This window comes from Capra hircus, chromosome 16 (genome assembly GCF_001704415.2).
Source record: "Capra hircus breed San Clemente chromosome 16, ASM170441v1, whole genome shotgun sequence".
Taxonomy (NCBI): Eukaryota; Metazoa; Chordata; class Mammalia; order Artiodactyla; family Bovidae; genus Capra; species Capra hircus.
This window is the reverse complement of record NC_030823.1, coordinates 33,691,883-33,836,061: the sequence shown is the minus strand read 5'-3', so window position 1 is coordinate 33,836,061 and position 144,179 is coordinate 33,691,883. Positions and strand designations below refer to the sequence as shown.

Below are 144,179 nucleotides of genomic sequence, written 5' to 3'. Positions count from 1 at the left end.
TGTCATCCCCTTCACCTCCTGCCTTCAATCTTTCCCAGCATCAGGGTCTTTTCAGATGAGTCAGCTCTTTGCATCAGATGGCCAGACTATTGGAATTTCAGCTTGAACATCAGTCCTTCCAATGAACATTCAAGACTGATTTCCTTTAGGATGGACTGGTTGGATCTCCTTACAGTCCAAGGGTCTCTCAAGAGTCTTCTCCAACACCACTGTAAAAAAGCATCAATTCTTTGGCACTAAGCTTTCTTTATAGTCTGTCACATCCATACATGACTACAGGAAAAACCATAGCCTTGACTAGATGGACCTTGTCGGCAAAGTAATGTCTCTGCTTTTTAACAGGCTGTCTAGGTTGGTTATAACTTTTCTCCCAAAGAGTAGACATCTTAATTTCATGGCTGCAGTCACTATCTACAGTGATTTTGGAGTCCAAAAAAATTGTCTGCCAGTTTCCACTGTTTCCCCATCTATTTCCCATGAAGTGATGGGACTGGATGCCATGATGTCTGTTTTCTGAATGTTGAGCTTTAAGCCAACTTTTTCACTCACCTCTTTCACTATCATCAAGAGGATCTTTAGTTCTTCTTCACTTTCTGCCATAAGGGCGGTGTCATCTGCATATCTGAGGTTATTGATATTTCTCCCAACAATCTTGATTCCAGCTTGTGCTTCATCCAGCCCAGCATTTCTCATGATGTAATCTGCATAGAAATTAAATAAGCATGGTGACAATATACAGCCTTGACGTACTCCTTCAATAAAGCAAAAATAGATGTTTTTCTGGAACTCTCTCTTGCTTTTTTTATATTCCAATGGATGTTGGCAATTTGAACTCTGGTTTCTCTGTCTGTTCTAAAACCAGCCTGAACATATAGAAGTTCATCATTCACTTATTGCTGAAGCCTGGCTTGGAGAATTTTGAGCATTACTTTACTAGCATGTGAGATGAGTACAATTGTGCAGTAGTTTGAGTATTCTTTGGCATTGCCTTTCTTTGGGATTGGAATGAAAACTGACCTTTTCCAGTCCTGTGGCCACTGCTGAGTTTTCCAAATTTGCTGGCATATTGAGTGCAGCACTTTCACAGCATCATCTTTCAGGATTTGAAATAGCTCAACTGGAATTCCATCACCTCCACTAGCTTTGTTCACCATAATGCTTCTTAGGCCCACTTGACTTCACATTCCAGGATGTCTGGCTCTTGGTGAGTGATCATACGAATGATCATAATTATCTGGGTCGTGAAGATCTTTTTTGTACAGTTCTTCTGTGTATTCTTGCAACCTCTTCTTAATATCTTCTGCTTCTGTTAGATCCTTACCATTTCTGTCCTTTATTGAGCCCATCTTTGCATGAAATGTTCCTTTGGTATCTCTAATTTTCTTGAAGAGCTCTCTAGTCTTTCCCATTCTATTGTTTCCCTCAATTTCTTTGCACTGAACACTGAGGAAGGCTTTCTTATCTCTCCTTGCTATTCTTTGGAACTCTGCATTCAAATGGGTATATCTTTCCTTTTCTCCTTCACTTTCGTTTCTCTTCTTTTCACAGCTATTTGTAATGCTTCCTCAGACAGCCATTTCGCTTTTTTATATTTCTTTTTCTTGGGGATGATCTTGATCCCTTTCTCTTGTACAATGTCAAGAACCTCCATCCACAGTTCATCAAGCACTGTATCAGATCTAATCCCTTGAATCTATTTCTCACTTCCACTGTATAATTGTAAGGGATTTGATTTAGGTCATACCTGAATGGTCTAGTGGTTTTCCCTACTTTCTTCAATTTCAGTCTGAATTTGGCAATAAGAAGTTCATGATCTAAGCCACAGTCAGCTCCTGGTTTTGTTTTTGCTGACTGTATAGAGCTTCTCCATCTTTAGCTGCAAAGAATATAATCAATCTGATTTCAGTATTGACCATGTGTAGAGTCTTCTCTTGTGCTGTTAGAAGAGGATGTTTGCTGTGACCAGTGCATTCTCTTGGCAGAACTCTATTAACGTTTGCCCTGCTTCATTCCATACTCCAAGGCCAAATTAGCCTGTTACTCCAGATGTTTATTGACTTCCTACTTTTGCATTTCAGTCCCCTATGTTTGAAAGGATATCTTTTTTGGGTGTTAGTTCTAGAGGGTCTTGTAGATCTTCATAGAATCGTTCAACTTCAGCTTCTTCAGCATTATTGGTCAGGGCATAGACTTGGATTACCGTGATATTGAATGGTTTGCCTTGGAAAGAAACAGAGATCATTCTGTCTGTTTTTGAGATTGCATCCAAGTACTGCATTTCAGACTCTTTTGTTGACTATGAAGGTTAATCCATTTCTTCTAGGGATTCCTGCCCACAGTAGTAGATATAATGGTCATCTGAGTTAAATTCACCCATTCCAGTCCATTTTAGTTCGCTGATTCCTAGAATGTCAACATTCACTCTTGCCATCTCCTGTTTGACCACTTCCAATTTGCCTTGATTCATGGACCTAAGATTCCAGGTTCCTATGCAATATTGCTCTTTATAGCATCGAAACTTGCTTCTATCACCAGTCACACCCACAACTGGGTATTGTTTTTGCTTTGGCTCCATCCCTTCACTCTTTCTGGAGTTATTTCTCCACTGATCTCCAGTAGCATGTTGGGCACCTGTCAACTGGGGAGTTCATCTTTCAGTGTCCTAATGTTCAGCCTTTTCACGCTGTTCATGGGGTTCTCAAGGCAAGAATACTGAAGTGGTTTGCCATTCCCTTCTCCAGAGGACCACATTTTGTCAGAACTGTCCACAATGACTTGCCTGTCTTGAGTGGCCCTACATGGCATGGCTCATGTTTCATTGAGTTAGGCCAGGCTATGGTCCATGTGATCAGATTGGTTAGTTTTCTGTGATTGTGGTTTTCAGTCTGTCTGCCCTCTGATGGAGAAGGATAAGAGGCTTATGGAAGCTTCCTAATGGGAGAGACTGAGGGGGAAACTGGGTCTTGTTCTGGTGGGTGGGGTCATTCTCAGCAAATCTTCAAAAACTGTTGAAAATTCTTAAAGAGATGGGAATACCAGACCACCTGACCTGCCTCTTGAGAAATCTGTATGCAGGTCAGGAAGCAACAGTTAGAACTGGACACGGAACAAAAGACTGGTTCCAAATAGGGAAAGGAGTACATCAAGGTTGTATATTGTCACCATGCTTATTAAACTTATATGCAGAGTACATCATGAGAAACACTGGGCTGGATGAAGCACAAGATGGAATTGAGATTGCCAGGAGAAATATCAATAACCTCAGATATGCAGATGGCACCATCCTTATGGCAGAAAGCAAAGAGCTAAAGAGCCTATTGATGAAAGTGAAAGAGGAGAGTGAAAAAGTTGGCTTAAAGCTCAACATTCAGAAAACTAAGGTCATGGCATCTGTTCCCATCATTTCATGGCAAATAGATGGAAAAACAGTGAAAATAGTGACAGACTTTATTTTGGGAGGCTCCAAAATCACTGTAGATGGTGACTGCAGCCATGAAATTAAAAGACGCTTACTCCTTGGAAGAGAAGTTATGACCAACCTAGACAGCATATTAAAAAGCAGAGACATTACTTTGTCAACAAACGTCTGTCTAGTCAAGGCTATGGTTTTCCTGTAGTCATGTATGGATGTGAGAGTTGAACTGTGAAGAAAGCTGAGCGCTGAAGAATTGATGCTTTTGAACTGTGGTGTTGGAGAAGACTCTTGAGAGTCCATTGGACAGCAAGGAGATCCAGACCATCCATCCTAAAGGAAGTCGTTCCTGAATATTCATTGGAAGAACTGATGTTGAAGCTGAAACTCCAATACTTTGGCCACCTGATGGGAAGAACTGACTCATTTGAAAAGACCCTGATGCTGGGAAAGATTGAAGGCAGGAGCAGAAGGGGACGACAGAGGATGAGATGGCTGGATGGCATCAGTGACTCAAGACATGAGTTTGAGTAAACTCTGGGAGCTGGTGCTGGAAATGGAGGCCTGGTGTGCTGCAGTCCATGGGGTCACAAAGTGTCGAGGTGACTGAGCAACTGAAATGAACTGAGGGTGAAAGTGATAGTGAAAGTGAAAGTTGTGTCTGACTCTTTGCGACCCCATGGACTGCATGGAATTCTCCAGGCCAGAATACTTGAGTGGGTTGCCGTCCCCTTCTCCAGGGGATCTTCCCAACCCAGGGATTGAACCCAGGTCTCCTGCATTGCAGGTGGATTCTTTACTATCTGAGCCACCAGGGAAGACTTGATATAGGGTAAATGAGCAATTATAGGCTAGGAAGTCTACTTTAAAATACATTTGCTTTTAATATGTGGGTAATAATTCCGACTTTAAAGCTAAAACAGATTCTTCTCATTGTGTAGATTTCTTCCCATATCCTGCCACCCCGCCTCCACAATGGTAATGGATTTGTGACTAAGACTGGTGTCACCACAATGTTCTTGGGACAGAATGATAGTCCAGTGACTCATCAGGCACTAGAAAGGGAAAATATTCAAGAAATTTAACATCACTGGCATTTGAAATATTTCAGTACTGTGAACCTCTTCCTAAAAATAAGGACAACAAAATAACTTTATGCACTGATAAAAGCCACAAGTCAAAACAACAGTGACAAAGCACAGAACAAATTAGAAATTGCTTAAAAAAATCATCATGGTTACTCATAAAAATCTCAACATTTGCCAACCAATTTTTCTTGTCAAAATACATTGTTTCTTCTCGGGTTTATAACCTCAATTTGTCCAATTTCTCTCCATAAATGCTCTTTTTAATGGCTGGGACACACAATAGTATTCAGATTCTAAAGACTTCTTTCTGTAGGAACAACATTTGAGAAGCAGATGAGTATCGTTCAAAGGCAATTGTAGTTGAGATTGTGGATGAGAATGATAGGAAAAATGGAAAAAAGTTATCTGAGGACTCTGGCCTATGCCAAGAAATAATTGAGTAGAGCAGGAGGTTTGAAACACAGCTCAGGTAACTAAATGGCAGGCAACTCTCAGATTGTTGGCATCTCATTTTTTCCTTTCTAGCCCTATTTATCCCTGGTCTTCGTTCCTTTACTCAACCCATGCTCCTGTTACTTCTCTTCCCCTACTCCCTCTCCTCCACTCTTCTTTTCCTGTGGTTCTCTCTGTGCATATTGGCCTTCTGAGATCTATACTTCAGAGAAAACTGGGCTGTGAGATCTGCAAAAATGGATATCTATCCCTTTGTGGTTGCTTCTAGGAAATACTAACTATACTCAAGATACGATTAATTTCCTAATATCTTACCACCAGTAAGATATTCAAACTCATTAAAAGTTAAAAATTTTATTATTATTAAAAACATTTAAGATTTTATGGTTGTGGTTCGGTTGCTAAGTCATGTACTACTCTATGTGACTCTGTGGACTGCAGCACGCCAGGCTCCCCTGTCCTTCACGGTCTCCTAGAATTTGCTCAGATCCATGTCCATTGAGTTGGTGATGCTATTAAACAATCTCATCCTCTGCCTCCCCCTTCTGTTGCCTTCAATGTTTCACAGCATCAGGGTCTTTTTCAATGAGTTGCCTCTTCTCATCAGTTGGCCAAAGCATTAGAGCTTCAGCTTCAGCCTTAGTCTTTTCAATAAATATTCAGGCTTGATTTCCTTTGGGATTGATTAGTTTGCTCTCCTGGCAGTTCAAAGGATTCTCAAGAGTCTTTTCTGGCATCACAATTTAAAAGCATCAGTTCTTCAGTGTTCAACCTTCTTTAGGGTCCAACTCGCACATCTGTACATGACTACTGGCAAAACCATAGCTTTGACTATATGAACCTTTGTTGGCAAAGTAATGTCTGTGCTTTTTAATATGCTGTATAGGTTTGTCAGACATTTCTTTCCAAGGAACAAGTGTCTCTTAATTCCATGGCTGCAGTCACCCTCCACAATGATTTTGGAGCCCAAGAAAAGAAAACTTGTCACTACTTGCACTTTTTTCCCTATTTGTCACAAAGTGATGGGACCAGATGCCATGATCTTAGCATTTTGAATGCTGAGTTTTAAGCCAGCTTTTTCACTCTCCTCGTTCACCCTCATCAAGAAGCTCTTGAACAGAGAATGGATAATAGTGGGAAAATTGCTGAAATTTGAGAAAAAGGGTTATAGTTTAGTTGATAATACTGTATCAAGGGCAATTTCCTGTTCTTGATTGTTGTATCATGGTTATGTAAGATGATAACATTAGGGGAAGCAGGGTGAGAGATGTAAACGAACATTTTCTCATATTATTTTTTCAACTTTTCTGTAAGTCTGCTGCTAAGTCACTTCAGTCATGTCCAACTCTGTGTGACCCCATAGACAGCGGCCCACCAGGCTCCCCCATCCCTGGGATTCTCCAGGCAAGAACACTGGAGCAGGTTGCCAGTTCCTTCTCCAATCTGCTGCTGCTGCTGCTGCTGCTGCTGCTGCTGCTGCTGCTGCGTCGTTTCAGTCATGTCTGACTCTGTGCGACCCCATAGACAGCAGCCCACCAGGCTCCCTCGTCCCTGGGATTCTCCAGGCAAGAACACTGGGGTGGGCTGCCATTTCTTTCTCCAATGCATGAAAGTGAAAAGTGAAGTGAAGTCGCTCAGTCGTTTCCGACTCTTCGCGACCCCATGGACTGCAGCCTACCAGGCTCCTCCATCCCTGGGATTTTCCAGGCAAGAGTACTGGAGTGGGGTGCCATCGCCTTCTCCATTCTGTAAGTCTATAAGTCTATAATAGTTCAAAATAATATTTCAGTGAAATAAGGTAAAATAAGAATAGTGGGTAGTCAGTGAGGCAAACACTAGGATGCTGGTCAAATATCTAGAAAACTTAGATGATGGGAAGATTTTTACCCTATTTTTCAGTTAAAATGATTGAGAAATAGAGAAGTTCTTTGATTTAACAACAGTAAACTATATGCAAATACCTTCGTCTTCAGCTCAGTTTGACTATTATGATTCTATGACAAGGAGTTATATAGAATGAAAAATATTATGTGATAGTTATTTTCTTCATAAATTTAGGATGATTTTTTAGAATGCATGTTCATTTATGATTGGGGAGTATTGAAAGCAATAGTGAGGAATCTCAATAAAATGACATCTAACAATTATGAAAGTATAAAGTTACATATTATGTTAAAATCAGAATAGCAGTAGATGATATGTGCTACACGTGCATGTGGGAGCGGGGGAAATTTTTATTTTGGGAAAGTGTCACAACATTCCAAGAAACTATGATTTTACTATTCTCACCAAAAGGCTGTTAGTAATACAGAAAAACTGCTTTTGAAAAATATTTTATTATTAAGATAAAATTGCAACAAAAATATCCTGTCGTGAAGTCTGTACCTTGGTGTAAATGATGCGCTAAGTGAAGTGAAGTGAAGTGAAGTCGCTCAGTTGTGTCCGAGTCTTTGCGACCCCATGGACTGTAGCCTGCCAGGCTCCTCCATCCATGGGATTTCCCAGGCAAGAGTACTGGAATGGGTTGCCATTTCCTTCTCCAGCGGATCTTCCTGACCCAGGGATCAAACCCAGGTCTCCCGTATTGTAGGCAGATGCTTTTACCATCTGAGCCACCAGGGAAGTCCTCAAACGATGTGCTAAAGTCCCCCACTATTATTGTGTAACTGTCGATTTCCCCTTTCATCAATGTTAGCATTTGCCTTATAAATTGGAGTACCGTATGTTGAGTGAGTGAAGTCGCTCAGTCGTGTCCGACTCTTTGCGACCCCATGCACTATAGCCTACCAGGTTTCTCTATCCATGGGATTCTCCAGGCAAGAATACTGCAGTGGGTTACCATTTCCTTCTCCAGGGGATCTTCCCGACTCAGGGATCGAACCCGGGTCTCCCGCATTGGAGGCAGACACTTTAACCTCTGAGCCACCAGGGAAGACGGGTGCATGTATATTTACAATTGTTATATCTTCTTGGATTGATCCCTTGATCATCATATAGTGTTCTGCCTTATCTCTTGTCACAGTCTTTATTTTAAAGTCTTATTTTGTCTGATATGAGTATTGGTACTCCAGTCATCTTTTATTTCTATTTGCATGGAATATCTTTTTCTATCCCCTCACTTTCAGTCTGGATGTGTCCCTAGGTCTGAAGGGGATCTCTTGTAGACAGTATATATATTGGTCTTGTTTTGGTATCCATTCAACCAGTTTATCCTTTTGATTGGAGTGTTTAATCCATTTATATTTAAGGTAATTACCGATATGTATGTTCCTATTGGGCACCCCAGGTGGCTCAGAGGGTAGAGAATCTGCCTGCAATGCGAGACCTGAGTTCAATCCCTGGGTCAGGAAGATTCCCTGGAGAAGGGAATGGCTACCCTCTCCAGTATTCTTGCCTGGGAAATCCCATGGACAGAGGAGCCTGGTGGCCTACAGCTGGCGGGGTTGCAAAGAATAGGACACAACTGAGCGACTGAGCACACACACACTCAAGGATTCAACAGGTTAAAAATTAGAGGCCTTTCTTGAGTTTTCCAGAAGGTGGTGCTATAGCACAAGTGTTCGGTTTCTTTTGCCTGTGCTACTTGTATTTGAAAAGCAGCATTTTTCCACCCACTGTCTCTGCTTAGAGTTGATGCCCAGTATCCCCATGGTCGCTGCTTCTGCTCCAGGGTCACTTGTGCCCTGCTGCTGCTGTTTTCTCTGTCATCACTGCCAGGGGTACCAGGACATTGGGCACTAAAGTCACATTAGCCATTTATTGAGCCACAGGCTCAGCCACCACAGGGAGTGGAGGGTTGGGGGTGCCTGGGTTGCGGCCTTCTGCCATGTCAGGTTCATGGGCTGCACTGGTGTGGGAAAGCAGCAGGGGACCAGATTCTTGGAGGCACGTTTCACTTCCACTGCTGCCCCGCTATCTATCTGACTGTGGGCGCTACTGTAGCTGAGAGGCCAGAGTGGTGTGTGGTTTCCCTTGCTGCTCCCGGGTTCTCTGGGATGGCAGGCCGAGCTGCTGCAATCAGAGGGCCACAATTACAGGCACTGCCTCTGCTGTCTCCAGGTTCCCTCTCCTCTATGAGTTCCAGTTTACCCACCTTCAGATGTACAGGTATGCGGAATTCTCCAGGGTCCCATGCGTTGAGCAGAGGAACCTTCATTGTCAGTGTTTTGCTGGTTGTAGATTGAAGGGGAGAGATGAGTATCTCACCCAGTCATGATGCTGATGTTAACTTTGCTTCTCTCACTTTTTTTTGCTTCTCTCACTTTTAATGTTCAGGTAATAGTTTAAAATTTTTTGCCTTTTAATGTACACATATATACCTGTGTTTTGGGTATTTTGGGGGAAAATCTTCAAAATTAAAGTGAGTAGCCTGATTAATAGATCCATCAATATGATAAAAAAATTGCAGTCAATGAAAGTTTTAATTATACAATTTTAATTATTTTAGCACCTTCTTTTGTACTGGAACACAGAATTCTCCAGCTTGGATATTATAACTTATGTGCTTAAGCAGTCTTCCTGAAGGAAAAAATGGCTAATCCAATTTTACCTCTAAAATCTGTTAGGTATTTAGTAATTTTGTCCATTCTCTTCAGGGAGTGGGGTGGGGGGGCGGACTGAAAAAGATAATTGAGGCAGGGATTGCACTTGGTACTTTATAAGTATGCAATGTTATCAGTAACTCCATTTTAAGGATAAGGAAATGGGTTTATAGACATAAAGTGGTGGCCAGGAACATGACTAGTGGGCAGCAGAGGTGAAGCTGAACTGCACTGGATTTACCAGCTTGCCCCTTCTCCTGCCTTAGTATCTAGGAGCCACTCCAATTTAACCTCCATGACCACATGTATCTACTTCAGTGGTTACTTCTCATTTTCCTTCTGCCTCTTGCTTGGCCACTCTCTTTTACAGCTTCAGATTTCCTTTGTTTAAATGTCTTGATATGAATAGCCCCAAATTATTGATGAAAACGAGTAGTTTCCATTGAAAATTCTTCATTCTAAATCCCTTTCTCATATGACTGAGGCAAAAAATAAGCACACTTGATCACAAATTCTTAAAGAGAAGGCTCACCTATTAGAGTAGTGCTTTATATAGGAAACATATTTCATTATCTTCTACCCCTTAATACTAGAGACAGAGGTCTTCTCAATCCTGGATCCCATAGGTTTATCAATGAGTATGTCTGATGCTGGGGCTTCCCAGGTAGTTCAGTGGTAAAGCATCTGCCTGCCAATGCAGCAGACACTGGTTTGATCCCTGGGCCGGGAAGATCCCCTGGAGCATGAAATGGCAACACATTCCAGTATTCTTGCCTGGGAAATCCCATGGACAGAAGTGCTCAGTGGTCTACAGTCCATGGGGTCGCAAAAGAATCAGACACAACTTATCGACTAAACAACACATTTGATGCTAATACAGCAAATAGATCTTAATGAGCTCTTTTGGTACTCAGCACCCTGCCCTGTGGCTGGACAGCCATAACTGTCTTTTGTGGAAGCTCTGAAGAACAGCGTTAAGTGTCAGCCAATACCTCAGGTTAATCAGAAGATACCAAGACAATGTCCTCAACTGCCTGGCTTCACACAGTTGTATTGTGGTCTTGACTCTTTGCTTCTTGGCATCATAAATGGCAGACAGTGATCAGCAGCTTCTTTTATCTCACTCAGATTCCAGATGGAAGCAGCTCTAGGTTAGTTGCTGAAAGACAGTTGCTAAATGGCCAATTTAATGAATTTGCTTTAAAAAAACAAAACAATTCATTTTACCTTATCAAGAAGTTTTAATCTTTTAAAAAAACATTAAACTTGTCTCTCAAATACTTCTTGCTGGTGCAAGGCAAAAGAACAGTGCAAGACAAATAACATAGCCATACTGAAGCATGATCTTTAAAATATACTTGGGTATGAAATATCCTCATAAGTTCTTGTGAAAGCATATTTTTTTCTGGCCCGTGGCTTTCTATGAACTTCCCTTTTGTGTCTGCGTGGCAAGTTTGGTGTCGTTTCAGTCTGATCAGTTCTTAAGTCCCATGACTTTTTTCCTTTGAAATTTGTTTGCCTGTCATTCTATATACCTGCTAACCAGGATCAATGGACTGATTTTGTCTCCACCTTAAGACATATTTATTTGGCACTTTTGTAAATTCTTGACTACCACTCCTCCATCATCATGGTTATCCAGCACAAACTCTTGGACACCCTGCTGGGAGTAGGTCATTCCAAGGAGTGAGCACTGTGATCAGTTAGTGGTTCATTAACACTTTTCTGTTCATGCTCACATCTGAGATACCTCATGGTTTAATAAAGTCTCTGCGATGCCAACATATACACATACACAAGCAGTGAAGCCTAAATGAATGACGAGCATCTCTAGAAATAATAGCTCTGGGGTTTAAGTTTCTCAGTTTCACCACTACTGACATCTGGGGAGCGGAAAGTCCCTTGGGGATTTTGGGGTTTGTCCTGTGTATTACAGGATGTTCAGCAGTATCTCTGACTTTCACCTACTAGATACCAGTAGCACCTTTCTCAGTTGTAACCAAAAATTTCTCTGGACACTGCCAAATGTCTTGTGAGACAACACTGTCCTAAGTGTACAAATCCTGAAGTTGATTCTCAGCACAACCCTCTCACAGAGAATTCTAAGACCCTTATTTAAGATTTCATCAGAAAGTCTAGTGTTTTAAACTTCACTAACATCACGCAAAGGTTTCAGCTCAAAGGTTTCAATGATGGCTCATAATATGCTAGCATACAGTAGACAGCCATATAGAGATTGTTGGAGGCTACAAACTTGATCTGCTGTTATCTTTATTACATAAGTGGTTATGTTTCTCATTGAGCCCTCAAATACCAGCCTGTTTAGATTAAGGATGTCTGCTAAGGCAAAATAGCATTCAGTTGCTAGTCTGGTTATTGAGTTACGGTACAATCTGATTTTGTTTGATTTTTTTCCAATAAAAATCTTTCATTTTTAACAATATAGGCTGTAGGAAATCAAACTGTACAAGCATCACATCATCATCACCATGTGAAAAACACTGCTGAGAACAATGTAGCATGGGCTAAAAGAATCTATGGGCTCAACATTTCCATTAAATGGTTTGAAATCCCTTTCACAGTAATGAAAAGAATACCCACTCAGGCCTAAGAAATTAGTTGTAAGAATGTAATTTCATTTTTTCATCACAATGCTTCTACAACTTTTAAAAATTGAGATACAATTGGCATATTAACATTAGAATTTTAATTATGCTTTTAAATGCCATCTATGCTATCCTCTAAATACCACTGGGGAGTTGGTATTAATAAGATTGTTTTTCTAAGAAATACTTATCAAGGTTAAGTATCCATTGTTTTTTAAAGATACTTGATACAATACTACTTATAGACAAGATGCTTTAAGTAGTGGGTCTTCGTAATTCTGTATACATGTGTGTGTACTTAGTTGCTCAGTCGTGTCTGACTCTTTCTGACCCCACGGACTGTAGCCCACCAGGCTCCTCTGTCCATGGAATTCTACAGGCAAGAATACTCAAGTGGGCTGCTATGCCCTCCTCCACGGAATCTTCCCAACCCAGGGATAGAACTCAGGACTCTATACATGCTGAAGGGGAAAAAAAAAACAAACCAAATTGCTCCAACTCCCTACATAATTGAGGTTGGGTCTATTTTAAATGAAGCCTTCAGTTTCAAGCTTAAATCAACTTAACCTGGATCTCCCTAGAATTGCTAATTCAAAATTCCCTGAGGCTGAAGCTACCTGTGGAAAAATCCCCACATTCTTGCAGAGAGATGATGGGCAAGACTCTTTCATGACAGCCTCCCTTTATTTCCAAGCTTCCTGCTTGCACCCCGTGTCCTTTCTAATCTAATCCATGTCCTATAGTTTTTGACTCATAGTCTTTTCAGTCTTTCTATGATAATTCAAATAAGAACAGGAGGTGTGTGTGTATCTGTGCAATTAGCACACAGGTGTATTTCTTAATTTTGTTAATCCAGCCTGTTACCTTATATATATGTATGTATGTAAATATTCTATATATGTGCATGCACACACACGCACACACAGCACATTCTCACTTAGGAGGGCAAAAGCTCGGTCAGCTTATGCTCCCAAATTACAGGAAAATAAAAGATGTCTGAAGACATACCTTGGGAATGAGCTCACAGGTACTTTTTTTTACTACAGGAAAATTTGTTTAAAACACCACCAACTGAAAAAATGAAAACTAAAAATTCATGTGCCTCTTACAAAACACCTGAAGTGGTGAACACCCATACACAAAAAGCACAGACTCAACTATGTCTAAGTTGAGACTATGACTAAGATAGAAGAAAAATAAGTCTGTTTTCCTTTTGATTTTATACAATTTAGTGATTTTATTTGACACTTTTAAAATTCATTTTAGATCTAGCATGTCCTGGGGTTTTATACACTGGCCAAACTGCTCTGCTAGACAGTTAAGCTCAATAGCAATTTTCCTTCACATTTATCCATTTTTGTTTAAGAAATATAAGGAGTCTGTATCACTTTTTATTTTATATGACATAATCATTTTTATTATAAATCTATTTAAATCACTTTGGACCAAGCATGTCTTTTGGTTTTACCCACTCATCAAACTGCTCTGCAGTGAGATAGCCAAGTTCAATAGCAGTTGCCTTTAAGGTTGATCCATTTTTGTGTGCAGTCTTAGCAATCTTGGCGGCTTTGTCATACCCTGAAGAAAACATTAAAAGGTAACATAGGAGTTAGTAGTGAAACTTGGTTTTCTAAAGCAAGAGTAATATTATTATTTATTTGATGCTACCAACTAAACTGAACTGAACCAACCTCTTAGGTAAACACTTTTTAATCTTAAAAATATTTAGCAGTGGGTTATCTTGATAGCTGTCATTTCTTATACAAAATAAAACCCTTCTTTACTTTTCTTAAATAACACGTACCTCACATTCTATAAGATGTGTCCCTAAACAGAAATGTTCACTAATCCAGATATTTTCATAAGGGGGAAAATATACACACATAGACATCTCTCTCTACACACACAAACACACACATACACATGCAGCACCAAGACGTAGAAATATACACCTGGGTAGTATAAATGTGCTGTTTCAATAGTATGTTTAACCAAAAATAATTATCTAACAAAGCATTAATAAGCTCAATGCTGCAGAAGTACAAAAAATATAGGACTGCATGTCCAGGAACTGTGGTAAAGGTAAAGGCTCTAAGAGGGAAAAGAGAGGAGAGTACTCTCACAATGAGGGAGGGGCAGGCAGGGCTCTGAGGAGACACACACCTTCAGAGTTTCCAGCATTTCTTTCTGTTCTGCACTCTTTTCAGACATTACACAGTACAAGTAGGGAAGTTTCAGGACAAACATATACTTGCACAAGAGGTCACAGGTCTACTGTTTACATCAATGTTATTTGCTTTTAAAATTAATAGAGGCAGGGAAATTCTGGTTATCTTGATTTAATGTAATTTTTTAAAAATGGCAAAAACCAAAAAGAAAAGAAATTAACAAAAATGAAATCAATGAAGGAGGAAAAAAAACAAGATTAGAGGGGTATGAACAAAGCGAAGTCTGCAATGGTTATCCACTAAGCAAGATGTGCAGCCAAATAAATTATTTTAAAAAAATGTTATGTGTCATGTGCAATTATTAACCACCTACAAAATGTTATGTGTCATGTGTGATTATCAACAACATATAAGATGTTACGCACAGTTTCAATTAATCTACCTATAAAACATTATGGACATAGTTAATATAAAATTAACACTGAATGCTAGAACATGTTGAAATGGGCATTTACTGATCAAACCAACTTTGAAAGAATTCTTATGTTAAACCTTTGGGGTTAATATTAGATATTCCATACTTTAAAGTTAATAATGACATTAAAGTCTATGCATTATGCTAACCCTTTCAGTTTTCATTCAAGTCCCCAAAACATGACTACCTGTTACACATAACGAGCACAATCAGAACCCATGATGTAGAGCTGTAAGGCTCATGCTTTGTCACCAGTCAGGTGTGCTTTTGCCCACTTATCCTTGAACGGCCTTTACCTCACATTAAACTGACTCTAAGAAAGATACCAATCATTCTGCTTTAGGAGTATCTCTAATTTAAACATTTTAGTAACAAATTCTGGAATATAAACATGGTGAAACATTTCTCCCATGAACCTCTGGGTTCCTCGGTATATCTCTCCAGCTGAATGCTAAGGTACAATAATTTCAAAAGAATCCAGTATTATTGCCATTTTTCATACTATTCCAAAAACAGACAGCATATTGGGCTCATAGCTACCTGAAGCAGTCATAAGCTCTAACTTTATAAGGCTGAAATTATAGCTCGACATGAAGCCAAGAATATAAAATCAGCCTTGAAAGTATAGGATTATTGAAGACTATTTTAAAACAGTACTGATATCACACCAAAAGACTGCATCATAACTTGTTCTAATGTACAAAACCAAAGAGTACATTAATAACTTCAGCTCAGCAGTAAGGAAATGGTGGGGAAAGGCTTTTAATACATTATAACATAAAGAAATGAGTGCCTCAAAATCTATGAGTTAAAAGAGTGTATTTAATAGGGATCATTATGGTCGATCTATAATCCAAGTTAACAAGTATGAATCTATATAATGAAATATTTATAAATCTGGAAAAGGCTTGCAACACAAAAGCCACAGTTTTAGACAAAATATTTCCCCCCTTTCCCTATAAGAAATGCAAACATAACCCTTTTTTTAAAAAATTTAATCCATTTCTGAGTTATAAAACAACAACAAAAAAAGTATAGTAACATCTAGAGAAGGTAGAAAAATGAGTTCATTCAGTGTTGTTAGTAAGCAAGTCCCAACAATACAAACTGAGAGGATATTCAGTATCTGAATTTAATGTCCCAAAGTATCTAAATTCTATGAGCTTTAAGTTCTACTTCTGAACTTGCCACATTTCAAATAAATGAAGTATAATCAATCAAGTTTTTGAAAGAAATATTATACCATAAAGGTTATAAATAATATATATATAGCATCTTTCAAAACAATTCCAAATGTCTTAAGACAATGTTCAAAAGAAATCTGTTGTTCACTAACATTGATCCAGTAGTCTTAGTCCTTAAAACTTTCTCAGCTTTTAAACTGTATATTCAAAATGACATTATTATTCTTTAAACGCATACCTATGTGAGGATTAAGAGCTGTCACCAACATTAGGGACTCATTCATCAGCTTGCTAATCCTTTCTGTGTTGGCCTGGATTCCCACCACGCAGTTTTCTGTGAAGGAAACTGATGCATCCCCCAGCAGTCGAGCTGAGTGTAGCACGTTTTTAATCTGAGAGAGATACAGATTTATTAAGCCTAGCTTTTTTCTTTGTTCAATAACACATTTGCTGGTTCATAAATGAATATAATTCAATTAACATATAGCACTCTTACAACCTGTAAGGAATCATACCCCCCAAAAATATGAAAGAAACTATAAACATTTGAGGATGGAGAAGTGCTCTTTTAAGAGGTAAAAAGGCATAAACACAAATAACTAAAGCACAAGATAGTCTGTGGTATTATAAAATACAGGTATGAAATGTTAAAGAATGCAGACAAAGAAAAATAAATTCCAGTTGTAGGAGCTGATGAAGTTCTACTGATGAAGAGAACTGAAATCGCCAGAGATGGAAAAAGAATCTTCCAAGCAAAGAAACAGAAAAAAAGACGCAGAGATTGGAAAGTTCAGCATGTGTGTGAGGCAATCAGTGAAGCCAGGGCTTCTCAGTTCTTAATGATCAGCATGTTTTTTACGCTTCACAAAACAAATATTCCATGGTCACTTGAAAATAACCTTGCACACATTTTAAAACAGTATTACGTCAATTAGTTTTAGCATTTTTTTGTGACATTTCCAACCTATATTAAAATAAATATATATATAGCCACATCCTCATCTCTCTGGTCTAAAATCCCAGGGTCTGAAAACAGCACTTCCAACAGCAGACTCACACAGAACTTCCAAGGTTTAATTTAATACTAATGACTTTATTATATGGCAAATGTTGATTATCTCGACTTACTCTATTAAAAACAAAACAGATCTTTTAAAAAAAAAAACTGCAAGACATTTAATGTTATGCACATGTATCTGCCCGGCAGCTGGTGTTAACTATTTGGAATCTGACCTGAAAGGAAAAGCTTTTTGATATGAGATGTGCTTTGGTCTGTCTTCTATTTTCCACTAACATGCACATTACGTAAGGGCAAAAAAACCTGTTTTGTTCATTGCTCTATCACTAGCAACCAGGACAGTGCCTGACATAGACTAGTACTCAATCAATATTTAATGAATACAGTGAATGAATAAACATAATATTTGTCATTTGCATGTTCTTATCAAATTAAAATAAGACTTTACACCAGATACAAACTGGAAATAAGACTTTAACATATATTTAGATATAACACTTCGCACAAATAAAGGACTCTAAATGATAACAGTTCCATTATCTGAAGCTGGGTAAACTGGATAAAAGATGATGCCATTTGTTCCATCTTCACGAAGATGAAGGAAAAAGAACAGACTTGAACACTGAGTGGACACAATGTTTTCAAGGTATGTGGAAGAGCAAAACCAATGAAAGCCTTGAGAGAGAAAGGGAAGAGAACTAGGTAGAAATTAGTGAATAAACCAAGGACAAAAGTGTTTCAAGGGACAAGTCTAGGTCAGATGGCAGTTAAGAGCCGTGGCATGTCTGCTGGACTCAACAGTGCTACAAGAACAATTCAAATACAAGTGCAAGGGTGGAAGCCCAACTGCAGTGCACATGCAAGTGAGAGCGGGCATTCCTTTAAAATGGCTGAATTTGGAGAGGAAGAAAGCAGCAGTATGAAAAGGAGACAGAATGGAGGGAGAGTTTCTTTCCTCTTGTTTATTAACTGAGGAACTAGAATGTAATTCTAGCAGTTGGTGTCCCCAGTGGCTAGGAACAAGAAAGAAACCTATAACCCACTTCCAGAATTTTTCTTCCTGTTATAAAAAGCAAACCATTGATTACTTAACCTAAAAGTCACCTAATTAAATACCCAGGATTAATCCTCTAACATTAATATATGCTTGACTTCCAATTGCTACTCATATTATCTTAGTACCTAACAAACTTTAAGAAATCTTTATGAAAGACAAAAACCAAGATAACTAGCTTTGGGTCAAAGACAATAAAAATAAAAAACTTACCATCATTGGCTTGAAAACATTCAACTCAAAATGTCCATTGCTGCCTCCAACGGTCACAGCAACATGATTCCCCATGACTTGGGCTGCAACCATGGTCATTGCTTCACACTGGGTGGGGTTCACCTTTCCTTCAAGAAAACCACCAAAGATACCACATCAAACACACCGATGGCTTCAAGTATGAGTTAAAATTAGGTTTTATATCCAATAAACAAGAAAAGAAGCAAAGACAAAGCAAGACATATAATAAAGCAAGGCCCCAACCATATGGGTGTAGCCTCCCATACCTCACTGGCCAAAGCCCAGAGGAAAAAATGAAATAAGAGACATGTGATGTAATTCTTTTTACTCAACCCATTAAGATCACTTTAATAGCCTGTTCTAGAATTCTATTTGCTTTGGATTGTGAAAGACAGAACTATTTACACATTTTCTAATGTGGAAATCAGAATACATGATACTTACTAAAACTGTTTTCTCCTATATTGTTAGTGATGCTCCCAGAAGTTCTGATCAAAGGTAGCTCTAAACACATTCTGAAACAAGTGTGCCACCCATGTCCCCATCTACTTACAGATCATGTTAAACTAAAAAAGACGTACTTTGTAGATGAGAATGCCTGGGTTCTAATCAAGTTTTAGTTCTAACATTTACCAGCTATGTGATGATTGTCGTTGTTTAGTTACTAAGTCATGTCAAACTAGTTGCGACCCCACAGACTATAGTCCACCAGGCTCATCTATCCATGGAATTTTCCAGGCAAGAATACTGAAGTGGGTTTCCATTTTCTTCTCCAGGGGATCTTCCTGACCCAGGGATTGAACTTGCATCTCCTGCTTGGCAGGTGGATTCTTTACCACTGAGCCACCTGGGAGCCAGCTACATGATTACCTGGCATGATACTGCTTCCTGGTTCATTTTCAGGCAAAATTAGTTCTCCCAGTCCCGAGCGAGGACCAGAACCCAGAAAACGAATATCATTTGCGATCTTCATCAGACTGCAAGCAGTAGTATTCATGGCTCCACTGAGTTCAACCAAAGCATCATGAGCAGCCAGAGCTTCAAACTTATTTGGAGCTGTGACAAAAGGTAAGCCTGAAGAAAAAAATCAATAACCTGTATGAGTTAATAGGTAAAATTAAACATTTTTCTAATATCAGCAAGTTAAACAGAAACTGTCAGTATATGAACATAAGCAAAAACAGAATAAAAATTCAACTTCAGAAAGAAATGCTTAAGATTCAAGCTTTCTCCACATTTCATCAAGATGTCCTGAGGAGAAGGAATCTAATGATAGTAGCACATTTAAAAGATAAAACAAGTACAATAAATGTTGAAAGAAATATAAAATACTAAACGAAAAAGCATTCTGATATTGCAAACACATGTGTATGATGCCGTGAGTAAAGATGAAAAGTAGGTAAAACTCACTCCACTCGATTCCAAACTCCTTTTCTAGTACAATTTCCCCCCCATTTTAGGCATCCTATTCTCATCTCTGGGCTTCTCAGGTGGCGTTAGTGGTAAAAACACGCCTGCCAATGCAGAAGATGTAAGAACTGCAAGTTTGATCCCTGGGTTGAGAAGAGCCTCTGGAGGAAGGCATGGCAAACCTCTCCAGTATTCTTGCCTGGGAAATCTCATGGACAGGGAAGCCTGGTGGGCTAGAGTCCATGGACTCACAAAAGACACGACTGAAGCGGCTGAGTACACATGCATTCTCTTCTCTAGCCAGTACCTACAAGCTCCTCTGAGAGATTAGGAAGTCAAAATGAACTAGACATTCTCAGTCGCTTCCATGTTCAAATTTTTAAAGATCTACATATTCTAGACCCCATATTACAATTCTCACTGATTAAAGTTTAATTAAAAGTCAAATCTCTGCTAGTAAGCAATAATAAGAAATGTAGAATTATCTGTGCTCTCTGTTAAGATTTGCATGTTAATAAGAGTTTTCTGGAGACAATAGCTCTATTAACAGTTACCATTATTGAGACCTTCAAAAAGGTCATTAATTCAAAGAAATGTCACAGTATACCATAGGGAAAAAAGAAATTAAGCCAGCCAATCTCTAACATATTTGTCATTCAAATCAATTTCTCACCAATCATTTGATTCTTCCTGCTTTGAAAAACAGTATTCAAAACAGCTTTGGTGGTGATTTAGTTGCTAAGTCATGTGACTCTTGTGACCCTATAGACTGTAGCCCACCAGGATCCTCTGTCCATGGGATTTCCCAGGCAAGATTACTGGAGTAGGTTGCCATTTCCTTCTGTAGGAGATCTTCCCAACCCAGGTTTCCTACATCACAGTCAGGTTCTTTACCAACTGAGCCACCAAGGAAGCCTAAAACAGCTTTGAATGGACAATAATTGAATACTACCAGATAGTAAATGAAATTAGCACTAGTAGATTTTAATAATTACATGCTGTATGAACTTACAGAGGGAAAACTTTTTAAAAATACCAGGATTAATATCACAACTTCTAAAACAGACACAAAGTAGATGACTGATGGGGAAGTATTATTTCTAACTTTAATCTGTAAGAATTCAAAGCAAAAACACCGAGAAAAACACAGACTGGTCTAATGGTAATGAGTAGTAAGCCATGTTATCACCTACCTGTGAGCGCAGCCACTTTTGCAGCAACCTTTTCTGCAAAGCCAATTCTAGTATTTAAACCAGTGCCAACAGCAGTGCCCCCAGCAGCGAGCTCATAAATTCTTGGCATGGCAGCTTTTATTCTTGTTGTTGCATATTTCACTTGTTGAACATAACCACTAAATTCCTGAAAAAATAAAGAAATTAAGATGAGAGAGTATACAATTTCCTAATGGCATGTTAAGTCCCTCTAACTGCATTAAATATAAGTTTTTAAAAAACACATCTCAGGTACAAAATTAGAAGCTACTCAAGCGGCAATTATATTAATTTATATGATAAACAATGTACAAGGGTGAAAGGGCATTTATAAACCTATCAGGTAGCCAATGCCACTGATAACAACATGCAACCTACTTATAAACTACTCTTTTAACAGAAAACAAAGAAAACCAACAAAGGAAATAAACATTAAAAAAAAAACCAACTTTACTAGATTAAATTATTGGTTTATATGCAAATGATTTATTTTGTTGGTGTATTTCAAATAACTTGAAGAAAGAAAAAAACTGAATCTCCTCAAGAAAAATGCAAATATAGAAATAGCCTCCATACAATTTCAGTTAAAAAACCTGACATGGAATTTGAGGGTGTTTTAAAGGGTCTCAAGAAGCTAAGTGACCTACTGAACAGCCTAAGAAGGTAACAGGGTAGAATACGACCCTCGGTAGCTTCATGATGCATTTTAATTCTGCTATGAATGCCACACTGGTTCCCAAAGTACAACATACTTTTAAGTAAAGTAACCACAGAAATCATCATGTTTGGAACACAGCAAGGGCCCTATTAAGAACTATGCAAGGACAGAGGGCATAAACTAGAACTCAACTGAGCAAGCCAGGATATATGGTTACATTCAATCTATCTTTTCTTTCCCCTGTCTGACAACACTGAAAAACCATGAATACTTTTGATTAGTACTCGGATTTCACACTACTCTAAAGAAAACATTTTTTAGAAGATACAACTTCTTTCCATCTGATCTAATATCACTTACATATATACCAGGTTAATTCACTTAAGGAATACATTAGAGAAAAAATTATACTCAAGAAACTCAAAAGACCATTTCAATAAAAGCAAGTATAAATGCCTCTGGTAAGATAAACAGAAAAATGTAACTTTCTGTCACAAAGAATGATTTTACATAGGAAGCTGAGTCATAGCCCAAATGGACTTTAGCATATAACGGTTTTCCTACATGTAACACACACACAAAATAGGAAAAAAACTAGAAACCAGAGGGATACTCTAAAGTTTCAAAAACAGATACTGTATCTCCTTAGAACTTATGTGTGGCAGAGCCAAAATCACTGCAGATGGTGACTGCAGCCATGAAATTAAAAAATGCTTATTGCTTGGAAGGAAAGTTATGACCAACCTAGATAGCATATTCAAAAGCAGAGACATTACTTTGCCAACAAAGGTCCATCTAGTCAAGACTATGGTTTTTCCAGTGGTCATGTATGGATGTGAGAGCTGGACTGTGAAGAAAGCTGAGCACCAAAGAATTGATGCTTTTGAACTGTGGTGTTGGAGAACTCTTGAGAGTCCCTTGGACTGTAAGGAGATCCAACCTGTCCATTCTAAAGGAAATCAGTTCTGGGTGTTCACTGGAAGGACTGATGCTAAAGCTGAAACTCTAATACTTTGGCCACCTCATGCGAAGAGTTGACTCATTGGAAAAGACTCTGATGCTGGGAGGGATTGGGGGCAGGAGGAGAAGGGGACGACAGAGGATGAGATAGCTGGATAGCATCACCAACTCAATGGACATGAGTCTGAGTGAACTCCGGGAGTTGGTGATGGACAGGGAAGCCTGGCGTGCTGCGATTCATGAGGTTGCAGAGTCGGACAGGACTGAGGGACAGAACTGAACTGAAGAGCCAATGATGTAAAGAGAAATAAAATACAGCTTAAGAAGCAACTTAATTTAGTAACCTTAATTTAGTCACATCATGTGTACTTCAATTAATCATTTCCAGTTTTCCTTATTCCTGCTGTCATAAACTTAAGGAAAACGATCATGTTTTTTTCCATTGTTTGCTATCAGATGAACAAAACTACAAATGAAATCTTTCCAAATAACCAGCAGCCAAACTCTCACACTAACTTGAATTTCTACAAAAATACTGTTACTGATACTTGATATAGAATTTGTGTATGTCCTACCTCAAAGTGGTGAGCTTACTGAGACAAAATCTGTTCCTTGTATTTCCTCTGCAATGTGTACTATTAGACATTCTTTAAAGGTATCACTGAAAGTGAAAGTGAAGTCGCTCAGTAGTCTCCAACTCTGCGATTCCATGGACTGCAGCCTACCAGGCTTCTCCATCCATGGGATTTTCCAGGCAAGAGTACCAAAGTGGGTTGCCATTTCCTTCTCCAAGGGATCCTTCTGACCCAGGGATCAAACCTGGGTCTCCCGGATTGCAGGCAGACGCTTTACCCTCTGAGCCATCATAAAGAAACATAAAAATGCTTTCTGTATTTTGGAAAAGAGTAATACCTCTTTTACATGTGGCCAAAATATTGAACCACTTTAAAATTAATTTTTAAAGAACTTACTAATTTAGAATAAGAGAGACAAAGGAAGAAATTATGATAATGATACTGATGAATATGGTGACAGCTAACACCAATATGTGCTTACAATGTGTCAGAAATAGTTCTAAGCATTCTACACGAATTAGCTTATTTGAACCTCATAACTATTCTATGAAAGAGATATTATTTTCTTGGTTTTACAGCTAGAAAAACTGACACAAAGAAAAGCTAAGTTTCCTAAGGTCCAACAGTTTGCATATAGCAAAGCTAAGATTTAAACTCAAGAGGACTGATGTGGAATCTGGCTCATAACCAGTATGCCCTGCTCTTCTCCTGAGTGGATGCCAATAAAAATCACTGACAGGTTAATGAGGAATCATCTCTGTTGCTGAACTGAACTGTTATAAACTTGTCCATTTAAACCAGTGTGATTTAAAGGGTAATATATTGGCCATTTGTACCAAGCTCACAATGGAACCAAATCTAACCACACTCAATATACCTGCCCAAGAGTAAGTGGAACAGCGTCCTGTGTATGAGTACGCCCAATTTTGATGATCTGGTCAAACTCTTTGGATTTTGCTTCGAGAGCATCATGCAGCTTCTGTAGTCCTGGGAGCAGCACTTCATGAACTTCTATTGCGGCAGCAATGTGCATTGCTGTGGGAAAAGTATCATTTGAGCTCTGTCGGGAAGTTTTCAAAAGAAACATAAAATGTTAACTCATAGGCAAAAAATACAAACTTGAATGTCTCAGTTAAAAATCTCACTAAGTGACTACTCAAAACGTAGCATATTTAGTACTCAATTATATTTATGTATGCCAAGTCACTTAGGATCAAATAAGAAGCAAAAGAAGCAACCTGATTTCCTTTGCAGAAGGTATTTAGGTTTGTATTACACAGACTACCTACAATGAATGTTATTACATATTACTATATCTACCTGCTAATAAATAACAGCAAGACACAAAGAAGTACACCTAGCAGATGTAAGGATAGCAGTAATAAAACATCTTACAGTTAAATAACACATACAGTCTTTCACAAACATTCCTTCCTTCACTAAACTTGAGGAAAATTCTGTGAGATAGGTCACCAGTTTAAAAACAGAACAGAATCTGTCAAAGAAATTATATGCCATGCCGAAGTATTTAGGGTTGGCAGAACTGGAACCTGACCAGGTAGTCTAAACACCATGCTCTTTTGTCAAATGTAAACCTGTACTTTTAAATTATGATGTTATCTTTGACTCCACCTCAGTCCTCTACCTGACCATACACACTAGGTTATTCTGAAGTAGATTTCAGACTTCAGTATACATAAAAGATAAACTCATACTGAAATGCAAGTCCTAGGTTTGCAAAATCCTTCACACCATGCATTTATGGGAAAAAATAAATAAATAAACTTCACTATATTTTAAATTACACTAGGTACCCACATCCTGATTTTTAAATATCACTTCCCAATAAGATCCTCCAAAAGGTCTTTGGAAAAGTGATTGCTTAGGGGGGTTAGCACAGGAAAAATACAAGATGATAAGCCTGGAGCAGCTTGTAGTGGAAAAAATAAGTGCCTTAAAAATAAAAAAAGGGATGGTGGCATGTTCAAAGGACACAGGAGCCAACATGCTGTGGCTTTATGGAACGATATGAGTAGCAACATAAAGAACAAAAATACTGGATTATAACCTTAAAAAATACTAATGAATTCATGTTTACATACATAAATGATTAAATAAAGAAATAAATCTGAGGGGAGAGAGAAGACAATATTCCTTACAGAAAAATTTCAATTAATAAATGCAAAAAGAAAGGGGGGAAAAGAAAATTACTATTAAAACATCACAGCAGTAATTGCTATTGGCAAGATCCTCTGATGAATGTTAAAAATTAATAGGCAAAAGTTTAGGGAAAAAGAGGCTGTTTTCATAGCCTCAAAGTTCTCTATTAATTTCGTGGTTATTTTAACACATGTCCAAAAGTTTTTTGATATTCCTCCCTGTAGGAAATAGAGCTTAAGTGCAGTAGCTGGAGTATAGGCAATTGGAAAATGAAGACACCATCTTAACCAAGTGATTCGAGTTAACATCACCAGTACCAACTTGTGCTATTATCATGTACCCCTGATATGATGCAAGAAGAGCCCTTCATTTCTTAACAATCTTCCCCAAAATCCACAGTCTCAGTCTAATCATGAGAAAACAACAGACAAACCTATATTGAGGGACATTTTATGAAATATCTGACCACTGCTTTCAAAAGTCACAAAGACAAAAGGCAAACTCTCAGATTAGAGGAGACTAAGGGGATGTGATGACAATACAATGTGGAGCATGGACTGGATCCTGGTTAAAAGAAGAAGGACATCAATAGAAAACTAATGAAGCCTGCTTAGGAGTATTGTACCAATCTCAATTTCTTTGTGTGACAAATGTACTAGGGTTATGTAAAATATTTAAGATTAAGGTTAGCTGGGTAAAGGGTACATAGACACTCTGAAATATCTTTGCAATTCTTATAAATAATTTTATTTTTCAAAAGAAAGAGTTTTAAAAATATAAATCAATGAAAATATACACATATACTAAATTCAAGTATCCTAAAAGTTATTTTTACCCCCTAAAGGTGCTTTTCATGAAATTTAAGACATAGACTCAAGATTCCTAAAATAAATAAGAACATAAAAGAAGTCCTTTCCATTAAAGAATATAAGCAGAATTAACCTTCCCTGTCAAAAGTTAATGCCTGTTTTACAAGGAAAATCTCAGGATTCTTTTCAGTTTATACAAGGAAAAGAAGTCATATACTGACCTGGCTTTTATTAACATGATCGTTGGGATGTACAGGTTTCTTGCTGCCAAGTTCACCTCCCAGAATTTCAATTGCTCGATTGCTAATGACTTCATTTACATTCATATTTGTCTGGGTTCCTGATCCAGTCTGCCATACCACGAGTGGAAAATGATCATTTAATTTACCTTCAGCTACCTGCAAAACAAAATGTTAAAAAATGTATTTTAAAAAATAAGAAAAATTCTATATTCATTAAGCTGTTTGAATCAAATGATTGCCGGCATCATTTATAGTACTATTTTAAAGCATATTTTTCATGTGCTACTACAGTTCCTGGTTGTCGAGCAAACTGAAGCTTCTGCAGTATAACCACTGCTACTTTAAAAGGTGAAAGATAATCTATTATGAATGGCATAAAAATTTCACTGATTCCAAAAGAAAACTGAATCAAAGATATCTTTCTTCTATTTCTCCAACTGCCCTCTGTAATATCCAGACAGGGCCACTTGTTAATGCTGGCAAATGTGTTAAGTCTCTAGATAAATTAACTGTTGGTACTCAGCAGGAACACTCAACAGATGTTACAGCCAGAGTCAGCATTATAACCAACAAGCGACTTATCAGTGTGAGTTCACTAGTAGCTACTGCATCCTACAAATGTCCCATGAGTAGCAACCTCCAAGCTCAGACATAAACATGTCTAGATTTGTCTCTATTTTTGTCATATTTTTGTATTCTGAGTTATTTAGTTTTTTAATTTTAAGTTCTCTGGGAAAGTAAGTGCTTAACTTCATCTTCTGGAATGATTTTAGTTTTAAGCTAAGAAAATCAGCGTGCATGTTAGAAATCTATTACCTTAAAAAAACTGGTTCATTTAAAATTAAAACTTTTTTCCTAACTAAATAAAAATAATAGGTGATTAGTGTAAAAAATTCTGAGAACTAAGAAAAGTATAACAGTCATCATAGTTCTACCCTCAGAAATAAAGATGATTAGAACTTTGGCATCTCCTTCTAGTCTCTACTTCAAGTGATGGGAGTATATATACAGACAAACATGTTTTCTATTCACTTTTTCTAAACAAAATTGGGATCATAAAATACATGCATTTTGCAATCTTTCCTCCCCACTTCCTATATGCTAGGCTTTGTTCTATGACATTCTTTAAAAAACTAAATTTCTATGGCTTCACAATCTAACTTGTTTAAACAGCTGCTATAAAAAACAGTACTGCAATGAACATTTTATCTAGAACTTTTAAACTGTTATCTCTGCTTATCTTTGCACAACAATCATGTTATTGGTGGAAGAGTGAAATTACACTCTGCACACATATTATCAAACAACCAACTAGTTTTAAAGGGAATCATTTATACATAAAACAAGAAATCAAATATAGAAGTTCAAAGAGTGCCTCTTTAAAAACTTATCTTTAAACTATATAAATTACAAGGAAAAGTAAAGAGAATCAGAAATGAAAGGTATAAAATCAACCAGAAAATTTGCCACAGTATATATTTGAAGCATCATATTAATATCCTCACCAAACAATAACATTGTCATCCTATGCTAAAACACATTAACTCAAGAATTCAGTGCCCCTTTCTTCAGTGTCTTTGGTGGCTCAGACGGTAAAACGCTTGTCTACAATGTGGGAGACCCGGGTTTGATCCCTGGGTAGGGAAGATCCCCTGGAGAAGGAAATGGCAATCTACTCCAGTACTACTGCCTGGAAAATCCCATGGACAGAGGAGCCTGGTAGGCTACAGTCCATGGGGTCGCAAAGAGTCGGATACAACTGGGCGAATTCACCTTCCTCAGGCCAGAGCTTATCATTATCCGGAAGATAACAGGGATCTAATGCCAACAAGTAAACACTCTTATCACCTCTTACCTCATCTGCTGCCTTCATTATTGCATTAGCGATCTTTGGATCAAGACCATAATCCTGGTTTACTTCAGCAGCTGCTCGCTTCAAGATGCCAAATGCTTTAATAACTGGGATCTAAAATTTTTAATCAGAAAAATATCTCAATTTGCAATTTAAGCAGAAAAATTTAAAATTACTATCTTATGCAGGTACAAACATTGTACAGAAAACAATAACTTAAATAATATTATGATATTAAAATGTTTAGGATATAGAGAAAGATTAAAGATAGGCATATAAAAACCAAGAACCATCATTTATCTATTTGTATAGGCAACCAAACAAAAGCAAATACAATGACTTTTCATAGACACGTATGTATGCCTTACACACACATACACACATATTCACACAGATGTACAATATACCATTTGTCCTATTTTTTAAAAGATATTACCACACACATGATTTTACATCACATATTTAAAAACAAACGATACTCAACCATTTCAACAGCCTACACCATTATTTCCTAGAGAAAGGAATGGCAACCCATTCCAGTATTCTTGCCTGGAGAATTCCACAGACAGAGGAGCCTGGCTGGCTACAGTCCATAGGGTCACAAACAGTCAGACACAACTGAGTAACTTTTACTCATACCATTATTTGGGCTTCCCTGGTGGCTCAGTAGTAAAGAACCCACCTGCCAATACAGGGGCTTTCAATCCTTGTTTTGGGAAGATCCCCTGGAGAAGGAAATGGGTGCCCACTCCAGTATTCTTATCTGAAAAATCCCATGGACAGAGGAGCCTGGTGGGCTACAATTCATGGGGTCTCAAAAGAGTTGGACACCACTTAGCCACTGAACAACAACATTATTTCCCCTCACTGGATTCCACGCTATGTAATAATTTTTCCTTCTCTTTAGAAAAGAATAAAATAACAAGCAAAATAAAGGTAGCAAAATGGTGCTATGAAAACTGGATAGCCACATGCAAAAGAATGAGAATGGACCACTATCTTATACCATACACAAAAATGAACTCAAAAAGGATTTAAGACTTGAATATAAGACAGGAAATCATAAAACTCTTGAAGACATAGGCAGTAAGCTTCTTGATATCAGTCTCAGCAATGATTTTCTGGAGGAGTCCAAAAGAAAAAGCAACAAAAGCAAAAGTAAACAAATTGGACTACATCAAACTAAAAAGCCTCTTCACAGTAAACCATCAAGAGAATGAAAATGTGGTGGCTGGAGGGTGTGAGGGGTGGGGGGGCCACATGTAGGGCCTGGGGGTTGGTGAGGGACCAGGAACCAGTATGCCATGGTGCACCACCCCCCTCTTCCCCCATGGTTAGTAGCACTAATCTGTTTCAGAGGATATCCTGCTAAATCCAGGAAATTAAAACATTACAAGTGTTCTACCCAAATGAAATGGAGATATATGACACATAGGATTACACATGAAAACAAATCAGAGTTTCATTTTCTACAGGAACACTGCAGTGGGTCAAACCAATGCTGAAGTCACAACCAAATGCCAATCAACTCTGGCTACCAAAATGGAGTGACTGACCCCATGGTGTTTGTGGATGCATAAAAACAAAAAAAAGTCACAGTACAGAGTTTCACTGGGCACTACTAAAACAAAATGGTAAATATATCATTGGAGATAAAACGGTCTCATTATTCTTTACTCAGATTAGAAGTCCATAATTTTTTTTTGGTTTTGTTTTCCTAAGGACCTCAGGTACAAAGAGTCTGCTTTATATCTTATGTAGTTCAGAAAATTAATCCAGATGAAGCCAAATATGCAAAAATTGGTAGCCCTTGTATCCATCTTTCACAGACACCTGTCCAGATCCAAACAATTGCTCTGTCTCTGGTACAGCAGCAGCAATGACACCACCCCAGAACCACACACCTTGCTGGTTGAAGCAGGAAAGTCAAAACATGAGCCATCTCCAATTAATATTGCTTAAGACTGATCTTTTTAACCCAAGGAGTTGAACTATATGAGAATATTCAGGATCAGCTGCTACCCTCTCTCTCCCAACCATGTAGTCTGGCCCTCACCATTAGACTGGCTGTGGGTTAACAATGTCAGAGATATTTTTCTAAGGAGATGCACTGCACTTTGGAAAGGTGTATGAACCTGTCAAGATTTAGTCTTGAAATCCTAGTAACGAGCTAAAATATGGAAGTTAAAATTATTGTTTAGATAAAAAGTATATTTAAAAGATAAAGGTAGCAGTATCTCACCAGATGAGGCCTGGGGACTTCTAGGCTTACTAGCCTATCCTGCATTCTTGTGCTATTTTTCATACTCTAGTTGGGCTCCAGTAGGATATGTAATATATTTCGTCAATTCTTTTCACACTTTAACATCTCTGAAATCAAGATGTATCTTCAAATCAATGACATGACACAACTTTAACTGGCAGACTTTTTCTTTCTTAGCAGTACATATCAGGTCTAACTGAAGATTAGTTCTAAGGTAAGGGTTTAATGAAATATGGTTTTCATATATATTTGTATGAAATATTTGTTTCCATACAAATAAGAAAGTTTTCTCATCATTAAATCATTCATGTAGCACTAAACAAATACTTATATATTATGCTATATGCCAGACATCATGACAAATAGTATTTTTATGAATTAGTGTACACTTTTCTACAAACTGAAGCCAAGATAGAAAGTATAATATTAAAGAAAAATTGGATGGGAGGGGAGTTTGGGGGACAGTGGATACACGTATGTGTATGGCTAAGATCCTTTGCTCTTCACCTGAAACTATCACAGCATTCTTTATTAATCATATTAATGTATTAATATTTATTAATCTTTGATTAATCATATAAGTATATTGCAGCTATACCACAATACAAAATAAAATGTTTAAAAAAAAGTTTTCTTTTAAATCAGTTTCTTAAAAGCTTTACATCAATAAAGAAGAATCAAAATTAAAAATGTTTACAAACTATAACATTCTAGTAAAAATATGAAAAATCCAAGCAAGAATGAAAAACAAATCACTTAGTTCTATCAAATAAAAATCCAAAAGACTCAAAGTCATAGGTTAAAGCACTAGCATACTAAACTTGAAAAAGTTTAACGAGAGAGAAACACTTTATTACTAGCTTTGTAGCTAGTTCTCGAAATGACTTTACATTTTAATTCTTTAAAATATTTATAAAGTAATTTATAACTCATAATATTGAGTAATGTCTAATTCATCTAAAATAAGCCAACATTTCCACAAAAGCCACTTACTGGCATGCGTTCTGTCATGCCTCCAATCTTAAAGTTCATTGTAGATCTCACAGTCTGGGCGCCATAATACTTATCATTTGGGACCTTGAGTTCACCAAAGGTATCATATTCTATCCGAAAAGAATTTTGGCTTGCCTAAAAATAAAGACAAGACACTGTTACAGCTTGAAAAGAAAACAAGTATCAGGAGAAATAACATCATATACAGGAAATACACAGGAAATTATTGGAAATAATTGGAAATTTTTAATATTGGAAATATAATTGGAAATATAAATTTATAATACCAAAATAATTGGAAATATGTTTCCATTATACAGGAAACATCATATCTGGGAAGAGAAATCCTTAAGTACCACAAAGACAAAAAAAAATTCCACTTTGATTCTCACTGTTCTCCCCCACTTCCAGTTTTTTTCTTGAAAATTTCAGTCACACAAATTAATACAGATGTTAATTATGTATTCTAGGATTCATACACTATGCACATGATAAATACAAAGAAAGCCTTTGAAGTCAAAAGAGTAATCTTTTCCAATTCAGGAATATGCCTATTATTGGTCAATCTTTGATCTACAATTTTACTAAGAACTTTGGAAAACAACCTAAGAATAATACTTTTAGAGTTTGAAAATATTATATATTTAACCGAAGCTCAACCATTGTCTACAGATATTATGCATGAGAGAGAGCTTAGTGCAACACAAAATATTCCAGGCTTTGCAGTGAGATGGCCCACCACCTGATAGCTCTGTCATCTTCAGCAAGTCAGCTTTTCTCATCTATAATTACAGTAAATGGTGTAATTACAGAGACATGGGCCAGATCAGTTCCTAACCTTTTTCAGGGTATTGGAATCTTTTGAGAATATGAGGAAAGCTATGGATCATCTCTCTAGAAAAATTAACATAAATATAAGTATATGTAAAATCTTATATATGACTTTAAGCGGTTTATAGCTTGAAGTCAACTCATTCCCCAGGATAAGAACCCATGACCCAAAATCCCTTCTATGGAGAACGTAAGATTCTACCAAGTACATCAACTTATACTAATTTTAAAAAAAAATAGACATTTGGAATCTACATATATTTATTTTAAAGAGAGTTCAAAGAGATACTCAGAATTTTAATTAATGTTCAGCTTGCATTAATTATAAAATAAAGATGATCAGATGATTCGAAAGATTTAAAAACACCTAGCAAAGTAATCTTATTTTAGTAAATAGTCCTCTGAATAGGAAAAAATAATTTTGTAGTTATCCCTTGGGACTAGAAAGACGGAACAACAACAAAAAAAACTTTATACAAAACTTTTTAAATTGTATGAAAAGAAAAATATCCTTGTATCTAGTGAGAAATACAGGAGTATAATCAATGAGGTACATTTTTTTCTTCTGCCTAAAAGTCTGCAGAGGAGAGGAGTGGCTAAGATGGCAGAGAAGGAAGACTCAGCTCATTTCCTCTCATGGGCACACCAAAATTATGGTTATTTACAGAGCAATGATTGATGAGTAAAGCTGAAAAATTAGCAGAAAATAGCTTCTACAACCGAAGATATATAGGTACCATGGCAAAATAGGTAGGAGGGGTGAAGACACAGTAAAGTCAAGACCTATACTCCCCTAGGGGGAGGTGACCCACAAACTGGAGGATAATTACAATCGCAGAGATTCTCCCCCAGGAGAAAGAGGTCCAGGTCCAGTGTCAGGGTCCCTAGCCTGGGGGTCTTGCACTGAGAAGAGTTCCTTGGCTTTGGAGGCCACAGGCCTCACTTTTGGCCAGAGGTCTGTGGGAAATAGAAACTCCCCTCTCAAAGAGTGCAGACAAAATTTCACACTCTGGCACCCAGGGCAGAAGCAGTAATTTGAAAAGAGCCTGGCTCTCTACAATGACCTACAGAAGAAAAAACCTTTATATTATACATAAACACATGTGTATATACACACAAGCCAGAAACAAACGTTTTGTGAAACAATCTGTCCTGCCCTCATATTTTCTATCTATGTTATTCAGTCAAAACCCCAATGCTGTTAACTGTCCACTATATTGATTTCTCCATCCACTAATGAGTCCACCTGAAGTTTGAAAAACACGTGTATGATTTTCAAAACCTTCTTACATTATCTCTTCCCAGTGGCTTAGGCAAGATGAGTAGGACTGCTCAACTAAATTAATGAAAAAAATTATCAGTGCTTTTGATGAAAAAGTGAGGTTATGATGGAATCTATTAAATATAAATAAGTTTTTAATTATTATAATCCATTATTATAAAAAAAATGTGTTTTTTTTAATCATGTCTTTATATCCCATAATTCAGAGAACAGAATTTCTGGGAGATGGTTAGAGTCTAACCAGCTAGGCATAGGGCAGGCACAAACTGCAATTTCCCAATGTCCTGATAGATGCATCTTTATTCACAATTGCTTCCCCTCCAAGAGAAGCATGAAAGGATAATATGGCCAGTGTGCATTGCAGTGTGGTGGCTATTTGGTCCTAGAAATCTTAAGCACAATTACCATCCACTAACCCCAGCAACCTGGAATTGATGAGGTGGTCTCCAAGTTCACATGCTATCAGTCAGAGTCTCAGTTCAGTTCAGTCGCTCAGTTGTTTCTGACTCTTTGTGACCCCGTGGATTGCAGCACGCCAGGCCTCCCTATCACCAGCTCCTGCAGCTTGCTCAAACTCATATCCATTGAGTCAGTGATGCCATCCAACAATCTCATCCTGTCATCCCCTTCTCCCACCTTCAATCTTTCCCAGCCAATAAGTCAGGCAGCCAAAGTACTGGAGTTTCAGCTTCAGCATTGGTTCTTCCAATGAATATTCAGGACTGATTGCCTTTAGGATTGACTGGCTGGATCTCCTTGCAGTCCAAGGGACTCTCCAGAGTTTTCTCCAACACCACAGTTCTAAAGCATCAATTCTTTGGCGCTCAGCTTTCTTTATGGTCCAACTCTCACATCCATACATGACTACTGGAAATACCATAGCTTTGACTAGACAGGCCTTTGTCAGGAAAGTAATGTCTCTGTTTCTTAATATGCTGTCTAGGTTTGTCATAGCTTTTCTTCCAATGAGCAAGCATCTTTTAATTTCATGGCTGCAGTCATAACCTGCAGTGATTTCGGAGCTCAAAAATATAAAGACTGTCACAGTTTCCATTGTTTCCCCATCTATTTCCCATGATGTGATGGGACCAGATGCCATGATCTTTGTTTTTGAATGTTGAGTTTTAAGCCAGCTTTTCCACCTTCATCAAGAGACTCTTTAGTTCTTCTTTGCTTTCTGGCATAAGGGTGGTGTCTTCTGCATATCTGAAGTTATTGATATTTCTCCCTGCAACCTTGATTCCTGCTTGTGCTTCATCCAGCCAACCATTTTTCATGATGTATTCTGCATAAAAGTTAAATAAAGCAGGGTGACAATAAACAGCCCTGATGTACTCCTTTCCCAATTTGGAACCAGTCCATTGTTCCACATCTGGTTCTAACTGTTGCTTCTTGACCTGCATACAGGTTTCTCAGGAAGCAGGTAAGGTGGTCTGGTATTCCCATCTCTTCAAGAATTTTCCAGTTTGTTGTGATCCACACAGTCAAAGGCTTTGGCATAGTCAATAAAGCAGAAATAAGATGTTTTTCTGGAACTTCTTGCTTTTTCTGTGATCCAACAGATGTTGGCAGTTTGATCTCTGGTTCCTCTGCCTTTTCTAAATCCAGCTTGAACATCTGGAAGTTCTCAGTTCACATACTGTTGAAGCCTGGCTTGGAGAATTATCAGAGTCTAAAGCGTCTAAAGGTTAGTAAAAAGGTACAGGCCTTAGGCCTATAATATATCCCCACGCATGTGTAAGATAACCATTAACTAAACCATGATATCTTTTAAATAAAAGGTAAAATGCCTTTCACATTCTCAGCCTTAGGTGGTTTCAAAGAATATTTCAGAATTCAAGAAAATCCAAACCATTTCTTAGGCAGAAAGACTATCTCAAGAGGTTAAAAATCCCAAATGTGACTTCATTGTGTTTGGGTTTCCAGTTTCTCTAAACAGACTTTTTAGTCTTTCAGTTCTTAAAGTACAGGGTGACTACCAAGTCTTAAAATACTGACAAATATGTAATAAGTGGTTTATTGATACTGTACTGCAATATAGAGTAAGGTATTATCCATGTTTTCAGACTTGATGGCTATCTTGAAGATGAAGTAACTTTAAAAAATGTAGAACTTCTTTGTCCACCATGCTACCAAGGCAGTATCATGTAGCAGGTCTCCACTGTATATTCTCTATTTTTCTCCTCAGTATCACATTTTAATTAACTGTGGATGACATCTTTGCTTATTTACTAATAACTGCTTTATTTACTTAACATGCCACAATCGTCTCTAACGTCTTCCCAGGTGGCACAGTGGTAAAGAATCTGCCTGCCAATGCAGGAGAAATGAGTTTGATTCCTGGGTTGGGAAGATCCCTAGAAAAGGGGATGGCAACCCCCATAGACACAGGAGCCTGGCAGACTACCATCCATGGGGTTGCAAAGAGTTGGACACGACTGAGCAGGGATGCAGGCACACAAGCAGTCTAAACTCTGTGCCCACAGTGACTGCTTCACACACAGGGGGCATTCAACATAATCTTCCTATCTGATGAACTTGTATTCTTAACTGAGACAAAAGGTAATTTAGGGCATTTAGGGTTATTTGAAGTTCTTTTTGTAAAAAGTTTATTTAAGTACAACTGATTTATAGTATTGTGTTAATTTCTTCTGTACAGCAAAGTGACTCAGTTAGATGTATATATTTTTTCTTATTCTTTTACATTATGGTTTGTCACTGGGTATTGAATATAGTTTATTTCTTAACACTAGGAACAAGAAAAACTTAGATCAACTCGGAGCTTTTGGAGCTGAGATTAGAGGGCAACAGATGTATTTACAATTATGGAGAAAAAAAATCTATCCTCACCTGATGTTAGCTAACACTACAACACTAAAAGCGAGATAGTGCTTTTTTTTTTTTTTACATTAACAGCAGGATAGATTCAGTTCTTCAGTCTTTTATTCCTTTTTTACAAAACACTAAATAAGTGAAAAATAACTTTTTAAAAGGCTTTAAAGTGCACTAAAATCATTCAATCAGGGAGCTGAAGAAACATAAAGCATCCTTAATTTCTAGTTTCAGATATAATGACGTCATCAAATTATCTTAAAGTGTATAGTCCAGAAAGTGTCTTGGGCCTTTGAAATCCCCTAGATGGAAGCATTCTTTTAATAAAGCACTCACCATGTCCCAAATTCAAAGAATTTCCACAGGGACAACATTGCTGAGTATCTGAAATTATTTTCATGTATTATGTATTACATACTACTGTATGTATTACAGTATTACCTGACCAAAATCCCAACTCTGAGTAACAGAATAGAGTCTGAAGTCACATCTCTCTGAATAAAAGCTCAAATCACAAATCAGAGTGAATAGGGCAAAACAGTAAGCCTTCCTAAACCAGCATTTATTTCTCAAACTTTTCCTGATAACACACATGTGAGCATACCTATTCAATGTTTATTTACTAAAGCCCAAATTTCCGTAGGCTACTTTCTAAATTGAAAAAGAGCTCATGTAAGTTAGGGTGCTGCTGCTAAGTCGCTCATGTCCGACTCTGCGACCCCATAGATGGCAGCCCATCAGGCTCCCCGGTCCCTGGGATTCTCCAAGCAAGAACACTGGAGTGGGTTGCCATTTCCTTCTCCAATGCATGAAAATGAAAGTGAAGTCGCTCAGTCGTGTCCGACCCTCAGCGACCCCAGGACTGCAGCCTTCCAGGATCCTTCATCAATGGGATTTTCCACGCAAGAGTACTGATTGGGGTGCCACTGCCTTCTCCTAAGTTAGGGTATCCAACCTGAAATTGGACGTTTAGTTCCTTGGAGGGCGTGCCTCAATTAAAAGTGCTGATTCAGCAATAGTTAGGTCCCATGCAATTTCCTCCAACGTACTTCAGGACATTCTGCCAGTTTCATATTTCCAGGTTTTACAAAAGTTACGTGGGGAAAAACAATCTCACAAACTAAATGGCCAATTTCATGAGAAGTAAAATCTCTTAGGTTCACAAGAACCTTCCAATCCCGCCTGGAGACCGACTGCTCAGCTGTGACCCCAGAAGCTAGCTCCGAGGGGCTGGATTCAGCCGGGCCCACCAAGGGCAGGGGCAGAGCTGCCCCTTCCCGACACTGTCCCACCGCGTGGCCGCCCCCTCCTCACACCGTCCACCTCAGCATCCTCGCAAGGGCAGTCGCCGCAGAAGTGAGCGCGGCACGGGCACGGTCCAGGAGGCCCGGCGTGACTCTCTTCAACAGCTGCCGCCCCTCCCGAGCGCTCCTCCAACTGAGGAAGCGCCCCGGGCCCGCAGCGAAGTTCCAACACATGGGCCAGTAACGAGACCCTAAGGCCGGCGGGCGGGAGGCCTGAAGGTCACCGCGGGGCGGCCAGGGCGGTCGGGCAGCACGAGCTCACCATTCGAGCGGCGTTCGGAGGCCGGAGCAGGAGGACTGCTGGGCCACCCGGGCCAAGGCCAGGGCTGGGGGCGGAACCTGGATTCCGCGAGAGTAAACGCGAACGCGCGAGGAGCCGGAGCGCGCGATCCATAGCGCGGCGGCCTTCGTAGAGCTTCCGGGCGTTATGGCCACGCCTCCACACAGGCTGTCAGAACGCCCACGGTCCCCACTCGTATCCAATCAACAGCCTCAAAACCGAGCTGGCGGGACCAACGGCCAATGACCAGGGAAGCGTGAGGGGGCGGGCTTAACTGCCTCCTCTTGAGCCCTAGGATTCCTGGGAAGCTTAAGGGAAAGGAATGATGGGAAAGAGAGTTCGTGGTTTCTTGAACCAGTAGTTTCGTTGTTCAAAGAAGACAGGAGTAGTTTTCCTGTGTTACTGTGGCTAACAGAGGGCTAATATCTAGTGAGTCTGTATTGGTTGGTGGCGTAGAGTAGAGAGGAGAATTTACTTATTCATTTATGTGGAACATCCCTGGTGGCTCAGACATGAAAGAATCTGCCTGCAATGTGGTAGACCCGAGTTCGATCCCTGGGTCATTTATCTACCATGTAATCACATAATACATGTTCTATTTGCTCTATTTTCATATGTTCCAGGTTACATCTTCCGTATAGAAATTTTAGAAAACAGAGAATGAAATAATAATTATGTATAAAAAAACCAACCCTGATAATTACTCAGTTCGTCTAACTTGTCTTGCAGTCTGTACTGTTCCCTTTCTCTTCTGAATAGGTAGGTAGGTACATTAAGAACTCTTGTTTTTAAATATAGTGTTGAAGATGTCCATAGTCATAGGTGATTTCCGAATTTTTATTGTTTACATTCAGGCTCTTCTAGTCTTTTGCATTGGTAAACATATGTTTTCAAATTAAAGGTGTATCATTGTTATAGATCATGATAGAAGAGTAGGAACAGATATAAAATTGCATTGAAACCACAATTTTTTCTTTTTTCGTCTCTTTGAATTGCTTGAAACCAGGTGACAGTTAATCAAGAAAGAGAACCCTTGGATGATGTCCAGGAGTCAAAGGTTCAGGACCTGCAAAGCCAAGCTTTCTAGAGTTCAGTTCAGTTCAGTTCAGTCACTCAGTCGTGTCCAACTCTTCGCGACCCCATGAATCCCAGCACGCCAGGCCTCCCTGTCCATCACCAACTCCTGGAGTTTACCCAAACTCATGTCCATTGAGTCGGTGATGTCATCCAGCCATCTCACCCTCTGTCATCCCCTTCTCCTCCTGCCCCCAATCCCTCCCAGCATCAGGGTCTTTTCCAATGAGTCAACTCATCACATGAAGTGGCCAAAGTACTGGAGTTTCAGCTTCAGCATCAGTCCTTCCAATGAACACCCAGGACTGATCTTCAGAATGGACTGGTTGGATCTCCTTGCAGTTCAAGGGACTCTCAAGAGTCTTCTCCAACACCACAGTTCAAAAGCATCAATTCTTGAGCACTCAGCTTTCTTCACAGTCCAACTCTCACATCCATAATGACCACTGGAAAAACCATAGCCTTGACTAGACGGACCTTAGTTGGCAAAGTAATGTCTCTGCTTTTCAATATGCTATCTAGGTTGGTCATAACTTTCCTTCCAAGAAGTAAGCGTCTTTTAATTCCGTGGCTGCAGTCACCATCTGCAGTGATTTTGGAGCCCCCCAAAATAAAGTTTGACACTGTTTCCACTGTTTCCCCATCTATTTCCCATGAAGTGATGAGATCAGATGTCATGATCTTAGTTTTCTGAATATTGAGCTTTAAGCCAACTTTTTCACTCTCCTCTTTCACTTTTATCAAGAGGCTTTTTAGTTCTTCTTCACTTTCTGCCATAAGGGTGGTGTCATCTGCATATCTGAGGTTATTGATATTTCTCCTGCCAATCTTGATTCCAGCTTGTGCTTCTTCCAGCCCAGCATTTCTCATGAGGTACTCTGCATATAAGACCTTCATTAGTTTAAGGCTTATCATTTTTCTACCTCAGACAATGAGTCCCAGTCTATATAACCTCTTTTAATCCCCCTAGGTGAGTGGGGCAGAGTTCTTGAGCTGTTAGTCTCCTGTGTTCTCCCTCTTACCTGGCAAAAGGAATAAAGCCACACTTTCTATTTCTTTCAAACTCTGTCTGCTTATTTCTATTCGGCATCAATGGACAAGGAATCATGATCTTGGCAATATTTATAACTTGGTGGTCATTGGTGAACCTAACAAGAGCAGTATCAGTGGAGTAATGTGAACTGAAGGTAGACTGTAGTAAACTGAAGAGAAAATGAAAGGTGAAGAATGAAGATGGTGAGCAAATATGCCCTAGGAATGGAGAGGTAGTTGAAGCAGAACGCAAAGTTGAGGCAGTTTTTTCATTTTGCTTTGTTTTTAAACATAGGAGATAATACAGAAAATTCACAGTATTTGTTTACGGCAATGGTTCAAGAAAGAGAAATAAACTGTTACCAAATCCCAGTCCCCTCTGTGCTACACTACAGGCCAATAAATCTGAGAGACCAAGTGTTGAGGCAAGAAATAGGACTTTATTCAGAAAGCCAGCTGACCAAGAAAATTGCAGACTAATGTCTCAAAATAACCATCTTATTGGGGTATGGATGCCAGGTTCTTTTATAGAACAAAGATGGGGGTGAGGAAGGAGGTGAGGTGAGGAGGTAAAGTATAAAAGGCCATTAATCTTACAAATATTTCCTGGAATGGCAAGCCTCAGGGAGGAGATGAGTTAATTTCTTCCTTCCTGTAGACAGCAATGCGTGGATAGGATCCTGAACAAAGGCATTTTGGTTAAACATTCAGGCAGAGGAGCAGGGTTCCCCAAGGCCATCCATTAGGTATGAAGAGTGTCTTTTTAGAGATCAAAAGCAATGGGAAACAAGGTAAAAGATCTGTAAAAGAAACAGATCTGAAATGAAGTCAGTTCTTCCCCGTAACAAAACTGATAATGTGGGAAGAAGAGTGTCAGTAGGTTGGCTTTACTGTGCACAGGCAAGCAGACCCAAGTTTGCTTTGGTAGAGTTTTCGTTATGTGAGTTCATCTGGGGTAGATATCCAAGACTGCTCACTCACAGTGAGAGTGAGAATTGATGGTAAGTGTCAGCTGGGAGCTCTGCTAAGCTGCTGACTAGAATGCCTGCTTGTATAGCACAACTGTTTCAAGGCAGTCACACTTTTTACTGGTGAATGACTTAGCACACAGTACCTGTCTCAAGCGGAGAAGGCAATGGCACCCCACTCCAGTGCTCTTGCCTGGAAAATCCCATGGATGGAGGAGACTGGTAAGCTGCAGTCCATGGGGTCGCTAAGAGTTGAACATGATGGAGCGGATTCAAAACACAAGAGAAGACTCTACACGTGGACATCACCAGATGGTCAACACCGAAATCAGATTGATTATATTCTTTGCAGCCAAAGATGGAGAAGCTCCATACAGTCAACAAAAACAAGACCAGGAGCTGACAGTGGCTCAGATCATGAACTCCTTATTGCCAAATTCAGACTTAAATTGAAAAAAGTAGGGAAAACCGCTAGATGACCTAAATCAAATCCCTTATGATTATACCCTGGAAGTGAGAAGTAGATTTAAGGGCCTAGATCTGATAGATAGAGTGCCTGATGAACTATGGAATGAGGTTCGTGACATTGCACGGGAGACAGGGAACAAGACCATCCCCATGGAAAAGAAATGCAAACAAGCAAAATGGCTGTCTGGGGAGGCCTTACAAATAGCTGTGAAAAGAAGAGAGGCGAAAAGCAAAGGAGAAAAGGAAAGATATAAGCATTTGAATGCCAAGTTCCAAAGAATAGCAAGAAGAGATAAGAAAGCCTTCTTCAGTGATCGATGCTAAGAAACAGGAAAACAACAGAATGGGAAAGACTAGAGATCTCTTCAAGAAAATCAGAGATACCAAGGGAACATTTCATGCAAAGATGGGCTCGATAAAGGACAGAAATTGTGTGGACCTACGATGGACAGGGAGGCTTGGCGTGCTGCATTTCATGGGGTCGCAAAGAGTCAGACGCAACTGAGCGACTGAACTGAACTGAACTGAACAGAAGCAGAAGATATTAAGAAGAGGTAGCAAGAATACACAGAAGAACTGTAACAAAAGATCTTCACGACCCAGATAATCATAATGGTGTGATCACTTATCTAGAGCCAGACATCCTGGAATGTGAAGTCAAGTGGGCCTTAGAAAGCATAACTGTGAACAAAGCTAGTGGAGGTGATGGAATTCCTATTGAGCTATTTCAAATCCTGAAAGATGATGGTGTGAAAGTGCTGCACTCAATATGCCAGCAAATGTGGAAAACTTACCAGTGGCCACAGGAATGGAAAAGGTCAGTTTTCATTCCAATCCCAAAGAAAGACAATGCCAAAGAAAGCTCAAACTACTGCACCATTGCACTCATCTCACATGCTAGTAAAGTAATGCTCAAAATTCTCCAAGCGAGGCTTCAGCAATACGTGAACCGTGAACTTCCTGATGTTCCAGCTGGTTTTAGAAAAGGCAGAGGAACCAGAGATCAAATTGCCAACATCCACTGGATCATGGAAAAAGCAAGAGAATTCCAGAAAAACATCTATTTCTGCATTATTGACTATGCCAAAGCCTTTGACTGTGTGGATCACAATAAAGTGTGGAAAATTCTGAGAGATTGGGAATACCAGACCACCTGACCTGCCTCTTGAGAAAGCTGTATGCAGGTCAGGAAGCAACAGTTAAAACTGGACATGGAACAGACTGGTTGCAAATAGGAAAAGGAGTACGTCAAGGCTATATATTGTCACCTTGCTTATTTAACTTATATGCAGAGTACATCATGAGAAACGCTGGACTGGAAGAAACACAAGCTGGAATCAAGATTGCCGGGAGAAATATCAATAACCTCAGATATGCCGATGACACCACCCTTATGGCAGAAAGTGAAGAAGAACTAAAAAGCCTCTTGGTGAAAGTGAAAGAGGAGAGTGAAAAAGTTGGCTTAAAGCTCAACATTCAAAAAACGAAGATCATGGCATCCGGCCCCATCACTTCATGGGAAATAGATGGGGAAACAGTGGCAACAGTGTCAGACTTTATTTTGGGGGGGGCTCCAAAATCACTGCAGATGAGGACTGCAGCCACGGAATTAAAAGACGCTTACTCCTTGGAAGAAAAGTTATGACCAACCTAGATAGCATATTGAAAAGCAGAGACATTATTTTGCCGACTAAGGTCCATCTAGTTAAGGCTATGGTTTTTCCAGTGATCGTGTATGGGTGTGAGAGTCGGACTGTGAAGAAGGCTGAGTGCCGAAGAATTGATGCTTTTGAACTGTGGTGTTGGAGAAGACTCTTCAGAGTCCCTTGGACTGCAAGGAGATCCAACCAGTTCATCCTAAAGGAGATCAGTCCTGGGTGTTCATTGGAAGAATTGATGCTGAAGCTGAAACTCCAGTACTTTGGCCACCTCATGCGAAGAGTTGACTCATTGGAAAAGACCCTGATGCTGGGAGGGATTGGGGGCAGGAGGAGAAGGGGACAACAGAGGATGAGATGGCTGGATGGCATCACTGACTTGATGGACTTGAGTCTGAGTGAACTCTGGGAGTTGGTGATGGACAGGGAGGCCTGGCGTGCTGCGATTCATGGGGTCGCAAAAGTCGGACACGACTGAGCGACTGAACCCGAACCTGAGCGACTTCACTTTCACTTTTCACTTTCTTGCATTGGAGAAGGAAATGGCAACCCACTCCAGTGTTCTTGCCTGGAGAATCCCAGGGACGGGGGAACCTGGTGGTTTGCCGTCTATGGGCTCGCACAGAGTCGGACATGATTGAAGCGACTTAGCTGCAGCAGTTGTCTCAAGAGAATCACAGGGAAGTAGCACAGCCTTTTCTGACCTACTTTCAGCATCACTTTTCTCAGATTCTATTGGCTATCAGTGAGTCATAAGATCTGCCTGCCTATTAAAGGAGAAGATACCATTTAGACTCACATGTGAAAAAGTCACACTGAGAAAAGCAAATGGGATGGCAGATATTGTTGTTGGAAAATAAATTTTGCCATACACATTTTAAAAATTATTTTTAATCATTCTTCAGTGCCGTGTTCCATTTCCTGAGAAATATTAATAATGATACAAAAAACAAACCCCACAATGTGTCTGCAAAATAATAAAGATTGTGGGCTAGTTGGATGATCTTACGCAACAATTTTCTTTTCTATAAGTATGAATAATAATAGGATCTACCTCATAAGGTTGTTCTGAGTGTTAAAAGAATTTATAACTTACAACATGTAGAAAATTTTCTAAATCATAACATGTATCAGTAGGTGATTGCAAAAAGGGATTAAAACAGCTCATTTATTAAACATCTGTCAGTTAACATTAAGACAAACTGTATCATGGAAACAGACAATATCCTCAAAATAAAAAAGAATTATCTAAAATAAAATGAGAAACATATATCAGGCAAATAATAACTAATATAAAACTGTCACAGAAATCAATATTTTAAAAAATGTTAAATAACAAGTAACAGAAATAGTGATGTTACCCAATGAAGAAAGACAACCTATAAAGAAATCTTTGAAGCATTGTATATATAATAGCAAAAAAATTACTGTTCATTAAGAAACTGCATAAAAAGCTTTATATTCATTCAATGAAATACTGTTAAAAAGATTAAGAAGATGTGATAATATGTGCTAAATACAAGCCATGGAATACTATTAAGTAAAAAGATGATGGCTAGATGGTAAAAATAGAATTCAGGTATAGAACAGGTATATTCAAGTACAAAACCATAAATTTTTAAAAGCTTTGTTTACATACCAATATGGAAACCAGAGAAATACACTGATGAGTATTATATCAAAATAAGAATAGTTTCTAGGGAGATGTGGAAGACAATGCCACTCCACTATTTGTAATTTATTTTATTTTACAAAGTATAAATTAAGTACATTATAATGTTAGCATTTCCTAGGAAATGATAGTAATTTTAAGCGCTTATTTCTGTAGTTTTCTGTCAAATGGATGACAACACTAACAGTACAATCCTCATACTAAACTTTGGTGTGTTGTCTTTTTGTTTAGTATGGTGGAAAGCATAAACATATGGGATGGATGGTTCATTGTTTTCTAAAACCATTCCACTATCTCTTTTCTGACCTTCTAACGTCTAAAAAAATCTTCATCTATTTAAAGGAAGGAGAAGATACTGAAACACAAAAAGTTGGTGGTGGTGGGTTTCTACAGTGTTTCAATGTTTAGATGGTATTTCAACTATTATCCTCTCTCATTTAAATTTTCAAATTTTAAATATGTACCAATCAAGTTCATAAGCAACAAAATAACATAAACAGTGTTACCAAGAGGTTTGATACCATAACCCTTACGGCAGAAAGTGAAGAGGAACTAAAAAGCCTCTTGATGAAAGTGAAAGAGGAGAGTGAAAAAGTTGGCTTAAAGCTCAACATTCAGAAAACGAAGATCATGGCATCTGGTCCCATCACTTCATGGGAAATAGGTGGGGAAACAGTGGAAACAGTGTCAGACTTTATTTTGGGGGGCTCCAAAATCACTGCAGGTGGTGACTGCAGCCATGAAATTAAAAGACGCTTACTCCTTGGAAGAAAAGTTATGACCAACCTAGACAGCATATTGAAAAGCAAAGACATTGGAAAAGACCCTGATGCTGGGAGGGATTAGGGGAGGAGGAGAAGGGGATGACAGAGGATGAGATGGCTGGATGACATCACCGACTCGATGGACATGAGTTTGGATAAACTCCAGGAGTTGGTGATGGACAGGGAGGCCTGGTGTGCTGCGATTCATGGGGTCACAAAGAGACAGACACGACTGAGTGACTGAACTGAACTGAATGAAGGTCTTGCATCCTTCTTCCTGCATTATTTCAAAACAGTCTCAGCTGGCGTCAACTGTGTTTGTTTGTCTCTGGGTTATTGACCTGTACCCTCTTTCTGAAATACAAACAGCTATAAGGGTTGTTTTTTTTTTTTTTCATTTGTTTGTTTGGTTTTTTGCTGCAAGAGAGTTCAGGGAGAATAAACACCAGGTGCAGGATATAATTTACACAGTGTGGCGGAGGAGGTTGGTTGGGGGAGGGGGCACTGATAGGTTAACTTTGTGAAGGAAAAATCTAGTTAGTGACACTGCAGATTAGTAGGTTAAAAAGCTAAGATTGATCAACTCTTTCAGGCTCATTTTTCCTGTTCTCTGTTCTCTTTTCTTGTTCTCAGGAGAGGAGAAACTTCATTTCTTTTTTGCTGCAACACAAATCTGATAGGCAATGTCCTATATTTTCCGTAGCAGTGATGCCATTGACTCTCCTTCCCTTTGGAAATCTCTTTCTTGATCTTGCAATATTGAATCTCCCTATAGTTATTCCTTCATTACTATTCTTTGTTAGCCCTTCACTGGAAGATGAAGAAGTGACTCAGAGCTCCGTCTTAGAGGATCTTTCCTTTTTCTCCCTGGTTTAAAAAAAAAAATCTTTTTAGCGACCTCAAGTAGAAAGGGTTGAGTTAACCACACACCTAAATTTATGGCACATTATAGAGTATTAGATCCATTCTTATTTTAATATTTATTTTCGTTTCTATTCATGCCCTGGGCTTCCCCAGTGGCTCAGTGGTAAAGAATCTGCTTGCAGTGCTGGAGACACGGGTTTGATCCCTGTGTCAGGAAGATCCCCTGGAGTGGCTATCCACTCCAGTAATCTTGCCTAAAGAATTCCATGGAGAGAGGAGCCTGGCAACTACCGTCTGCTGGGTCACAAAGAGTCAGACACCACTGTAGTGACTAAGCACATTCGTTCCCTACACCTTTTTTCTTTTTGGACCTAAACACTCAGAGCCAGCCCTGCAAAGATAGAAGAAAACATAGAGCTGCAAGTGCCAAAGACCTGGTGAAATGAATAAACAATTATTGAGCAAGCAGAGTTCATCAAACAAAGTGAGACCATATTCTTTCAACTTCAATGGTTTAGCAATGATGAAAACAACAGAGTGAATATTGTACTAATTAATCTCTACTAAATTTTAATTTTTATAAACTTTATTACTCCCAATAATGCAGATTTTTAACAAAATGTAGAGAAACATGGAAATATTCAGTGTCTCCTGTAAAGTAAACATACTGTAAAGTATGCCCCTCTTGGAGTCATTCTGTTGGAAAAGGACCTGATTAAAGGGTTAACAAGTAATCAAATCCCAAGGAGGGTGAAATGCAGCTGCTCCTGACACAATAGTTACCCCATAAATTCCTTGTCCCACAGCCTCACATTCTTCAGGCTCAGAGGAGGAGGAAAACAAATTTATTAATTTCTTTTTTTCTTAAGAAAATCTTCCAGAGAAAAGGAATCTTGTCATCTTTAACTTTGCTGAAGCCCCTCTGAAGCAACTCTTTCTACTAGATTTTTAGGAAGACTAGAAAGACAAGTAGCCATGGCCAAAATTGTAGCTTTGTAATAGTTAAACTTTTTACAAGCTTTTGGTGCCCTTTCTCTCACAGATGCCCAGGGACCTCATGCTATCCTTCAATTTATAAAGTTATTGACTCTATTAATCTACTCAGATCTGTTTTCTCCTGTCAAACCTCATACAAAAAGTTAATTTTCTCTTTCATTCTCCTCCAACCCAAAGAACATCAAATCCACATCATTCAGGTCTTACAAAATGTAGCTACTTTATAATTCAAATTTCATTTAGATTTGTATTGTCAAAAAGAGAAAAGGAAAGGCAAATGAGTCTTGAAAATTGTCATCTAATTGGAGAAACAGTAATACTGATTCTCCCTGATATGGGGACTGGGGAAATTCCTGGGAGGCAATAATGCAGAATAGTTTTACCTATTCTACTGAGAGTGAACTGAGATAAGACCAGAGTCTTGCCAGTAAAGTAATTAAAGTGATAATGATCATCGCCTATCAGTCCACTAGCATGTTGTTGTAGACTGCATAGAACCACATGATTCATCATTAACTCTTACACAATCTACTTGCTTGATGTATGTTTCTTTGGCTCAAACATGGTAAGGTTGATCTACTCCATTAATGTTCTTGAAACATCTTAAGATAACAGTTATCAGCATCCTCATAGTCACTCTTAATGTACTAATACATTGTTTTAACTAGGTCATTTGTGAAGTGGATCAACAATGTCATATATAGAGTTAGGGTTTGAAATTATTTTTAAGATTTTTTAAAAATAATTGAAACAGACAGACTGTTACTCAGGTAATAATATCTTATCAGATGTACTTTTTGAGCAGAAGAGAAAAAGTTTGCAGTTATCAAGCAGACAATTATACGGAAATTTCAGGCTATTTTATCTGTGACTAAACTGACAATGAATACTTCCAAAAGATTTGTCTTTCAGATAAATAGCATTCAAAATAAGCACATGACATGTTATGGAAAAAAAGTTATTCAATTCTGAGGTTGAAAGAGAGCAAAAAGATGAAGATCACTTGTTTAGCATCATATGGGACATGCAGACACCAACGGAACAACAATTTCAGAAACAGACAGACCTTGCTAATTCTATATACCGAATGAGTGTGAAATCACCTATAGGCACAAGGCAGAGGCAAAAATAAATCCTCTCTAAGTGAGTGTACTGCTAGCTTGAGCTTCAGACTACTGCAGTCTTTTTTCTTTTTCTTTTTGAAGTATAATCATTTACAATGTAATGTTAGTTTCTTCACTTCAGTTCAGTTCAGTCACTCAGTCGCGTCCAATTCTTTGAGACTCCATGAATCACTGCATACCAGGCCTTCCAGTCCATCACCAACTCCCAGAGTCTACCCAAATCCATGTCCATCGAGTCGGTGATGCCATCTAGCCATCTCATTCTCTCTCCTCCCCTTCTCCTCCTGCCCCCAATCCTTCCCAGCATTAGGGTCTTTTCCAATGAGTCAACTCTGTATCAGGTGGCCTAAGTTTTGGAGTTTCAGCTTCATCATCAGTCCTTCCAGTGAACACCCAGGTGTGATCTCCTTCTAGTGTATAGCAAAGTGATTCAGTTATACATATGTATATTACTCTTGGTACTATTTTCCATTACTGGTTTTTATAGGATATTGCAGATAGCTCCCTGTGCTACACAGTAGGACCTTACTGTTTATCTGTTTTGTATGTAGTAGTTTGTATTTGCCAACTATTTGGCCAACATATTATGAGCTGTTTGAATGTTTTGGAAATTAAGCCCTTGTTGGTCACATTGTTTGCAAATACTTTCTCATATTCCATATCGCTTCGTTTCCTTTGCTGTGCAAAAGCTCTAACGTTTGGTTTGATCACTTTCCTTTATTTTTGTGTTTTATTTCTATTGCCCTGGGAAACTGACCTTCTCCTCCAGTAGAAGAGCCACTGGGTATCCCTTCAGAGGAGTTGTCCGCCATGAAGTGTACACTGTGGTGTCATCTTTCACCCATTGTGCGGGCTCACAAAGTACACGGTTGGATTTTGACACTGCCCTCAGACCCACCTCTACCAGGGAAATGCAGGTGATTTGGCCTGGGTGTCCTTAGGCAGTATGCTCACAAAGTTGCCAGTGCAGATTCGTCAGTACAGTTTCTCTGCAGTCAGGTGTTGGGACCACTATAGTCATACGTTCACATCTGCTATGGGGACTATGGAATCATTTCCGTCCCAGCCCTGCCTCTGCATGTGCCCACCCACAAAGACTGCAGCTGCTACCATGGGACCCACTCCAGCTGTGGGAGCGCTAATAACCCACTCTGAAGTTCATCAGGTACTCAGCTCACAAACTGGCCACTGATGGTGTAAACCTGGATCACAGCTTCTGGGCCATGGCTCAGATTTCAGTCCTTCTTCCTAAATTATGCAGCCCTTGGGCATAGGTTCAGATTTCACGCCGCCTCTGCTTGTGCACAACCCACCATTGCTTGCACCCTGGAGTCTTGCCTGCAGTGAGCATGCTGAAAATGAGACTGTTATGGTGGGGCCATGTCCCTCCTTTTATGCTTATGTTAATGACAGGGCTTCTCTGATGGACCAGGGCTCCTCCTGTCTACACCCTTGGTTGCTGTTTGGACCATACTCCAGCCCCTTCAGGCTGTTTCCATGGAGCCATCCCCAGTCCTCTCCCCTGGTCTGTCTGCTGAAGCTCAGATTTCTCCACACCAGCAGACTTGCACCTCGGACTAGGGAGCGCAGGAAGGTAACCAGGACTGTCTGTGCTTGTCTTTCTCCTTTCTGCCCTGACAATCTGGCTGCTACACTCTCCTCTGAGCCTCTGAAGCTCCCAATCTATCCTGTCTGTCATCTCAGGCTCTGAAGGGTGTTCCTGAGTAAGGGAAACTTTCCTCTTTCACAGCTCTGGGATGCTTCAGTTCAGTTCAGTTCAGTCGCTCAGTCATGTCTGGCTCTTTGCAACCCCGTCCCCTACAAATCCTTTGCTTTTTCCTTTCATCCTACCTGGTTACATTGTAACCTGTCTTGTAACTTTGGTTGTATGAGCTCTTCTGCCAGCATTCAGTAGGTGTTCTGTGAGAATTGTTCCACATGTAGATGTATTTTTGATGCTTTTGTGGGAGGTGGTAAGATCCACATCCTTCTGTTCTGCCTTCTTGATTTCCCTCCTGTAGTTTTGTTTTTTTTTTTAAATATAGCTTTGAGCACTCAGTTTAAAATAATCATAATTAAATTAAGTAACATGAGTTCCTGAACCCAAATAAATAACTATCAAAACAAACCTTTAAAGGAAAAGGTTGGTACATTTGATATGCTAAAATTCAGAATATCTTTTCATCAAAAGACATCACTAAGAAAGCAAAAAGGCAAGCCAGACAGTGGAAGAAGTTATTTTCAATATACATAAAGAATAAAACTCATATCCAATGTCAGTTAAAAAAGACAACCCAAATGAAAATTGAGCAGTATACAGAGGAAGAAAAGCAAGTGTGAACGAGGTGCCCACCTTTATTTATAATCAAAGAATGCAAATTAAAATGATAGTGGGATAGAGTACACATCCACCAGCAAGTGCTGGAGATACCAACAATATACATGTTGATGAGGATGTAGCAGAAGAGAAATTTCTATACACTGTGTCAAGTAAAAGTGAAATGCTTTGGAACATAACTTTCTTTCAGAAAGTTAAAAATAAGCATAACCAGTGTATAATTCCTACACATGCTCACATGTATGTGCACTAAACTGTTCTAATATACACGCTCATATGTATGTGCACTAAATTGTACTGATATACACGCTCATATGTATGTGCACTAAACTGTACTGATATACACGCTCATATGTATGTGCACTAAATTGTACTAATATACACGCTCAAAAGTATGTGCACTAAATTGTACTAATATACACGCTCATATGTATGTGCACTAAACTGTTCTAATATACATGCTCATAAGTATGTGCACTAAATTGTACTGATATACACGCTCAAAAGTATGTGCACTAAATTGTACTAATATACATGCTCATATGTATGTGCACTAAACTGTTCTAATATACATGCTCATAAGTATGTGCACTAAATTGTACTGATATACACGCTCATATGTATGTGCACTAAATTGTACTAATATACACGCTCAAAAGTATGTGCACTAAATTGTACTAATATACATGCTCATATGTATGTGCACTAAACTGTTCTAATATACACGCTCATATGTATGTGCACTAAATTGTACTAATATACATGCTCATAAGTATGTGCCCTAAATTGTACTAATATACACGCTCATATGTATGTGCAGTACAATGTACTAATGTGCATGTTCATATGTATGTGCACCACACTGTGCAAATATACATGCTCATTTGTATTTGTACTACATTGTACTAATATATCCAAGGTTGATCATAGCAGCATTATTCTAAATATTGGGTTGGCCATAAAGTTCATTTGGGTTTTTCTGTAACATCTTATGGAAAAGCCCTAACAAGCTTTCTGGCCACCCAGTATTGAAAAACTGGTAACACCCAAATGTCCATCAGCAGTAGAATGGATAAATGAAAACAAGGGAATTAGAATACCGTGGAATAACACAGATTGATAAAATACTGAGGAAAAGAAGCAAATTTCAAAGAAAAAAACCAGCATAAATTCATTACAGTAAAACTTGAAGCAAAGAGGCAAAACTAAAGTTTATTTATTTATTTTTGGCTGCACTGAGTCTGTTGCTGTGCACGGACTTTTCTCTAGCTGCACTGAGCAGGGGCTACTCTCTAGCTGCAGTGTGCATGCTTCTCATTGCGGTGGCTTCTCCTGCTGCAGACACAGGCTCTAGAACATGCAGGCTTCAGCAGTTGCACTGTGTGGCCCCAGTGGTTGTGGCTAGTGGGCTCCAGAGTGCAGACTCAGTAGTTGTGGTACAAAGGCTTAGTTGCCCTAAGACATGACTGGGGATTGAACCCCATGTCCCCTGCATGGCAGGGAGATTCTTAACCTCTGAACCACCAGGGAAGTCCAAAACTACAGGATTATAAGGTTGCCTGTATGAATGGCGATTACCTCTGTGAAAAGACTTTTGGCAATGGACACATGTAGACTTTTGGGGCCTTGGCAATTTTTTTTCATAGTCTGAGTGGTAAATACAGGAGTACTTGCTTTACAATAAGTTATTGGACTGTATACTTGGGTTTTACGTGCTTTAGTTTTCGGTGTTATAGTCCACAATGTTAAAAAACAAATGAAACAGCTCTCTGTATACTGACATTAAATAATTCTTGAGTTTATGTTGTAGATGAAAACCTGGAGTGTGGAAAAGTGTATAAAATTGGCTACTATTTATGAAAAAAAAAAAGGAAGAAGGTATGAGGGAGGGAGAGAGAGACAGAGAGAGAAAGCAGGAGAGAGGTGTTCATAAAAGAGGGAATAAAAAACAGTGGTTATCTTAGGAGAAATAGGTGGCCAAGGGACAAGATCAGTAGAAAAATGACTATTCATTGTATACCTTTTTGTACTTTTTGTATTTCATACCATGTAAATGTATCAGCTATTCTGTGTGTGTGTGTGTGTGTATACTCAGTCATGTCTCACTCTTTGTGACCCCATGGACTATATCCTGCCACTCTTTGCAACCCCATGGACTGTATCCTGCCTGGGTCCTCTGTTCATGGAATTTTCCAGGCAAGAATACTGGAGTGGGTTGCCATTTCCTACTCTAGGGGATCTTCCCAAGCTAGGGATCAAACCCCTGTCTGCTATGTCTCCTGTATTGCACGCGGATTCTTTACCACTGCCACATGGGGAGCTCATTAACTATTCTAAATAAATAAGTAAACACTCCAACAAGAAAAAAAAAAAAAGGAAAAAAAATTCCTAACATCAATGCTGATTATACTTATCCACAAGAGGTCACTATCGAATGATGTTGAACTCTAGTTCCTCATCAGAGGAAAACCAGTCTGAAGTCTTCCTGCTCTCACCAGGAAGTGAAGAAGCATCTTCATTTACATTCTTACTTTATTTTACCTGTCATGTTCTGTTTTATAAAAAAAACCTCCAATTCAAAAATACGCACAGAAATTTAAAAGATACATTTAAAATGGAGCGAAAGAAGACAAAGAATTGAAGAGACAGTATGAAGCCATGAATGAATTTACAAAAAGCATAATATTATCCATTTCCCCTAGGATTAATGCACAGATTAGATTCTAATGTTTCTAGCATTTGATACAGAAAAGGAAGTATTGTCAGTTTTATAATTCAAAATTTTGCTCAGGAGGCTATTCAGAGTATGAAAAATGTTTTCCCTGGTATAGTCTGTTAAAGACAATCCATAAGGACTGTTTAGGTGAAATTCCTGACCGGTCTTAATAACAAGAATAATCCACAGAACAATTGGAAAACAACGCCATCTTATTGAGAGAAGTGTAAGATGCTCTGGGACACCAGATCAGGGAAGTTTCATTCATGGGTTAGTCATGGTTGAAAATGAAACTAAGAATACATGGTATAGAAAAGGAAGAAGAAAAGCCACAAAACTTGTGCTTTAAAAATTCTGTCTTGCACATAGAAGAGTGTTCAGCCTTCACTTGGTTGGATTTTTCAAAATTTGGTTATTGCAACAAATTCCCTTTCCAGTAAAGTTGAGCTGATTGTCCTTCAGGCAAATAATGGGTTAAATGCTACCTTCTAAGTTCTAAGTTCAAGGAAAAACAGCCCTATTCAAATACTGCTGCTGGCTCACCAATGCAGGGCTTAAGGCAAAGACGAGGGAAGTCAGTGTCTAGGAGTCAGTTTTCTCTGTGACGAGAGCTGTAACAGCTGTGAAAAACACTTCAGCAGTGATGGATTCTTCTGATATTCAAAGGAAAAATATAGCTATCATTGGTGGTGGCTTGGTAAGAATCTATTTGGATATATTATTCCTGGTAGTGGTATTATATTATCATTACTCTTTTTTGCTTTTTTATCAGAGATTAATTGCTTTTATTAATATTTTTTCTATCAGTTTTACTGCAGTGTTATTGACATAGAGCACTCTGTAAGTTTCAAATGTACAGCATAATGATTTCACTTACATACATTATGATTCCCACAAGAAGTTTAGTGAGTATTTCTCATTTCAGAGAGATATAAAATAACAGAAAAAGAAAACGTATTTTTTCTTTGTAATGGGAACTCTAAGGATTTACTCTCTTAACAACTTTCATATGCAACATACAGTGGTGTTCATTACATGTTACATCTGTGGTGCTTATTTATATTATAACTGTTAGTTTGTATTTTTTGACCACCTTTGTTGTTGTATAAAGATATTATACCTTTAATCTTCCTCACCTATTTCACTTATTTTAATATTATTAATCACTTGTAAGGATTGTTCACTTTCTTTTGAAACTTTTCTGATATTTAAATACACCTTTTTAAAATGTGGTATTAGTTTAGTTTGCTCTTTCCTTAAAGAGCTATCTTATTTCCATTAAATACAAAGGTGTCCATTTTCCGTTGTTTTTTCTGTATAACATTTTTCAAAATAGAAAATAAAGCAAATTGAATTTGATTAATCCCTGAATAGACTATGTTTTAAAACAAATATTAATGTAAATAGTTATTTTAATCAAAATATTTGCCCTGCTTTGGTTAATAACAGTTTATACTGTCTAGTAAGAATAAAAGTGTCAAGAAACATGAAGTTAATGCAGAATTATCACATTGAATGTTCACTAGTTATCTGAGTAAGTGGGAGTAATACTTATTCAGTCCTCCTATCTGGCTGGTCCCAAGTTGGTGGAGTGAGGCACAGAGCAGGTGAGATGAATGGGCTGAGATGGCCCCACATCTAGCAAGATGAGGGTAGGGGGTGTCTCTTCTCTGCTTCCACCGTTATTATAGGAAAGCTAGTTCTGCTTAACGTGGGGCTGCCTCAGTGAAACTGTATTTTCCCCTCCCTTAGCAGAACAGCTATTTTGGAATCAAAATATCCCCATTAGTTAAAGTTTAATCATTTTGGCTTTGCCTTTGGTTTAATCATGTGCACGCTTTTAGATCATAGGTATTTATTTCATTTACTCCGCGAAAATTTGCTGAGGGCCTAATAATGTGCCAGACACTGTTCTAGGTTGTATGTAAATGAGTACATTTTGAACCACATATAGAGTTATACAGTTTGTGCTAATTCTGACTTGGGTGTTGCCTTCCTTTTTGTGTTTTTCCTAAAGTATGATGACAGTTCTAACATTTCTGGTTTGCTATTGTTGTAGCCACACGTTCTGGGAAACAAACTCACTCAAAAGAACAATGCAGATAGTGAAGTGCAGTTTATTACACCAGCAGGCCCGAGGCAGAGTCTTCTCTTAGCCAAGGACCCCCCAAACAGTTTTTGTGAAAACCTTATATACCCTAAGTGTACATGCACAAACTCACCTCCCCATATTCCCTGACAATCAAAGTTAACCTGTGATTCATTTGCCTTAAGCCTAGGCAGTTAACAGTGGACAATTATCAATAGGCCTGTGATCATACCTCAATAAGTATAACAGAATGTATGATTCTATTTGGTTACACAGATAATTAGGGTACTCTTTTAGCAAAGGAAGAGCCCCAGGGCTCTTCCTTCCTGGGGCCTGGTTTTCCAGTTGGTTTGTCGTTTCCATAGATACTGGGCATGGAAACTGGGCGTATAGCTCAGAGTCCACAGTCTAGCCCAAGGATGGAGTCCTGCTTTCAAGATAGGGCCTGTTCTGATTCCTCCTTCACTATCACATGCTGTGTTGGCCGATGCATGTGGCACACATCCTCATTTCTTCATACTTTATACCTGGCTTCAATCTAATTGTTCCTATCAAAATTTTGCATAAAATGTGGATTTATGGAGTCAACAAAATCCTATTGGGTGCCAGCTATGTGCCAACAGTGTTTTAGGTACCAGGAACACAGTGATGAGCATTCAGGGAGGAGAAAGACAATGCAGAAGAAAAGTAAGTTCAGTGAGGCCTGAGCACTACAAAAAACATTCAAGCAGGGTAATGCTGTAGGATCTTGAGGTACCCATTTATAGAGTGTGGTCAGGGACAGCTTTTCTGAGGAGACATATGACCTGAAAAATGAGAAGGAAGCCATCATGTGAAGGGCTACAGAAAGAGATTTTGGGGTAGATGAAGGACTGGAGAGAAACAATGAGATAAAGAGCTGAGCACTTTTCTTGGAGCAGACAGAAAGGCACAAAGAATGAGACTGGAAAGGAGTAGCCACTGAGGCTGGGGAGAATGATATACCCAGAGAGTCTAAGATCTTAGAGTGCAAGGCAGACAGATTTTATCCTAGATGCAATGAAAAGCTGTTGGAAGAGTTTAAGTATGAAAGAAAGCTGTGATTTTAAGATTCCTTAGGCTGTTATATAGAGAAGAACTGGGAAATTTTTAAGACCATGTAGACCAGTTAAGAGGCTGTTGTGTTTGTCCAAGGCTTGGATTAGGGTGGCAGCAGTGATATCTCTTACAATGGCTCTTAGATATCCAAGTGACAGTGAAAGTCGCTTAGTCATGTCCAACTCTTTGTGACCCCATGGACTATACAGTCCATGGAATTCTCCAGGCCAGAATACCGAAGTGGGTAGCCTTTCCCTTCTCCAGAAGATCTTCCCAATCCAGGGATTGAAACCAGATTACCTGCATTGCAGGCAGATTGTTTACCAGCTGAGCCTTAAGAGAAGCCCAAGAACACTGGAGTGGGTAGCCTGTTCCTTCTCCAGGAGATCTTCCTGACCCAGGAATCAAACCGGGGTCTCCTGTATTACGGGCAGATTCTTTGTCAACTGAGCTAGGGGAGATAACAAATATGTGATTGGATATATGATTTTGGAAGGCATAAAATTGTGAGTATCATCCACAGGTTTCTCCCTGAATAACACCTGAACTCTTCATCATCGAACCACTTCATTATCTGGGCACACATACATGTGATAGAAAATGGAAGACATGAACTAATACACATATTTAATAAGCAACTAAAATTCCTCTGTAAAGGACTTCTTTTCACCTTATTGCTCAGGTCCATACTTAGGAATCATGTCTGATTCTTTTTTTTCATTTTATGAAAACCCCCGTTCCTCTTTCATTCTATCAATAAGCCTTGGTGCCTCTATAACGAAAATATATTTCAATTCTGGTCATTGCTACCATCAGTTAGGGCCATCATCATTCTTTATCCATACTCCTGCAGCCTCCTCCTAAATGATCTCCCAGCTTCTACTCTTATCCATAGGCAGTCACACAGCAGCCAGAATCAACCTTTCAAATCATTAGTGTGATAATTACCATTCATTGCTTAAAACCTTCCATTACAAATAAAGTAAAACCTAAACTCCTTACCAAAAGCCCTACAGGAACTGAGTCTGTCTACCTGCCTGGCCTCATCCTTTCCATGTTTTTTTTTTTTTATATTACCTATCAGCACCTGAAATCATATACTTTATTTGTTTGGGGTAAGTAGGTAAGCTATTTATTAAGCATCTATTCCTACAAGGATATAGCCTCTCGTGGCTGGAACCACACCTAATATTACTTAATGTCATTATTTAGTATTTGACAGATAAATTAATGAAAGGAATGAAAAACTCTTCTTAAAGATATGAAGGTAAAGGAAATTTCATAGTGGATGAAAGACTGAATATTGAGGAAATTTAAAAAATTAAAAAAGAATTCTGATTACATAAAGTGATTCAAGAAGGTTAAATTCAATACATAAAGGACAAAATTATTTTCTTGCCCATCTACTTTCTTGTGTGTGTGTGTGTGTGTGTGTGTGTGTGTGTGTGTGTGTGTTTCACCTTTCCCCTTATCTTCCTCCCCATGGACTGATCCTAGTCCTTTAGAATAGGATCTCTGATTATTAAAGGCTGATACACTAAAGGCTCTCTCTGGACCCCAGGGGGAAAACCGCAAGAGCTGAGAACCTTTACTCAGAAGTCCAAATAATATAACGAACTGATTTTTTTCCCCAATGATACCTTGCCTAGTGAAAGATTACTCAAGAATTTGTCTTTGCTCTAATGTAGTGACCGTCTGATTCTGTGATTAACCAATTGATTTCTGTTCTTTGAAAACATGCTAAGTCAAAGAGGTCAGAAGTAACTAATAGATCAATGAAGGTCTTTGAGAAACTAAAGGTGAAAGAAATTGTAAACAATGATCATAAACTGGTTAAAGTTATATTGAAGAGTGGGAAAAGACGTTAAAACAGTTTTTCAAGAATGTTAATCTGAGTATTTACAAAAATCACTATACTCACTTAGTTATTTTCCTTCTTGTGTGAAACGCTGCTCCCAATCCCTTCCCCTGCAATAGGGATTACCTCCTGGAAGCTGGGGGTGTAACTTCTCCTGCGAATGTACACAGGACTGTGCTTGCCTTTATCACAGACTGCATTCTGTTAAAGTTATAGACATAATGATTGTAAAGAGATAATTGTTTAGTTGTTGAGTCATGTCTGACTGTTTTGTGACCCAACGGACTGCAGCCAGCCAGGCTCCTCCATCCATGGGATTTCCCGGGGAAGAATACTGGAATGGGGTGCCATTTTCTTCTACAGGGGATCTTCCCAACCTAGGGATCGAACCCGTGTCTCTTGCATCTCCTACGCCAGCACATGGATTCTTTACCACTGAGCCACCCACATTTGTAGATATGCATAGTTTATTCCCCATAGAAGCTTCTGTAACTTCGAGTCTAAATATTTTCTTATCTTTGGGTCCTGCCCCCTTTTCTTTTATAACGGTATCCCAGTGTCTTGTATTGTCAAACACACTAAAATATCTTGTGTGCGTGAGTTTGCTTTCGGAACAAAGTGGAGGATCATGCTCTTAGATGTTATGGGCAAGTAAAACAAAGACACTATTTTTCAGAATGGAGTCATAATGAATGCAATACTTTGAAGGACTAACATTTTAAAAAAAAGAAGATTTAAAAAACAATCTCTACTTTTCAGGCTGAAAAGAGTTTTGTTGTTGTTGTTTAGTCACTCAGTTGTGTCTTACTCTTTGCAACCCCATGGACTATGTAGCCCACTAGGCTCCTCTATCCTTCAGATTCTCCAGGCAGAAATACTGGAGTGGGTTGCCATTTGGAAGGAGTTTTACAGTCTTCCAATTCTAACCTAAGGCAACCCAGGGGTAAAAAACTGCCACATGAGTTTACGTTAGAGTGAGACTTGTTTTCTTTACCAAATGACAATCCAGAGAAGTCAAAAGAAAGGCCATTGCACATGTGTCCTGAAGATGTGTAGGTATTCAGGTTCTTGGTATCTGGAAATGCTGCTGCTGAGGTGACTGTTTTCAATGTTTACAAGTATGATGGAAATGATCAGAGTTTTCAGTGACAGTTACAGCTACTGATCTCTCATTTTTTGGCTGAAGTTTAGAGTTTCAGCTGTAAGGATTATTGAGAATAGCAGCCTTAGTTGTTGCCTTCTGTTGTAGTGTGTGTCCATTGTTCTAGAACACACTTTGAAGATGCATTTTAGGGCAATATTGAAGCATTTCTTCTGTCTCCCTAGCTGATAAGCAACTCCTTTTCCCCTTTGTTTGACCCAGCAAAATTCTTCATTAAGAGCTTATTTAGAGGGTAAAGTTGTTCAAAACATCAGGTCAAGGAGATGTGTTTTCCATGACTTATTATTGTTAATTGGGGCCCTGTCCCCTAGTAGTCAAGTTGTTAGTGGCCTCTACTGGTGAAATTGGGGCTTCCCGGCTGGCTCAGTTGTAAAGAATCTGCAGGAAACACAGAAGATGCAGGTTCAATCCCTTGGTTGGGAAGATCCCCTGAAGAAGGGAATGGCAACTCACTCCAGTATTCTTGCTAGGAAAATTCCATGGACAGAAGAGCCTGGTGAGCTATAGTCCATGGGGTCGCAAAAGAGTTGGACATGACTTAGGGACTAAACAACAACTGATGAAACTTCCTTTGAAACTGCTTGATTGTGATGCTATTAGAGGTTATATCTCATGCCTAGAGATGTTAAATTCTGTCACAAATTTATAGGCTCAAAATGGACCTTATGTCAAATTGGCCCTAGACAGTGTTTTCTACCCTGTCTCCCTAGGGTCTTTCCACCTCACAGCTCACTCTTCACTCAGTTCAGTTGGATAGAAGCAGCAAAAGACAGTGAGGAGAATGCACAGGAAAGGCTGCAATCTGCTGGAAGTGCAGGAACTCGTACCCTCTCCAGGTCTTGGATTCTTCATCATGGGCTAAGACTTGGTCCCTAAGTCTTTTAGCTCTGCAGTTTTTCTGCTTCCTTTTCATACTTCCTTCCTCACAGGTCACTAGCTTTGTTCTCAATCTAGTCTTTATAAACATAGAAATCAAATGTCACCTAGATTTTTCACTTTCTCCAAAATAAATATTCTAGACATGTATAAACCATCAAATGGTTCATAATTTTTGGTTTTGAACTGTGGTGCTTTTGAACTGTGGTGCTGGAGAAGACTCTTGCAAGTCCCTTGGACTGTAAGAAGATCCAACCAGTCCCTCTGAAAGGAGATCAGTCCTGGGTGTTCATTGGAAGGACTGATGCTGAGGCTGAAACTCTCAATACTTTGGCCACCTCATGCGAAGAGTTGACTCATTGGAAAAGACCCTGATGCTGGGAGGGATTGGGGGCAGGAGGAGAAAGGGACAACAAAGGATGAGATAGCTGGATAGCATCACTGACTCGATGGACGTGAGTCTGAGTGAACTCCGGGAGTTGCTGATGGACAGGGAGGCCTGGTGTGCTGTGATTCATGGGGTCGCAAAGAGTTGGATACGAATGAGCGACTGAAATGAACTGAACTGAACTGATAGTTCTCTATATAGTTGATGCTGGGAAAGATTGAAGGCCAGAGAAGGGGATGATGGTTGGAGATGAGATGGTCAGATGGTATCACTGACTCAATGGACATGAGTTTGAGTTGGTGATGGACAGGGAGGCCTGGCATGATGCAATCCATGGGGTTGAAACGAGTCAGACATGACTGAGTGACTGAACTGAGCTGAACTGAACTAATAGTTGGTTCAAGTGTATACTTTTTACTTTATGCAAATATTGATGAGCCAAACTATGCAAATAGCTTAATAACTATTATTATTTTGTTTCATTAATATTAAAATATCTGTTCACTTCACTCTTGTTTTCCACTCCTCAGGCACAAAAACCAATGTATGATAAAACCTGTACTACTACCCTGATTTCTAGCACCTTGTAAAAACAGAAGTGAAGTCAATTTCTTTGTGACCACAGATGTCATCTTGAATTTGCTCAATACGTAAGAGACAAGTTTTCATCTCACTCTACTAGCTTTCGTCAATTTCTTTTGTAGTTTTGCTTATGTTCCAATTCCTCTCACCAAATAAGTTTTCTTTCAGCTATCTCACTCACGTATCTGTATTTCTCTAACAGGCCTGACTAACATTTTGAGTATTTTTTGCTACACTGATAGATAAAGTACCTCATAAACCCTGTTCTCACCTACATAAAACAAAAGTCCTTGTTCAGAGTTTAGTTCATTTGCTGCCTAATGAACAGTATCTGAAATGGAACCAATAACTTTAGACAGATCAGTTTTGTTAACTGTCTACCAAGAAAGTGTTCTGCTTCTCAGCCTTTTGGCTGAGATCGCAGACAGTAAAGCATCTGTTAAAGATGTGGGAGACTCGGGCTCGATCCCTGGGTTGGGAAGATTCCTTGGAGAAGGAAATGGCAATCCATTCCAGTACTATTGCCTGGAAAATCCCATGGACAGAGGAGCCTGGTAGGCTACAGTCCATGGGGTCGCAAACAGTCGGACACGACTGAGCGACTTCACATTCACATTCCTTTTTATTGGTTCCAAAATACTCTGTTTGTCCATCTGTCCATACACATCTCTTCATTCAGCTATTCATCTGTCTGTCAACTCAAAGAGAAAAGAACACTCCTCCACTGGTGATGATAATCTTAGTTGGCACTTTTTTCTTGAAGACAATTTGGAAAAAATATATGCTGATAGTCTTAAAAAATATGGAGGAATTGAAGAAAGCAACATGCTCCCTCTCTCTCTGAAAGTCAGCTTCAGCAATGCCTTGCCTTTAGAGGGAAGATTGTCCTTTAATCTGAGGGGAGTTAAAAGCATTAGAATCTAATATAGACTCTCAAATACACCAGATCTGGAGTATGTACAAAACCTGTAACAAAACCTTCTAAAAATCTCGTTCACTCTCAACCTCTTCCACGTACTTTGCAGTTATTCCCAAAGCAAAACCAAAGAAGATACAACTAACTCCTGCCACACCACAAGCCATCAAAACCCTCTCCTCAACTTATCTCAGGCTCTCTTCTACTCCTCTCTCATTACCTGTTTATAATTAAGCAATATAAATTCCTTCTGATACTAAATAATATAAATTCCTCCATTCCTCCTGATACTAAGGCCCAAGAACCAATAGGGCAGGCAGAAAGAGAGTATGGATCTCAGAAGTTTCTGGGAGTTTGGTCCCTGTCACTAAAACCTGTGCTTTGATGGACCATTTCATTATTGTGATTTTACCCAAAGAACTCAGTGGGTACCATGCAATTGTTTATAACCCTAAAAATTTAAAATAACTCCAGTGTACAAATATAAGGGCATTGCATACAACAAAATGTAAAGCAATTCATAAGTATTATGATTTAAAATATCTTATGACTTGGAAATACATTCACAGTATACTATTCCTTTTTAAAAGATAATTATATAATAAAATATATATCCTACTACCATTTTAAGAAGAAATATCATTTGCTTTATATACATAGGCAATGTTAATACTGGTTCTCCCTGGTGGTAAGGGTGTGGAAGATTACATTTTCTTTCAAATACTTTCTAAATTTTTATTACAAACTGTTGAGTCTTTTACTAAGTATCAGGTCTGTACTGGAAATAGAAAGATGGACAAAATATAAGCCATACACATATCATGAATCCCTGGGCATTCACAGCCTAGTGGGAAAGTCAGTCAGGAATGTAAATAAATAATTCAGCTATTTAGGAAAGATATTAAAACACATATACACATCCATGGAATTAAAGAAGAAAAAACACGTCTTTTGGAGTTGGAGAGATACTGAGAGAAATTGTACAGAGGATATGATTCTTGAATGAAGGCTAAAGGAGGAGAAAACAGCACAGGCAAAGGGAACATTAGATTCAAATGCACACAAGTATAAAAGTACAAGGCATATTCAAGAAATATACAGTGACTTCGGTCTACCTCTTACAGATAGTACATGAGAATAAGAAAAAAAAATGAGCTTGAGAGGCTGGGATCAAATGTAAGAATCTTTTATGCCATGTTGAAAACTTGAGACTTTCTTAAAGACTTATGAGGAGCCAATGAAGGATTTTAAGAAAGGAACTGCATCATTCAATTTCTGTTTTAGGCAATAGCCAGCTCTTCTGGAAGTATGACTTAAATAGGTTCTTGGAAGAAAAGTTACAACCAACCTAGATAGCATATTGAAAAGCAGAGACATTACTTTGCCAGTAAAGGTCTGTCTAGTCAAGGCCATGGTTTTTCCAGTGGTCATGTATGGATGTGAGAGTTGGACTGTGAAGAAAGCTGAGTGCTGAAGAATTGATGCTTTTGAACTGTGGTGTTGGAGAAGACTCTTGAGAGTCCCTTGGACTGCAAGGAGATCCAACCGGTCTATTCTGAAGGAGATCAATCCTGGGATTTCTTTGGAAGGAATGATGCTAAAGCTGAAACTCCAGTACTTTGGCCATCTCATGCGAAGAGTTGACTCATTGGAAAAAACTCTGATGCTGGGAGGGATTGGGGGCAGGAGGAGAAGGTGGCGACAGAAGATGAGATGGCTGGATGGCATCACTGACTCGATGGATGTGAGTCTGAGTGAACTCTGGGAGTTGGTGATGGACAGGGAGGCCTGGCGTGCTGCAATTCATGGGGTCATAAAGAGTCGGACACGACTGAGCGACAGAACTGAACTGAACTGACGGGGAGGAAGAATTACTAGAAAACTTCTAGTAGTTCAGGTGATAGGCAATGGGAGCCCCATATATGAACAGTGGAAGGTATGGGAAGGAGATCTATTTTCAGAGAGATTTGAAAGGTGAAATAAATAGGACTTGTTACCTCGTTAAACATATATTTGTAGGTAGAGAGGGCATTAACTATTCTTCGAGTTACCCTCGTTGGGTAATAGCAGGTAGAGTCGTCATTCACCAAAAGAATGAATGCAGAGGAGGAGAAGGGTCTGAAGATTGAGGAGGGGAATAAGTTGAATGTGAGGTATGCTGAGATGAAGATTCCTAGGGATCTTCCTACGAAGACACCCAGGAAGAGAGGTTCAGTAGTCAGAGATGGTGTTCTGGAGGAGTATCTAGGCTAGAGAAAAAGTCTTGAACAAACTTTCTTAAGAGCCCCAGCTTGAAAGTGTGTGGGACATTCATCTTATCATCAACAAAGGAAGGAAAATCACGACTGTCGCTTGACCTTAGAGACCAAATTCAGATGATACAGGTAAGAGAGTTCAGAGTAAGATCTAAATAATAAAACATTTGACACAACATTCACAATTCTAGAGCCCTCGGATGGCTCAAATGGTAAGAACCTGCCTGCAGTGCAGGAGACCCAGGTTCGATCCCTGGGCTGGGAAGATCCCCTGGAGAAGGGAATGACAACCCTCTCCAGTATTCTTGCCTGGAGAGTCCTGTGAACAAAGGAGCCTGGTGGGCTACTGTCCATGAGTTGCAAAGAGCCGGGCATGACTGAAAGACTAACACTTTCACTTTCTCAATTCTAGCAGATGTAACAGTTACAAAGTATGAAGACATTCTTATCTCCTTATTTCAGAGTAAGTGCAATTAACAATCTGGTTCTTCTCATTACATTGCTATGGTCAAAGATCGAATTCTTCAAAGACCAAGCTATAGTTCCATGAGTAGGAGGTTATTAACAGGCTTTACTAAAGCCTGTTTGGTGATAGACTCAGAAACAAACAATCTCTATGACTCTTAGGGAAAGTTTTACGTGCTTCAGTAGGTCACAAATAGTTGACACATGTTTAACATTACATTAATTTCATGAGTTGGAGTAGGAAATGACAACCCACTCCAATATTCTTGCCTGGAGAAACCATGGACAGAGGAGCCTGGTGGGCTACAGTCCATGGGGTCACAAAGAGTTGGACAGGACTGAAGTGATGGAGCACCAGTTCCATGAGTAGGAGGTTATTAATAAGCTTTGCTAAAGCTTGTTTGGTGACAGACTCAGAAACAAGCAATCTATGTGACTAGGGAGAGTTTTATATGCTTCATGAGGTCAAAATTAGTTGACTGATGTTTAACAATACATTATCAGATCAATTTCAAACATACTATATTAAAAGGCATAGAAAGTATGACATTTTAAAAATCATGATGTCTCTTCCTATCAAGGTCAGCATTTATATTGGATTGGCCCAAAAGTTTGTTTGAGTTTTCCTGATGTTATAGAAAACCTGAATAAATTTTGGGCTAATCCAATAAACTTAGTTTTCTCATGATCAATGGATACTTGAACAATCCTTGCTGCCGAGGTCACGTGGGAATCAGCGGAAAGGTAGTAGATCCTACTGCTCAGCATGATATTCACTGGCTGAATGCCTGAGAAGCATAACTCCACATTTATATAAAAGAAATTTTCAAATTATCTTTTAAATTAGTGAGTTAGGCATCACTATAATGGTCCACAGCAGGGTCCAGGCACATGACCCTTAAAGAAGGAAGTTAGAAGAGACAAAGTGGGGAAATGGAAGAGCAGTAAGTTGGGTAAATCCATGATTACGTAACCAAGGAATCGCCTCAGAGTCTGCTGAAGCACAAACAAGCTAAGTCAGTTGTTAATAAAACATTTACTTTTCAGATTATTTTTTTAATCAAAACTGTTTACTGCTGCGAACTGTTGATGCTGCAAAACAAATATGGAGATTTTTCATAATAGTCTATGTCCAGGCTTACCTCTGTCTGGGTTTCCCTCATAGTTCAGTTGGTAAAGAATCTGCCTGCAATTCAAGAGACCCTGGTTTGATTCCGGGGTTGGGAAGATTTGCTGGAGAAAGGATAGACTACCCTCCCTCTCCAGTATTCTTGGGCTTTCCTTGTGGCTCAACTGGTAAAGAATCCGGGCAAAATGCGGGAGATCTGGGTTTGATCCTTGTGTTGGAAAGACCTCCTGGAGAAGGGAAAGGCTACCCACTCCAGTATTCTGGCCTGGAAAATTCCATGGACTGTATAATCCATGGGGTTGCAAAGAGTCGCACAAGACTGAGTGACTTTTCACTTTCAGGCTTTACTCTAAGAACTGGCATGAAAACTACTAATAGCTCCTAGGAGTCTAACCACATATAGTTTCTTCCCTCCTCTCACCAGCCTCCCTCCTTATTGATGCACAGGAAGCAGCTGGGCCTTACCCAATAGTATGTGTTGGGTTTAGCATGATATACACATATTTTCCTTTCCATTTATATCTTTGGGTCTTCCTAGCATTTTTGCCTGTGTAACAACTAAAGAGTCTCTGGTGGCTCAGATGGTAAAGCATCTCCCCGTAATACAGAAGACTCAGATTCAATCCCTGGGGCAGGAAGATCCCCTGGAGGAGGTCATGGCAACCCACTCCAGTATGTTTGCCTGGAGAGTCCCATGGACAGAGGAGCATGGTGGGCTACAGTCCAATTCCTGATTAAGAGCATTTTACGTAGAAGTGAGAAGGAGAAATAAAGTTAGAGTGAGTATAAAAAGTACTTTATAAGCCATGTTACTAATCTTTCTAGCTGAATTTATATAATATCTACAAATAACTTTTCCTTTTAGTTTTATTCAAACCTTCAGTTCAGTTCAGTTCAGTTGCTCAGTTGTGTCTGACTCTTTGTGACCCCATGAATGGCAGCACGCCAGGCCTCCCTGTCCATCACCAATTCCTGGAGTTTACCCAAACTCCTGTCCATCAAGTCGGTGATGCCATTCAGCCATCTCATCCTCTGTTGTCCCCTTCTCCTCCTGCCCCCAATCCCTCCCAACATCAGGGTCTTTTCCTACTTTTCGCATGAGGTGGCCAAAGTATTGGAGTTTCAGCTTTAGCATCAGTCCTTGCAATGAATACCCAGGACTGATCTCCTTTAGGATGAATTCAAACCTTAGTAATACAGAGTTGGACATTTTATTATGACTGGTCTTGGAGAAAGCATTGTTGTTTATTCTTTTGTGCTTATTAATAATAAGAAACGGCAGCAGTATGTTTGAACTCACCACTCAACTGGAACTGATGCAGTGCAGTGACTTCTAATGGGGCTTCCCAGGTGGCTTAGTGGTAAAGAACCCGCCTGCCCATGCAGAAGCCAAAGGAGATGAGGGTTTGATCCCTTGGTTGGGAAGATCCCCTGGAGGAAGCCATGGCAACCCACTGCAGTATTCTTGCCTGGAGAGTCCTATTGACAGAGGAGGCTGGTGAGCTACAGTCCATAGGGTTGCAAAGAGTCAGACACAACTGAAGCAATTGAGCATGCAATGACTTACAATAACCTCTGTGCTTCTCTTCCACCCATTCAGTCAGTTCAATCACTCAGTCGTGTCCAACTCTTTGTGACCCCATGAATTGCAGCACGCCAGGCCTCCCTGTCCATCACCAACTCCTGGAGTTCACCCAAACTCCTGTCCATCGAGTCGGTGATGCCATCCAGCCATCTCATCCTTGGTCGTCCTCTTCTCCTCCTGTCCCCAATCCCTCCCAGCATCAGAGTCTTTTCCACTGAGTCAACTCTTCACATGAGGTGGCCAAAGTACTGGAGTTTCAGCTTTAGCATCATTCCTTCCAAAGAAATCCCAGGGCTGATCTCCTTCAGAATGGACTGGTTGGATCTCCTTGCAGTCCAAGGGACTCTCAAGAGTCTTCTCCAACACCACAGTTCAAAAGCATCAATTCTTTGGCGCTCAGCTTTCTTCACAGTCCAACTCTCACATCCATACATGACCACTGGAAAAACCCATTACATTGCTCTAAATCTTGCTTCTCTTGCTTACAGAAATATATGTAAAAGTTTTATGATGTAAACATGATATACGCTGGTCATATATATATACACGTAAATCACATACTTCTAAAACTTGTGTATATACACATACATGTGATTTAGTTGTAGTTGTCTTTATCATGTGAGTATCAGGCAGTTTGAACTCATCTGGGACTTTTTTTACTCATAGTGTTACTCATATATTCATATTATACTATTTTATCATGGAATTATACCATAATTTCAGAATCGGACACAACTGAAGCAATTTAGCAGCTGCAGCATACCATAATTTATTTGTCCTTACCTCTGTTATGGCTATTTAAACTGTTTCCAGAATTTTATTTATTTTCAGTTATGAAAACTGAGGCTCTGGATATTCTGGCATATGTCTCTGGGAGTTTCCCTTGGGTATATGCCTTGAAGAGGAATTGCTGATTTGTCAGAGATGTGAAAACTCAACTTGAAATCACTGCAAGCAATGCATAAGAGATCCTACTGACCCTCACCCTCTCTAGCATTTAAAATTTTCATGAAACAAGATTATACTTAATCCTGTTATTTCCATATCATGTGATATTCCTTCTTTTCCTTCTGCCTCATAAGGAACTATTTATGCAGGCTTGACTGGCAAACATACAGGAAGTGTTGGAGAGGTAGGGATCAACACTTGGCAACTTTAGAAAAATTTGAAGCATATCTTCACCTGAGTCAGCTTTGTCTCCCTAGATCCTGGAATCAAATTTTGGTCAAAGAAAAGTAACATAACAAACCCATGAGAGTAGGTCATTGGCTTGGAAATGAGCCCCTTCTGAGCCCAATCACTGACTCTTATTAATATTTGTACATCATTTGTTATAACTCATTTATTCCATAATTCAAGTTGAATTCCCTGGAAACAAATGAATGTTCTTCTTGCGTCTGAATCTCAGTTTCTCTACTTTTCTATGATTGTCACTAAAGGAAAGTTGGTGTGCCTAACATACAGTGAGGCTAAACAAACCAAAATGTCAGTTTGGAGCAGAGGAAGGTTTATTATAGGGCCATGCAAGGAGACTGGTGGCTCATGTCCAAAAAACCATGAACTCCCTGAAGAGTTTCACCAAAGCATTTTAAAAGGCCAGGTGAGGTGGAGAGGGTGGGTGGTGGTCACAGGGTATATGATCAGCTCATGCACAATTCTCTGATTGGTTGATAGTGAAGGAAAGGGTGGTGTTGCAGGGGTTAACATTCAGTCCTTAGGCTCAAGGAGGTCTGGGGCTTTCACATCTGTTAAAAAGTGACTCAGGAAATGTGCATCAGGTACTGTTATCTAGGTACTTCAGAGAGGAGCTAAAGCAGAAGTTATGGGGGAATGGACTTCCCCAGAAAGGCCCCATATGGTCCTGCTCAGTTATATCATTTCCCTATATTAAGTTCACTGATCTTCTGCTGTTTAGATTGTGGTTTGCGTGTCCTGTTGTCTTTCTCCCTGGACTGTTTTCCCAGTATATACAATAGAATATTACTCAGCCATAAAAAGGAATGAAGTTGGGCCATTTGCAGAGATGTAGATGGAACTAGAGCCTGTCATACACAGTGAAGTAAGTCAGGAAGAGAAAAACAAACATTGTATAATAACACATGTATGTGGAACCTATAAAAGTGGTACAGATGAACCTATTCACAGGGCTGGAATGGAGATGCAGACATAGAGAATGGGTGTGTGGAGACAGGGAGCGGGGTGGGGGATGGGATGAATAGGGAGATTGAGACTGACATATATACACTGTCGTGTGAAAGAGATAGCTAATGGGAACCTGCCGTACAGTCCAGGGAGCTCAGCTCAGTGCCCCCTGGTGACCTAGTGGATGGGATGTGGGTTAGGAGGAAGGTTTAAGAGGGAGGGGATATATGTATACATGTGGCTGGTCCACTCCATTGTACAGCATAAACTAACACAACATTGTGAAGCAACTATACCCCAGTAAATAAGGAAATAAAAGAAAAAACTAATTTCTAAATTACTCCGTCTACCCTCATTCCAGCTTTCCTGACCCTCTTGGTCTCCTGATCAATATCCTTCTCCTGTCCTGTTTTCCATAAGCATAAAAGCAGTTATGATCATGGACTGTGTGTGTGTGTATTAGTTGTGCAGTTGTGTCCGACTCTTTGCGACCCCACAGACTGTAGCCTGACAGGCTTCTCTGTCCATGGAATTCTCCAGGCAAGAACACTGGAGTGGATTGCCATTCCCTTCTCCAGTGATCATAACACTGTGAAAGAAAGAGGAGATTCACAAACCTTTTTTTCTTCAGTGAGACTTACTCAATCTAGCTTTTAATCCCTTCTATTTTTTTTCTAATGCAACAGAGCAATTTAGCCATTTGAAGAAATTTATTTTATTGTATGAACTTTACTGTTAGCTTACAGTTTTTCTTTCCTTGATACAACTTATTACTATTGCCTTTACTAGATATTATTTTTTTTAATTAGAGTATAATTGCTTGACAATGTTGTGTTAGTTTCTGCTGTACAATGAAGTGTATCAGCCATATGTATACACATATTCTGTGCCCCCTCTCCACTGCTTGGACCTCCCTCCTATCCCCCCACCTCATATACCTTTGGCCTCATTATCAACCTCCCCTACCAGAGTGATATGTTGTTGTTATTGTTTAATCACTAAGTTGTGTCCAATTCTTTTGTAACCCCCATGGGCTGTAATCCACCAGGCTCCTTGGTTCATGGGATTTCCCAGGCAAGAATACTGGAGTGGGTTGCCATTTCCTACTCCAGGGGATCTTCCCAACCCAGGGATTAAACCCGCATCTCCTGCATTGGCGGGTGGGTTCTTTACCACTAAGCCACCTAGGAAGCTCTTGTGACTCCACAACTGTACTAATAGGTCCTCTACACACTGCCCAGGTGCAACGCCCTCTCCTTATTCCCACATCCACTGGGGGCTGCTGTGAACCCGCCAGCCTCACATCTCAGAGCTTCTCTAGTTTAGTATTTACCCTCATCCAGCACTGTGAATCCTGTCTCCCTGCTGACTTCTTTGCTACTGTTCCTTCTAAAATCTTGCACAGAGTCCACTGGATCTGATTTTTTGGTATGCAAAATTTCCAGTGTTTTCTCTTTACTTACTGCATTGCCCCTCAGACTCCTGACCTTAGCTTAAACCTGAGGACAGCAACAGTCTTACAGCCCTCTCCCACAGCACAAGCATCTCAGGATTGGAAGTTGCCATGGTATCCTTACTCTACACTGCAACTTCCAGCCTGCAGCTTCTGTCTCCATTTTTATCTGTAGATCCTTTGAGGCTACCTGCACTATTTTATCACCTCTGTCCCCTCACTTTTGTCATCAATTAACCTCTAGGCCATTTCCACCCAACACTGAAGACTTCACACCTAATCTTTTTTCTATATCCCAGCCCTGCCATTGCCTTGAGTGACTATCAAAGTTGGCATTGTTGTCTTAGCCAATCCCCTAGCCTCTCAGTTCCTTGGTTTCTCTACTTTCAACCCCTTCCACCTCCACTGTACTTCAGCCTCCAAGTCCCATGATGACACTCTGGACCTTGACACTGTCATTCCACAGAACTGCCTCATCTACAATAATAATGTTGGATATAGGGCCCTTTGTTCAAAACCTCCTGACTTCCTAACTCTCTCATTCAGTTGCTTCTGCTACATCTGTTCTTCACAGGGACCTCCTACCCCCCTCATTCATTAGCCTTTTCTGTTTTCCTTCCTTCCCATCTAGCTTAATTGCTCTTTTCCTTCAATCCAACTAATACTTCAACTCCTTGCTTTTTATTCCAACCACATGGCTGAATCCCACTCTGCTTGATTCCAGTGGTTTTCTTCCTTTCCATAGATATACATAGGTGGCTTGATTTGGTTACAAATTTTACTTAAAAATGTAATTCATTTATAAATTCAACAAATATCAATCCAGTATTTATTATGTTTCAAACACAATGCTTTTGGCCAGGGTTAAAATGATGAGCAAAAACAGTTTGCAGCTCAGTGGGGTAAATAGATATTGATTATAGGAATACCCTAAGGATGTAAGCTTTCAGCTGTGATAAGCACTTTCTATTGGTTTCTTAGGGCTGCCATAACCAGGTACCACAAGCAGGTGATTTAACAAAAGATATTTATCATTTCACAGTTCTGGAAGCTAGAGGTCTAGAATCAGGGTGTCAAAAGGGTTGGCTCCTTCTCAGGGCTATGAGAGAAAGCTCTGTCCCAGGTCTTTCTCCTTGCCTTGTAGATGGCTGTCTTCTCCCTGAGTTTCATTTTATCATCTTCCCTCTGACAGTTTCTCAGTTTTCCCCTTTTTTATAAATATGCCCATTATATTGGGTTTAGGGGTACTCTAGTGACCTCATTTTAACTTAATTAATTCTGTAAAGACTTTGTCTCCAAATAAGGTCATCTCTGAGGTACTGGGGTTAGGGCTTCAGCATATGAATTTCATGTTCATTCTTGTGCTCAGTTGCTCAGTCATATCTGATGCTTTGCAGTGTTATGGATGGTAGCCCTCCCCTCCAAGCTCCTCTGTCCATGGGGTTTCCAGGGCAAGAATACTGGCGTGGATTGCCATTTCTCCTCTAGGGGATCTTCCCAACCCAGGGATAGAACTCACATCTCCTCAGTCTCCTGCATTGCAGGTTCTTTACCGCTGAGCCACCAGGGAAGCCCTATATGAATTTGGGGAACCACAGTTCAACCCTTAATGCTTCTCAAAGGAGAAGTCTGTAGTGCTATGAGAACTCATAAGTAGGGAGTTTGAGATCATTACAACAGCTAAAGGAGGCTTCCTTAAGGAAGCAAAGCTGAGTGGAAACTTGAGGATGAATAGGCATTTACTAGAAAGAGAAAAGAGGAGAAGATTGTTCACTACTGAAATCTTTTGGTGAAGGAGAGCATGGTGAGAACAAGCAGCTGAAAGAAGGCTAGCAAAGCTGAGGTGGGAAAGTGATATGATCTCCATAATTTAAAAATATTATGGAGAAAATCTTAGATCTACAGTGATGTCATGTTTCTCTGGGAGGATTATATCATATTTGCTGGGAAGATTATATTTGTGGTTACCAGCAATCCTGGATGGACACAATCCAATCAGTACTAGAAAAGATTCTTAGACCTACTTTGGTCCCTTTGATCATTGATTTATTTCCAGTTGACCCTATTTCTTAGATAATTATTGATGGTCCTAACCCAAAGCCTGGGCATTTATTAAACCCTCCTGAGCGTGATGTCAGGGTATGTGTCCTAAACTCCAGATTTTGTCCTGGTAGCATCATGGGTCTAATCCAAAATTCTGTTGAAATACATTGCCTCCTCTGCAATCAGTAGATAACCCTAGGTGTGGCTCCAAATGCCAAGTGTACTTGTCTGGGCTTTCTTTTTCTCTTAGCAGAAGAGTTCATTCAAATGGCCTATTTTACCATTACACTGCTTGTAGAGAATTAAATGGTCTTTAAATGACTGCTTGTAGAGAATCATTAAATGGTCATTAAATGACTGCTTGTAGAGAATCAATGGTCAAGAAGTCAGATGAATGCTAATAGAATAGAAACAAACTTGACATTAATCAAGCAGAATGATTATGATAACTAGCAGCAGAATGGTGAAAATGAGAAGAGATGGATAGACGGAGAAAAATTACAGGGTAGAATTGATAGAACTTAGAATGGATTGGATGTGGAGGATGAAGAAGTGCCACAGATGACTCTTAGATTTCTAGCTTTAGCAACAGGATGGATGAGATGCCATTCTCTGAAATACCCCATCCATTCCATGTGAAGAGAACTGACATGATTTGGGGCAAGGATCATAAGTTTCAATTTGTATCTGTTGATTCAGAGGTGCTTTGAGACATTTTTAAAGCTACATCAATTAAATATGTGTGGTTGTGTTGGTATTCAGTCACTAAGTCGTGTCTGACTCTTTGTGACTCCACGGACTATAGCCTGCCAAGTTCGTCTGACCATGGGATTTCCCAGACAAGAATACTGGAGTGGTTTTCCATCTCCTTCTCCAGGGGATCTTCCTGACCCAAGGACTGAACTCACATCTCCCTGTTAGCAGGCAGAGTCTTTACCAACGAACCACCTGGGAAGCCCTTAAACATCTATATGCATGAGCTCAAAAAAGGAGATCTGAGTGGGAGATGTAAGTTTCTGCATCACCATGGGTATAGAAGATGGACCACGATGGATGCTTAAGAAATCCCAGCACTTTGGTGGACATGGAAACTGATATAGCCATTATGGAAAAAAGTATCCAGGTTCCTTAAAACACTAGGAATAAATCTACCATATGACCTAGCAATGCCACTGTTGGGCACAAACCCTGAGAAAACCACAATTCTAAAAGACATATGTACCCCAATGTTCATTCCAGCAATACTTACAATAGCTAGGACATGGAAGCAACCTAGATGTCCATTGACAGATGTGGTACATATATACAGTGGAATATTACTCGGCCAGAAAAAGAAATGAATTTGAGTCAGTTGTAGTGAGGTGGATGAAACTAGAGTCTCTCATTTCTCAGAGAGAAATGTCAGGAAGAGAAAAACAAGTACTGTATATTTACAGATATATATGGAATCTAGAAAAATGGTACTGATGAACCTAGCAGAGAACGGACCCGTGGACACAGTAGAGGAGGGTGAGGGTAGGATGAGTTGAGAAAACAGCATTGACGTATAAACACTATTATGTACAAAATAGGTGGTGGGGAATTGCTAAATTGCACGGGAAGCCCAGCCTGGTGCTCTGTGATGACATGGAGAGGTGGGGTGGTGGGAGGGGAGGGAAGGGAGGAAGGGAAGGGATATATATACATACACACATACATACATGTATTTATATATGTGTGTGTGTATATATATATATATAATATTTGACTGATTTGAGTTGTTGTACAGCAGAAAACAAAACACAAAATTGTAAAATAATTTTTCACCAACTAAAAAAAAATAGAAACCCCAACATTTGATTGTCCTTCTTTGCATGGGTGAAAGACAAAAAGAGGAAATGGCTAGAGATGCATTAAAAAAAAGAAAATGAAGAAAGTTTAGTGTTTCAAGAAGAAAGGTTAGTTAGCAGTATTGAACACTGCTGAAAATTTGTGATAATTATATGCAGATGATGTTATCAAATTCAAGTTGCTCAGTAGTGATAAGCAAATCACTGCAATCTGTATAAAGCTATTCAGAAGAGCAACACACTAAAGCTTCAAGAAGACAATAAACAAAAAGTCTTCATAATCTCAAAGTAGGGAAAGATTTCTCAAGCAGTATACCAAATGCATTAGCAATAGTATAAAAGATTGATAAATGTTACTGCTGCTGCTGCTGCTGCTGCTGCTGCTAAGTCGCTTCAATGGTGTCTGACTCTGTGTGACCCCATGGACCACAGCTCACCAGGCTCCCCCATCCCTGGGATTCTCCAGACAAGAACACTGGAGTGGGTTGCCATTTCCTTCTCCAGTGATAAAAGTGAAAAGTGAAAAGTGAAAGTGAAGTTGCTCAGTCGTGTCCGACTCTTAGAGACTCCATGGACTGTAGCCCTCCAGGCTCCTCTGTCCATGGGATTTTCCAGGCAAGAGTACTGGAGTGCATTGTCATTGCCTTCTTCGATAAATGTTACTACACGAAAATAAAGAGATTCTCATCATTGAAGATGCTATCAGTTCAGTTCAGTTGCTCACTCATGTCCAACTCTTTGCAACCCCATGAATCACAGCACGGCAGGCCTCCCTGTCCATCACCAACTCCCAGAGTTCACTCAGACTCACATCCATCGAGTCAGTGATGCCATCCAGCCATCTCATCCTCAGTCGTCCCCTTCTCCTCCTGCCCCCAATCCCTCCCAGCATCAGAGTCTTTTCCAATGAGTCAACTCTTCACGTGAGGTGGCCAAAGTACTGGAGTTTCAGCTTTAGCATCATTCCTTCCAAAGAAATCCCAGGACTGATCTCCTTCAGAATGGACTGGTTGGATCTCCTTGCAGTCCAAGGACTCTCAAGAGTCTTCTCCAACACCACAGTTCAAAAGCATCAATTCTTCGGCCCTCAGCTTTCTTTACAGTCCAACTCTCACATCCATACATGACTACAGGAAAAACCATAGCCTTGACTAGATGGACCTTAGTCAGCAAAGTAATGTCTCTGCTTTTGAATATGCTATCTAGGTTGGTCATAATTTTTCTTCCAAGGAGTAAGCATCTTTTAATTTCATGGCTGCAGTCACCATCTGCAGTGATTTTGGAGCCCCAAAAAATAAAGTCTGACACTGTTTCCACTGTTTCCCCATCTATTTGCCATGAAGTGATGGGACCAGATGCCATGATCTTCGTTTTCTGAATGTTGCACTTTAAGCCAACTTTTCCACTCTCCACTTTCACTTTCCTCAAGAGGCTTTTTAGTTCTTCTTCACTTTCTGCCCCCAAAAATAAAGTCTGACACTGTTTCCACTGTTTCCTCATCTATTTCCCATGAAGTGATGGGACCAGATGCCATGATCTTCATTTTCTGAATGTTGCACTTTAAGCCAACTTTTCCACTCTCCACTTTCACTTTCCTCAAGAGGCTTTTTAGTTCTTCTTCATTTTCTGCCATAAGGGTGGCGTCATCTGCATACCTGAGGTTCTTGATATTTCTCCCAGCAATCTTGATTCCAGCTTGTGTTTCTTCCAGGCCAGCGTTTCTCATGATGTACTCTGCATATAGGTTAAATAAGCAGGGTAACAATATACAGCCTTGACGTACTCCTTTTCCTATTTGGAACCAGTCTTTTGTTCCATGTCCAGTTCTGACTCTTGCTTCCTCACCTGCATACAGATTTCTCAAGAGGCAGGTCAGGTGGTCTGGTATTCCCATCTCTTTCAGAATTTTCCACAGTTTATTATGATCCACACACATCACCAGGCTCTTTAGTTTCTCTTTACTTTCTGGCATTAGAGTGGTATCATTTGCACATCTGATGTTATTGATATTTCTCCTGGCGATCTTGAGTCCAGCTTGTAACTCATCCAACCTGGCATTTCGCTTGATGTGCTCTGCATATAAGTGAAATAAGCAGGGTGACAATACATAGCCTTGCCATACTCCTTTTTCAATCTTGAGTCAGGCAGTTAGTTGTTCCATACAGGATTCTAACTGTTGCTTCTTGACCCTCATCCAGGTTTCTCAGAAGACAGGTAAGATAGGTAGGGTAGTTCCATCGCTTTAAGATTTTTCCTCAGTTTTTTATTATCCACACAGTCAAAAGGCTTTAGTGTAGCCAATGAAACAGAGGTAGATGTTTTTCTGAAATACCCTTGCTTTCTCTATGATCCAGTGGATGTTGGCAATTTGATCTATGGTTCCTCTGCCTTTTCTAAACCCAGCCTGAACATCTGGCAAATATAAGCTCTCAGAGGCTGCTGGTGGGAAAACACATTAGTACAAAATTTTGGAAAACAGTTTGGCATAATAAAGTTGAAGATACATAAACCTTTGACCAGAGATTCCACTTCTGTGAATAAAACGCTTAAGAAATATCATGCACACGTGCACCAGGATACATGTATGGACATGTTCTTTGCAGCTTCTTAATATTCTCAGGCCATCTTTTCACAATATTCACATACATCAAGCCCTTATTCTGTATATCTCTAAACTTGTATAATCAATATATCAATTATATCTCAATAAAACTGGAAAAATAATATTGTCAGGCCAGAAACAACTCAAATGTCCTTCAACAGTAAAATGGCTAAATCAGTTCAGTTGAGTTCAGTCATGTCCAACTCTTCTTGATCCCATGGACTGTAGCACTCCAGACCTCCCTGTCCATCACCAACTCCGGAGCTTGCTCAAACTCATGTCCATCGAGTCGGTGATGCCATCCAACCATCTCATCCTCTGTCGTCCCCTTCTTCTGCCATCAATCTTTCCCAGCATCAGGATCTTTCCCAATGAGTCAGTTCTTTGCATCAGGTGGCCAAAGTATTGGAGTTTCAGCTTCAGCATCAATTCTTCCAATGAATATTCAGGACTGATTTCCTTTAGGATGGACTGGTTGGATCTCCTTGCAGTCCAAGGGACTCTCAAGAGTCTTCTCCAACACCACAGTTCAAAAGCATCAATTCTTTGGTGCTCAGCTTTGTTTATGGTCCAATTCTCACATACATACATGACTACTGGAAAAACCAAAGCTTTGACTAAACAGACCTTTGTTGGCAAAGTAATGTCTCTGCTGTCTAGTTGGTCATAGCTTTTCTCCCAAGGAACAAGCATCTTGTAATTTCATGGCTGCAGTCACTATCTGCAGTAGTCTGTGAGATTTCATACAATGAAGAATCAAACAGGAAAAAAAAAAGAATCAACCAGTAATGAAAGGATGGCCTGGAGTTTATGTGGGATCATACAGATGATCTCACCAGCATACTAGTGAGTTAAAGCTGCTGCTGCTGCTAAGTCACTTCAGTCATGTCCGATTCTGTGAGACCCCATAGACAGCAGCCCACCAGGCTCCTCAGCCCACAGGATTCTCTAGGCAAGAATACTGGAGTGGGTTTCCATTTCCTTCTCCAAGTGAGTTAAAGAAGCAGATGCAAAAAAATACACAACTATCAAAAGCATGTAAATTAAATTATGTTGCCTAGGGATGTACACATAAGCGGAAAAACTATAAAGAAGCCAAGTTTGGTCATCACAGAAGTCAGAATGTTTACTTCTAGGAGAAAGTTTGAGGATTGTAACTATGGGGTAGCTGGGGGAGCTATACCAGATTGGAAATGTTCCACTTTTTTTGATCAGAGTCAGTAAATGGTTTTTTTTTTTTTTTTCTAATTATTCTGTAAACCGTACTCATGGTTTGTGGTCATTCTGTATGAAAGTTATATCTCATGATATGAAAGTTAAAAAAGAAAAAAAAATCTAAATCTTCCTTGAAAACTATATAGTTTAATCTTCAGTTAATCCTATTATTCTTGCAAATGGCATTTTCCACTAGTGACTGGGTTAATCAATATGATGACTAAGGCTATGGCCACACATGATGTTGCACTTCAGTTCAGTTCAGTCTCTCAGTTGTGTCTGACTCTTTGCGACCCCATGAACCACAGCACACCAGGCCTCCCTGTCCATCACCAACTCCTGGAGTTTACCCAAACTTATGTCCATTGAGTCAGTGATGCCATCCAACCATCTCATCCTCTGTCATCCCCTTCTCCTCCTGCCTTCAATCTTTCCCAGCATCAGGGTCTTTTCAAATGAGTCAGCTCTTCTCATCAGGTGGCCAAAGTATTGGAGTTTCAGCTTCAACACTTAGCCAGCAAAAATTCCCTATATTTGTGAAATCAGATAAAAATATGAAAAAAATTGCTTTGATTTCCTAGGTTGGATCATTAAATGCATGCTTCCTTGCCAAGAGGAATTTCCAAGTTGATATATATGAAGCTAGAGAAGGTGAGACAATACTGAACAATGTGAGATGTGGTTCTGATTCTTTGACGTCTTACTCCTTTAGATTTTAAAAAGAAAAAAAAATTTTTGAGGTAAACTGTTGAAAGTGAAAGAAAAAAATGAAGTCACTCAGTCGTATCCGACTCTTTGCGACCCCATGGACTATAGCCTACCAGGCTCCTCCGTCCATGGGATTTTCCAGGCAAGAGTACTGGAGTGAGTTGCCATTGCGTTCTCCCAGGGGATCTTCCCGACCCAGGGATCGAACCCAGGACTTCTGCATTACAGGCAGACTCTTTACCCTCTAAGCCACCAGGGAAGCCCAAGGTAAACTGTTAGACTTCATTAAAACCCTCAACTATCTAAATTTAATTTAATTCAAATTCATTACTATCTGTGTTTTCTTTAAAAGAGTTAACAAAGTCTTTTAATTTGGTCCAGATGCACCCGTTTTTGAGGTGTCTATGCTCACCCTGTCTTAGGATATAAGAATTGCGTGTAACATGAGGTCTACTTCCAATGTCTTAGACATCCGAGTGACTAAATCTGCACGTGGAAGAAGCATTAATTTGGCCCTTTCTTATAGAGGACGACAAGCCTTGAAAGCCGTTGGCCTGGAAGATCAGGTACCTTGTGAATGCATTTTCCTTACAGAAGATAACACCTGTTGTTTTTCAACAATTGCATGGTCTTGATTTCTCTTAGTTCGAAGCAGCACTTAATGCCACAAAAACTGCTGCATGAGAATTTGTTTTACAAAGGTTTTCAAACTTCTAAATTCTCACAGTTGAGGCACATGACTGCAGAGGAGGCAGAGTACGTTGTAGGGCAAGTGGAAGTTGTATCAGGTGGACACCTGATTATCACTTCTGACACTGGGCCATCAACAAGATGGTTAATCTTTGCCTTTTATTTGTGTCTGACCTGGGATGGCCTCTGGGGTGAGAGGAGGCAGACGACACCCATTCTTTTGACTACTTAGGTCCATAATCTCTTATCACAGTTCTGTACTCCAAAAAACTCTGGGACTAGAAAGCTCTTTCATCACCCATTCAGCAGCAAACTTGACCTGATGCAGACTTTTTATAGCCTCCAAAAGAAATCTCATTTACTGTGAATATGTTTTACTAAAGAAATATTGTGTTATGGGGTGGTGCCCTAGACTAGTCTGTGTGTCATAAACTACCCACATATGCACTCATTACCTATCTAAACTTTGAAAAGTTCTGAATTCTGAAGCCAATGAGCTTTCAGTGTTTGGATAAAGATTGTGGGCCTGTTACAGATTTTCCTCATATAGACTCAAGATTGTCAAATTTCTCACTATCGTGTATCTTGGAAATGTAAAGAGAAATAGTATATTTTTATTGACAGTATTTTTGTGAGAGTGTGTCCTTGAAATGGTAAGTTCACATAACTGCTATTTGCATTTCCATATTTTTCTTAGGCATGTGTAGGAAAATACTTTGCACTGCATTTCAGGAATCCTGTGACTTACTCCTCGTGCTTTATTCTTTTGCAATCATAAAAAAGAACTTAATCTCTGACAGTGAACCATTTCCTCACTTGTAATATTTGACTTAGGTCTAGATTAACTTTAAAGTCTATTCTAAAACCTAAAGTTAAAAAAAACCCTAAAAACTAAAATTTGTAGGAGCATAATTTTTATTAAGTTTCTACCATACTGTGTTCCCATGGTCTTTTACATTATTTTTTGATTTTTGGAAAATGTTTGAATAATCACACTGTAAAGTCAATATCTATTTTATTGACATGATGCCACATTATGGAAATTGAAATAGACATCTCTGATTTTATTTCAGGTTGTAGCCTATGGTATCCCCATGAGAGCAAGAATGATACATTCTCTTTCAGGAAAAAAGTCTGCTATCCCCTATGGGACAAAGTCACAGGTAGGTTTACCTGGAGATACTTTTTTGTAAAATGGTAATAGCTGAGTCTAATATCTTGAACCAGCTACTTGCTTGCTGACCCTGCCTTTCTTCTCTAGCCCTGTTTTGACATTGTTTGCTTGCTTAGAATTCAAATATATATACTAGTTAATTCATAGGAGATGCTTAGAAATGGCCCAGTCCCTAATAAGCATTCAGTGGACTTCCCCCATGGTTCAGCAGTAAAGAATCCACCTGCAATGTAGGAGCCTCAGGGGACGCAGGTTCAATTCCTAAATTAGGAAGATCCCCTCAGTTTAGTTCAGCAGTAATGTCTGGCTCTGTGACCCAGTGTACCGCAGCATTCCAGGTCTCCCTATCCATCACCAACTCCCAGAGCTTACCCAAACTCATGTCCATTGAGTCAGTGATACCATCCAAACATTTCATCCTCTGTTGTCCCCTTCTCCTCCTGCCCTCAATCCTTCCCAGCATCAGGGTCTTTTCAAATAAGTCAGCTCTTTGCATCAGGTGGCCAAAGTATTGGAGTTTCACCTTCAACATCAGCCCTTCCCGAGAACATCCAGGACTGATCTCCTTTAGAATGCACTGGTTGGATCTCTTTGCAGTCCAAGGGACTCTCAAGAGTCTTCTCCAACACCACAGTTCAAAAGCATCAGTTCTTCGGCACTCAGCTTTCTTCACAGTCCAACTCTCACATCCATACATGACTACAGGAAAAACAATAGCCTTGACTAGACGGACCTTTGTTGGCAAAGTAATGTCTCTGCTTTTGAATATGTTGTCTAGGTTGGTCATAACTTTCCTTCTAAGGAGTAAGCATCTTTTAATTTCATGGCTGCAGTCACCATCTGCAGTGATTTTGGAGCCCCGAAAAATAAAGTCATCCACTGTTTCCACTGTTTCCCCATCTATTTGCCATGAAGTAATGGGACTGGGTGCCATGAACTTAGTTTTCTGAATGTTGAGCTTTAAGCCCACTTTTCCACTCTCCTCTTTCACTTCCTCAAGAGGCTCTTTAGCTCTTCGCTTTCTGCCGTAAGAATGGTGTCATCTGCATTTCTCAGGTTATTGATATTTCTCCCTGCAATCTTGATTCTTGTGCTTCTTCCAGCCCAGCGTTTCTCACGATGTACTCTGTGTATAAGTTAAATAAGCAGCCTTGACATACTCCTTTTCCTATTTCCAGTCTGTTGTTCCATGCCCAGTTCTAACTGTTGCTTCCTGACCTGCATATACGTTTCTCAAGAGGCAGGTCAGGTGGTCTGGTATTCCCATCTCTTTCAGAATTTTCCACAGTTTATTGTGTTCCACACAGTCAAAGGCTTTGGCATAGTCAATAAAGCAGAAATAGATGTTTTTCTGGAACTCTCTTGCTTTTTCCATGATCCAGTGGATGTTGGCAATTTGATCTCTGGTTCCTCTGCCTTTTCTAAAACCAGCTTGAAAATCCGGAAGTTCATGGTTCATGTAATGCTAAAGCCTGGCTTGGAGAATTTTGAGCATTACTTTACTAGCATGTGAAATGAGTGCAATTGTGCGGTAGTTTGAGCATTCTTTGGCATTGCCTTTCTTTAGGAGGGGCTTCCCTGGTGGCTCAGACGGTCAAGCGTCTGCCTGCAATGTGGGAAACCCAGATTCGATTCCTGGGTTGGGAAGATCCCCTGGAGAAGGAAATGGCAATCCACTCCACCACTCTTGCCTGGAAAATCCCGTGGATGGAGGAGCCTGATAGGCTACAGTCCATGGGGTTGCAAAGAATCGGACAAGACTCAGCGACTTCACTTTCACTTTCACTTTCTTTGGGAAAGGAAGATCCCTTAGAGGAGGGCATCTCAACCCACTCCAGTATTCTTGCCGAGAAAATCCCACGAACAGAGGAGCCTGGTGGGCTACAGTCATTGGTGTCTCAAAGAGTTGGACATGACATGATTTACACATGGAAGTCAAGAACAGACTACACGAACTAAATGTACCTTTTCTATAAACAATGATTGTCTTCCTGTGGGCGAGTTGCTGAAGAGCTTGCAACCTGTTCTTTGAAAGTTCTCTATGTTCACTATGAAAAGAACTCAGCCAAGGGATGGTAGGAGCACTCAGCTCTTACTTTCAGAGAGGGAGGAAATCTTTCACTTTCAGAGAAGCAAAAGTAAGGCTTGAAAGAGATAGTTGTTTAAATCTTCACACAAAATAACATCATTCCAATCAAATGACAGTTTTCCTATGGGGAGAATTGGGTGAGACCAAATTTCTAAAAAACATAAATTTTTAAGTGTCAGGTGTGTATTGGATGAGATAGCTTGCAAATGCACTTTCAGATAACAGAATCTCACAGTGGTCAGCAGCTTTAGATGCATGGACTCCAACCACCTTGCTTTACAGATAAAGAAACAGGCTGCATGACTACAGGAGGTCAATATTAAGGGAGAAACTGGACAAGTTTCCTTACAGACAGCAACCAGTGAGCGTGGTGTAGGAAGCCCTCACAGTAGTGCTGGAAGTGCTGCTTAGTTACACTATTTCTTTTTTCTAAAATGAGAGTGATATTCTTCCCATAATAGGCATAATAGTAATTCCACCTTTCTTTTGGATTAATACTGATTGTGCTGAGGAAATTCAGTTCATTGTATTCATCTCTTCCCTGGAGATTGGCCCAATAGAGTATGAATAGATCCAGGGGGAAATATGGTTCCAAATAGCAGGGAAAGTGGATGAGAAGAGTGACTTGGACCTGAGACTAAAACTACTAACTTCCTTACCTTCACCAAGTGAGAATGAGACAGGGGTGACAGTGAGAATGAGACAGTTTCATCACCAGTGACTCCCCAGGAAGGTGAAAGTGTTGGTGCAAGTTCTCATTTCAAGGCCTTTAATACAGAAGAAGGAAATGATCCTTCTACATCAATCCTGCCATTCCTCAGTCCTGAAGAACTGAGTTAATGCTAAATTTATAGGTTTGCATCATTATTTTTATACTAGAGTTGAAAATGGGCCCTCCTTATCTTTTAAGAACTGTATAAATTTGCTTTGAATTGGTCAATTCCATAACCTGTGGAAGTGTAAAGTCATCCCCATCACCCCAAGATTTCTTCCAGTATCCAGGGAGTGTACGTATTGGCCTCTGCTGCCTCTTGGTGTCCGCTCCTCCTCCTCTAGTTTTGGTTATGTACCATGATGACCATACATGAAACTCACGATTTTTACCCATTTCCACATGCAAAATACATATTAATAGCCTTCCTCCTGGAACACAAACAAGATTGCCAGGGCAGAAGCAGCCATATTTGACCATGAGGTAACTTTACAGAAGGAAGCTACATGCCAAAGATGATGGAGTAGAAAGGAGGAGGACGCTGATGAATTTGTGGATGTCCCTGAGATACCTCTAGACTTTTTATTAAGCAGGAAAAAGAAAAAGTGTAGTTTATATAATCAGCTGTGGTCAGGTCTCTGTGCAAACAGCTAAAAATAATCCATGACTCATTACAGTATGTAAAGCTCATGGTAATTTGCACAGTGCTAAATAAATTATATTTGAGGAAAAAAACATACATGAATATACTGAAGACCTGGGGGGTCGTGGAAGGCCCACATTGTGCAGTGCATAGCAAACGATTCATAAGTTCCTACTGTATACAATTTGACTTCTGAAATCTTTTCTATACCCCTTTCTCTGAGCCTTCCTCCCCTAGCTGTTATTTTTTCTGCCCTTTCTCCTTTGCTATGACTGTCTTGCAGATTCTTCTCATTTCCTTCCCCAATTGCCAAATATCAAAATATTCTCTAATATACAGAGCAGGCCAGAGTTCCCCCAATTGCGATTCTTAAACTCCTGTGCCCCAAATAAAGAAATGACACCCCCTTACTAAAAAACATTCTCATTTGAAGGCTATCAGGACAACAATGTAAACACTTTTTCCTAGCATATTTGAAAAAGTCAGCACTGCAACTTTTGTCTTACAAATCTCCAAAGATTGTCCTATGCCCTTTAGGTTTTCTTAGTGGGTTTTTTGGTTACAAGACTCACTCTACAGCTCTTCATTTGTTTGTTCTTGTTCTTACTTATTCTTCACAAGGTAAGCCTTTTAGAATATGTGTTGGAGAAGTGAAGCTTGATGTCAGTGACTCTAAGTTATGGTTATAATAGGAAACTGCCCAAAGATATGGAGGAGATTAGACCAGGACTCTCCCTGGTCTTCTGCAGGACCAACATGTCTATTGGTTCCCAGATGATCAGTCCCTAGTTTATCTCAACTAAGCCTGATAGGGATCAACTGGCAAGGAAAGAATATTTTCCTTCTGTTAATAAGACTTCATAATTTGAATGTTTCCTAGTATACTTAGAAGTATAACAAGTGTGGTTTCTGTTGAAATGCAAACATTAATAATGTAGAAGACTGGAAAACAGAACCATAAGGCAGAGAATTACGAAGTTCCTGTTAATTTTAATTTATGATAAAGACACAGGAAGCTCCTCCTCAGTCTACTATTGCCTCTTTAGCATGAGCAAGTTATTTTTATACCAAGTATAGATTTAGCTGTTAATTTCATATGCCTATATTTGAATGGGATCAAGATGAATAAAAGACCATATTTGTGTTAAATGTTGTAATGTCCCATAATTTTGAAATTTATGTGCTTTAAATTTTTAAAGCAATAGACTTGTCCTGAATTGCATGACTGCATTATGGCTTTCATGAGCCCTAAGCGAGTAAGAGTAAGTGAATTCACTCAGTCATGTCCAACTCTTTGCGACCCCATGGACCGTAGCCTACCAGGTCTCTCTGTCCATGGGATTTTCCAGGCAAGAATACTGCAGTGGGTTGCCATTTCCTTCTCCAGGGGATCTTCCTGACCCAGGGATTGAACCTGGGTCTCCTGCATTACAAGCAGATGCTTTAACCTCTGAGCCACCAGGGAAACAGATAGACACTTTTACTTTGTGTGACCCTATAAATCAATAAATATTAAAAATTAGACTATATAAGCACATTGATATAAAGATTACATTAAGCTTTAATATAATCCAGACTGGATTTATTCTTATCTTTTAAAGAATTAACATATATTCATATTCTTATATTTATTTTTTCTTATGATTTTGAAATAAACTAAAATTATTTTCATGAACCCCTAAAAGTATCATAGGCCCTATGCACTGTTTGACTGGGTCCCATGGAACAATCGGTACTGTGAAGTCAGTACATGTACCATGTATGGGATCTACCTATTCCTAAAAACCCTCACCCTGCCACAACCACACCACACACTCACACAGCCTTTCGAACTGAAATGAAAATTTCAAAGTAGTTTCTTTGGGAAATGGTACATTTATTCTAGGAATGTTGTCATTTCTGAAGCTTTTTTATACACCGTAATTTGGAGACCTAAGATGAATATTTGAGATTTATGTTTGATAGTTAAAACAAAACTATCTTAATGAAAATAATATTTTTGGTACCAAAAAAAGATTTGTTTTTATATAGTATCAAACTTTGAAAAAGCCTAGGTTTAAACCTGAACATTGTATTGCATATATTTGATTAAAGTGTTTATAGAAAAAAAGGCTACTTAGTTAAATGGTTGTAAAGCTGAGCTTGCAACCTTCTGATAAATAATTAGTATTTTCTATTGCTAAGTGAATAACATAGAAGCATATTTGCCCATTCTCCAGAAACAAATAGTATCTACTATATTTTTCTTGCAGTATATTCTTTCTATAAGCAGAGAAAATCTAAACAAGGATCTACTGACGGGTAAGTCCAATGCTTTATTCACCAGCCCTCATTTTCAGCAAAGCGCATGAGACTGATCTCGTCATATGATTAACTGAAACTTGTTTACCATTCCTTCTTAGGAGTTATTAAGAGCAAGACTATGTACAATGCAAAGTGTTTCTTTAAAAATACTGGTAGTACATCTTCCAGCATCTCTTTTTCATCTTATCAGTGGTTTAAATAAAAATTGTTTGTTCAGCATGTATTGAATTCCTATTGTCTTCTAGGCACTGGGTTGAATGAGTGCCTCAGTGAAGAACTCACAATCTAGTGGAAAAACAGATATACATATATAACAATTTTCAAAGAGACACAAGCAGATTTTTCTATCAGAAATATGAAAAGCAATAGTGTGAAGGCTGATAGAGGACTGAAGTTTTTTTAAGTATTATGAAAATTGCTGTGTGCAAAAACAAGAGTCTGGACTAAAGCTATAGCCCTCCAGTTGGGAGGAGGTATAGATTCAAGATATCTGTAGGAGACAAAATTAGATGCAGGGTATAGGAAGTTGATAAAGAGGAAGGTGTACATAAGCCTGAAGATTCTCACGTGTGTAACTAAAAAGACCTAGACCTATCCATTAATTGAAAAGCCCCTGGACTGCAAATTAAATTTGTATCCTGGATAATCAATCCAATCACATTTCATGTAACCCTTGATCATATTTTTTTCTTCTTTAGCATTTGTACTAAACAAATTCATTCCATGCAGAGCATGCCGTTAGTAGTTCTACTATCTTTTAAATCAATCAATCCCTCTCAATGCATTCCAGCAACCTCTGACTTTTGGAGACCAGAGGTTCCAGTTATTTATCTGTGTTTCTCCACAATCCCCTACCCAGGGTGAGTTTGTAACACATCTGTTGAATTGAACTGAACTGAACTGAACTGGGAGGAGGAGTGAAGGAGAAGGTCACTCTAGTTGATTCATGAGGGCTCAGAAATAGGGTTTGGTATTCATCTTAATTCCATTTCTTTACTTGTAAGGCTGACTTTTGGATGAGTAGATACATGGCTAGGTTGCTTTATATATTCAAGCTGATCTTAAGAAAAGAAACTACAAGACAGCTTTTAAAAATAATAGAAAATATCTTTTATGTGTTAAGCACTGTGTTAATAACTGCTTTATATTGCATCAATTTGTGTAAGCCTCCAAACAACTCTGTGACGTAAGAATTATGTTTACCTCAGTTTTGTACATGATAAAGGAAGCTTAGAGAGGGCCACAGTGCAGCAGGTTACACTGTTAATAAGTAGCAGAATCTGGATTGAACTTGAGTCTGTCTATTCCAAAGTCCATACTTTTAACTATTACAGTCACTGCCTCCAGTAAGATAAATGAAACACTGATAATAAGGAGGTAAAACATGGGGAAGACCCATCTTGCATGCTCCCCTGTTTTTCATTAGGTACACACTGCACAGCATACAATTTCATAAATGGCATAAATATGTTAATAAAAAGAATGCTGAACCTCTTGGCTTCTAAACTGCTTGGCATATAAAGTTCTTTTACACAGCTCTTATTCCTTTACATGGCATCAGACTGTGAGCCACCTATTCCACAGATAAATAAATACTCATTCCTTCTGATAGAACAGCTCTCCTCTGAAAGTGCTGTAACTAAATCATTTTCCTGCATCAGCTTTTCATGTAGGGTTGTTTCATGGTTTACCGTCCTGTGGGATGTTAATAACTGTTAAGTAAAACAAACATAAAAAGGATATGTGGTCAGGTAAATTTGATAAACTTAAAACCTGCATTGGACTTTCCAGGTGGCCCTAGAGGTAAAGAACTCATCTGTCAATGCAGGAGACATAAGAAATGTGGGTTCAATCCTTGGGTGGGGAGGATCCCCTGGAGGAAGGCATGGCAACCCACTGCAGTATTCTTGCCTGGAGAATCCCATGGACAGAGGAGCCTCATGGGCTACAGTCCTTGGGGCCCAACAAGTTGAACACAACTGCAGTGGCTTAGCACACACACAAGCAAATCGTGCATCAAATTAGTTTTAAAAGTTCTAGGACTTCCCTTGACCCAGTGGCTAAGACTCCATGCTCCCAATGCAGGAGGCCCACATAAAATCCCTTGTCAGGAAACTAGATCCCACCTGCCACAACTAAGAGATCCCACATGCTGCAATGAAGACCTGGTGCCGCCAGATAAATACATAAGTAACTATTAAAAGTCTTTTCTTACAGTACTTTCAGGGCCTTTATTCTACTAGTCTGCAGTGCGGATTTTCGAGGGCAATTCTGTCTAAGATGCGACCACAAATGCCAGCCATATGCATAATTTAATACCTTATATTAATCACAATAGAAAAACCTATAAAGAAATCAGTGAACTTAATTTTAATAGTATATTTAACCTAATTTATCCAAAATATTATTTCAATGTGCAATCTATGTAAGAATGCTACTCATGAGACATTTTATTCTTTTTTTTACTAAGTTGTCAAAACCCAGTGGTTGCATCCCATTTCCATTCAGAACAGCCACATTTTAAGCACTTAAGAGCCACATGTATCTGGGGACCAAGACAGCACAGTCAGAGGGTCAGAGTGTGAGCATTTCTGTAATGACTATGACCACGGAACAGTTATTTCAGTTATCACAGGACTAGTGTTCCATGGAAAATTCTTTGAGCTGCATTTCTCTACATTTAATTTGAAAAAAAAAATTACAAAAAGGTTGATTCCACAAACACATATTGTATTTGTCAAAGATACCCATAGTGGTTCGAGTAAACGCTGATTTCTCCAAGTTATTTGTCAAAAGATTTCTTAAACATAGATAAGTCTTTGGCATATCTCCAATTTCAATATTCTGAAGCTTCCAATCCTGTGTTCAAGAATCTTAAAGTCTGAAAACCCCAAATCAAACTCAAGCAAAGCAGAACAACAGCAACAACAACAACAACAACAAAAATACAAAACCTGAGATGAAAAGGAGAGATGGGCACAGATAGAAATGTTGAATTGGAAGTCAGACTTCTGGCTTATTTTTCCTAAATCCTTTACTTTGTGTGATCTTAGTCATCTTACTTTCCCTCCAGAAGCTCAGTTACTTCATTTCTGAAATGAAAAGTTTTGAAATAAACTATCTTGAGGTCTACACCAGCTCTAACATCTACATTCTGATTTGTGGCTTTAAGAACAATAAATAGCCCCTAATTATAGATCTCCTGCTCATGGAAAAAACTAGGAACAAAAATAATGTTTTACTACAGTGATAAGAACATAATTAATAGTTCAGAAAATGAAATTCACTATAGATTTTTAGCAGGCCAAAAAAGCACTAAAATAATTTGATTCTGTTTACGAATAAATTTCCAATCTTCTTATTCACTTTCCCCTAACTATTTCAGTGTTTGATTACAAAAAGATCTATATTTATATATCAATGATCTATATTTATAACAAACTGACTCAGAAGTCTAGAGGACTTGCTAAAAAGAGATACAGAGTCAGACATAGTATGTAAAAAGAAATTTGACTGAATATTTCCAATCACAAATTAAGCCTTAATTTGGGGGCAGCTTTAAAATATGTAATGATTGCTTCTTTCCTAGGGTACCAACAATTACAGTGATGCAAGAATATACATAGTTAGATTTTTTTTTTTTGAAATGGAGACAGTTGATTTTTATTTATCTCTTTTACTACCAGATTATCCTAGAACATTTGCACAACAGTTGCCAAATCACATTTTAACTAATTCGTGTTTACATTGTTAAGTATCTCTATCACACCATTCTCAGAAAATAATGAATTCAATTTAAGTGAAATGAGAATTGGAATTTCATTTCCATTCGTTTTCTCTCTTTGTTTCTTCAGCTGTTGAGAAATACTCCAATGCAAAAGTGCACTTTGGCCACAAGCTGGTGAAATGTAATCCTGAGAAAGGAGTAATCACAGTTCTTGGGTAAGAACCGGTCAGCCCTTTGACTTCAGAGGCGAAGGGTTGAAGTGGAGAACTGTGCCTGTAAACTTTGCTCTTGACTGTTTTGAAAGAGTTAAATGATTACTAACAGGGTAATTCAAGTAGTTTCTACAATCAAGTAATTTTATGTTGATCACTAGCATCAGTATTCTTCCTGATTCTCCTGCTCACTCACCTTTTTAACAGTATTCTAGACTGGTAACCATACTCTGCTTCTAACCCTCTCCTAACTTGAAACAGGTAACTCTGCACTGCTCTGCTTCTCCTCTCCTCTTTCTGAATAATATTTGTCTGTCTCCCCTTGGCCGAGCCCATTTCCTCTAAAGTTCCAAGCCTCATATCCCACTTGGGGGAAATATCTTGGATTCACAGTTTGTTCAATAACTACTTGTAAATTTGCATTTCTATTTGTAATAATAATAATAACCCTTATTTCAATCTTAATATTAATTTTCCTTTAAACACCTTTGCAAGTACTTCTTGCCATAATCTCAAATGTCTCTAAAATTTCAAACATCTGTTTGTCCTACTCCTAACTTTCCTAGTTTGTTGTGTTGCTGTCTAGAGGCTCAGTTATGTTCAACTCTTTGTGACCCTGTGAACCATAGACCACAGGCTCCTCTATCCATGGGATTCTCTAGGCAAGAATACTGGAGTGGGCTGCCATTTCCTTCTCTAGGGGCTCTTCCCTACCCAGGGATCAAACCTGTGTCTCCTGCATTGGCAGGCAGATTCTTTAGCACTGAGTCACCTGGGAAGCTGACTTACCTAGTACTTTTAACCAAATAATTAAAATCATTTTTGATGTACCCCTTTCCTTATTTTCTCCCATTTGACCTGAAAACATTTCCCAGTGTCTCATACTTCTTGCCTGCCTCAGATCCTATGTTAACCTTCTTCCTGAGCACCACAATCTTTGGGCTCTCAGCCCCACGCATGTAGGCTACTATGATCACTTTGTCTCCATTTCCTCTCCCTTCTGCACTGTGGCTCCACTGCAATGTAACTTACTCCTGAGTAAGTTGTCTTAAATTACTACTCTTCATACACCACCTGCCCAATGGAAATATATTGTTTTCTCCCAGCTGCCAGAATAATGTATTTAAACCTTGCATTTTAACATTCAAAATTCTCTTCTCCTCCCTCTCCAATTGTATTCTTTTCTTAAACTCCTCTTCTGATCTCCTCTAAGACAAACATGCTGCTCCTAGAAGATCTTGGTCACGTCCCTGTGGTTGTACATATACTTTCTCCATTTGAAAGACTTTTCCTTCTTTTCAAGGTTCTCTTCCTTCATGCAGGGAACTCAGCTCTTAGGCTTCTGTGGCTTAGCATGTCTTTAGGAATCAATATGATTGTGTGTTACCCTCATTCTCATAGCAAACCCATGACTGGGACAAGTGTTATCTTCATTTTATAGCTATCGACTCAAAGCTCTAAATCAGATATGTAAAAGTGAGTAGTGGCTCCACTATTAAGTCACTACTTTTTATACCCAATAGAGGTACTTCATCATTTTCACCACTAGACTTTTTTTCTTTTGATGGTTTATTTTATTTTTCAGACAGGACAAAGTTCCCAAAGATGTCACCTGTGACCTCATTGTAGGATGTGATGGAGCCTTTTCCACTGTTAGAACTCACCTCATGAAGAAACCCCGCTTTGATTACAGTCAACAATACATTCCTCATGGGTACATGGAGCTGAGTATTCCACCTAAGAATGGGGATGTAAGTCCTTTCCCTTTCTTTCCTCCTTCCTACAACTCTCCCCCTCCCCTGCCGCATATTAGTATAGAAAGTGTATTCTAGTGCAGTTGTTCTCAGCAGCATGTCTTGATCCATTTTAAGGTTTGCCAAAGTACTATGTATTCAATAACTCATAATAAATTGGATGTACAGGTATCCTTTTAATAATATCACTCACTCCCTTACCTTTCGATATGTTTTCTTGAATAGGGAAGAAAGGAAAGGAATTACAACTACTTTTTTCTATTATATCTTGGGAAAAAATTAAAAAAAAAAAAAACAGGTCGGGAATCAACTTTGTGTACTGACAGTCCAGAGTTCTTATACTCATGATTAAATTTTAAAAGTTATTAAATAAAGTGAAAAGGGAGTTGTTGCAGAGAGACTTGCATTGCATGTTTTTTATTTCCTGGAGTCCATGTTAAACCATATGTGGCCAGAGGCAAATATGTAGTGTCTGTGTTGTATGTTGAGGAAAATTAAAATACCAACAGAAGCAATGAGGATCTTGGCTTATAAGTAATAAAAGGTATACAGCATTAAATACTTGATTTGCATGTAAAACATACATTTTAAGGTACTGATTTAACCCATCCTATTTGAAATTCAAACATCTAGTCTGTTTGGGATAGCAATATTATATGCCACTTTTGTGGGCTTCCCAGGTGACTCAGCAGTAAAGAATATGCCAATGCAGGAGATACGGGTTTGATCCCTGGGTGGGGAAGACCCTCTCGAGGAGGAAATGACAACCCACTCCAGTATCCTTGCCAAGACAATTCTATGGACAGAGGAGCCTGGCGGGCTACAGTCTATGAGGTCGCAAAGAGTCTGACATGACTGAATGACTAACACTTCTAACACCTGGGGAATTAAGTGGGAGTTCATCTTAAAGCTATTTTTTCACAGCAGGCAAACTGTCTTTGCTTAGACTTTATGTTTGGAGGGACTTGCAGTGATCTAAATTGCTGTGTGTGCAAGTACATTAACAGTCAGTGTGCCTTATTTGTTAATGCAGATCAGCTGCATTAATACACTAATTATATATACATTTTTTTCCCCTGCAGTATGCCATGGAACCTAATTATCTACATATTTGGCCAAGAAATACCTTTATGATGATTGCACTTCCTAACACGGTAGTGTAAATTTTTTTATTAACTGTCATTTTGCCTATATGATTAATGTTTTCCATTGAAGTGAAAGTGAAGTCACTCAGTTGTGTCCTACTGTTTGTGACCCCGTTGACTGTAGCCCACCAGGCTCCTCCATCCATGGGATTCTCCAGGCAAGAATAGTGGAGTGGGTTGCCATTTCCTTCTCCAGGGGATCTTCCCAACCCAGGGATCAAACCCGGGTCTCCCGCATTGCGGGCAGATGCTTTAACCACTGAGCTACCAGGGAATTACTTACTTTTATATACTGTATACATGTATGTAGTCAACGTCATCATTGTCTAGTCTGTTTAATGATTATATCTGAAACTTGGGGATACTGAAGAAAAACCTGAAGAAATACAATTATTTACTTTGGAAAGGATATTTAACATATACAAATGACTAATGGGGGTTTGTGTGTGGTGGTACCTGACTGCCACCTCCCCCAAGACAGTGCAGGAAGAAACTGCCCCCAAATAAAGCCAAAGATACTTAGGTTATATATTAGGAAGTATTTTTCATCCTTTAAGGTCTGTAGGACATTTGAATATTCATTATCAAAAAGGAGCATGGCTGTTCTTTCATTAGACCTTAGAGACATTTTTGCTATCAGTCCTGGGTGTTCATTGGAAGGACTGATGTTGAAGCTGAAACTCCAATACTTTGGCCACCTGATGTGAAGAACTGACTCATTGGAAAAGACCCTGATGCTGGGAAGGATTGAGGGCAGGAGGAAAAGGGGACGACAGAGGATGAGATGGATGGATTGCATCACCGACTCAATGGACATGGGTTTGGTTGGATTCCAGGAGTTTGCGAAGGACAAGGAGGCCTGGCGTGCTGCAGTTCATGGGGTCGCAAAGAGTCAGACAGAACTGAGTGACTGAACTGAACTGAACTGAACTGAACAGAATATATATATAGTTATTATCTCTATATGGAGATTCCCATGTGGCTCAGTGGTGAAGAATCCAACTGCAGTGCAAGAGATGTGAATTCAATCCCTGAGTCCAGAAGATCCCCTGGGGAAGGAAATGGCAATCCTCTTCAGTATTCTTGCCTGGGAAATCTCATGGACAGAGGAACCTGGCGGGCTATAGGCCATGGGGTCACTAAAGAATTGGACATGACTTAGTGACTAAACAACAACAATCTCTATATATAATATAGACACATATATCTATTTATATTTCTCTGGTTGGTCTTTTATTTACCTTTTTTTTTCCTTTCTCTTGTCAAGAATCCTGGGGTCCAAGGCCCTAATGTCATAGTGTCTTAAATGGAATAACAGTAAAGAAAAAAAACAGAATTCAAATCCAATGCACCTATTAATAGTATAAGGAGTGCAGTGTTTGCTTGGTTAAAATATCTGAAGTTTACAGTATAAAAAGTTTCCTAATAACCAAGAAGCAGGGGTGTACCTGGGGACCCCTGACTGAGCTTTTCCTGGGGAGTGAGGGAAGAAAGTGAGGATGCCTTTCCTGTCTGCTTGGACACTCCTCCCTGAGCCCCGTGAGCCACAGCAAGCACTCAGAGATTGAGGAATCTGTCTTAGGGCCAGCATTGCCTGACCCCCAATCTCTCACACACGATTCCTCTTCTCATCACAGAACAAATCTTTCACGTGTACTTTGTTCATGCCTTTTGAAGAGTTTGAAAAACTGCTAACTAGTCGTGATGTGCTGGACTTCTTCCAGAAATACTTTCCGGATTCCATCCCTCTAATTGGAAAGTAAGTTTCAAGATGTCCAATTGTGCCTTTTGCCCCCTTGTTTGAGGTATTCCAAATTCAGATAAAGGCTAATGCACCTCATTTCAGCTTTTGTTAAAAATGACCTGTGATGCAGTGACCTGGACGGGAAAGCAGCCTGTGTGCTAAGTCACTTCCATCATGTCCGACTCTGCGACCCCATAGACCGTAGCCAGCCAGGCTCCTCTGTCCACAGGGTTTTTCCAGGCAAGAATACTGGAGTGAGTTGCCATGCCCTCCTCCAGGGGATCTCCTGATCATGCAGTGACCTGGATGGGAAACCTAGGTTACAGCAAAAGTCCAAGAGGATCTTGTGCTGCAAACAGGAATTCTGAAAAAAACCCAGGCGGGGCCAGTTTCTCTGGGAAAGACAAGCCACCATTGTCCCTGGGCCTTTTATGTTCCCTGTGCAGGTGCCCAGGCCCCATAGGTCTCGGTGTGCCACCGAGCTTGGCTGTGCTTCCTCCTGCTGGTGGGAACACAAATCTATATGATGGTACCCTCAAGTCCACCAGTTGCTAGCTATATAAGTTTTTCTATGTCTCATACCCTTCACAGTAAAATGCTGATGATAGCTGTACCTGCCCCAAAGGGTTGTTGTGCAGAGTAAAGGGAATAATGCCTATAAACCGTTCATCACAGGGCCAGGCATGTATAAAGTTTTTCCAAACTGATAGCTAATTGTACCAGCCGTCTGGTTTATGAGTCTTAGCTCCTCTGGGCCATTTCAACATCACCACATGGACCTTGTCATTTGGTCTCACTCAGTGCCTCTCTCCCCTGTCCCTCTGTCCTAGAACCTAACTCACATTCCACCTCCAGTGACATCTTCATGAAGGCAGCACAATGCTGCAGAAAGAGCAAGGTTTTAACACTACTCTTGTCCCTGATTTCCTTGGGTCTCAGATTTTTCATCCCTGAAATAGACATCAGGATGCCTTACTTTTAGGGCAATTTTGAAAATTAAATGAGTTAATTATGTAAAGGGGATAGCCCACTGCCAAGTCATAGCAGATCTTTTTAAAAATTGTCAGTTCTCATCCTTTCCTGCATATCAATTCAATTGCTATGTTGGTTTCTCCTTCTCTGGCATTGAAGGGAAATCTCTGCATGCCAAATTTAGCCCTTAGATAGTTTTGGAGCTTGTTCTGTGGCTTGCCTCTCTCACTAGATGTAAGATCATCTAGTGTATGTACACAGGATTGCCAGATGGCTCAGTGGTAAAGAATCCACCTACCAGTGCAGGAGATGCCGGAGACATGGGTTCAGTCACCAGGTCGGGAAGATCCCCTGGAGGAGAAAATGGCAACCCGCTCCAGTATTCTTGCCTGGAAAATTCCACAGACAGAAGAGTCTGGCAGGCTACAGTCCATAGAGTCACGAAGAGTCAGACATGACTGAGCGAGTACACATGATAAATGTACATAGTACTTCTCCACAAAAGCGCCCACAAAACCTCTGTAGATGCTTGAGAGATACTAGCTTGAGTCCAGCTGTTCATTTCCAGATACACATGGACTCACTTAACTTAATTTTGGTTTGTTGGGTGTTAATAAAATACACAACTGCATCTCAATTTTTTCCAAGGAAACCTGAAACATACCAACATAGCTGAACATTATGTGATTTATATGCTAGATAACGAAGTTTTCCTGACATATAGCACAGGCACATTTCAAATTATTCCAATTCAGCTACTCTTGTTTTTTTTTTTTGGATGTGATTAATGTTGTTTCAAATTAAGAATGCAATCAGAACAATGGAATTTGGGAACTAGGAGAAACTTCACCACTCCCTCTCCTGTTTTCTTCCTGGCATTCTCATGTATTTTTCAATGAAATATTATGTTGACAAAGCCAGCAAATCTGAAAGAATTATGCAGTATTTAATACCCAGCTTAACATTTTTACATTTTGATTGTTTTCTTCTGAAGGCAAGCCCTCGTACAAGATTTCTTTCTGTTGCCTGCCCAGTCTATGGTATCCGTTAAGTGCTCTTCTTTTCACTTTAAATCACATTGCTTGTTGATGGGAGATGCTGCCCATGCCATAGTGCCCTTTTTCGGGCAAGGAATGAATGCGGTAAGTTCTTTTTCAGTAGGTAAGTCCCTCAAACTTTTCTGGGCCCATCTCAACTAAAAAAGCTTAAAGAAAAAAGAAAAGGTTAAAACTATCCCTACATAATCTCTGAGAAAATAATCAGTTCAACAACCCCACCAGCTATTTAACTAGATTGATCTCTCTGTATAATCAATTCTTGGATTACTTGATCCAGACATTTAATGTATAAAAAAGCATAAAGCATAAGATAGTTTTCTGTTCAGTTAGAAAATGTATTGATAACTTGAAATTTAGGAACTTGACTGTCAGAAATTCAAGGCTTAATTTTTTAAAAGTATATATTTCTTTGGCTGTGCCAAGTCTTAGTTGTGAAATGCAAATTCTTAGTCACGGCATGTGAGATCTAGTTCCCTGACCAAGGATCGAATGCAAGCCCCCTACATTGGGAGCACGGAGTCTTAGCCACTGGACCATCAGGGAAGTCTCCAACACTTCACGTTTAAAGTATATTTTTTCTTGAGATTATAATGTTAGTATCAAAAAAGAAAAATATCCCAGGGACATCCCTGATGGTCCAGTGGTTAAGATTCCGCCTTCCAGTGCGGGGGAGGTGGGCTTGACCCCTGGTTCAAGAACTAAGGTCCCACAAGTCATGGGGTGCAACCAAAAATTAGAAAAGAAGAAAGAAAAATATCCCCAATTATCTTTTCTTTCCCCCTCTGCTTTTTCATTCCACAGGAAAGGAAAACACAATTAATAGAGTTAAATAGAATGATAAAACAGACTAGACATTGAATACTACTGCTTCCATGGAAATTTTACCATTCTGGCTAGAACAATATATTAGGAAAGGAATACTGTTCAAATATTGAATGTTAATTTAAGGAATTCTAAAATAATTGTCTAGACAAACAGTTATTTTATGTGCATTGTGTTTGTTTACTAATAATATAGTTTTATCAGAGAAGGCAATGGCACCCCACTCTAGTACTCTTGCCTGGAAAATCCCATGGATGGAGAAGCCTGGTAGGCTGCAGTCCATGGGGTCACTGAGTGTCAGACACGACTGAGTGACTTCACTTTGACTTTTCACTTTCGTGCATTGGAGAAGGAAATGTCAACCCACTCCAGTGTTCTTGCCTGGAGAATCCCAGGGATGGGGGAGCCTGGTGGGCTGCTGTCTATGGGGTCGCACAGAGTCGGACACGACTGAAGTGACTTAGCAGACTTAGCATTATGGTTTTATAACCATAGTCTTATATTGTTTTGGTTTATGGAATATATTCCAAGAATAAATAACTTGTGAGTTGAGTATAATCAATTATGTTTTCATCTAATTAGTGATAAATATTTGTTTTACAAAACATAATGGGAGGTGGGATCAAGTTAGCAGAGTAGGAGGACCCTGAGCTTACTTCCTCCCTTCCTCCCTTCTCCCAAGGAGAAGTCCTGGCTGCACCTGGATCTGGCTTTAGTCCCTCTGAAACCAGTCCTGTCTCTCACCAAGGAGGTGGTTGCCAGCACACCCTAAGGGAAAGTGTGGCCCATGCTCACTTCATATATGCTCTCCCAACAAAGCCACTAGGTACATGCAGACTGAATAAGACATCACAGAACATACCTTCAAGACCAGGATAGGTAACTTTCACATAATTTCATAGAGATGGTGAAAGCTGGAGAAGACTCTTTTGAGAGTCCCTGGGACATCAAGGAGATCCAACCAGTCAATTCTAAAGAAAATCAACCCTGAATATTCATTGGAAGGACTGATGCTGAAGTTGAAGTTCCAATACTTTGACCACCTGATGCAAAGAACTGACTCATTGAAAAAGACTCTGATTCTGGGACAGATTGAGGGCAGGAGAAGAAGGGGACGACAGAGGATGAGATGGATGGATGGCATCATCAACTCAATGGACATGAGTTTGAGCAAACTCTGGGAGATAGTGAAGGACAGGGAAGCCTGGTGTGCTACAGTCCATGGTGTCACAAAGAGTGATACATGACTGAACAACAAGAGAAAGTTAAACAAAATTGTAGAAACCATCAACAAATGGAAAATGCAACCTACTGGATGGGAGACCTTAATCAAATCCAAAAAGAACAAAATTAGCTGCATTTGAATAATTTGGTCTTTGCAAATGTAATGTCTGATAAGGGGTTGATATCCAAAAATATATTAAACTTATATAACTCAATGTCAAAGAAACAAACAACCAGATCTCAAAAATGGGCAGAGGAACTGAATAGGAATTTTTCCAGAGAAGACATACAGATAGCCAACAGGCATATGAAAAAATGTTCAATATCACTGTTCATTGCTGCTGCTGCTGCTGCTAAGTCCCTTCAGTCGTGTCCGACTCTGTGCGAGCCCATAGACGGCAACCTACCAGGCTCCCCCGTCCCTGGGATTCTCCAGGCAAGTACACTGGAGTGGGTTGCCATTTCCTTCTCCAATGCATGAAAGTGAAAAATGAAAGTGAAGTCGCCCAGTCGTGTCCGACTCTTCACGATCCCATGGACTACAGCCCACCAGGCTCCTCTGTCCATGGGATTTTCCAGGTAAAAGTACTGGAGTGGGTTGCCATTCACTGTTCATTAGGGAAATGCAAATCAAAACCACCATGAGATATCACCTCATATTTGCTACAGTGGCTGTCATTAAAAATACAACGACAAACGTGTGTCAAGGATCTAGAGAACAAGAATTCTAGTACCCTGTTTGTGGGAATGTAAATTAGTGCAACTACTATGGCAAACAGTATGGAGTTTCCTCAAAAAATTAAAACCTGAACCACCACATGATCCAGTAATTCCACTCATGGTATATATCCAAAGAAAATGAAAATGCTGCTTCAAAAAGATATATGCACCCCATGTTCATAGCAGCATTGTTTACAGTAGCCAAGATGTGGAAACAACCTAAGTGTCCATTAACAAAAGAATGGATAAAAAAGTAGTGGTATGTATATATGATGGAGTATTACTCAACCATAAGAAAGAACGAAATTTTGCAATTTGCAACAACATGGATGAACCTGTATAGTATTATGGTTAGTGAAATAAGTCAGACAAAGAAAGACAAATTCTGTTTGTTTTCATTTATATGTGGAATCTAAAATATAAAGCAAGTAAATGAATATAACAAAACAGAAACAGACTCACAAATACAGAGAACAAACCAGTGGTTACCGGTGGGTAGAAGGGGAGGGGGAGAGGCAAGAAAGAAAAAGGGGATTATGAGGTACAAACTGTAATACACAGTACATGGTATATAGCCTATATTTTATAACTTTGTATGGAGTATAATCTATAAAAATATCAAATCACTAAGTTGTATATCTGAAACAAGTAAAATATTGTAAGTCAGCTATACTCCAGTTTTTTTTTAAACTAAAAAACACATCAATTTTAGCAGTGGATGCATGTGTGGACTCTGGCATTAGAACTCCTTTGTTCAAAGCCTGGCTTCATGATTTATTAGAATATGTTCTCACACAACTAATTTTACTCCTTATCTGTAAAATTTAGATTTTTATTTTTAATACTTTTTGCTTTATTATTTCTTGTTTTTTTTTAAACAAGCTTTTTTTGGGGGGGCAATAATTGCTGTACAATGTTGTGGTAGTCAACACAAATCAGCCATATTTACGTATACATCCCTTTCTTTTTGAGCCTCCCCCCCTCAAAATTCAGATTTTAATAGGACCTATCTCATAGGAATTCTCCAGGAATAAATGAATTAATTAAAGAATTTAAGAGTATTATCTCACCACTATATGATATCTCTTATCGCTATATTCCTATAGCATTAACAGCCTATATAATTGACAAATTTATTTGCCTCTAGTATAATATTGATATGTGTAATTGATATAGAAATATTTTATTTCTTAACCTTTACAAATTTATATATGATCTTAAAAACCATAGTTTGATTTCCTAGAATGCAGGAAACATAGCTTTCTATTTTCTCATCCCTACTGCACTTAGCAGAGTACCTTACTAATTTTGTGGATTTGTTGATTAGAAATTTGCTTTAATTTTGGCTTATGGGAAATGAATTCATAGGAGAGTTCTATACTGTCATTAAATTGCTCTAAATGTGAATCTTAAATCCCTAAATAGTTTAAATATTATTCTAATGCTCATGGTAGAACAATATAATTATTTTTGCATCTTTAAGAGGCAACAGAATTGTCAAAATTACAACTTAATCTAAAATTTTTATATTCTAAATTTATATCTATATCTGCATATACTACCACACACTTGCACTCATCTCACATGCTAGCAAAGTAATGCTCAAAATCCTCCAAGCCAGGCTTCAACCGTACATGAAACATGAATTTCCAGCTGGATTTAGAAAAGGCAGAGGAACCAGAGATCAAATTGCCAACATCCGCTGGATCATTGAAAAAGAAAGAGAGTTCCAGAAAAACATCTACTTCTGCTTTATCGACTATACCAAAGCCTTTGACTGTGTGGATCACAATAAACTGTGGAAAATTCTTCAAGAGATGGGAATACCAGACCACCTGACCTGCCTCTTGCAAAATCGGTATGCAGGTCAAGAAGCAAGAGTAAGATCTGGACATGGAACAACATGGTTCCAAATCAGGAAAGGTGTATGTCAAGGCTGTATATTGTCACCCTGCTTATTTAACTTATATGCAGAGTACATCATGATGAATGCTGGACTGAATGAAGCACAAGCTGGAATCAAGATTGCCGGGAGAAATATCAATAACCTCAGATACGCAGATGACACCACCCTTATGGCAGAAAGCAAAGAAGTAAAGAGCCTCTTGATGAAAGTGAAAGAGGAGAGTGAAAAAGTTGGCTTAAAACTCAACATTCAAATTAAAAGCTTCTGCACAACAAAGGAAAATATAAGCAAGGTGAAAAGACAGCCTTCTGAATGGGAGAAAATAATAGCAAATGAAGCAACTGACAAACAACTAATCTCAAAAATATACAAGCAACTTATGCAGCTCAATTCCAGAAAAATAAACAACCCAATCAAAAAATGGGCCAAAGAACTAAATAGACATTTCTCCAAAGAAGACATATGGATGGCTAACAAACACATGAAAAGATGCTCAACATCACTCATTATTAGAGAAATGCAAATCAAAACCACAATGAGGTACCACTTCACACCAGTCAGAACGGCTGTGATCCAAAAATCTGCAAGCAATAAATGCTGGAGAGGGTGTGGACAAAAGGGAACCCTCCTACACTGTTGGTGGGAATGCAAACTAGTACAGCCACTATGGAGAACAGTGTGGAGATTCCTTAAAAAATTGCAAATAGAACTACCTTATGACCCAGCAATCCCACTGCTGAGCATACACACCGAGGAAACCAGAATTGAAAGAGACACGTGTACCCCAATGTTCATCGCAGCACTGTTTACAATAGCCAGGACATGGAAACAACCTAGATGTCCATCAGCAGATGAGTGGATAAGAAAGCTGTGGTACATATACACAATGGAGTATTACTCAGCCGTTAAAAAGAATTTATTTGAATCAGTTCTGATGAGATGGATGAAACTGGAGCCGATTATACAGAGTGAAGTAAGCCAGAAAGAAAAACACCAATACAGTATACTAACACATATATATGGAATTTAGAAAGATGGCAATGACGACCCAGTATGCAAGACAGCAAAAAAGACACAGCTGTGTATAACGGACTTTTGGACTCAGAGGGAGAGGGAGAGGGTGGGATGATTTGGGAGAATGACATTCTAACATGTATACTATCATGTAAGAATTGAATCGCCAGTCTATGTCTGACGCAGGATACAGCATGCTTGGGGCTGGTGCATGGGGATGACCCAGAGAGATGTTATGGGGAAGGAGGTGGGAGGGGGGTTCATGTTTGGGAACGCATGTAAGAATTAAAGATTTTAAAATTAAAAAAAATAATAATAAATTAAAAAAAAAAACTCAACATTCAGAAAACTAAGATCATGGCATCCAGTCCCATCACTTCATGGCAAATAGATGGGGAAACAGTGGGACTCCAAAATCACTGCAGATAGTGACTGCAGCCATGATTTTAAAAGACACTTGCTCCTTGGAAGAAAAGCTATGACCAACCTAGACAGCTTTTTAAAAAACAGACATTACTTTACCAACAAAGGTCTGTCTAGTCAAAGCTATGGTTTTTTTCAGTAGTCATGTATGGATGTGAGAGTAGGACTATAAAGAAAGCTGAGCACCGAAGAATTGATGCTTTTGGACTGTTGTGTTGGAGAAGACTCTTGAGAGTCCCTTGGACTGCAAGGCTATCCAACCAGTCCATCCTAAAGGAAATCAGTCCTGAATATTCATTGGAAGGACTGATGCTGAAGCTGAAACTCCAGTACTTTGGCTACCTGATGTGAAGAACTGACTCATATGAAAAGACCCTGATGCTGGGAAAGTTGAAGGCAGGAGGAGAAGGGGACAACAGAGGATGAGCTGGCTGGATGGCATTGGCTCAATGGATGTGAGTTTGAGTAAACTCTGAGTGTTGGTGATGGACAGGGAGGCCTGGCATGCTATAGTCCATGGGGTCACAAAGAGTCGGACACGACTGAGAGACTGAAATGAACTGAATTGAATTGAACTGATATATATATATATAAATGAATGAATGAACTGGGCAAAGACAAAACCATCAAACATGCTGTTAATGACATTTTTAATCAGAATTCAATACCACGTGTGGCTATTCAGCTGTTACATACTGGTTTAGGGTACAAATATCCTGTGAGTTATACCACCAATGAAAAGTCTATTCAAAATTGCTAAATGAAGTATTTATTATTTCCAGTTCATTTTTTCCCATTTTTTCTTATTTTAGGGCTTTGAAGACTGCTTGGTATTTGATGAATTAATGGATAAATTCAATAATGACTTTAGTAAGTAAAATTTCTCAGTGGGACATGGATTAGTCTTGCTGATTAATTGTACACCTGTTTCTGATCCTGGAAGAATTTAAATCAATCATGAATTAGATTTCCTAATCAGAATTATAATTTTTTCTTTTAACACTCTATGCTGCTGTTGTTGCTCATTGCAGACAAGAAACACCCAGAAGGGAAAAAACAGTTTCTTTTAAATTTTTACATGGAGGTCTATACCAAGAAAAAAAGTTCTGAGTACCAAAGTTTGGTGAAGGTATACTTCTTTCTGGGCTTCCCTGATGGCTTGGATGGCAAAAAATTCACCTGCAGTGAAGGAGACCCTGGTTTGATCCCTGGGTCAGGAAGATCCTGGAGAAGGGAATGGCTACCCACTCCATTATTCTTGCCTGGAGAACTCCATGGACAGAGGAGCCTGGCTAGGCTACAGTCCGTGGGGTCAGACATAACTGAAACTACTTAGCATGCACACATACCCCTTTATCTCCCTCTCAGTCTAGTTAACACCCATGCCTATATTCCCTACAGCTTGCCCTCAGAACACCTTTGGAAGCTCCAGCATTTTCTTGTTTTTTGCTTTGTCAAAGTTTGCATATAATACTTCCATTTACCTTTTGATTAAAATGAATTGCACAAATAATTTTACAAGTATTGAAGTTTTAAATTTTTATATATAACTCAAAATAATTAAATGTACATAATTTTCATCTGTAAAAGAAATTGAAAACAACAGAACTGGATAAATTATACTGCTTCTCAGCTCCACATGCTCTCAAAGGTCACCTCTGAAATTAAACCTGTGGCAGATAAGAGACTACTTAAAGAATCAGTTTTGAATCTACACCCAGATTCCAGCCTTTTTTAATTTCTGTTTTTATTAAAGGATCATTGCTTTACAGAAATCTGTTGTTTTCTGTCAAACCTCAATGTGAATCAGCCATAGGTATACATATATCCCCTCCCTTTTGAACCTCCCTCCCATCTCCCACCCGATCCCACTCCTCTAGATTGATACAGAGCCCCTGTTTGAGTTTCCTGAGCCATACAGCAAATTCCCATTGGCTATCTATTTTACATATGGTAATGTAAGTTTCCAAATGTTACTCTGCATACATCTCACCCTCTCCTCCCCTCTCCCCATGTCCATAAGTCTATTCTCTATGTCTGTTTCTCCACTGCTGTCCTGTTAATAAATTCTTCAGTACCATTTTTCTAGATTCTGTATATATGTTAGAATATGATATATATTTCTATTTCTGACTCACTTCACTCTGTATAATAGGTTCCACGTTCATCCACCTCATCAGAACTGACTCAAATGTGTTCCTTTTATGGTTGAGTAATATTCCATTGTGTATATGTACAACAACTTCTTGATCCATTCATCTGTCGATGGACATCTAGGTTGCTTCCATGTTCTGGCTATTGTAAATAGTGCTATAATGAACAATGGGACACATGTGTCTTCCAATTTTGGTTTCCTCAGGATATATGCCTAGGAGTGGGATTGCTGGATCATATTGTGGTTTTATCCTAGTTTTTTAAGGAATCTCCATTCTGTCTTCCATAGTGGCTGTATCAATTTACATTCCAACAGGGCAAAAGCATTCCCTTTTCTCCACACCCTCTCCAGCATTTATTGTTTGTAGACTTTTTGATGATGGCTATTCTGACTGGAGTGAGGTGATATCTCATTATAGTTTTGATTTGCATTTCTCTAATAGTAAGCAATGTTGAGCATCTTTTCATGTGTTTGTTAGCCATCTAGATGTCTTCTTTGGAAAAATGTCTGTTTAGGTCTTTCTCCCACTTTTTAATTGGGTTGTTTGTTTTTCTGGCATTGAGTTGTATGAGCTGCTTGTATATTTTGGGAATTAATCCTTTGTCAGTTGTTTCATTTGCTATTTATTATTTTCTCCCACTCTGAGGATTGTCTTTTCACCTTGCTTATAGTTTCCTTTGCTGTGCAAAAGCGTTTAAGTTTAATCAGGACCCACTTGTATACTTTTGTTTTTATTTCTGTTACTCTAGGAAGTGGGTCATAGAAGATCTTGCTTTGATTTATGTCATCAAGTGTTCTGCCTATATTTTCCACTAAGAGTTTTATAGTTTCTCTTCTTACATTTAGGTTTTTAATCCATTTTGAGTTTACCTTTGTGTTTGGTATTAGGAAGTTTCCTAATTTCATTCTTTCACATGTAGCTGTCCAGTTTTCCCAGAACTGTTTATTGAAGAGGCTGTCTTTGTCCCATTGAATATTCTTGCCTCCTTTGTCAAAAATGAGGTACCCATATGTGCATGGGTTTATTTCTTGCCTTTCTATCTTATTCCATTGGTCTATATTTCTGTTTTTGTGCCAGTACCATACTGTTTTGATGATGGTATCTTTGCAATATAATCTGAAGTCAGGAAGGTTGATTCCTCCAGGTCCATTCCTCTTTCTCAAGATTGCTTTGACTACTTGGGGTCTTTTGTGTTTCCATATGAATTGTGAAATTTTTTGTTCTAGTTCTGTGAAAAATGCCTTTGGTATTTCATAGGGATCAGATTGAACATGTAGATTGCATTTGGTAATACAGTCATTTTTACAATATTAATTCTTCCTACCAAGGAACACAGAATATCTGTCCATCTGTTTATTTTGTCTTTGATTTCTTTCATTAGTGTCTTATAATTTTCTGTGAACAGTTCTTTTGTCTCCTTAGGTACGTTTATTCCTAGATATTTAATTATTTAAGTTGCAGTGGTGAATGGGGTTGATTCCTTAATTTCTCTTTCTGATTTTTTGTTGTTAGTATACAGAAATGCAAATGATTTCTGCATATTGATTTTGTATCCTGCAACTTTGCTAAATTCACTGATTAGTTCTAGTAATTTTCTGATACTATCTTCAGGGTGTTCTATGTACAGTATCATGTCATCTGCAAACAGTGAGAACTTTACTTCTTCTTTTCCAATCTGAATTCTTTTTATTTGTTTTTCTTCTCTGATGGCTGTAGCTAGGACTTCCAGAACTATGTTGAATAATAGCAGTGAAAGTGAACACCCTTGTCTTGTTCCTGATCTTAGGGGGGATGCTTTCAGTTTTTCACCACTGAGAATAATTTTTGCTGTAGATTGATATATATGGCCTTTACTGTGTTGAGGTAGATTCCTTCTCTGCCTATTTTTTTGAGGAGTTTTAATCAGAAATGGGTGCTGAATTTTGTCAAAGTCTTTTTTCTGCATCTGTTGAGATTATCATATAGTTTTTATCTTTCAATTTGTTATCATGGTGTACCACATTGATTGATTTTCATATAATGAAGAATCCTTGCATCCCTAGAATAAACCCAACTTGATCATGGTGTATGAGCTTTCTGAGGTTGCTAAATTCTGTTTGCTAAAATTTTGTTGAGGATTTTTGTATCTATTTGTATCTTTTTTTTTTTTTTAGTTTTTTATTTTTTCAATTTTAAAATCTTTTATTTGTATCTATTTTTGCTTTAATATACTTTCTTTGTGTTTAGTCTTGTTAGTTTGATTATTATGTGTCTGGGGTGTTTTTCCTCAGGTTTATCCTGTATGGGACTCTTTGTGCCTCTTGGACTTGATTGACTATTTCCTTTGCCATGTTGGGGAAATTTCCAACTATAATCTCTTAAAAATCCTTTGTATTTCTGCTTTGTCTGTCGTAACCTCTCCTTTTTCATTTCCAATTTTGTTGATATGATTCTTTTCTCTTTTTTTTCTTGATGAGTCTGGCTAAAGGTTTGTCAATTTTGTTTATCTTCTCAAAGAACCAGCTTTCAGTTTTATTAATTTTTACTGTTGTTTCTTTCATTTCTTTTTCATTTATTTCTGCTTGGATCTTTATGATTTCTTCTACTAATTTGGGGGCTTAATTCTTCTTTTTCCAGTTGTTTTAGGTGTAAAGTTAGGTTGTCTACTCAATGTTTTTCTTCTTTCTTGCGGTAGTATTGTATTGCTATAAACTTCTCTCTTAGAACTGCTTTTGCTGCTTCCCATAGGTTTTGAGTTGTCATGTTTTCATTGTCGTTTGTTTCTAGAAATTTTTTGATTTCCCTTTTGATTTCTTCAGTAACCTATTGCTTATTTAGAAACATGTTGTTTAATCTCTATGTGTTTGTGTTTCTTACAGTTTTTTTCTTGTAATTGGTATCTCGTCTCATAGCATTCTAGTCAGAGAAGATGCTTGATATAACTTCAATTTTCTTCAATTTACTGAGGTTTGACTTATGACCCAAGATATGGTCTATCCTGGAGAATGTTCCATGTGCACTTAAGAAGAAGATATGCTGCTGCTGCTGCTCTAGCCTTCTGCATTTGGATGGAAAGTCCTAAAGATATCAATGAGATATAGCTCATCTAATGTATCATTTAAGACTTGTGTTTCCTTATTAATTTTCTGTTTTTTTGGTTTGTCCATTGGTGTGAGGGGGTGTTAAAGTCTCCTGCTAGTATTGTGTTACTATCAATTTCTCCTTTTATGTCTATTAGTGTTTGTCTTATGTATTGAGGTGCTCCTATGTTGGGTGCATAGATATTTACAATCATTACATTTTTCTCTTGGATTGATCCCCTGATCATTATGTAGTGTCCTTCCTTATCTCTTGTAATCTTCCTTATTTTAAGGTCTATTTTGTCTGATATGAGGACTGCTACTACAGGTTTCTTTTGCTTCCCTTTTGTATGGAATATAATTTCCCATCCTTTCACTTTCAGTCTATATGTTTTTAGGTCTGAAGTGAGTTTCTTGTAGACAGCATATATATGGGTCTTGTTTTTGTATCCATTCAGCCAATCTGTGTCTTTTGGTTGAAGCATTTAATCCATTTACATTTAAAGTAATTATTGATATATATGTTCCCATTGCCGTTTTCTTAATTGTTTTGGGTTTATTTTGTAGATCTTTTTTATTCTCTTGTATTTCTTGACTATATAAGTCCCTTTAATATTGTTATAAAGCTGGTTTGGTGGTACTGAATTCTCTCAACTTTTGCTTGTCTGAAAACCTTTTTATTTCTCCATCAATTCTGAATAAGATCCTTGCTCGGTACTATAATCTTGGTTGTAGATTTTTCCCTTTCAATACTTAAATATATTCTGCCATTCCCTTCTGGCCTGCAGAGTTTCTGCTGAAAGATCAGCTGTTAAGTGTATGGGGTGTCACTTGTACGTTACTTGTTGCTTCTCCTATGTTGCTTTTAATATACTTTCTTTGTGTTTAGTCTTGTTAGTTTGGTTAGTATGTGCCTCGAGTGTTTCTCTTCAGGTTTATTTGTATGGGACTCTTTGTGCCTCTTGGACTTGATTGACTATTTCCCTTGCCATGTTGGGGAAATTTTCAACTATAATCTCTTAAAAATTTTTCTCATACTCTTTCTTTTCCTCTTCTTCTTCTGGGCCCTCTCTAATTCAAATGTTGGTGCATTTGATATTGTCCCAGAGGTCTCTGAGACTATCCTCAGTTCTTCTCATTCTTTTTACTTTATTCTTCTCTTCAGAAGTTATTTCTACCATTTTATCTTCGAACTCATTGATTCATTCTTCTGCTTCAGAAAATCTGCTATTGATTCCTTCTAGAGTATTTTTAATTTATGTAATTGTGTTGCTTGTCTCTGTATGTTTATTCTTTAATTCTTCTAGGTCTTTGTTAATTGATTCTTGCATTTTCTCCATTTTGTTTTCAAGGTTTTTGATCATCTTTACTATCATTGTTCTGAATTCTTTTCCAGATAGTTTGCCTATTTCCTCTTCATTTATTTGGACTTCTGTGTTTCTAGTTTGTTCCTTCATTTGTATAGTATTTCTCTGCCTTTTCATTATTTTTTTTAATGTATTGTGTTTGAGGTCTCCTTTTCCCAGGTTTCAAGGTTTAATTCTTTCTTCCTTTTGGTTTCCGCCCTCCTAATGTTGGTCCAGTGGTTTGTGTAAGCTTTGTATAGGGTGACATCTGTGCTGAGTTTTTCTTGTGTGTCTGTTTTTCCTCTGATGGGCAAGGCTGAGAGAGGAGGTAATCCTGTCGATCCTGTCTGCTGACAGTTGGGTGTGTACTTTTGTTTTGTTTGCTGTTTAGATGAGGCATCCTGCACAGGGTTCTCCTAGTGGTTGGGTAATGCTGGGTAGTGTATTCAAGTGGTTTCCTTTTGTGTGAGTTCTCACTATTTGATACTTCCTAGGGTTAGTTCTCTGGTAGTCTAGGGTCTTGAAGTCAGTGCTCCCACTCCAAAGGCTCAACGCTTGATCTCTGGTCAGGAATGAAGTTTCCATAAGTGGTTTGTTATGGCATTAAGTGAGATTAAAGCAAATATCTGAAAACGAGAAACCATAGATGAACCTCAGACAAATGGCAGTTACAAAATCAGGCAAGTAATAATTAAAATAATAGAATATACACATATACATATATACCCATAAGCAAAGTCAAAACAGTCCAACAAAAATAGAGTAGACTGACCCTGAGAACAGAGGAAATAAAGAATTATATCTATGAGAACAAAACTAACTAAAGCACAAACTGGAAAACAAAACTAAGGCAAGGTGCCAATTGGGGAATAAAGCAATAAAAATAAAACTAACAAATATGTTGAGAGAAAAGGAAAGAAAGAAAAGAAAGAAAAAATAGATATGCAAAATTAAATAGAGGTATATGAAGAAGATTTATATACTTTCAAGATTAACTGCAAGGAGAAAAGAATAGTAGGAAAAGCAAACAAAGGAATAAATATAGAAAATAATAATAATAATAGGTTTAAAAAATTAAAATTGAAAAGAAGAGAAAAGAAGAAAAAAAGTGGGAGTGGGGGGAAACTCCACAGAACTGCAAAAGCCCAGTGTAGAGGCAGAGGTTTATAACAACAATAAAAAATGTGACATAGAAAAAGAAAAAAAATCTCAAAAGCTTAATTAGATTTCACAGTGCCAATTAAATTTACAACTACAACAGAAAGGTGGGGGGGGGGTGGTGGAGGAAAAACAAAGAAAAAAGATCCAAAAGAATTTACACAACAAGTCAAAACATAAGAATAATAAATGTTTTTCTTGAGTTACTGCTGTCAGAGTCCTTTCCCTCAGTGGGAGTCACAGTCCACCTCACCTGCCTAGGATGTCCTCCAACACTGTGCTCATCTCTGGACCTGCTGTGGGGGCAGCTCAAATTCTAATCTGGTCCTGCTCCTATGTGTTCTTGCCTCCAATGTCACAGCTATCAGAACTAGTGCATTTTCTTTTGCGGGTACTCTCAATGATCTTTTGTATATTCCGTAGACACAGATTCTGTCTAGTGGATCGTGTGGATTTAATCTGCAGCTTGTACAGCTGGTGGGAAGGTTTTGGGTCTTCTTCCTTAGCCACCTTGCCCCTGGGTTTTAATTGTGGTTTTATTTCCACCTCTGCATGTGGGTCATCCACTGGGGTTTGCTCATGAGTCCCCCCTGGAGGACTTGGGTTTGCCCCTGTGAGGGCCAGGTATGGAGGTGGTACCTCTGCTTGGATTGCAGGGGTTCTGGCAGCACCAGGTACTCAGGGGAGTTGGCGGCTAGGACAGCAAGAAATATAGTGCTCTAGAAGGGTATGGCAACCAGTATTGGCCAATACGCTCCAATATTGCCTGAAGAACCCTGCTCCCTGACAGAGAAACCCAGCAGGCCACAGTCTACAGGGTCACAAAGACTCAGACACAACCGAAGCAACCCTGCGCCCATAGACTTAAGACTTTTTTGCCTGTGGCAGCTCTGCCCCAGTGAGAGCACCTTTGACTGTGAAGGTGGTGCAGCTGCTTGGCTTGTGGGGACCCTGGCAGCACCAAGTGTGTGGGAACATGGACTGCATCCACCATAGGAGTCATGGCCCTAACAGTCTTGTTTCGAGCCTCTAGTAGCTGACGATCAGTAGGCCTCTTTGGCCAGTCTTTCTCTGTAGCTCTGTCCATTCAGGCACTTAGAGGGCTCCCTTGCCTGGGGTCCTTCTCTGTTGTTCCATGCATCAGGCACATAGAGGGGTCTCCGTGGCTGGGATCCTACTCTGTAGATCAGCGGCACATCAGTCACTTAAAGGAGCACCTCGGGTGGGGTCCTGCTCTGTAGTTCAGTGCATCAGGCGCTTGATGGGCCAACCTCTCTATTGTTCAGCAGCTGATGCTGGTATGTGGAGAGAGAGAGGCTATGGTGATGGCTCCACACCCTACATGTGACTCAGCAGTATCGCCTTGCTTCCGTGGCTGCCTGGCTTTCCTCCACAGGCATTTCCCACCAGTCTCTTCCCTCATATCCCCTTGATCTGTCTTTCCACAGTCAACAGCAGCCCTCAGCCTGGGATTGCTCCACAATCCCTAAACTTCAACTCCCAGCCACTGCGCCTTCCAGGAGACCTGTGTCCCTCTCTGAGGTATATACGGCTACAGCAAGGACTGTCTGATTCTCAATCCATTTAGGCTGCCACAGATCAGCTGTTTCACTCTCAGCTTTAAATGTTTCTCCTTTGACTCAGACAATTGCCCCAATGAGGGGATCGGACCCCTGCTTCTGTGCCCCCACCCACTGAGGGCAGGTCCAGTCCTTCTAACACTCCTGTTTTTTCCCCTAGTTCCTTCATCCTACCAAGTCTTGCGTGATTCTATATATTCTTTCCCTCTGGTCAGGTACTCCTGTCCACACTCAGCTAGTGTTCTGCATGCACTTCTGTGTCTGAAGGTGCATTCCTGATGTGTCCATGGAGAGAGTTGTACTCCATGTCCACCTACTCCTCTGCCTTCTGTTTTCTCCAGATTCCAGTCTTGACTTGCCAACTTATTAGCCCTCTGACCTTGAACAAGTCACTTTATTTTTTTAAAGTCTCATTTTTTTTTCCATCAATAAAGTGGGGATAATACCAACTTCAGAAAGCTGTGAGGGTTAAATCAAGTGACTTGTGTAAAGCATTTTTTTTTAAAAAGCCTGATTCACAGATACAAGCTAGTGGTTACTAGTGGGTAAAAGGGTAAGGTGAGGGGCAAACTATGAGGTATAAAATAAATAAGCTATAAGGATATACTGTACAACACAGGGAATATAACCAATATTTTATGATAACTATAAATGGAGTATAACCTTTAAAAATTGTGAATCACTGTTATACCCCTGTAACTCATGTAATGTGACTGTGACTGTTTGTGTGGGCTCAGTGGTGTTCAACTCTTTTGCAACCCCAAGGACTGTAGCCTGCCAGGCTCATTTGTCCATGGACTTTCAAAGTTGGTCACCACTTCCTACTCCCGGGCTCTTCCCAACCCAGGGATTGAACCCCAATCTCAAGGGTCTCCAGCATTGGCAGGTGGATTCTTTACCATTGCACCTTCTGAGATATTGTACATCAGCTATCCCTCAAGGGAAAAAAAAAGTTTTAAAAAAAGGCTGGAATAAAGTAAGCTCAGAGTAAAAAATATTTTGAGTGTTATAGGGTGTCAGTGGACACTATAGTGTCTGAATCTGAGAAGATTATGGATTCTAGGTAAATTTCTTCTGGATTTCTTACTTTCTTTCCCAGTTATCTGAGATGCTTAGGATCCAGAGGTATTTTGCTTTCTCGCTTCTTAGTCCTTGTGTCATTGGTTTCATGTGATGACAATGGTGGAGATAGATTGAGAGCTTATATAGCAGAACATACTGTCAATATTGGTTTTAGTTATAAGACATAGATAAAACTAATTATCACAATAATAACTAACATCACTGAACATGTAATACGTGTTGGGGATCTTGCAATTTTTTAAAATGTATTATCTCATGAAAAACAAGGGGCATAGGTACTATTCTTGTGCCTGGTTTACAGCCAAGGAAATTTAAGCTTAGAGTTTACAACTTAGGAAATTTAAGCTTAAGTAACTTGCCCAAAGCCAAGTAGCTAGAAAGTGATGAAGCTGGGACTTGTACTCATGCGCACTCTCAGACTTTAGAAATGGCTTCCCAAAAATGGGAGTTGTTTGGCCCTGTGAAGTTATATCAATCATTACTTTATAAAATATCTATTCAGTATTTACGTTATACCAGTTTAAGTTTTCAAACATGAGTAAAACATGGGGCCTTCCACTGAGAGATAAGAGAATAATGGAGGAGCTGATGTTTAAGCTACAGGGTGAGCTGAGGTGAGTGTTAGTTGCTCAGTCATGTCTGACTTTCTGTGACCCCATAACTGTAGCCCTCCAGGCTCCTCTGTCCATTGGATTTCCCAGGTAAGACTACTGAAGCAGATAGCCATTCCCTTCTCCAGGGGACCTTCCTGACTCAGGGATCAATCCCAGGTCTCCTACACTGCAGGCAGACTCTTTACTGTCTGAGCCACCAGGGAAGCCCAAAGCGAAGACTGCTTCTGCCTGGTATAGAATCAGGGACATTTCACATGTGAGACGAATGTGATAACCACTACACTACAGAAACAGGTGAAGTGAAGTGGAATGAAGTCGCTCAGTTGTGTCCAAATCTTTGCGATCCCATGGACTGTAGCCTATCAGGCTCCTCCGTCCATGGGATTTTCCAGGCAAGAGTGCTGGAGTGGATTGCCATTTCCTTCTCCAGGGGATCTTCCCGACCCAAGAATCGAACCCCGGTCTCCCACATTGCAGGCAGATGCTTTACCATCTGAGCCACCAAGGAAGCCAGGTGACTTAGGTTCAAATGAAACAAATTTACATGGGGTAGCAAGGAAGAACAAAAACGAGAGTATGTACTGCTTTCCATTTGTGAAGTAAAAAATGATGATTTACTAATCTAGTATATTTCATAGTCTTTGTCATAATTTTATTAAACTATAGGTGATGGGAAATGTCCATTGTTATTGCTCAGTATTCATAGATTGTTGGTCATACAGCTTTGTTGTCTATAGCTTTATAAGGTTAGAGAGAACACTGGTAGAGAATACACCATTTAATTTGAACTGTATAGAGTTCAGCACATTTTTTTAACAGACAGTTTTGGGAAAGATATCTTATTTAACTTGGATTCTAGGTATGTGTCTTCCAGAATTCTCAAGATTTAGAGTTCCAGATGACCATGCAATTTCAGACCTATCCATGTACAATTACATAGAGGTAAGTGAGAAGGTTTTGTTCTTTTCAATAAGATCATGCACTGATATTCTAATAAACATTCTTTAATTTATCTTTGTTCCAGCCCCACCTCACGCATGCTGTGTAAGAATAGGTGCAAAAGGAAAACACACACACAGAGCATTCCTTTTTACATGGTTGAGATATGAAGGCAGAGACAGTGATAATGACCCCCACACACCATCTTCATCTGTATTTCAGGGACATTTAGAAGGTAACAAAAATGAAAAAGTGTCTGGTTTCAGTATCTGATCATTCATAAGCTCAAGCCTTAGACATTTAGTAGAGTTTGTAATACACTGTTTTAATGAAAAAATATTTTTGATATGAGTTAATATATTTGGAAAATTTAAGAGACATTAAATAACCTTTCCATTCTTAACGTTATAAGCTGTGAACTTACAGTAGCATTAAATAATCTTTGGGGGTTTTTGTACTGAAAGAAATATGTAACACCAAAGAAATTCACAGTCAATAGATTAATACTCAGAAGAAAACCACAATTCTATTTTGAGCCAGTCACATGAAAACTCACAGTAAATGATTATGGTTATAGTTTTTCAATCAAATGAAGAAATTTACAAGATACATTTTTACAAAGAGTGTAGCTATTTTCTATCTCCTGAAGACAGAAATAAATAAAATAGACTTCAACTTAAGCAGAATTTTTCATATGTGGTGAAGTTGAGCTTCTGTAAGCTTCTGGAATTCTCATTGAGATATCTTGTCTTGTCTTTAAAACAGGACAATTATAACATAAGATTTATCTTGAATATGGACTAAACCTAGAGGCATAGCTTTAAAAAGATCTCTTCTTGCCAAAATAATGTTGCAAACTGACCAGAAAATAACAGAAATTAATCAAATCTTGGGCTCACAGACAACTCACAGATTCATGCAAACACTTGCTGAAATAGAATTGACCCTCGAGCAAAATAGAGTTCTAACAGGTTTTGCATAATTGCTGTACCTTTTCAAGTTATTGTCCTGTGACACTGGTTGAAAAGAAAATGACTGAAATGGATAGGAAGCAAGAATTTATTTGACTACTTTGAGTCTGGCTTTGTGGTGAATGGGAATGAAGAGTGATAATAAGTTGTAGTAAACAATTAAAGGTACGTTTCAAAAGATACGCTTTGGGACTCCTTACATTATTACAGATGCGAGCACACGTCAACTCAAGGTGGTTCATCTTCCAAAAGAACATAGAGAGACTTCTTCATGCTATTATGCCATCTACCTTTATTCCTCTTTATACCATGGTAAGGTCTGGATTTAAGACTTTTCCTCATTTTAATCTTCTGTTTAGTCATTATAGAATACTGAAGAATACTTTTTAAACTTTTACAGGTCACCTTTTCCAGAATAAGATACCATGAAGCAGTGCTGCATTGGTACTGGCAGAAAAAGGTGGGAACAAGTTACACTTACTTGTAATTTGATATGTTGAAGTTTACAGTGTTATGGTTATGTTTACCTCAGACAAATATGGAAATAATGAAACAGACACCAAGTGTTTGCCTTCCAATAAAAAATGTCCTGGCTACACAGGTGACAGAATGCCTAATGAACAAAATTACAAAGAAGAGGCAACTCCCATTGCCTCTTAAGAGGCAATTCTTAAAGAGAAGAAATTCCAAAAAGAAACTGATGCTGATATTTCTAAACCTTTTATTTTATTTTAGCAGCATGACCTTTTACTTTTATTTAGCAGTTGACTTTCTTCATGCAATACTCCTATGGGTTTAATTTATAAAATTGGGCAAAATCCTTTAGGATTGACTGGTTTTAATATTCTTTGGAAGGCCTTTTGCTGAAGCTGAAGCTCCAATACTTTGGCCACCTGATGTGAAAAGCTGACTCATTAGGAAAGACCCTGATGCTGGAGAAGATTGAGGGTAGGAGGAGAAGAGGGTGACAGAGGGTAAGATGGTTGGATGGCATCACTGACTCAATGGACTTCAGTTTGAGCAAATTCTTGGAGATAGTGAAGGACAGGGAAGCCTGGCATGCTTCAGTCCATGGGGTTGCAAAGAGTCAGGCACAACTTAGCAACTGAACAAGTACAAATGATTCTATTTCTGAAAAAAAACAAAACAGGTAATACAAAATTATATTTGTTCTTTGAGAAAAACATCTAAGTATTGTAGTGATTGACAATGACTTAAGATGGGAATGCAATGAGATTCCCTCCAATGCTGAGATTCCTATGATTTTAACATAAAAAATTGGACAAAGTCAAATCACTTTTAAAACACAATCTAATCCACATTAATTTTGGGCAGTCCACTCACAGATGCCATATATGGAGATTCAGATTCCTGATCTTCCACTGTGGAAATATTACAACTTCATTCACTAAATAAATAGTTCTATTTAGTATGTAGACACTGAGCTAGGCATGGTGATGAACATGAGGCAGCCCTTACCCTTTGTATAGCCAGAGACTAGTACAGGAAATGGCCACTTGCAGTGGAGAGGCACTGCCCTGGAGGGGAATGGTCGTAGACTTGGGGAAGGAGGGTGGAGGTTGAAAAAACCTCTCAGACATTCAGAGTGGCAAATATTCGGTGGAGCTGGAAGAAGCTCATATGTGTGAGAATGACAGGAGAAGGAGCTGGAATAGCAAGTAGGACCCGAAACATCACGAATATTATTTTAAGGAAAATCGGAAAACAAAGGAGACTTGCATTCTCAGGTGTGGATTTTAGAAAGATTACTTTGCTTATAGAGACTAGATTGGAATGAATCGAGATTTATTCATACATAGATGAATAAAATAAGGTCCCTGCCCTCAAAAAGCTAAAAGTCCAAAGGGAAAGAGGTAGCAATAGGCAGTTAAATGTAGGACCACTGGTGTAATGTTAGAGGCCAGGATGATACGGGAATGCACACAACCCAGGCTGGACTCCTCGGCTTGTATGGTTGATAGACTGTAGACGGTGAAGGTGCCTAAGTCTTTGAATGTGCATCTTCCAAGTCACAAAGGTTCGTTGGACCCACCACTCTTCTTAGGGACACTTCACGCAGGGTTTGAACAGTGACTGAATCACTTGTGGCTTCTTCCAAGACAGAGTTCAAAGTTCTTTTTTTTTTTCTTTTCAATTGTGGATTTCTTTGTGGCTGGACAAAGACTGAATGCTAAGAATTCTTTATACAGAACATGTGGAATCAGGAATTTCTGGGAAGAGAGAGGAGAAAGAGAGGAAGGTAGGAAGCTTCAAATTACCAGCCATTGCAGGACTTCACCTAGTGGTCATGCAATGAAATCTGTTTCACATTGAAGAACAAATAGGAAAGGAAACAATGCTGTTTAAGAATGAAGTCTATTTTCAAGATTTTAACCTCTTGAACAAATAAAAGGAAAGTTCTTACTCTTTTTACAGGTGATAAATAGAGGACTTTTTCTCTTTGGAACACTGATAGCTGTCAGTGGTACTTACCTACTTATGCGCTACAAATCACCGAGACCCCTGGACTACTTGAGAAGACCATCAGAGTGGGTCACTTACTTCCAGAATACAGGACATGTTTCCCTGTAAATTCCTTGGAGTCACTAGAACAAATTCCCTGTCATTAGCAAGTGATAAAAAGATCCTGAAGTAGCAAATATTTGATTTCTCTGTAACCAGAACAGGAACAAAATCATGTTTCCATTATCATTTAATTCACTAATGGAAGATATTTATCAGCTTATAATCAAATTCAATGTAGAATTTCTCTGCAAGTTTATTGTAATTATTGAAAAAATAACCCATCACTTTCAGTTGTAAAATGCAGTTTTCCCACAGCACTATTGTTAGGTCAGATCATTCTAAATATAAAAGCACAATGACTAAGGTCTCTTTCACTTCTCAAAAAGTAAGGCCCTAGAGACCTCAAGAAGTCACGATCATACTTTTCTTTAAAGGACTTAATAGAAATCATGATAGGATTGACTTAACACTTGGGACTAAAAGTCACAATTTGCCTAATGGATTAGTAGTAGTTGTACTTTTCATCACTTGGATGAAACTTATTCAAACACAGGGCTCAGATTTTCTTGCTAAAACTAGAAGTATAAATAAACAAAGGGGGCTTTCTCAAGAGTTTAAAATGAATCAGTTTTATTTCCCAGTCTTCAAATGCCAGTATTACATTCTGAGGATTTTTAAAATTTATTTTTTAATTAAAAAAATTTTGTGGTAAAAGTCATAATATAAAACATACTATTTTAACCATATTTAAGGCTATTAAAGCCATACTAAGTAAAGGATAGGAAGAGTCTTATAAATTAAATATCTATATACATAAAGGCGGAAACAGTTTCATAGAAAGATGAAGCCATGTTTATTCCATTTCAGAAGTAACTTAATAACATTCTTAAACTATATACTGCAAAACCAGGGATAAACTTGATGTTTAATAGTTCAATTAGAACACTAGATTGTGAATCAGAAAAGCAAAGCTCTGGTCCAAGATTCAATAGAAACTAAACGTGTGACATTGGACATGTTTTTAACATCTCTGGGCCTCTGTATTATTTCTAAATCATTGGATATACTTTGTTAAATGCATTAATTATCTTCCAGGAAATTATTATTCTTCCAAATCATGCAATTTTACATTTCTTTTGAGAATGTCAGTAATTTTCACAGAAATACTAAAGTTTCAGAATCATTGACAATTAAAACAAGGCCTGGAAAAGCTTTTTTTTTTTCCTCCTAAAATCTCCACCAAGTACCTTCAAGCTATATCACTCAATTTTAAAGAAATGTATGCAATTAGACAACTTAAATTTTTATGTGGAGAACTTTTGTCTTTTCTAAATTATATAGACATTCTCATTTGCACTGACAGTTGGAATTTGTTTTTGTTGTTATACATGATCTTAGGTTGTTATAACTTAGAGTATCAACTTAAATATGATTTAGAAATACAAGAATAAAGAACAATTCAGAGAAAACAAAAAATAAATCTGTTTCTTCAAAAACAAAGCAAGAAAGTTCATTTAGTGAATGCTTTTTTGGTTCTTCCTTCTTCAGTAGGCCAACTGGATCATTTAGCAGTCTTTCAAGTGGTGGCTCAGACGGTAAAGCGTCTGTCTACAACGTGAGAGACCTGGGTTCGATCCCTGGGTTGGGACAATTCCCTGGAGAAGGAAATGGCAACCCACTCCAGTACTCTTGTCTTGAAAATTCCATGGATGGAGAAGCTTGGTGCAGGCTACTATCTATGGGGTCGCAGAGTCAGGCATGACTGAACGACTTCACTTTCTTTCAAGTGTGATTAATTATGAAGATGCAACACCACTAGAATAGTCATGTAAGAAATAAAAATTAGGAAATGAAATGATTCACTTACTTTCCTACATTGTCAAAGAAATCCTTGAGTCCTAACAATCCATGTTTAGTCTAAATAATGACTATGAAAAAATGGCCTCTTCAGTAGCTCTGACCACTTTTTATGCAGTGGATTTGTTGAAAAGCAATGAAGATTAAATAACACATTTCATGAATACAGCCCTACAGTTACTTCATTCTTCTTCAAATGTAGCTTTGTTTGGTTTCTGCTGGAACCTTTTCTCTAAATCTAGAATTCTTGGAAAATTATGAGAAATCACTAGGAGGAGAGGCTAATCCTACTATGTTCATATTTGAAATGAAATAGATGGAGACATCTATCTTCCATCAACACCAGCTTTACCATGTACATCCACTGCTAATGTATGATTGCCTATAAATCTTGATCACCTTGAAATTCATCATTTGTGTATGTGTGTGTTTCTTTTAACCATCTGAGCCACCAGCGAAACCCTTGTGTGTTGCTTTGCAATGGTATCTTCTAGAAGTTGCTCAGCAACACTTTGTCTGAAGCTCCTCTTTATCATGTTACACATAGAGCAACAGTCTTTGGTTTCACATAAAATTAAGGAATTTATTTTCTTTTTCATCCTACAATTGCCTCTTTGATAAATTTGATTGAGCAAACATTTGACATGACACTAAATAGGGCCCAACACTACAGAAAATCCGAGATTTTCTAGCAATTTCACACATGTGTATGAAACAAAGTCATTTTAACTGCCAAGGATTTCTTTCTTTCTTTCTTTCTTTCTTTTTTTTTTTTTTGAGAAATACATTATGTCCTTTGGAAAATTCAGTCATTGAAAAATATGCATTAAAGTGAAAATTTCTGACATGTTAGAAGTTGATGGTGCCTGATACACACTTTGTGCCACAAGTGATTTTCCATTGTATAAAGCAACCACTGAATTAAAAGAATCTGTCTTGCTCAATTACTCCCTGAGGTCAAAGAGTCCAAGAGCAATTCATATTTCCTTATGAATCACAAAAGTTCTGTTAATATTACATAGAATGGGGAATTTCAAAATGGTCCTTTTAATGATAGTCTAAGTAGCATCTGATTTTAATACCATCTTTCATTATTGTTATTCAATCCTATAAAGGATGAGCTTGGATTACATCAAACTTTGACCCATTGGTTCTGTCACTGTCACCCACTGATAATGATTCATCATTAGTGATGATCAAAATGATGGAAGAAGAGTTAAAAGTCACTTTTTTGTTTGGCTTGTCTCTGTCTTTCTGTAACATCACAATGGATCTTAAATGCATTTCTCTCCCAACTGCAGATAGGTCTTAAGCCGGTATCTGGCATCTCATCAGTTAGAAACATAAGAGCTGCAAGAGGGCTCTTTAAAACTGGGCAGGGAAGAAATAAAGTTGAATATTAAGTAAAAGTTTGGCCCTTACTCTGGATTGACATTTAGGAAAATTGGATTAATTTAATTTGGGTTGTTCTTTTTTACTTATTAGCTGATGCGGAGTTAGGTGGTAATGCTCAGTCTACTTAATTAACCCTGGCATTTAATGTCTTTTATTTATTATAATTCTTATTAACTTTACTACATAAGTCTCTTTCAATGCTGTATAATATGCATAGATTCAAATTGCATGAACCTTCCATGAAGGCAGCTAGATGTGTTTCTTTAAGGCATTTTGAACATTAATTCATTTCACAAATATTCAATGAGCCCTTATGAGGTGAGGCAACTCATGCTACAATCTGGGGATATTGTGGGAAGCAGAGACAGACAAGGCCATTCCTAGCAGAGTTTCAGCTTGATGTACTTACTAATGTCCCTTTAATTAGGTTAAGAGTTTTTTTCCTTGTATCAAGATTACATATCAGTTGGTAAAAATATACAACAGCAAACCAGGTTCAAATCCAGGCACCAAAGTGTCCTGAAGCAAGTAAATTTTAACTCCTTTGAACCTAGCTCATAAATCCATAAATAAAATAATATTAGTATCTATTTCATGGAGTTTTGCAAAGATAATGGATGTAATCTGCAGAGTGCAGTAAGAATTGTAAATAAATTATTAACTTTGTATTTGTTATCATTACTAAACATAAAATGTTTTCTGATGTATTAAACTCTGATTTTAATAAAATTTTACCTAACAAGTGCAAGCCTCTATTGGTAGGTCTTAGAATTGTTATTATAGTCAGTGGAAATATCCTACACATCCCATCCAAGGGTCTGGCTAAAACCAGAAAATATTTGCAACTTATGGCCTTTTGGGGCTTCCCAGGTGGTACTAGTGGTAAAGAACTCGCCTGCCAATGCAGGAGACATAAGAGACATGGTTTCAATCCCTGGGCTGGGAAGATCCCTTGGAGGAGAGCATGGCAACCCACTCCAGTTATTCTTGTTTGGAGAATTCCAGGGACCGAGGAGCCTGGTGGTCTAGAGTCCATAGCATTGCAAAGAATTGAACACACGACTGAAGCAACTTCACACAAACACACACACACACACACATATGCCCTTTTTACTTTACCTCCTCATCTCCCCACTCTTTGTTCTATAAAAGAAGCTACCATCCCGACCCCAGCAAGATGGTTCTCTAGGACATTAGTATGCCATCTTCTGGAACTCCTGGCTTTTAAAATAAAGTCATTAATTCCTCATCCCAAAACCTTGTCTCCCAATTTATTTACATGTCATGTGGCTTGCGGAACAATCTTGGACTCAGTAACAGAAGTTCCTCCTATTAGTATTATAAACGTGTGGTGGCTGCAATTGCTGGTGACTCTGACATCCTTGTGTTTCAGGAAGGGGGACCCCTTCCAGGGCCTGAGAGTGGGCTCTTGTTTAACACTCAGAAATGAATTGTCCACAGAGACATGGGCTGACAAAGCAAGAGATCTTATTGGGAAGGGAAGCCCAGGCAGAGAGCAGCAAGGTAAAAGAACCCAGGAGAACTGCTCTGTCACATGCCTTGCAGTTTCAGGATTAGTTTCCGGGTTGACTCTGGCTAATCACTCTGACACAGGGTCATTCGTAGGGGTGCACATACTGCTCAGCCAAGATGCATTTCAGCGAGGAGGATTCTGGGAGATGGTAGGACACGTGGCATCTCCTTTTGACCTTTCCCAAATTCTTCTGGTTGGTAGTGGCTTGTTAGTTCCATGTTCCTTATTAGGACCTCCTGTCATAAAACAACTCATGGAAATGATTACTTTGGAGCTTGGTCAAAGTGGGTACTTTCAGTCAGTGTGTTTCCCCCAACACTTGTTTACTGATATGGCAGCAGAGACCCAGTCATACCTCTTTGTACTTTCACCACTTCTTCCTATGCCCTCTGTAACTCTCTCCAAAAATAGTTGCTTGTCCCTATTGCACGTATGTAGAAATGAAATAAGACTGAGTCTCTCTTGAGAAGTTCACTATTCGGCGAGGGTGACAAGCACATAAATATGCTGCTGCCAAAGGTGATACATGCCACGAGGGAGGTGACTGGTGAGGGCTATGGGAATATACAAGAGAGAACCAATTCAGAGGTAGGTAATAGCAAGTAGATCCTGATCTCAGGCCTTCTGAAGTGAGGAGGAGTTTATAAAAGCAGGAGAGACAAAATGTTCCAAGGAAAGGAAATGGGCTAAGACAAAGAAGTAAAATAACATGTCAATTTCTGGGGACAAGAAATACTACAGTTGCCTGGAGCCTGAGGTGGCTAAAGGGACGGTGTGTGGAAAAATTGAGACTGGATGAGACTGGTGTGTGAAAAATGAGATGGCTATGCAGGGCCTGAGAGTCCGCTCAGGGGCCTTATTTTTAATTGTGAAGGCAATGGAACCCTTAAAGGACTTATTCTGGGTAGTGATGCAAGAAAATTTGCACTTGAGAACAATTAATCTGGTAGCAGTATAAAGTGAATGGATTTAAAAGAAAGCAAGAATAAAGAGGCCCAAGGAAAAGAAGCCCTTGAATGAGACAAGAAGATGGGGCCAGAGAGTCAGTAACAAAAAAGGCGTCCTAGAAACACCGAGAGCAGAAACTCACAATTAAGTGGGAGTTGTCAACAATGTCACAAGTCTCAATGCCACAGATGCCAGGAAAAAAAAAAACCTGAAAATTGTCCACTGGCTCTAACATGTGGGAGACCATCAATGACCTTAATGAGTGCTATTTCTGTGAGAGTGCGGTAGAAGAAGGAATCGCCAATTGGCAATAGGTTGAGGAACAAATATGTGAATTTGCTAAATGGCAGACTTTCTGAGGCTGTGGCTCAACCTTATTCACTATGTATCCTCAGTGATTAGTAATTGTCTTCACTTGGGCTTCCATAACACATTACTACTGAGTGGCTTAAACAATAGAAACTCATTTCTCACAGACTTAGAGACTGGGAAGTCTAAGATCAAGTTGCCGGTAAGGTTTTCATTCTGAGGCCTCTTTTTTTGGCTTGTAGATAGCCACCTTCTCTCTATATTCTCCTGTCAGTTGAGAGAGAGAATGAGAGTGGTTTCTCTTTGTCTTCTTATAAGGGCACTGAACCATCACGAGGACCCCACCCTCATGACCCCATTCTCGTATGTCCCTGTTTACCTACCAAAGGCCCCATCTCCTACACCATCACATTGAATACATGAGGGGCACAAATATTCAGCCCATAACAGCAAGCAATTGGTACATTTTAGATGTTTGATAAATATTGGTCAAATAAATGCTTATTGAGTGATGATGTGGCATCAATTTTCTTTTAGTTAACAGTGATGAGGAGAAAAATAAAGTGATAAGCTAGAGGGAGTTGAGAAAATATTTTGAATTAAATTTGCACGCTTATATGCTAGAGTTTGGAGAAGGAAATGGGAACCCACTCCAGTATTCTTGCCTGGAGAATCCCATGGACAGAGGAGCCTGGCATGGGGTCACAAGAGTCAGACACAACTTAGTGACTAAACCACCACCACCATGCTAAAGATACTGAGCCCATAGTAAGGGAGAAATTGAGGATCTAAGTAAAAGAGAAAATTATTACTTGAGAGAGATCCCTGAGGCAGAGAATGGGGGTGGGGAAGAAAACAAGAATATAGAATCAGATTGGTCCTGAGAGATCTCTCCCATTACCCTGCAACTGAAGAGTGAGGTCTAAGAATGAGTTTGAACATGGAGTCAAGGAGTTGAGAAATTTCTTGATAATTACTTTATTTTGCCCAACAAATAAGAAGCATGATTGTTTCATAAAAATGAGGTGGGGCATAGTAGGACAAGAGAGTAAGTTGAGAACTGATGATTTGTGATAGCAATAGCAACTAAGTAGAGAGTAGATTGGGCTTCCCAGGTTGTGCTAGTGGTAAAGAATTTGCCAGCTAATGCAGGAGACATAGAGGTTTGGGTTCAATCCCTGGGTCGGGAAGATCTCCTGGAGGAGGGTATGGCAATCCACTCCAGTGTTCTTGCCTGGGAAATCCCTCAGACAGAAGAGCCAGGGGGGTTACAGTTCATGGGGTCACCAAGAGTTAGACACCACTGAAGTGACTTAACACACACACACACACACACACACACACACACACACACAAAACACACAGACTGGATCACCCAGAGATCCAAAGATTACTAGACAGTAACAGAAAGTCTCACTGCTCACTGAGTACAGATGCTGGGAATCCAATGTGGTTTTTCTCCAGCTTATCTTATTGACTACAGTCGTGGAGAAAACACATAGTTGGATTGAACAAGGGATTTGATTTTGTTTTCAGAATGAATGTGCATGAAAAATGTTGGAACATGAAGTTGAGAATAATGGGTCATGATTTAAAATAATACAAGTGACTAGTGATTTTAAAGAGGTGAAAGTTAGAGGGGTTTGGCAGATTGAGCGAGAGACTAGAGAATTTTGATGAGAGAAGAGAAAAGAGTGGGAAAAAGCAATGAGTAAGGAAAACATACGTGACTGAAGTTAGAACCTGGAATATGAAGCATGCCCCGGTCTGTTACTTTAGACTTCCTTCTTGTTAGCACTTAACAAGAAACCTGCCATTGTCAGTTCTTGTCTTTTATGACTCAAGAAGTGACTTCCAGGCAAAATATCTGTACCATTCTCTAGTGCAGATTCGGTGAATAAACTTATGGGAAGTGTGAAATCCCCTTTACGAGAGCTTGAGAAGGTAGGGTTTTGGGGGTTGTTGATTGTGCCCATCCAGAACACTTTTCCTTCCTTTTTCTGGTTTAGAGAGTGACGTAGAGAGAGTAAATTCCTCACTGATTTTTTTTTGAGACAGTGACTCATTGTGCAAAATTTATCAAACAGGAAGTCCCCGAGAGCTGCACCAGCTGTGGGGGAAGAGTGATTCTCTTCTGAGGGAAAATTTCTACTGAGGACACCTTGAGGGAGGGGTGTTCATAGTCTTCAGCTCACATTTTGAATGGAAAACAGAATATGGCCGTAACAGTGAGCAATGACACCATCAGGCAGCCAAGAAACAAACACAAAGGAGGAGTGGCAGGTGTCCTTGGATGGCCAGTCCCCAGTGCAGCCTGGTCCATGCATGTCCAGGATGTGGTTATTCCAGCCCAGGAGAGATGCTCCTGACCACACTATTGAGGACAGTCAGATGCAAGGAATGGTCCTCCAGGCCTGGGGAAAATTGATCACTCTGGCACGGATCACGCAAATATAACACTCATATGCCACTTGGTTAGGGTGATGATGGAAACAATCCCTGCAAGAGAGAAAGTGGGACAGCATAGCAGGGCATGGTGGGGGTGCAGGGGAGTGGGGGAAGACTGACCAGGAGTGATACATTCATCACCGCAGTACCTTACAGAGCATCTGGAACCAACAAAGTGCTCCAAAACCCAAAATATCTTGAGAGAAATTATGCCTCACAGTCCTCAGGAAATTCAACTGGAGATACATTTACTCAGAAAGTGTGGAGTGGAAAATGGCATGCATTCTTTAGTCACCAAGTCATATCTGACTCTTTTGAAACCCTATGAACTGTAGCCCAACAGCCTCCTCTGTCTATGGGACTTCCCAGGCAAGACTACTGGAGTGGGTTGCCATTTCCTTCTCCAGGTTAGACATCCCAACCCAGGGATTGAACTCAAGTCTCCTGCATTGGTAGGCAGATTCTTTACCGCTGAGCCACCAGGGAAGCCCATGTGAATTACAGCAGGACAAAAATAAAAGCTCTAAAATCAGCTCTGGCCTAACGGTGCAGCTGTTGTGTTAAATTTTCTGAGAGAGAAAAACTCCAAGAGAAACTCTGGAGTGGTTCAGGAAGAGTCACTGAAACAGTCATCTCTTGGTTTTGACTTCTCTCAACTGTCTGACTCAACTACAGATATGATGTCAAAGTAGGTTCCACAGGTGTGAACTGCCCAAACTGATGGTAAAATTGTGCAGGAGCTGTGTCAACCTACCTACTAGCACTGACAGCCTATGAGCTTTCACGTGCATGACTTCTGACAAGGGATGGAAGTCTGCGAGACTCTGTCTCCATCTATGCCTCTATTTTGCAACAATTAGGCTTTAACAATATTATTATTTTATTTCTCTGCACCTCCTGAGAGAGTGATTTATTCATGCATTAAGCTCCTTTTGAGTACCTACTGTGTGCTGGGCACTGGGCCAACACTGGCAACTCAACGATGATGGAAACTCAGAAATCTAGATTTTTAGAGGGGAGGCAGATGAGTTAAGCAGTTGTAAAAACCATACAGGAAGTAAAGGTTACAATTTTGATACAATATACTGTAGGAATCACAGAAAAAGGCACTTGTGAATAAGGCAAGAGAAGTGCATTCCAGGAAGAATGAAGAATTATGTCCTGGAACATGGAGGCAATAAGTGACAGAAAATGGTCTAACAATGAGGTGAGGATTCCAAGATACTGGGGCTCAGAGAATAACTAGAAAAGAAAGATAACGTCACAAGGAGCAGATAGGGTCTTACTAAGAAAGGCTGTTAATTTCTTGCTGAAGTTTTCATTTGGTTGTTTGTTCCTATTTTTTTTTTTCCTTTTTGACCTTTTCCTGCTTAAAATAGTAAATTATAAATCCATTACATCGTCATGCCTTTTAAGCATAGAAGTGACAATAGTTAGGTTCTCCTTTTCTTCCTCTGTCTTTTTCCTCTGAAAAAAAACAGTCATTGAAGCAGCTGTGTAGAATCAGAAACACAGTTCAATGAATGGAAACCATCTAGCAGGCTTTTGCAATAGTCCAGGCAACATATGATGGAGCCTGAATTAGGATATTTTTATAGGCATGAACAGTGAAGTCTGTATTCCAGAGACATTTAGCAATTAATATCATCAGAATCCTCCACCTTCTTGAATGTGAAGAGAGAGGACAGTGGAGTCAGAATTACTTGGAGGTTTCTGACCTGTCTGATGAGTAAAGAGAGTGGTTACTGAAGACAAAAATCTACTACAAAATGTATGGTAGATAGTGAGATGTTGCGGCTATGACCCGTGGATGACACCGGGATTCTTGGCCTCCAGAGAAGAGGATTTCCATCTGGAGCCAGATAGGAAGCTTGGTTACATGGAGATTTTATGTAGCAAATTTTATTAAAGTATAAAAGAGAAAAAAAGCTTCTGACATAGACATCAGAAGGGGAGAGAAAAGACACTCCCTTGCCAGTTTTTAGCAAGGCATCTCATACTTGTTAGCAAGCTGTTGATCACAGATAAAAGAAACACCTCAAGGCTGAGAGAGTTGCACCTGGGTTTCTCTCCCCCAACATACATATCTGCACAAGGGGCAATGACTGGGGAAGAGTTGTCTCTGGGCAAGATATATTGTATCCATAAAACAATTGTCATGCCTTGAAGGAAAACAGATCTCCAAGCAAGATACATAGTTTCATTAACATAGTTTAAGAAAAACATTTTCTTGAGTGAGATGTATTTTTTTGTCAATTAGAGGAGGTTTGTGACATTGTAGAGGAGACAGGGATCAAGACCATTCCCATGGAAAAGAAATGCAAAAAAAGCAAAATGGCTGTCTGAGGATGCCTTACAAATAGCTGTGAAAAGAAGAGAAGCGAAAGGCAAAGAGAAAAGGAAAGATATTCCCATTTGAATGCAGAGTTCCAAAGAATAGCAAGGAGAGATAAGAAAGCCTTCCTCAGCAATCAATGCAAAGAAATAGAGGAAAACAACAGAATGGGAAAGACTAGAGATCTCTTTAAGAAAATTAGAGATACCAAGGGAACATTTCATGCAAAGATGGGCTTGATAAAGGACAGGAATGTTATGGACCTAACAGAAGCAGAAGATATTAAGAAGAGGTGGCAAGAATACACAGAAGAGTTGTACCAAAAAGATCTTCACAACCAAGATAATCATAATGGAGCCAGGCATACTGGAATGTGAAGTCAAGTGAGTCTTACAAAGCATAACTATGAACAAAGCTAGTGGAGGTGATGGAATTCCAGTTGAGCTGTTTCAAATCCTGAAAGATGATGCTGTGAAAGTGCTGTACTCAATATGCCAGCAAATTTGGAAAACTCGGCAGTGGCCACAGGACTGCAAAAGGTCAGTTTTCATTCCAATCCCAAAGAAAGGCAATGCCAAAGAATGCTCAAACTACCGCACCATTGCACTCGTCTCACATGCTAGTTAAGTAATGCTCAAAATTCTCCAAGCCAGGCCTCAGCAGTACGTGAACCGTGAACTTCCAGGTGTTCAAGCTGGTTTTAGAAAAGGCAGAGGAACCAGCGATCAAATCGCCAACATCCGCTGGATCATGGAAAAAGCAAGAGAGTTCCAGAAAAACATCTATTTCTGCTTTATTGACTATGCCAAAGCCTTTGACTGTGTGGATCACAATAAACTGTGGAAAATTCTGAAAGAGATGGGAATACCAGACCACCTGACCTGCCTCTTGAGAAACCTGTATGCAGGTCAGGAAGCAACAGTTAGAACTGGAACAACAGAATGGTTCCAAATAGGAAAAGGAGTACGTCAAGGCTGTATATTGTCACCGTGCTTATTTAACTTATATGCAGAGTACATTATGAGAAATGCTGGGCTGGAAGAAGCACAAGCTGGAATCAAGATTGCCAGGAGAAATATCAATAACCTCAGATATGCAGATGACACCACCCTTATGGAAGAAAGTGAAGAGGAACTTAAAAGCTTCTTGATGAAAGTGAAAGAGGAGAGTGAAAAAGTTGGCTTAAAGCTCAACATTCAGAAAACTAAGATCATAGCATCCTGTCCCATCACTTCATGGGAAATAGATGGGGAAACAGTGGAAACAGTGTCAGACTTTATTTTTGGGGCTCCAAAATCACTGCAGATGGTGATTGCAGCCATAAAATTAAAAGACGCTTACCTCTTGGAAGGAAAATTATGACCAACCTAGAGAGCACATTAAAAAGCAGAGACATTACTTTGCCCACAAAGGTCCGTCTGGTCAAGGCTATGGTTTTTCCAGTAGTCATGTTGGACTGTGAAGAAAGCTGAGAGCTGAAGAGTTGATGCTTTTGAACTGTGGTATTGGAGAAGACTCTTGAGAGTCCCTTGCAAGGAGATCCAACCAGTCCATCCTAAAGGAGACCAGTCCTGGGTGTTCATTGGAAGGACTGGTGCTGAGGCTGAAACTCCAATACTTTGGCCACCTCATGAGAAGAGTTAACTCATTGGAAAAGATCCTGATGCTGGGAGGGATTGGGGGCAGGAGGAGAAGGGGACGACAGAGGATGAGATGGCTGGATGGCATCACCGACGCAATGCACATGAATTTGGGTAAACTCCGGGAGTTGGTGATGGACAGGGAGGCCCGGCGTGCTGTGATTCATGTGGTCGCAAAGAGTCAGATACAACTGAGCAACTGAACTGAACTGAACTGAAGTGAGCAGCTCAAGGTTTGGGAAAAAAGTTACTTTAAGGAGATTATTATCTTAGCACAACAACATTGGATCAAAAGGAGCCTCCTGTGGCTAAAGGAATGGAGTGGGGTAGGGTGAGGTGGAGTAGGGTAGTCAGCTGCTTGGCTTGTCATTTGTTTCCTCCTGCCACTTGGGGACCTTCCTACCTGACTGCTAACCCTTTCAATATGAGGGAGAAAATTAAATTGTGAGATCCCTGGGACACAGCAGCATAAACAGTTGTTGAATGAATGGATCAAGAGTGGTTCTAGGAGGGTTTCCCTGGGGACTCAGTGGTAAAGAATCCGCCTGCCAATGAAGGAGACACAGGTTCGATCTCTGATCTGTGATGATCCCATATGCTGAAAAACAACTAAGCCCATGCACCACAATTATTGAATCCGTGCTCTAGAGCACAGGAGACAACTACTGAAGCCCAAGCACTCTAAAGCCAGGGCTCCGCAACAGAGAAGCCATCACAATGAGAAGCCTGTTCATGGCAGCTAGAAAGTAGCCCCCGCTTGCCCCAACTAGAGAAGTGCCGTGCAGTAATGAAGACCCAGCACAGCCAAAAATAAATAATCTTAAAAAAAATTAAGTGCTTTAAATCATTTAAAGTAAAAAAAAAAAAAAAAAGAGTGGTTCTAGGAAAAGTGATTCTGATGGGGAATGAAAATAAAACTGGTGTCATGATAACCGGTAGGAGTGTGGAGACTAGGTTATACCATGATAAATATTTGTTACAAGGACAGAATAACTCCCAGGGTCTGATACATGTGCTAGTCAATAAACGCTCACTGAATAAATGAGTGAGTGTTTAGCAAATACATAAGTAACTGAAAGATCAAGTTTTGGAATATGGTAGAAGGAAATAATTCAGAAAATAGTGATAATAATAGGAAAGGATGGATTTAAATTTTAATATAATAGGAAATTCTGGAGGCCAAATAACATCCAATTAGATATGCTATCTTTGAGCTAGTCATCTATTTTCACCTTTTACATGTATTTCTGAAAGACTGATATTATCTTCTTTAACTGAGTATATTCATAGAAGAAAATCTAAAAATAGTGACACAATAAACTGACTCTAATAAAATACTGTTGTTTTTATTTAATTTACAAACTTTCTTATTAAGTATAACGGCGTTTAATTATGTATTAATACTTGATGTTAAAGCATAGCTTGACCTTCAATTTCAGCATGATTTAATCCTTTACTGGCAAAGAAGTTTAGTGCAAATAATTATGTTGTAGGTTAACAAATCTCAGTGCGCTTTACAGACCAATAAATGTGCTCTTATGGTTAAAACAATAAATTAGTATAATTTTAACTTTCATATATTCACTCATTTATTCCTTAAGTACATGTGTCAATCATTGTGCTAGAAACTCAGCATAAGCATAAGTGGTGAATGAAGCAAGCATTTTGTGGAACTCATCAGAGTCCGGAGGGTAAAAGAGAAGAGATTAAAAACAACCCAGAAAGTAAAACAGGTAAACTAGTGAAGCGCTATGAAAAGACGAGATAACTCCGAGACAGAGAATAAGGTGAGGTGAGATGAGAGAAGTCATAAGGGAAAGGTGCACAAGGTGCCACTAAAAGCCTCGTTGTGCTCAGAGCTGAAACAGGGAGTCCAGCTTTGTGATGTCAGAATGCAGGAATTGACTACGTTTTCCCTTCTTATTATTTCGGTCGACGAAAAATTTTTTCTTTATGTATTATTTGTCTGCACTGGGTCATAGTTGCAGCCAGAGGGCTTGTCCTTGCAATGCCAGGCTTCTTTCTAGGTGAAACGTTCGGGCTCCAGAGTGCACAGGTTTAGTTGCCCCACAGCATGTGGGAATCCCAATTCCCCAACCAGGGATCGAGCCTACATCCCCTGCACCCACGAGGGAAGTCCCAAGATTTTTTAAATATTACATAAACTTTATATAATAAAATTTGACTATACCTGTGTCTTAGAAAGCACACTGGGCTTCAAGTCCTGAATTAAATTACTATTATTCTGTTCCATGACTAGTTAGTAGAGACCTAGAGACAGCAAACCTTACATTGCTTAGGTCCTCCCAATAGCATGGGTGTATATAAGCAGTGGGCCTAGTCACACAGATTTAGTCTTCCAGCCTGGCTCATTTAAACAGAACTAAACTACATCCCTTTCTTGCAAAATACATATATCAGCCTTTCCCCCACCTTAATACTTTATTTACTAATGGATTTCAATCCTGAGTCCTAATTGCTTATTATACTCTAGTTGATTCCCAGAACACATCCTGGGAGGATGAAAATGCATGGACTGTATTAAAACTTAACTGATGTTAAGCCTAAACCTCTATTTCCTTTGACTATGGACAGGAAAGGGGAAGGTGACTATTGCAAACTGGGCATCTATTATGAAACAAGCCCCAAGGCAATCATTCTATGGAAGATGTCCTCTACCCTTTTTTTGTTGTTGTTGAGAAAAGCAGTCTGTGGCTCAAAATGGGTAAGAGATGGTGAAGATAGTTTTGACAACTCAGGACTGGACTGGCTGACTTCAAAACTTGTGATTTTGTTGTTACACAACCTATTGTACTGTGGGGCAACTTCTATTACCCCACAACATCCATATGGGAAGTGTGATGACTCTGCTTACCCTGTAAAGATGTGAATTGATCACGTACATATTTAGTGCCTGTTAGTCTGCTGAGTGGGCTCAGTGGTAAAGAAGCCCCAAGCCAATGCAGGAGATGCAGTTTAATCCCTGGGTGGGGAAGATCCCCTGGAGAAGGAGCCGGCAAACCACTCCGGTATTCTTGCCTGGGAAATCTCAGGGACAGAGGAGCCTGGTGGGCTACAGTCAATGGGGTCACAATGAGTCAGAAATGACTTAGCAACTGAAGAACAGCAGTCTGCTGAGTACGTCTTGTAGGAGAAACCAGAGACACGCTGTTCCCTCAAGGAGATTATAATACTCTTATAAAGCCAAGACCAACTCATAAGTGTAAGGTGGGCAATGTAAGATGATATGTAATCATAAGTTTACTATGCAACAATAAACCAGTGGGCTTCCCTGGTGGCCGAGACAGCAAAGTGTCTGCCTGCAATGTGGGCAATCTGGGTTCGATCCCTGGCTCGGGAAGATCCCCTGGAGAAGGAAATGGCAACCCAGTCCAGTACTTATGCTTAGAAAATTCCACGGACAGAGGAGCCTTGTAGGCTAAAGTCCATGGGGTCGCAAAGAGTCGGACACGACTGAGTGAACATTGGAATTGGATCAGAAACCAGAAAAATTAAATCCCAATGGCTTCATGAAGCAATGAAAGATAAGCTGGATCTTAAAAGATGAGCTCAGTGTTAACAAAGTATCAGGGTGCGCATTTCTGACTGAAAGGAGAACTTCTATGAAGGTAAAGCGATCCTATTTGAGTTCTTCTAAGAACCTCTTAGACCCCAGATATGTGGAAAGGTAGAAATAATAGTCATTACCAGGCTGGCACAAGTCTGACCATGCCTTTATGGCTGCCCATGGTCTACAGTAGGGATCTTCAATTTTTTTTCTAGTATTTTTCCTAATAGAATTTTGAAAAACTATATATACTCCCATATTTTAAAAGATATATATTTAAATTTTTTTGCCACATGTTTAAAGAGCTGAGTAATGTAAATATGACTGTACTAGGGAAGAAACCTTGTACTCTATTACAAGTTAATCACTAAAAGGATGTTACCTGTAAGCTTCAACTATACATAATGACCTATCTCTGGGAACACTGACTCCCAGGTAATGGAGTTTAAGCTAGAATAACTAAACATTGAACTAATATAACTTTGTTTAGCTCCAGAAACATCCTGACCAGACCCACCTGTGAAAGACTGTAGGAAAGAAGAAATGAACATATCTCTTCTGGAGGCTGACTGGAACCAGTAAGTGTTTGACGTTACTGCCTCTTCTTTCAATATAAAAGAGGCATGAATTCAAATTCAGGTACGATGGTTCTTTTCCTTGCCCCAATAACTCATCTTTGACTTATTGGCCTATTGTTCAGTGAGCAATATGAACTTGGACTCGGTAACATAAACGTTGAAAAATAGATTACTTTCCTCTTTAAATATATCCAATGATTCATAAATGTTAGTAATTCCATATACATGTTTGTATCTAATTTGTGTATTTATTCTTAGACATGTATACATAAAAACACACGCACATAAATGATCAACTACTTAGACTCATGTTTCCCTTCTGCTTTTCCTCTAAATTGTGTTTAAACTTTTTATTATTGGTCCATAGCTGATTAACAAACAATGCTGTGATAGTTTCAGGTGAACAGCAAAAGCACTCAGCCATAGGTATGTATCTATTCCTCTCCCGTCCACTAAGTGAAATAGGCCTGTGCTCTGCTTAGTTGCGCAGTCGTGTCCAACTCTGCGACCCCATGACTCCTCTGTAGCCCACCAGACTCCCCTGTCCATGGAATTCTCCAGGCCAGAATACTGAAGTGGGTATCCATTCCCTTCTCCAGGAGATCTTCCCCACCCAGGGATCAAACCCAGGTATCCTACATTACAGGCTGATTGTTTACCAGCTGAGCTATCAGGGAAGCCCAAGAATACTAGAGCGGGTAGACTCTCTCTTCTCCAGGGGATCTTCCCTGCCCAGAAATCGAACCAGGTCACCTGCATTGCAGGCAGATTCTTTACCAGCTGAGCTACCAGGGAGGACCCAAAGACAAATATCATATGATATTACTTACATGTAGAATCTAAAAAGTAATGATACAAGTGAAAGTATACAGAAATAAACTCACAGATATAGGAAACTAACTTATGTTACCCACAGGGAAAGGTGGGGAAGGATAAATTAGGAGTTTGGGATTAACATATATACACTACTATATGTAAAATAGATAACAAACAGGGACCTGCTGTATAGCACAGGGAACTATATTCAACATTTTATAATAACCTATAAGAGAAAAGAATCTGAAAAAATACATATTATATATATGTATAATGAATCACTTTGTTGTAAACTTGAAATTAGCACATTATAAATCAACTATATTTCAATAAAAATTTTAAAATGCATCAGAAATTCTCAAAGCCAAATCCTAACCAAAACGAAAGTCAGCTGCTTTCATATTGCTATTCCCTCTGCCTGCAGATATGACAAAGATCTCACAGACACGTGAGAAGACAGACATGTAAACAAATAATTATAAACATGTGGTAAGTACTAAAACTGATCTGTGTTTGGGGACCTGGAGAATGCAATAAAGGAAGTATTTAACTCTTTGCTGGGGAAGATTTTAAGAGAAACCAATATTTGGAGCGAATTTATCAAGTTGAAATGAATTAATTACTTTCCTACCTGAATACAAGTAAGTTGAAATAAAAAATTATTACCAAAGAAAAGCATTTTAGAGGATGGTATAATTTTCTTCTCATTCTTTTTTTTAAGGATTTATTTTTTGATGTGGACCATGTGGAGGGAGTTTATCAAGTTGAAAAGGAAATTTCAAGGATATAGTGCACACAAAAGCATGGACATGAAAAGAGGCATTCAAATGTTAACTCCACGTATTAGTTTGAGTCCAGTAAAGTTCTTTGTGATATAACTTGATGATTATGCACTATTTACAGCACTGATCAATAAACATACATCATGCACACATAATATGCCAGGCACTGTGCTCAATAAACAGGGGAATAAATGATTATGAAACAATTTGATAAATTCTATGATAGAGGAATGCTTTTGAGGCCAAGGTCTTGAGTTCAATTCCAATTTGTGTACATAACTACCATGTCTCTGGGAAAATTAATTAACATTTCTGAACATCAATCTGCTCACCAGTGACATAGGAATAATTGTACCAAAATGCTGTCTTATTGCGTGTATTGGTAAGTATTAAATGAGAATATAAACGTAGTTAGTAAAATGGCAATATAGAAGGTATTATTATTATTGAGTAATTGAGTAGCTGGGTGCCAAAATTGCTTCAAGTGGTAGAAAGTTAGCAAAGGCACAGGAGTGGGTGGAACTCGGGAGCTTAAATACAAGTCTATTAATGCTTGCTCCTTGGAAGAAAAGCTATGACAAACCTAGATAGCATGTTAAAAGGCAGAAACATTACTTTTCCAATAAAGATCCATCTAGTCAAAACTATGGTTTTGCCGGTAGTCATGTATGGATGTGAGAGTAGGCCCACAAAGAAGGCTGAGCACTGAAGAACGGATGTCTTTGGACTGTGGTGTTGGAGAAGACTCTTGAGAGTCCCATGGACTGCAAGGAGATCAAACCAGTCAATCCTAAAGGAAATCAATCCTGAATTTTCATGGGAAGGACTGATGCTGAAGTTGAAGCTCCAATACTTTGGCCTCCTGATGCGAAGAACTGACTCATTGGAAAAGACCTTGATGTTGGGAAAGATTGAAGGCGAGAGGAGAAGGGGACAACAGAGGATGATATAGTTGGGTGGCATCACTGACAGAATAAACATGAGTTTGAACAAACTCCACGAGTTGGTGAAGGACAGGGAAGCCTGGCATGCTGTAGTCCATAAGGTTGAGAGTTGGACACTGAGTGACCAAATAACAAGCTTGAGAACCAAGTCATTTCCCCTATTTGGCCACTAAATATCCCTGTGGAACTTGACAAAACCCTGTTATATTTTGGCTTGAATAATAGGGAAGAACTAAAAAGCCTCTTGATAAAAATGAAAGAGGAGAATGAAAAAGTTGGCTTAAAGCTCAACATTCAGAAAACTAAGATCATGGCATCTGGTCCCATCACTTCATGGGAAATAGATGGCAAAACAGTGGAAACAGTGTCAGACTTTATTTTGGGGGCTCCAAAATCACTGCAGTTGGTGATTGCAGCCATGAAATTAAAAGACGCTTACTCCTTGGAAGGAAAGTTATGACCAACCTAGACAGTTTTTGTAAAAGCAGAGACATTACTTTGCCAACAAAGGTCTGTCTAGTCAAAGCTATGGTTTCTCCAGTGGTCGTGTTTAGATGTGAAAGTTGGATTATAAAGAAAGGTGAAGAATTGATGCTTTTGAACTGTGGTGTTGGAGAAGACTCTTGAGAGCCCCTTGGACAGCAAGGAGATCCAACCAGTCCATTCTAAAGGAGATCAGTCCTGACTATTCATTGGAAAGACTGATGCTGGACAGGATGGACAGGGAGGCCTGGCGTGCTGCAGTCCATGGGGTCTCAAAGAGTTGGACACGACTGAACAACTGAACTGGACTGAACAACTGAACTTAACTGAACTGAATATCCGTCTTTAGTCCACCAACCCCAAAGCCCTCAACCCATGGATTGTAATGTGTCTCAGGTCCTGACCCTCAGGTCCTGCACTCTGCCTTAGCCTCCCTGTGTGACCCCTTGAGGTGTGCCATGTCCTTCCTCCAGGGCTGTGAGTGATAAACTCTATTTCATTTTCTCTCATGGGCCATTATTGAAACATCAGCTCACCATCAAAAAAATAAATAAACTAGCTCCTGCCTGGAGGTGAGAAATCAGGTCCTTGAGGGCACCAAGGGTTAAGGGAAAGTAAGTAGGTAGAGAAAATATTGGAAAGATGTTGAAGATATAGGAGAGTTTGCTGCTTGTGAGAGGATGCTCTGAGTGCACACGGTGGGAGCTCAGGACTGGACCATAACAAGAAGTAACACTGAGCCATAAAGAGATCCTAATGGAAATCCTAAGGAAATCAACCCTGAATATTCCTTGAAAGGACTGATGCTGAAGCTCCAATGCTTTGGGCCACCTCATGCGAAGAGCCAACTCATTGGAAAAGACCCTGATGCTAGGAAAGATTGAGGGCAGGAGGGAAAGGGGGCAACAGAGGATGAGATGGTTGGATGGCATCACTGACTCAATGGACATGAGTTTGAGCAAGCTCCAGGAGAACCGTCTCCAGGACAGGGAAGCTTGGCATGCTGCAGTACAAGGGGTTGCAAAGAGTCAGGCACGACTTGGCAGCTGAACAACATAAAGAGATGTGGATGCAATCATGGCCAATGAAAGGCTTTCCCTTTTGGTGAAGACTGACCTCAGCAGGGCTGTGAGGTAGGACCAGATTTGTTCTCATCTTTTGTGGGGTCAGGAGAAGATAAAATGTTTCCAGAGGCTGGGACCTGAATGATTTGCTTAGCGGTATGTTCGTTTCTGGAACATGTGCTCCCTCAGATGTCACACTCTGGGTCTCTGGATTATTTGCAATTTTTCACTCTTCTAACAGTGCTATGAGAAGAGATAGCGCAACACGGGGGCCCTAGGTTCAGGTTCCATATCCTCCAATTTTTATGTGACCTTGAAAAATCAATCTCCTTGTGCATTAACTTCTTTATAAAATGGGGTAATAGTATATTATCTGGCTACCTTGCAGAATTGGGATGAAGATAGAGTTAATGAATATGCATATAGCAGTTATAACAGTACCTGGCACAGGGTACACATTTAACAAATGTTAGCCATGGGTATTATAATCTATTAGCTATATATTTACACACATCCATGATTACTTCATTAGGATAAATTCTGGCAATATAATTGTTAGGTGAGAAAGTGAACAAAACTTTAATGCCTTCACTACAACTCTCTAAACTATCCATCAGAAGATAGACTAAATCCCTACTACCTTATCATAAGATACTTGCTTTAATGTCATTTTCATGATAACCCACCACCCATGCAGCAATCAACTACAATTGCTCTCTGTATACTCACTGACCCAGAATGTAAGAGTGGTCCCTGGTAATCTGTATTTTAAAGACATTCTCATTTGGATCATAAGAACTCTTCAATTTAAAACCATAGCTCTATAATTTTATCAACTGACCCATCACTTGCTATTAATAAAGCATTTGCAGCATCAACACTTTAGACCAGGCTCTTTTTAAAATTCACCTTGGTTTCTACAACCTCTGTCCTGACTCATCTCCTATTTCTATGCCAGTTTTGTATTTCCAATAGAAATATAATGTGAGCCAGATAAATTAAGGACCCGAAATATATCACTAGAATTATGTTTCTCCCCTCCCATCACTGGTTTGATTGTTCTCTATTTGATCTAAGTCTCAGACAGATTCTGGTAATCAAGATACTGGCATCCTCTGACTCATATCCTTGAAGTTCAACAAGCCCAGGAGGAAAAAAAAAAAAAAGAGTATATATTTTGGAATTCTGGAAGGGAATTTTCCTAATCCAGGAGAATCCAGAGGTTATTGCATTAAATTGGGCAGGGCATCATGTTTGCATTCGTAACAGGCCCTATCCACTACTCTTCCTCTATTGTTTCCTGGTTTCTCTTCCTTTCCTGTAGCACTCACATTTAATCAATCACTAGCTCGGGGGGGCTTTCCTGATGATTCAGCAGTAAAGAATATGTGTGCCAATGCAGGTTTGATTCCTGGGCCGGGAAGATCTCCTAAAGAAGGAAATGGCAACCCGTTCCAGTACTTTTGCCTGAAATCTCCCATGGACAGAGGAGCCTGGCAGGTTGCAGTTCATGGGGTTGCAAAAGAATCAGACATGACTTAGCAACTAAACAATAATAAAATGTCAAACTGCTCTACTATTTCATTGCTTGATGAACCATCAGTAAGTGTGAATATGATTCAATTATGGATGGTTTATTTAGTCTTGTATTGGCTCCTCTGAAACTCGCAGGATATTATTATATACATATAATTTGATTCATTTGCCCATAGCCTGTCAGGTAAATAATACCCCTCCAAAAAAAGTATGCTAAAATACTTTTACTTTGATTTGAGGTAGCTGTTTGGAGTGTGTAGAAAGAAACATATTTTTTAAAAAGATATTTAAAAGATAATAAGAGAACACGACCAAAAAAACTAAAACAAAAACAATACAAAAATATCATCCTTTCATTTCTATAACTGCTTTGCAGACTTATTCTATACCTGAATGAGATGAATGATTTTTTTCTAAAACTCCCCAACATCTCTAGTCTGTATCTGACTATTGCGGCAGGATGAGATATATTCGCTCTATCTATGAATCTTGTTTTGGAGTTTATCATGAACCTTCAGGTGGAAGCCTCTGCTAATCTGTGAGGGAACAGAGATGAAGGAGTAGAGAGATGGTATATAAGGGGGCAACAGCAGTTTTTACCAACAGTGACCCTGATGAAGAAGCACTGAGGGAGTCTGAAGATGTTGAGGAAGAAAGGCTCATGTGGGGTGCATAAAAGAAACTTTTACGCAAATGCAATTTCTCCAACTTGGCAGTCTGGACATTTTAGGCTGAATAATTCTTGTGGGGAGGCTATCTTGGGCATCTTAAGATGTTTAGCAGGACTTCTGCCCACTAGATGCCTGTTGTAGCCCCTTCTGAGATTTTATAACCAAAAATGTCTCCAGACATTGTCAAATGTCCCCCAAAGAGCTAAATCACCCTGGTTTGAGAACCACTGCCTTGATGAGAGAAAATTAGTAAAATGATTAGATGAAACATTTCATAGATTATTGAAATGTTCCCTATTTTTAAGTAGCTTTATTGACTCATACAGGTTTACCCTAAAACTAATTACCTGTGCTAATAATACAAAGATCCAGGGCTACGGTTTTTGATAAATTTTCCCAGACTGTTCCCAGTGGTACTCTGCTCCTCGGTTTGAAACTAGAACAGAGGTGCTGGAAACTGCTAGTTGGTATTCCATTTCGCAAAAATTTTTTTGCATGCCTCTGAAGTGCAAGACATTGTAGGGAATACAGAGGTACAACACACACAGACTTTGTTTTAAAAGAGATTACGATCTCATGACAATTTCCAGTGCAGTTCTCTTTTGCTTTTTCCTCTTAATAAACACCTGGTTTATACTTGTTTTAGCAACAGAGGGCATTGCAAATAAAGGTATGTAGTCATAAAATAGAATTGTTAAAGAAACAAAAGGACACACAGCTTTTTTTAATACTTTACTTAAATCATTGTAGTAACTTAACAACTACATTAATTAGCTAAAAACAAGATTCCCTGCTTCTTCCTCAGCAGTCCATTCCCCCAAATTTCATTACTGAAATTTAGTCTTCCACCCATATATTTAGTTTTCCAACCGTATGGATGGTTTATTTAGTACAAAGTCTTTGTACCAATCAATTAAAGATAAACACATATAATGAAGTTATAATGAAGTCACGTTAATACTTCCCCATACTGATTCATAATATTTCTGTTCTTATTTGTATTTGTATGAGATTGTAGACTTTAAAAAATATCCACAACCTAAAAGTTGAGAGTTATGTTTTATTTGGTGAGAATTTTTAGGACTTCGAGCCTGGGAGACAGCATCTCAAGCAACCCTGGGAGAACTGCTCCAAGGAAACAAGGGGAGGAGCCAGGTTACATGGAAGTTTTGCAATAAAGTGCAGGTAGTCAGCAACAGCAAAAGATTATTGTTAAAGAAAACCAGATATCCAAAGTATTGGGTTTAGCACTTTTCTATGTATGGGACGATGCTAGAGAATGGACTCACAGAAATAATTCCTTTGATAGGCACCTCAGCTCTCTGGGGCCAGTATCTTGTTTCCATGTCCCGAGCTTCCTCGGGGCTCATGGAAGGGAGTGATTGCCGTTTGATAGCTGTAAGATGGCAGCTATTCTTTCCTTCCTGAGTTCCCTCAGGGCTCACCAGCTCTCCATCCGTGATAGCTGGCTTCCTGGTCACAACATCCTTGTTTACTGATATGGCAGGAAATATTCCATTTCTCAAGATGAATGAATGAACAAGTAAAAGTGTCAAACAAACA

At 39.2% G+C, this 144,179-nt stretch overlaps 3 protein-coding genes across 3 annotated transcripts; 1 reads left to right on the top strand and 2 right to left on the bottom strand.

Annotated features, from left to right (window-relative positions):
- Positions 13,312 to 38,073, bottom strand: FH (fumarate hydratase). Its single transcript, XM_018060277.1, has 10 exons — positions 37,878 to 38,073; positions 31,367 to 31,501; positions 28,114 to 28,224; positions 26,238 to 26,414; positions 23,925 to 24,107; positions 20,837 to 21,002; positions 19,104 to 19,307; positions 18,213 to 18,340; positions 16,166 to 16,319; positions 13,312 to 13,678 (listed from the first exon to the last, which is right to left on the bottom strand). The coding sequence occupies exons 1-10, from the start codon at positions 38,007 to 38,009 to the stop codon at positions 13,536 to 13,538; spliced, it is 1,533 nt and encodes a 510-aa protein (XP_017915766.1). The 5' UTR covers positions 38,010 to 38,073; the 3' UTR covers positions 13,312 to 13,535.
- Positions 54,125 to 121,975, top strand: KMO (kynurenine 3-monooxygenase). The gene is given in 16 exon segments (XM_018060276.1): positions 54,125 to 54,266; positions 79,817 to 79,886; positions 80,412 to 80,509; positions 81,707 to 81,796; positions 87,504 to 87,552; positions 91,410 to 91,497; positions 93,080 to 93,245; positions 94,331 to 94,402; positions 96,031 to 96,152; positions 98,104 to 98,251; positions 105,089 to 105,146; positions 116,132 to 116,214; positions 117,393 to 117,494; positions 117,583 to 117,642; positions 119,619 to 119,756; positions 119,759 to 121,975. Coding segments are annotated over 16 exon segments (1,452 nt in total). The 5' UTR covers positions 54,125 to 54,212; the 3' UTR covers positions 119,813 to 121,975.
- Positions 120,921 to 128,990, bottom strand: OPN3 (opsin 3). Its single transcript, XM_018059939.1, is given in 4 exon segments — positions 120,921 to 122,936; positions 127,956 to 128,224; positions 128,227 to 128,250; positions 128,954 to 128,990. Coding segments are annotated over 4 exon segments (594 nt in total). The 3' UTR covers positions 120,921 to 122,672.

What these genes read in the sequence shown, in the direction of transcription:
- FH (XM_018060277.1), bottom strand. Translation starts at nt 38,009, where the DNA reads ATGGATCGCGCGCTCCGGCTCCTCGCGCGTTCGCGTTTACTCTCGCGG. An exon ending in AAAAGTGGCTGCGCTCACAG is followed by an intron (nt 19,308 to 20,836) that starts GTAGGTGATAAC and finishes TTTTTTCTTCAG; the next exon opens with GCTTACCTTTTGTCACAGCT. An exon ending in AGGAAGCAGTATCATGCCAG is followed by an intron (nt 18,341 to 19,103) that starts GTAATCATGTAG and finishes GTTTTCTTGAAG; the next exon opens with GAAAGGTGAACCCCACCCAG.